The sequence below is a fragment of the Myotis daubentonii genome, chromosome 12 (genome assembly GCF_963259705.1).
Source record: "Myotis daubentonii chromosome 12, mMyoDau2.1, whole genome shotgun sequence".
Taxonomy (NCBI): domain Eukaryota; kingdom Metazoa; phylum Chordata; class Mammalia; order Chiroptera; family Vespertilionidae; genus Myotis; species Myotis daubentonii.
The window spans coordinates 23,157,787-23,301,965 of NC_081851.1; the positions used below are offsets into that span (position 1 = coordinate 23,157,787).

Sequence of the window (144,179 nt, forward strand, 5' to 3'; positions counted from 1 at the left end):
GGATGTCCTAAAGAGGATGAAGATATCATATGGATGTACATGTTAATGATCAGGTTTATTACAAATATAAAATAAAGGAAATCAGAAAAGAGCTCTTTGCTCAGGAATTCGTTCAGTAAGTGTGTGCTGTCTACCTGGATCTAGGGCCGGGGCCTTCACAGGTCACCTTTCAGGTGCTGAGAGGGCCTGAGAGACAGACAGGTGAACAAGAACCAAGGCCACACTTTATTTCAGAAGATAGGAAGAGCCACGAAGAAAACAGACTTAGCTTATATGACTAGGGAGCCACAGGGACACAAAAGATTTCTATTGGTGCCCTGACCTATGACCTTAAACGCAGTGGTTCACAGGACAAAGTGTGGGATCCCAGGTGCTGTGGGTCAGAAACCTGAGGTGGTTCATTGGGTTGCCCTCCTCCCAGGAGGCCTCAGGGTCCTGCACATGGGGAGGTGCAGAATCCATTCCTTATGGCACAGTTCCCTTCTGTGTCCCTGCCAAAGCCACTCCTAGCTTCCTGGGGCTCCCCAAAATCTTGGCCTTTGATCCCTTCCTCCAGCCTCAAAGCCAGCAACTCAAATGGGGTCCCTCCCTGGCTTCTCTGCCCCTCCTTCCCACCCAGTTTTCACTTTGAAGAACACCTAGTTACTGAGGGCCAGGACCCAGGAGAGCCACACCTCCTGTGGTTTCTGTAGAGGGCCTTTGGTATGTTGGGGTCAATAAATGTTTATTCACTGATTTTTAACAAAAACACCACCAGAAATCTTGAGAGGTTGGCCCACATGGCTGAACTGGCATGGTAGCTAGGTTACCTCTATGACCTGTCTTACCATTCTGACCTCTGTTAGTATTGTGACCTACTGCCAGGTGATATACCATAGGGCTACATGGGGGCTCCCGAGCAGAGTGACTCCCCAGCAGGCTCAGGAAAGGGCTGTCCAACATGTTTAAACTGAGACATGGCTGTTGAGACAGAGCTGGCGCCATGGAGACCTGGGGAAGCCACCCCAAAAGGAGAGGCAGTGCCCCAGGGCCAGGACAGCCAGGCTGGATGGGAACAGCATGGGGCGGGGGGTGGGGGGGGGCACATAGAGGGCCCTAGTGTGGGTTGAAAATGCTGTCACAGCAGAAAGGCTTTTAGGCACCAGAATAGGGGGGATCTGATTTATATTTTTTAAAGATCACTCAGTGATTTGACATTTGAAATGATATTTGACATGTGTCCTGAGAGCCCGGGAGGATTTGGGCAAATGAAGACGGTGAGATGTGCTTCATGTGCAGACAGTGGACACGGCCTGGAGGCAGGACAGATGAACACTGGGGACCAGAGCACATGCCTCTCAGAGCCTGTGAGTGATGGGACAGGGCAGGGAAACAGAAGACCCTGCATGGATGGGGCAGGGCAGGGGGAAGGGGTCCTTCCATGGAGGGGGCAGGGTAGGAGAGGCAGTGAAACCTCCATGGAGAGGGCAGGGCAGGGAGGAGAGAGGACCCTCCATGGAGGGGAAAGGAAGGGAGGAGAAGGGACCCTCCATGGAGGGGAGAGGGCAGGGAGGACAGGGGACCCTCCATGGAGGGGAGAGGGCAGGGAGGAGGAGGGACCCTCCATGGAGGGGACAGATAGGAAGGAGTGGGGACCCTCCATGGAGGGGTGGGCAGGGAGGAGAGGGGACCCTCCATGGAGGGGAGAGGGCAGGGAGGAGAGGGGAACCTCCATGGAGGGGAGAGGGCAGGGAGGAGGAGGGACCCTCCATGGAGGGGACAGATAGGAAGGAGTGGGGACCCTCCATGGGGGGTTGGGCAGGGAGGAGAGGGGACTCTCCATGGAGGGTACAGGGCAGGGACAAAAGGGCACCCTCCTTTGAGGGAACAGGCAGGGAGGAAAGGGACCCTCCATGGAGGGGAAGGGCAGGGAGGAGGGGGGACCCTTCATGGAGGGGACAGCCAGGGAGGAGAGCGGACCCTCAATGGAGGGGAGAAGGCAGGGAGGAGAGCGGACACTCCATGGAGGGGAGAAGGCAGGGAGGAGAGGGGACCCTCCATGGAGGGGAGAGGGCATGGAGGAGAGGGGAACCTCCATGGAGGGGAGAGGGAAGGGAGGAGGAGGGACCCTCCATGGAGGGGAGAGGGCAGGGAGGAGAGGGGAACCTCCATGGAGGGGAGAGGGCAGGGAGGAGGAGGGACCCTCCATGGAGGGGACAGATAGGAAGGAGTGGGGACCCTCCATGGAGGGGTGGGCAGGGAGGAGAGGGGACCCTCCATGGAGGGGAGAGGGCAGGGAGGAGAGGGGAACCTCCATGGAGGGGAGAGGGCAGGGAGGAGGAGGGACCCTCATGGAGGGGACAGATAGGAAGGAGTGGGGACCCTCCATGGGGGGTTGGGCAGGGAGGAGAGGGGACTCTCCATGGAGGGTACAGGGCAGGGACAAAAGGGCACCCTCCTTTGAGGGAACAGGCAGGGAGCAAAGGGACCCTCCATTGAGGGGACAGGCACGGAGGAGAGGGGACCCTCTATGGAGGGGAGAAGGCAGGGAGGAGAGGGGACCCTCCATGGAGGGGACAGGCAGGGAAGAGTGGAGACCCTCCATGGAGGGCTGGGCCGGGAGGAGAGGGGACTCTCCATGGAGGGTATAGGGCAGGAACAAAAGTGGTGATAGAGAACCCTCCACGGAAGGGACAGTTATGGAGGAGATGGGACCCTCCATGGAGGGGAAGGGCAGGGAGGAGATGGGACCCTCCATGGAGGAGGCAGGGAAGGGAGCAGACCAGACCCTCCATGGAGGGGAAGGGCAGGGAGGAGGGGGGACCCTCCATGGAGGGGAAGGGCAGGGAGGAGAGTGGACACTCCATGGAGGAGAAGTGCAGGGAGGAGATGGGACCCTCCATGGAAGGGCAAAACAGGGAGGAGATTATACCCTCCATGGAGGGGGCAGGGTACGGAGCAGATGGGACCCTGCATGGAGGGGAAGGGCTGGGAGGAGGGGTACCCTTCATGGAGGGGAAGAGCAGGGAAGAGATGGGACCCTCCATGGAGGGGGCAGGGTAGGGAGCAGATGGGACCCTCCATGGAGGGGAAGGGCAGGGAGGAGGTGGGACCCTTCATGGGAGGGCAGGGTAGGGAGCTGAGGGGACCCTCCATGGAGGGGAAGGGCAGGGAGAAGAGGGGACCCTCCATGGAGGGGAAGGGCCAGGAGGAGATGGGACCCTCAGGAGGGGGCAGGGTAGGGAGCAGAGGAGACCCTCCATGCATGGGAAGGGCAGGGAGGAGGGGGGACCCTTCATGGAGGGGAAGGGCAGGGAGGAGATGGGACTCTTCCTAGAGGGGACAAGACAGGGAGGAGATGGGAACATCCATGGAGGAGACGGGTCACGGAGGAGGAAGGACCCTCCATGGAGGGGGGAGTGTAGGGTTATTGGAACCCTCCATGGAGGGGATAAGGAGGAGTCAGGACCCTCCACGGAGGCCACAGTTCAGGGAGGAGAAGGATACCTCCATGGAGGGTACAGGCCAGGGAGGAGAGGGCAGGGACGGGGACAGGGTACCCTACAGGGTTGGGCCGGACAGGGAGGAGAGGGGACCCTCAATAAAGGGGACAGATCAGGGAGGAGAAGGATATTTCCAGGGAGAGGAAGGGCAGGGAGGAGATGGGAACCTCCATGGAGGCGATGGGTCAAGAAGGAGAAGGTATCCTCCATGGAGGGGGGAGTGTAGGGGACAGGGAAGGGAGAAGAGGGGACCCTCAATAGAAGTGTCTCTGCGGGAAGGACAAGGGACTCTCCATGGAGTGGGAAGGGCAGTGGTGAAGAAAAACAGGGAACCCCCCAACAATGGGCTGGGCAGGGAGGAGAGGGGACACTGCATGAAGAAAGGAGGGCAGAGGAAGTGGGGACCATCCATGGAGGAGATAGGACAGTGGGCAGGGATCCTCCATTGAGGCTACAGGACAGGTGGGGCAGGGAAACCTCCATGGAGGGGTAGGGCAGGGAGGAGAGAGGACCTTCCATGGAGGGAAGAAGACAGAGAGGAGAGGTGACCCTCCATGGAGGGGGCTGGGCAGGGAGGAGAAGGGAGCCTCCATGGAGGGAGAGAAGAAAGAGTAGAGGGGACAATGCATGGAGGTTTCAGGTAAAGAGGAGAGGAGACCCTCCATGGAGGTAACAAGGCAGGCAGGAGAGGACCCTCCATGGAAGGGAAGGATAGTGGGAATGGGAACTCTATGTGGAGGGGGGAGTGAAGGGGGTATAGGGAACAGGGAACTCTCCATTGATGGGGCAGGGCAGTGGGGACTGGGAACACGGGACCCTCTATGATTGGCCGGTCAGAGAGTAGAGAGGGTTCTCCATGGAGGATGGAGGACAGGGAAAGTGGGGACCCCCCATGGAGTTGACTGGGCAGGGAGAAGAAGGTACCCTCCATGGATGGGGCATGGCAGGGGTGTAGAGAACCCCACTTTGAGGAGGAGGGGCAGGGAGGAGAAGGTTTCCTTCATGGAAGGGGCAGGGCAGGGTGACAGAGAACCTCACTTTGAGGGGGCAAGCAGTGGGGAAAGGGAACCCCAGTTTGAGGGAGAAGGGCAGGGAGGAGACAGAATCCTACATAGAGGGACAGGTCATGCAGGAGAGGGAACAGGGAACTCTTCATGGAGGAGAGAGGCTGGGGTGATAGGGAACCCTACTTTGAGACAGCAAGGATTTCAGCACAGGTCCTTAAATAGATGGCAGGGCAGGGGGGAGAGGGCATCCTCCAGGGAGGTAGCAGGGCAGGGAGGACAAAGGACCCCACATAGTCTGAGCAGGATAGTGAGGTTAGGGAACCATCCATGGAGGGGCCACGGAAGGGGGGACAGGGGAGTAGAGATAGGTAACAGGGGAAACACACCCCTCCATGGAGAGTCCCCTATTCCCCCATGGTGGGGCCCTTGTTCCCCAGCCCTGCCCCTTCACAGCATTCCCTCTCATACCTGTCCATCGGCCCCTCCCCTGGTCCCCTGCCCCCACTGCCCTGCCTTCCCATGGAGGGGCTGCTGTCTCCCCTGCTCTGACCACTCTATGGTTGGTCACCTTATCCCTCTGCCTTTTCCTTCCATGCCAGGGTCTTCTGTTTCCCTGCACTGACCCCTCACTCACAGGCATCTGAGGGGCATATGCTCTGGTCTCTCCAGTGTTCATCTCTCCTGCCTTTAGGCCGAGTGTCCACTCTCTGTACCTGAAGTACATTCTCACCTTCTTCATCTGTCTAAATCCTACCTGTGCTCTCAAGACACATCTCAAATATCATTTCAAATGTCAAATCACGAACAGGGGAAGGGGGGTGGGAAGTGGGGGGTGGGAGCGGGGGGTTGGGGATGGGGAGTGGGGGGTGGGGGATGGGATGTGGAGGTGGGTGGAGGGCAGTGGGGGCTATGGGGTGTGGACTGGGGAATGAGGGGTCAAGGATGGGAGAGGGTGGTGTGGGGTGTGAGGTGTGAGATGTGGGGTGGGGGTAGGGGTGGGGGTAAGAGTGTGAGGTGGGGGTGAGGGGTAGTGGTGGGGGATGGGAGCTGGAAGGTGGGTGGTGTGGGGTGGCAGGAGGGGGCTGTGGGTTGGGGGTGTGGTGAGGCCGGTGGGGGCTGGGGGTGTGGGTTGCCGGGTGGCAGGTGGTGGTGGCCTGTGGGGAGTAGGGGGTAGGGTTGGTGGGTGAGAGGTGGGGGAGGGAGAAGAGGGAATAGGGGGGATAAATGGTGATGGAAGGAGACTTGACTTGATGGCAGTGAACACACAATGCAATATACTGATGATGCAATATAGAATTGCACACCTGACTTATGCAATTTTATTAATGAATGTCACCCAAATACGGTTGATTAAAAATAAATAAAAGGTGGGTCTTTTGTGGTTGATTAGGTTATGAGGGTGGAGCCCTCGTGAATAGGATTAATACCCTTTTCAAAGATATCCCATGCTAGACTTATCAGGAGATGACTTTATATGTTATATAAATGTCTAACCACTATTTTGTACACTTGAAACTAATATTGAATGTCACCCCTAATTGAAAATAAATTAAAGTAGTAAAACAATTTTGAATAAAAATGAAAATGCAAATCAGATCATTACACTCTGTGCCTAAAAGCCTTAAGCGCTCCAGCAGTGGTCAGCTCTCCAGACAGCATCATGCCTGTGAGGGTGTTACACTTCTGGGAGAGGAATGCCCTGTCTTCTTCCTCCAGTAGCTCCCTTCACTGCTCTGGTGATGTGTGGCACTGGTGCAGGGCAGAACTGTGCTTCCTTGAGAGTGAGCTAAGCATCACTTTGGCTGCTTAGTTGTAGTGTGGGAGCTGACACAGAAAAAATAAATTTAAGCCTTAAAGGTTCTCACAGCATTTCAACCCACCAAACGGACCTCTATCCTCCCTTCCCTACACTCCAGCCAGCCTGGCTCACCCAGCCTTGAGGAAAGTAGGCAGGGACAGTGCTGCCTAGGAAGCCAGTGGCATGCATGTGTTCGGAGGTCTGGAGAGAGCTCCAGTCCTCTTAGGACAGAAATGGAGGGATGAATCTGCTGAAATCAGCCACCCAAAAGGGGACTCTACTTTTCACTACATGATGACTGGATTACACCTGCATGATCCCGCCATGCTCTTGCTCCACTGTGGCATCCCAGGGGACCCATGAATCATCTACAACAGGAAGCAGCTCTCTGGCCTTTGAGAATCCACAGACCCTCTGCAAAGCCCTTAAGCTCACCGGGCTGATCTCAGACTACAGATTCCAGACACCTTCAATCCTGGGAAGCAGCCTCTTTTGACTTTTTCATTCTCCTCCTACAAACAATGCCAGGTCTGTGTCTTCTGTACACTGCTCAAAGATGTGTGAGGACCCAGCGGGTGGCAGCTGGACGTGGTATACCCTGGGACATTTGCTGAGTGGCCTCAGACCCAACACTGACACTGAGCTTGAACCTGCATCCATCTGGTGAACACCACTCACCTCTACCTGGGGACTCCCTGAGAACCTCCCTCATGCAACTTGAGTACCTCCAGAGGCTCTTTCATTAACTGAGACAAACAGGCACCCGGCAGATGGAGGCAGACAGGGAGGCAGAACATGGTGTGCTCTGGGACTTTTGCTGACCTGTCCCCAGGCTCAATGCTAGTCAAAGCCAGCTTTGGTGCCCTGCTTGAACCTTCCTGTGCTCACTGGGCCTCAGCAGAGGCTGTCACAAATTGTGAATTGCTTTGTAGATGCAAATAGATTGCCCTGGGAGAGTCACATCAAGCATCTGACATTGTTCAGCACCAGAGTCCCTCCCAGGAAGCCCCAGGACCAACACGCCCAGTGGCCAGCTTCAGAGCACATCAGAGAAGGATACAATTAGCCTCAGAAGCAGCAGATCCAAAGAGATATCTAGGCAGGCACCAGACCCCGCTGAGATGAATTGCACTCCACGTGGTCAACATCTGTCAGCAGCTCATATACTACACTGTAGGCAGGGTACACTGCGGTCTCAGCCAATTAGCCTGAGCATCGACTCAGTACATGCATGGGCCAACGGCCATCAAGAATCAACTGCCACAGGAAGGTTCACATAACACACGTGGGACATCCCTGGAACACTCAACTCAGATGATGAAGAAGAAATTGCCACTGGGTTCCACAGGACTCCTACTACACAAAGCCACACTACCAAGACCTGGATTCTAACACAAAGAAACAAACACACAGAGGCAGCCAAAATGCAAAGAAACATGCCCCAAATTTAAGAACAGGGGACACATCCAGAAAAAATGCTAAACAAAGTGAGGCAAGCAATATTCCAGATAATGCATGTGTATATAAAAAGAAAAAATGATTGTAAGGATATTAATTGAAGTTAGGCAAAGAATGGATGAAAGCAGTGGGAACTTGAAAACTGATAGTAGGCATGAAAAAGAACATTAAGCCATATAAAAGATCCAGTCAGAAATAAAGAGTAAAATCTCTGAAATGAAGAATACACTAGAGAAAATAAATAATTTGATTAAGCAGAGAATCAAATTAGTGATTTGGAAGACAAGGTCACAGAAGACAAAAGCAGCAAAAAGAAAAAAGAACTTTTAAAAATGAGAACTGTTTAGGGGACTTTGGGGACAACATGAAACATTAACAACATCCACATTATAGGAGCACAAGGAAAAAAGAAAGATTAAGGGACTACAGTCTATTAAAAGAAATAGTGACCGAACACTTCCCTAACCTGGTATAGGAAGAGACACACAAGTCCAGGAAGCACAGAGTCCCAAACAAGATGAACCCAAAAAGGCTTGACACCAGGACACATCATCATGAAAATGACAAAGATTAAAGACAGGACATCTTAAAAGCAACAAAAGAAAGACGGTCAGTTACCTACAAGGTAGCTCCCATAAGACTGTCAGCTTATTTCTCTACAGAAACATACCAGGCCAGTAGGGATTGGCACAAAATATTCAAAATAATGACAAGCTAGGACCTTCAACCAAGACTACTTTACCCAGTAAGGCTGTCATTTAAAATTGATGGAGAAATAAAGAGCTTCCCAGACAAGAAACAGCAAAAGAAGTGTGTTACCACCAAACCATTAGTATAAGAACTATCAAGAAGGAATAAAGGGGAAACAGAGTTAAAAGAATAAAACATATGTACGAATAATCACTTTAAATGTAAGTGGCTTAACTGCTGCAATTAAAAGACACAGTAGCTGAATTGAGAGAAATCAAGAACACATATATATGCAGTCAACAACACACCTACCTCAGAATGAAAGATATACAGACAAAAAGCAAGGGGATGGCAAAAGGTATGTCATGCATATACAAATGAGAAATAAGCCAGGGAGATAAACCTAGAGCTGACAAAATAGATTTTAAAACAAAGGCTGTATTGAGCGATAAGAATGGACACCACAGAATGATAAAGAGAGCAATCCAACAAGAGGATATAACCCTTGCAAACATGTATTTCCTCAACATAAGAGCAAGTGAATGTGTAAATCAAATCCTGATGTACATAAATGGAGAGTTCAACAATAATACAGACGTAGTAGGGGATTTTAACACCAGATTGGCATCAATGGCTGGATCGTCCACACAGAAAATCAAGAAGGAAAGAGTGGCCTGAAATAACACACTAAATCAAATGGACTTAATTGGTATCTTCAGAGCATTTCACCCTGAAGCAGTAGAATATACATTCTTTTTAAGTGGACGTGCAGCATTATCTAGATAGACCACATGTTAAGGCACAAAAACAGTCTCAGTAAATTTAAGAAGATTGAAATCATATGATCAGAATCTTTTCTGATCATAACTATATAAAACTAGAAGTCAATTAGAAAAAACTGATATACAAGTGATCTATTACTGAATTGTACACACCTAAAACAACCCTGCCACAATAAATATATTAACAGAGAAATAAAAGCAATGGAAAGCAAAAATAAATAAATTAATTAAAATTTGGGGATACATGGTGGTGAGAATTGCATGTCAATATACTTGATGTATACTTAATTGTGGTTAAAACTCTAAATCTTATCTTTATTTGGCCACAATAAAAATTAGTTATTATATGATTAAAAAGAACACAGAAAAAAAAAAGAAAAAACTGTAAAACACAGAAAGTCTTGGAGGCTAATTAACATGTTACTAAGCAATGAATAGATAACAATGAGATCAAGGAAATAATGAAATAATACCTTGAAACACATGGAAATGAGAGCACAACAATCCTAACTCTATGGAGCACAGCATAAGCAGTCCTAAGAGGGAAATTCCTGACATTACAGGCCTACCTCAAGAAACAAGAAAAATCTGAAATACATCATCTAACTTTACACTTAGAGGAACTAGTGCAAAAGAAAAACAAAGACACCATAAAGTGAGAAGAATAAAGAAAATAATAAAGATCAGAGCAGAAATAAACAAAGCAGTAAAAAAAGAACAAGAGATCAATGAAGCTCAGGCCATTGCTTGTCAGTGGTTAGAGCTGTGGTTCACGGAACAAAGGACCATGGGTTCGATTCCCAGTCAAGGGCATGTACCTGGGCTGCAGGTTCAACCCTGCCCCCTGTTGAGGTGTATGTGTGTGTGAGACAACCATTTGATGTGTGTCTCACATTGATGTCTCTCTCTCTCTCTCTCTCTCTCTCTCTCTCTCTCTCTCTCTCTCTCTCTCTCTCCTTCCCCTCCCTCCCTCCCTCCCTCCTACATCTCTAAAAAAAAATTCATTGGACAATATATCCTAGGTGAGAATTAAAAGAAAAAATAACTTCTCAAAAAACGCAGGTGCTGGACTGGATCGCTTCACAGTGCATTTCATCAAACAGTCAGAGGAGAACTCGCACCTGTTCTCCTCAAACTCACCCAAAATACTCAAGACAAGGGAAGACTCCCAAGCTCATTTTATGAGTCCAGCATTCTCCTAATCCCAAACCAGAATAAGACTTTACAAAGAAAAAAATTATAGGCCAATATTCCTGATGAATGTAGATGCTAAAATCCTCAACAAAATATTGGAAAACTGGATCCAGTAATACATTAAAAAGATTACACACCATGATGAAGTTGGATTTATTCCAGGGTGCAAGCTTGGTACAGTATCTACACATAAAAAACATGATACATCATAAACAAAATAAAGGATAAAAATCACCTGGTTATAAAAATAGATACAGAAAGAGCATTCACCAAAACACAACACCTATTCATTATAACAACTCTTGGCAAAATGTGAATAGAGGGAATTCACCTGAACAAAATAAAGAGTATGAAGAAAGAAGAAAGAAAGAGAGAGAGAGAAAGAAAGAGAGAGAGAAAGAAAGAAAGAAAGAAAGAAAGAAAGAAAGAAAGAAAGAAAGAAAGAAAGAAAGAAAGTGAAAAAATTGAAGGAAGACAGGAAGAAGTTGAAGAAGATACAAATAAAGAAAAGCATATATGATGATCAAAGATAGGAAGAATTAACAACATTCAAATGTCCAATGACGTATTTCAGAGAGCTACAACAAACATCACAAAAATTTATATGGAAGTACAAAAAAAAAACAACCAAAAACCAAAAAACCCAACACACACACACACACACACACACACACACACACACACACACACCAAACAAAATAAAACCAAACCAATAGCCAGAGTAATCTTGAGAAAGAAGAACAAAGTGGGAGGAATCATGCTACCTGATTACAAACTATACTACGAGGCCATAGTAATAAATACAGTATTGTACTGGCATAAAACAGACATAAAGATCATTGGAAGAGAATAAAAAGTCCAGAAATAAACCCATACATTTGTGGTCAATTAATATTTGACAAAGGACACAAGAATATACAAAGTGGTAAAGATACTCCACTCAATAAATGCTATTGGGAAAATTGGACACATAAGTAGAAAAATAAATGAATGCAGACTACCTTCTTACACCATATTGAAGAATAAAGGCAGAATGGATTAAAGACTTGAAAGTGAGATTTGAAACCGTCAAAATTCTAGAAGAAAATAAAGGTAATAAATTTTCATAGAAATATTTTTTATTCTGATATATCTATTTGGGCAACAGAAGCAAAAGAAAAACTAAACAAATGGGACTACATCCATCTAAAAAGTTGTTGCACAGCAAAGGAAACCACCAAGAAAATGAAAGGACAACCCACTGAAGGGGAGAACATATTTGCCAATGATACATCTGATAAGGGTTTAATATCCAAAATTTATGAAGAACTTAAAAAACTCAACATCATAACAAAATTAAACAATCCAATTTAAAAATGAGCAAAGAATCTAAACAGACACTTCTCCAGCGAGGATCTGCAGATGATTATTACACAAATAAAAAGATGCTGAGCATCACTAATCATTACAGAAATGGAAATTAAAATCACACTGAGGTATCACCTCACATCTGTCAGAATGGCTATCATCAATAAATCAATAAACATCAAGTGCTGGTGAATATGTGGAGAAAAGGGAACTCTTGTGTACTCTTGGTGGAAATGCAGATTGGTGCAACCACTGTGGAAAGCAGTATGAAGTTCCCTCAAAAATTAAAAATAGAACTGCTTTATGGCCTAACATTTCCACTTCTGAGAATATATCTGCAGAAACCTGAAACACTGATCGGAAAGGATATATGCAATGCTATGTTCACTGCAGCATTACTTACAATAGCGAAGATTTCACAGCAGCCCAAGTGCCCATCAGCAGATAAGTGGAGAAAAAGCTGTGGTACATTAACACAACGGAATACTACTCACCCACACACACAAAAAGGAAATGAAGGAAATCTTACCGTTTACAACAGCATGGATGGAGCCGGTGAGTATTATGCTAAGTGAAGTGAAGTAAGCCAGTCAGAGTAATACAAGTTCCTTATGTTTACACTTATATGTAGAATCTAATGAACAAAATAAACTACAATCAAAATAGAAACAGGCTCCTAGATACAGAAAACTGACTGAATACTGTCAGAGGGGAGGAGGTTGGGGGATTAGGGGAAAAGTGAAGGGATTAAGCAAAGAAAAGACCTATAGACACAGAAAACAGTTTGGTGATTATCAGAAAGAGAGGGATGTGTAGAAGAGGGTTTAGGAAGGATGAATTGTGATGGAAGGAGACCTGACCTGGGGTCAGGGGGGAGGGCGGTGAGACACATAATTCAACATACAGATGATGTATTACAGAACTGTATACCTAAAAGCTACATGATTTCATTACCAATCTCACCCCAATATATTCAATTTAGAAAAATAGGCCATTGTGGCACATGCTACAACCTGGATGGACCCTGAAGACATGATGCTCAATGAAATAAGCCAGTCACAAAAGGACAAATAGTGTGTGATCCCACTCACATGAGGTCCCTAGAGCCATCAGAGTCATAGAGGTAAGATGGAGGGTATCAGTAATGGGGGAGTGGATGCAGAGTTGTTGTTTAGTGAGGACAGAACTTCAGTTGGAGGAGATGAGAACAGTGATGGAGCCGATGGTGGTAACGGCAGCACAACAATATGATTGTTAAGTTGAGTTAAGGACCACTTAACAGCACTGGACTGTGCTCTGAAAAATAGTTAAAATGGTAAATTTCATTGTGTATATATTACTGTGATAATAATATACCAAAAAAAAAAAAATAGAAGGCTCTGTCCTGGGTGTGGGAGAATCAGGTAGAGCTGTTTTCTATCGGCCCTACATGGGCAGTTGGGTCACTGTCAATATCCTGGCTGTGAGATTTTTATAAGATATTATTGAGGGAAACCGGGTCAGATTCCATGGGCTACCTCTGCGTTATCTCATAAATAACGAGAATCTACAATTACAATTTTAAAAGGTTAAAAAATGAAAGGGGCGACCTCCAGATTTGGTGGTCTTGCCCCAGAGAATCTTGCCCAGAAGGTCCAGTTGGGGTCAGGGCTGAGTATAAGGAATTGCCCACAGGAACTGGTGGTCAGTGGGATTGAGGGCCACCATCCAGACCAGTGACCTACACAGCTAAGTTCTCATCCCATCATGAAGCTTCCACAGCTTTTAATACAGCTGCTGTGTCTCAGCCACCTCTAATGCGATCACTCGGGGGAACAGCTCCTTCACTGTGCCACCTGGTTTCTTAAGGGAGCTTCAAACCTTTTAACCATCTCACAAAACACAACCCAGGTAGTGCAATCCTCCCACAGTGACCCTCTGCTTCATTACACCACATCCACCAAGTGACAAGGATGGGCCTTTTGTGCCATTCCAGGAACGCTGGGCCAGGGTTTCGTCGACAGAGCAGATTCACTTCTCGGTGCCTTGGTTGGGACCTGGGTACAGGGCCCAGGAGTGACGCAACCCAAGGACAAGGATGAAGGAAGGCAGCATTGTCGTTGGAAGCACGTGCCTTTTAATCATCTACAGATCTCAACTGTAGAAAAGATACCTATGCCCTGTTAAAGGTCAGGAAAGATAGTTTTTCTCTTTGTACTCGACAGAGTGGTGCTCAAAATGAACTAAAAATAATACCCTGTCTTCATATGCTCTCTCCTTCCTTAGATGGCTCCAATTTTCCTGTCAACGTGAATGCGAGATGGAAGAAGTAATGCTGGTGGATGAAATCAACACATCCCTATTTTAAGGGGTGAAACGTAGATGAGAGACGGAGTGTCACTCATTAAAGGTTTGGTACTTTACTCTGTGGTCCAGTAGGGAGTTTGTAATTGTCCATCCAAACCTGTACCATTAGGGTAATAATGTAGGGCTGTCATGAAGGCCTTTTCAGTGTCTGTACCCCATAAAATCTTGCTCTTTTTGGTCCATGATGTGGGCCAGGGAGCCACCAAAGCTCATCCTCTCCACACAGTGACTCAGGGCTCCAGGGCTCCCCTGGCTTGTGGATTTAGCTGGCAATGAACACAGCTCAATGGTGTAGAGGTCGGACAGAGGAGTGGTGTCAGGATGGCCTGGGAGCAGCCACTCATGGCTATCCTTGCCTATGGCCAGAGCTGATTCACATGGTGAGAGAGGCTCAGAAATGCAGAACAGCACAAACTCCTTGCTACTTGGCACACAGGGCAGCACACTCACCCTCTTGTTCCTTTACCTGTGCAGCCAGCCAACTCAGTCACCTTCAGGAAGAACATCCAGAAAGAATAATAAAATAAAAGTATCTCATGCCAATCCACACAGCACTTCAAAGTACTAAGAGTAAAAAACTCACTGTCCATGCATTTCTACAGAAAGGCTACTTGCTGTCCAGACCCATATTCTTGCTCTTTTTTCTTCTTCTCAAAAGAAGAAAACACATCATTCTGGAGCCACCGAGATGGAGCAGATCAATGGCCAGCTGTCCACCCAGTGATGTCAACCATGGTCTCAGAGAGAATAGTATCTGCGAACTCCAGAGAGAGCAGCAGTGGGCTGAGTGGGGACAGAATTGAGAACTTGACCAGTGACCAGCATGGTGGTGAGCTGATTTGTCTTGAAGGCAGTGAGTCTTAGCACTGCTCTGTGCGCAGGACGGGAATGACTCAGAGAGGACTGGACCAGGGGCCTGTTGGAGCCAGAGTGGCGGCTGCCCTGGACCCTTCCCCCTTCTCTCCTGGCCTGGCTCTAACGCCATGGCCTGAGCATAAGCCCCTTAAATGCTGAGGGAAAACCCATCACTGGTGAGGACCTGGGAAAATGGAGCCCTCGACTCCAAAGTATTGGGGCGACTCCTGATTATTTGTCTTCTTTTTCTCTTGCCAGTTTTCCCTGAAAACCATCCTGTTATATGAAGCTTCCACACAGCTCATGGGTGGAGAGGAGTGTAAGGTTCTGAGAGAACCAGAGCTTCTAGCAGAAGGGCCAGTAAAGTGGCTGAAATCCAGGGGGAGAGGAGCTGTGGGTGAGCTGGACCCGCACAGAGCACACCCTGGAGGCCAGCATAGGCTCTGCGCATGCTGATGCTTAGGTCACCCCCAGAGCTGCTGAGACACAGGTGACTCTGAACTTCATATGCTCCACAGCCTTACACAGGGGGCTCTCACCTCTGACACTCCATGGTGGGAAGACAGACTGTGGAGCCCCGTCCAGCAGGGGCAGCACATCCATCACCAGCCTCATGTGAAGTCTGGAAGGAGAAAGGATCTGCATGTGAACAGGCACAGGGGTCAAGTGCAAGGGGCCAGGGCAGTAGAGCCCCAGCCTGCAGACCCACCACACCCTGCACTTTAGTTCCAAGTACAAGCTCTTTTTTGCAATAGTAACAATTGTAGATTTGACTTTGAAGAAAAAATAACCCAAATTACATTAGAGATTTCAATTTTGGTTTGTCACATCTTCAATAGATGTTAGCTGAACCCATTGTGGTAATCATTTCACAATGTAGGTAAATCAGACCATCGTTCTGTCTGCCTTAAACTTATACAGTGGTGTATATTGATTATTTCTCAATAAAGCTGGGAAAAATAAACAGTGCCTTAATAAACGGGAAAAAAAGTGATTATAGATGCAGTGGAATGACAACACCATAACTAAGAGAAAACAAATCAGGATACACACATAACAAAGAGTATCATCTTACCATGGAGGCGTGCTCACTGGTTGAGCCTTGATCTATGAACCAGGAGGTCATACATGGAGTCCCTGTCAGAGTACATGGGTCTCCATCCTTAGTAGGGGGCATGTAGGATGCAGCTGATGAATGATTCGTTCTCATCATTCATGTTACTACCTCTCTCTCCCTCTCCTTTCCTCTCTGAAGTCAATACAACATATATTAATATAAATGAATTAATAGTATCACCTCAAAAAGGTATCTGGATATATAAATGTACGAAAGACAAAAGGAAATACTTTGAAATGTTGACAGTGGTTAACCTTGGATAGTGGACAGAAGTGATTTCTTTTACTTTATACTATTCTTTTTAAATTTCTACTAATGATCCTATATCATTTTGATAATGAAAAAAAATCTTCTAAAAAACAAACATTTAAGTAACTCTTTTTGGTGTAAAATGCATTTTGCATCCATGTTCAGTGACCATCCACTTATCTTTGAGAAGCTTAAAAAGTGCTTTGGGTTGTGAAATATCCTTTAAAATGCATTCTTGCACTCCAACAGCTCCTGAATGAGAACACTGGGCTTTGGAGATGCTGCGTCTGCTTGGGTAAAATAATGAGCAGGGGTTGGAGGCGCGGTAGGGGATGGGGCGGGTAAGCAACCCTGAAGAGAGGCTCCTACGCAGGATGCCTTAGGGTCCACAGCTCAGGCTGTATTTGAAGAATTCCTCATTGGAAGGCTGATATCTACAGTAAAGTTTCAGATTTAATAAACTTCAGACATGAGCCACAGTAATTTTTTTAAAATGGTTTTTGCCATTCTTATTGCAAAATCTATATATATAAAAGGCTAATGTGCTAAGGATTCCACCACCTGACCACTTACTATGAAGAGCACTGACCACCAGGGGCAGACATTCAATACTGGAGCTGCCGTGACATGAACTGGCCATTTACAGAGGCAGGGCACTGCGCACCCAGAGTCCACAAGCAACACTCCGCTTTTCCCAAGTGGGACACAGGCCCCGCCACGAACCCATGGCACAAAGCTCACAGGCCAGCTCAGCACAGAAATGGTGGCTGTGGGCACCAGGTAATCATGTCACATAGTAATGCCAGGCTTCCTCTCCCTAGCGACCAGCCTCCTTGGAGTTTCTTCACCCACTTGCTTTATAGCCAGGTGCAAACATTTTACATTTTAACCAAATGTCTTTGAAGTGTTTTCATGTGCCTCATCTCATTTGATCCTCACTGAAGTCCTGGAATAGGTAGAGAGGAGACTCGGTAGATCCTGTTTTCATTTCATTAGCCAGAAAATGGAGATTTAGAATGTTTTCAAAATTGACCCAACTGAAAAGAAGCAAGAAATGGTAGAACCTGAACATGACTTCAGGTTTTCTCACTGTACAGAAAAGAATCAAACAGGGCTATAGTTAAATATTTCTCCCTTTTTTATCCCTGCATGATCCACAATAATAATCTGCTTTCACATTGGTATTTACTGCTGTTTAGTTGTAAATATCCTGAAAAAAAAATGGGGCACTTCACTAGGCTGGGAAACGTTTAGCTAAATCAGAAAGCAGGTCTAAGTAAGCAAGTTTATATATATATATATATATATATATATATATATATATATATATATATATATATATATATATCTCACTGGCGCCAGTTGCATGTGTTTCCATCTGTCATTGTTGATCATGAATTTGGTATACACTTCTATTATTGAGAAAGGGCAAATAGTGATCTTACAATATTTCTTCTAATTAATTTCCTTTCAATGTGCATGAATTCATGCACCGGGACTCTAGTAATTAAATAATACTATCAAGACTCCTAAAAGAAACATATGTTTACAGAAAAGATTTTTAAAGGATTCAGATCTCCTAAGTCACAGCTCTATGGTTCTAACCTCAACTGGGTCTACAGAGGCTGACAGGAAAAATAGAATGAGCACTTGCCCTGGGTTCTCATTTGATCTCTGCTATTAATAGCTTGTGGTCTTGGGGATTTCACTTACCCTTTATGGGTCTCCTAGCTACATCTATAGGATGAGGGTAAAATTAGACCTCTTAAATAAGGTTTCTACAAATGCTTCAAAAAATAATTGTAGGTTCAGATTTCTACAATCTTCCTAAATATCTCAGCAATAACAAACTTTTCCTTGGTTTAAACTTTGTGGTACAAAACTTCACAAAAATGTAAACACAGTTTTATACTACTACTCATTTGAAAAATACAATCTCGCCCTAACCGGTTTGGCTCAGTGGATAGAGCGTCGGCCTGCGGACTGAAGGGTCCCGGGTTCGATTCCAGTCAAAGGCATGTGCCTTGGTTGTGAGAACATCCCCAGTAGGGGGTGTGCAGGAGGCAGCCGATCAATGTTTCTCTCTCATCGATGTTTCTAACTCTCTATCCCTCTCCCTTCCTCTCTGTAAAAAAATCAATAAAATATATTTAAAAATATATATATATACAATCTCTATAAAACTTATAACATTTTGGTAGATACTATTAAACATTTCTTAGTAACTGTACTATAACCCAAATAGGCAAATTTAGCATTAACTTTTTAAAATATCAATTGCATATTCTGTGTATTGGTGTGAAAAGGCTCAGAAAATACAGACGTGTTGAGCACTATATGTCACTTTTATTAAAATTCAACAAGTAACTTCCCAGGTATGGAAAACTTCAGCTGAAGCCAATTTTTGGGGGGTAAAAATCACCTCTTGTAAACATCAAATTAAAATGTGGCTGTATCTTCTGCCTTAAAAGTTAAAAAACATAAGAGTTGTTATTTAACTCACTCAAATGGTTTGTGAAGCTGAAATACTTCCATGTAGGGTCTGCCCCATCCTGACATTAGCTTAGTGCACGGACTGAGAGCCACATGTCACCTATTCTCTCCAGTGAGGAAGGGAGCTGTGTGTGAATCATTCCTGCCACTAAGCCCCTTGGACAGCCAGCCGCTAGGCAGCAAGGATGCCAGCCTCAGCTCACAGGTGGGAGAAGTGCTGCCATCTCTCTCAGAACACTTCCAAACTCAGCCTGGGAAGGACAGGCCCTACCAGCCAAGACCCATCAGGCCTCTGCTGGGCTCTAAGGAAAGACTGGCGATTGTCTCTACCTCTTATTTCTTCTGAGACCAAACCAACCAACCTCCCACCCAACCAACTACCCAACCAACCAACCAACCAACCACCCAACCAACCAACCAACCACCCAACCAACCAACCACCCACCCACCCACCCACCCAACCAACCAACCACCCAACCACCCACCCACCCAACCACCCAACCAACCAACCACCTAACCAACCACCCACCCAACCAAACAACCAACCACCCAACCACCCAACCACCCACCCAACCAACCACCCACCCAACCACCCACCCACCCAACCAACCACCCACCCACCCACCCACCCAACCAACCACCCAACCACCCACCCAACCAACCACCCAACCAACCAACCACCCAACCAACCAACCACCCAACCAACCAACCACCCAACCAACCACCCAACCACCCACCCACCCAACCACCCAACCAACCAACCACCCAACCAACCAACCAACCACCCAACCACCCAACCACCCAACCAACCAACCACCCACCCAACCACCCACCCACCCAACCAACCACCCAACCACCCACCCAACCAAACACCCAACCACCCACCCACCCACCCACCCACCCACCCAACCACCCAACCACAATTTAATTATCATCCTTGCACTGAAGCCACTGCTGAATAAACACCAAGTTGTATATTGGCTCATGTGGTGACTACCCTCCAAGACACATATTCCCAGGCCTGGAATAAGCTCTGCCCCTTCCCATTCCCTTCCCTCAGCTCTCCTCTCCACCCTCCCCCGCTCACCCCCCCCCCCACACACACACCCTATTTGACCAGGTAGTTAACTTTATGGGGACTACAGATCTGTCTTGTCCCCTGGCTTGAAACATAAGCCCTGGAGAAGCAGGACCCCTCACTGCCTGGCTTAATAGACAGGGGGCCCTGCTGGGGTCTGGCTGGAACTCTGTCCTCAGCTTCCTCCTGTCAGCTCAGCAGCCACCACTCCTCCAGGTCCGGGAAGCACATGCAACCTGCCCCAGAATGACAGGGGACCAGCCCCGCACAGGGAAGGAGCCCACACTGGGGCTCTTGGTCTCTCACTGGGGCTCTTGGTCCCAGGTGGCGACTTGATGGAGCCTCTCCACTCTCCTGCTTTCTCCCAGGAACCAGGGGCTCGCCAAGTCCCATTCTTCGGGAAAGTGACACCTTGGCTGTCCCCACAGAGCAAGGCTCAGGGAAACCCCAATCCTCCAAGGGTTTTAAATACCTGACAAGCCCAAGTTCACCCTTGGAATGAGCCCTTCCCGCCCACAACAGCCACCACCACGTGGGACACTCCAACTCCCAGCACCTGGGAGGTGCCAGATAGGCTGGAACCCGCACTCAGTTGCAGGGAGGGCGTGGGGGGCAGAGTTTGACAGGGCTTTTAGATGGGAGGCGCTGGGCAGGCGAGCAGGAGGGCACTCACCTTGGTGACACTGAGGAAGGGGGTCTGGCCCAGCGCTGCCCCTCACCAGCTTCCGCTCCAGCTCCTCCCTCAGATGAGCAAGTGCATCTTGCCCACATGCGGGAGAGGAGCGCCTGCAGGACGGTGGCCTGGACTCCAGGCAGATGCACTTGGTCTGGTGGCAGGGGCGGCTCCACACCAGCTGGGCTCGGCCTCCAACGGCTCCTCCGCCCTCGGGACCCTGGTGGACCCGGACAAGGCAGCAGTGCGAGCCAGGAAGCCCAGCGGGTCCTGTGACTCGCGGTCCCCAGGCTTGTCCCCCTCACCCACATGGGCGCCTGTGGCCAGATCTGCCAGGCTGGCCTGCCTGGCGCGTTTGCCGCTACACCGCCACCTGGTGGCGCCTCTGAGCAGTACTAGGAGGCCACCCTGGGCTCCTTGCTGCCATCCTGCTGTGCTCAGTAGTGTGGGTTAGTTCATCCACCCAGCATTGCTTCCTGACAGTCTGTCCCTGCAGAATAACTTCAACACAGGACACTTCTGCATTCTGACCAAGTCACTGTCGAGAGCCAGAATTTTTCATTAGGTCACTGGTTTGCTCATCATCATGTAGAATATCTGAGCTTTTAATTTTTGACTTATTTTATTAAATGTTTTGTATTAAAGAAGGAAATAATTTCTATAGATGTTATAAAGGAAGGTGTGTCATTATATTATCTGCATACCAGGTGTCAGGATGTTATACTCAGTGGGTGAAATCTGGACTATTGCCTGTTTATATAGGTCACATGAGATAAGAATCATTTTTATTCACTTTTTAAAAGTTAGGAAACAATAAAAAGAATATTTTTGATACATAAACATAATATGAAATTAACATTTTGGTGTCCATAATTAATGTTTGGTGTCCATAATTCCTGTTTCACTGGAAGGCAGACATGTACATTCATTTACACATTGTCTTTGGCTACTTGCATGTTACAATGGCAGAGTTGAGTAGTTATGACCCAGATGGTATTGTCTACAGAGCCCAAACCATTTGCTATCAAACCCTTTACACAGGAAGTTTGCGGACCCTTGTCCTACACAGAGTAGATGAAGGCCATGTGCGTTATTATTAGCACTGTATTTGGATTTCAAATGATTTTAAATGTGGCCTATTGCCCATTTTAAAATCAACAACATATGCCTAGCTAGTGTTGCTCAGTGGTTGAGCATCAACCAATGAACTAGGAAGTCACGGTCTGCTCTGAAACCTAGTCATATGCCTGGGTTGCAGGCTCAATCCCCAGTGTGAGGTGTGCAGGGGGCAGTCAATCAATGATTCTCTCTCATTATTGATGTTTCTCTCTCTCTATCTCCCTTCCTCTCTGAAGTAAAATATATATATATATTTTAAAAAAAATAATAAATAAAATCAACAAAATATGGTAAATATTCACTAGAAAAGGAATACATACATAGTTCTGAAATATTCATATGAATAAATATTACAGAGCAGTTAAAATCAATACAGAACTATTTGTCTCAAAGTAGATAGATTTTAAAATTTATGATAATCTAAACAAAAGTTCCAGAATGTGACATAAAATATACCTGTATATAAATCCAGAAAGATGAACTAATACTACATATGGTTGATTGATATATATTTATAATAATAAGAGCTAATTAGAGCAAACATCCTTCCGGAAGACCTTCCTGACAAAGCCAGGGCTGCAAGGGATGCCTGGGTCCAGGGCTCCTGATGGTGGCCGGGGGGGGAAGGGGGTGGGGGGGAGAGTGGGGGGTGGGGTGGTAGGGGTGGGGAACCTGGTCCCAGGTCCCAGAGGGAAGCTGGTGCTGGCAGCTGGGGAAAGGAAGGCCTACTCGTGCATGAATTTCATGTATCCGGCCTCTAGTATATGTAACAAATGCTACTCCTGCATGAATTTCATGTATCAGGCCTCTAGTATATGTAACAAATGATTAAAGACCTAAATTAGAAAAATGATTAGAAAATTTATAATGTAAATATAAAGAGAGAAATTGGACTGAAAATGATATAGACTATTACTGTATTGTATTATTTCTTCATTATTGTATTATGTTTTTTATTTTTCTTTTAACCCTCACCTGATGATAATTTTATTGATTTAAGAGTGAGAGAAAGAGAAAGAGCGTCAGAGGGAGAGAGAGAAACATCTATGTGAGAGAGAATCATTGAATGCTGACTTCTGTATGTACCATGACTGGGGATTGAACCAGCAACGTAGGTATGTGTCCTGACTGGGAATCGAACCTGAAACTTTTTGGTATATTGGACGATGCTCCAATCAACTGAGCTACCCAGCCCTAGTGTTTCCTTATTTCTTAAAAAATGAAAATATAAAGAAAGGGGGCAAGATATGATCGCTGTTTATTGTACACTGTTTATTCTACATCTATTAAATGTTTTCTGTACCATAAATATAACTTTTCATAAAAAAGGAAGGCAACATGTCTATGGAAGTATTTATTTTTATTTGTTGACAAGAGAAATGTGAATGGTGTAAATGCAGACCAAATCTGCACATACCACCAAAGAATAAATAAAATTGATGTTAATCATTGGGTTCTGATGACTTATCAGAGAATCACTAATTTGTTAAGGGTCCTTAGAATACACTTGGCTTAACAGACATCAGCTGGGACTCAGGGCAAGGTCAGAGCCATGCCCTGAGGGCGGGACCAGTCAAAAGATTGGGTTTCACTCAGTCTGACTCTCTGGCCCAGTGTTAAGGGGATGGATCTCATGATGTCTCAGGCCCACCCAGATGTGATGTAACTTCCTGTAATTGGAGTATATAATAAACAGCTTTCAGAGCTGGCTCTCTCTGTGCCTGTCCCTCCAGAGGGCAGACTCTCTCTGTCTGTCCCTGGAGTCAAAGGGCAGACACCACACCCAGCCCAAGCTTTTAATCTATTTTATGTCTGTCTTTCATTATTCTTTAACCCGAAAGAGCCTCCTAACTTGCTCGAACCGGTTCAAGTCTCCTGCTCCATGAGGGATGTGGAGAAGAGACCACAGCCAATAGCTTTTATTGAAACACAATAGATGTATTAGTTCTTCTAATGCAACAGGGAACTGTTCCAAGGCCAATGTGAGACACTGAAACCAAACAAAAACTGAGCTTCCTTATAAAAACTTTATTGTTCCCAATAATTACAGATCACAAGATAGTTGCTGCTCATTACTTACATATGGCTAAGTAAATTCCAGTAACTAGCTATGGGATTAGCTCTCTCCTTCCACAGATGGCTCCAATTTTCCTGTCAACTTGAATGCGAGATGGAAGAAGTAATGCTGGTGGAGGAGATCAACACATCCCTATTTTAAGGGGTGAAACGTAGATGAGAGACGGAGTGTCACTCATTAAAGGTTTGGTACTTTACTCTGTGGTCAAGTTGGGAGTTTGTAATTGTCCATCCAAACCTGTATCATTAGGGTAATAATGTAGGGCTGTCATGAAGGACTTTTCAGTGTCTATACCCTACCATGATGAAGTGGGATTTATGGTCCATGTTGTGGGCCAGGGAGCCACCAAAGCTCATCCTCTCCACACAGTGACTCAGGGCTCCAGGGCTCCCCTGGCTTGTGGATTTAGCTGGCAATGAACACAGCTCAATGGTGTAGAGGTTGGACAGACGAGTGGTGTCAGGATGGCCTGGGAGCAGCCACTCATGGCTATCCTTGCCTCTGGCCAGAGCTGATTCACATGGTGAGAGAGGCTCAGAAATGCAGAACAGCACAAACTCCTTGCTACTTGGCACACAGGGCAGCACACTCACCCTCTTGTTCCTTTACCTGTGCAGCCAGCCAACTCAGTCACCTTCAGGAAGAACATCCAGAAAGAATAATAAAATAAAAGTATCTCATGCCAATCCACACAGCACTTCAAAGTACTAAGAGTAAAAAAACTCATGTCCATGCATTTCTACAGAAAGTCTACTTGCTGTCCAGACCCATATTCTTGCTCTTTTTTCTTCTTCTCAAAAGAAGAAAACACATCATTCTGGAGCCATCGAGATGGAGCAGATCAATGGCCAGCTGTCCACCCAATGATGACAACCATGGTCTCAAAGAGAATAGTGTCTGCGGACTCCAGAGAGAGCAGCAGTGGGCTGAGTGGGGACAGAATTGAGAACTTGACCAGTGACCAGCATGGTGGTGAGCTGATTTGTCTTGAAGGCAGTGAGTCTTAGCACTGCTCTGTGCGCAGGATGGGAATGACTCAGAGAGGACTGGACCGGGGGCCTGTTGGAGCCAGAGTGGCGGCTGCCCTGGACCCTTCCCCCTTCTCTCCTGGCCTGGCTCTAACGCCATGGCCTGAGCATAAGCCCCTTAAATGCTGAGGGGAAACCCATCGCTGGTGAGGACCTGGGAAAATGGAGCCCTGGACTCCAAACTATTGCGGCGACTCCTGATTATTTTTCTTCTTTTTCTCTTGCCACAATGGAAGAATCTTTTTATCTTTTTCTGTTTCCTTTCTTTGTTATTTTATTTTTTGTAGTTGACTTTATTGGAGAGACATCAATTAATAAAACCATACATGCTGTAAAATGAAATAAAATAGAATAAAATAAGTAAATCTTAAAAATTAAAAAAAAAAGCTGTGTGGGCCAAACTTCACACACCTATGTTCAAATTGAGTCCATGAGCCTCTGGTCATATGAGCTTTTTGGTATAAATCTTCCCCAGGAATCCCACTCGGATAATGATGATGGTGCTAATTTTAGTGGGTTTAGGTTACATTCCAGAATCTCCTTAAAAAAGAGGAAGTAGAATACTATCAAACAAAAACAACTGACAGAAACATAAAGAGAAAAAAACACACACAAAACAATGGAGGCACAGAGCTACTAGAAAACAAATGACAAAATGGCTATAGGAAATCCCCATACATCAATACTTAACCTAAATGTAAATAGTCTGAATTCACCAATAAAGAGGCACATAGTAGTAGAGTGAATCAAAAATCAAAACCCAATTAAATACTGCCTGCAGGAGACATATCTAAGCTGCAATGACAAAGGTAGATTCAAAGTAAAAGGGTGGAAAATGATTCTCCAAGCAACATCCACAGAAAAGCAGGTGTTGCCATACTTATATCTGACAAAATAGATTTCAAGATAACAAGAGACAAGGATGGACACTTTATAATGATAAAGGGGACACTACAGCAAGAAAACATAACATTTATCCTATCTAATAAAAGACAAAAAGGGTAATTAACTGTACCTCCGCTACGCTTCCCATTGGCTAATCAGGGCGATATGCAAATTAACTGCCAATAAAGATGGTGGCCAGCAGCCATGCAGCTGAAGCGAACATGAAGCTTGCTTGCTCCAGTGATGGAGGAAGCCAAGGTTCCCTGCCTGCCGTGGCCTGGCTCTGAGCCTGAAAGCAACAATGTTTTAATTATAGAAGCTAAACAAACCCCAGGTACCTGCTTTCAGCCGGCCATGGCCTCAAAGCTGGGAGTGCCAGTGATGGCAACAATGTTTCAATTATAGAAGGTAAATAAATCCCAGAATTAAAAAAGAAAAGAAAAAAAGGAGAGGCTGGGAGCTTCAGTCACTGGCCAGCCTGAAAACAGTCCTCAGCCCCTCACCCAGACTGGCCAGGCACCGCAGTGGGGACCCCCACTCTGAAGGGGGTGTGACCAGCTGCAAACAGCCATCAGCCCCTCACCCAGGCTGGCCAGGCACCCCAGCAGGACCCCCACCCTGATCCGGGACAAACTTCAAGGCAAACCAGCCAGTCCCCACCTGTGCACCAGGCCTCTATCCTATATAGTAAAAGGGTAATATGCAAACTGACCCTAACAGCAGAAAGACTGGGAATGACTGGTCAGTATGACACTCTGGAAAACTTAAATAGGCCAATCAACAGTGAAGAAATTGAAACAACCATCAAAATCCTAAAAGTCCAGGGCCAAAAGACTTCACCAGTTATTTCTACCAAATGTTCAAAGAAGATTTGAAACCTATCCTTCTCAAACTCTTCAAAAAAATGGAAAAAGAGGCAATACTTTCCAACACATTCCATGAAGTCACTATAATCCTGATACCAAAACCTGGCAAAGATAACACAAAAAAGAAAACTACAGACCAATATCTCTGATGAACACAGATGCAAAAATCCTAAAGAAAATACTAGCAAATCTAATACAGCAGTACACCCCAAAAAACAGTACATCACAATCAAGTGGGTTTCATTCCAGGGTCACAAGGATGGCTAAACATACACAAATTAATCAATGTAATACACCACATTAACAAAAGAAAGGATAAAATCATATGATCTTATCAATAGATGCAGAAAAGGCATTTCAAATGATACAGCATCCATTTATGATTAAAACACTCAATAAAATAGGAAAAGAAGGAAAGTACCTCAACATAATAAAGGCCATAAATGATAAACCCTCAAGTAATCTCATGCTCAATGGTGAAAAACGGAAAGCTTTTCTTCTAAGATAAAGAACAAGACAAGGATGTCTACTCACCACTCCTATTCAATATCCCTGCAGTGCTGGAAGGTCTAGCTAGAGCAATAAGGCAAGAGAAAGAGATAAAAGGCATCCAAATAGGGAAGGAAGAAGACAACTGTCACTTTTTGTGGATGCCATGATTCCATATATAGAAAACTCTAAAGATTCCACCAAAAACCTATGAGAAACAATAAACACAGTCAAATTACAGGATGCAAAATCTATGTGCAAAAATCCATTGCCTTCCTATATACTAACAACAAAACTTTAGCAAAAGAAATGAAAAAAGAAGGTGATACTGAGGCTTAAAAAGAGGGTAGATGATTATCTCAAGTTAATAGCTCTAATAGAGCCAAGATTTGGACCCAAGCCATCCGTTCCAGAACCGAGCTCTCAACGGCAGATGCTCTGGTCCATTTGGTCCAGTGCGCCCACATTGCTCCAGCCTGCTTCCTTGGGAAACTCCCTTCTTCTCCCTCCTGTCTTCTGGAAGCCACAGGGGTGGGGGGCGAAAGGGATGTGTAGAGCAAAGCATCTCAGTTTTGTATTCTTAAACCATCTCACTTCTCTTTTGTCCTCACAAGCCTGCTGGGAGGTGGTCATGGCTAGTATTTATCTCCATTTTACAGAGTCCCAGCTACAGCAAGTGACCTGCCCAAAGCCACTGACTCCAAGTCAGTGGTCTCTCCTCTGCCCACTGCTAAATCCCCAAGAGCCTTCCCATGCCCTCTCCGCCCGCATCTCTCTTTGGCTTGAGGATTACCTGCATCCACAGGATTACCTGTGTCCACACCATTGCCAGCCAGGAGGCCCTACCCACCAGCGACCCCAGCCTGCGCTCTGCGGCCACTCATAGGCCAGCTGTGTCCTCCTCCAAGGCCCAAGCCCTTGTTTGGACTGTAACCCCCCACCCCCCGCCTCCCCACACCTGACAGCTGCCCTTGGCTTAAGAGGGAACAGGGAACACACAGCCTGGCAGGAAGACAAGGAAGTGTTGGGTCAGCTGTGCGGAGGAGCTCTAGGAAATGGTTAACTGTCTTTTCACCCACGAGGACCACAGGGTTATATTGGCCTCATAGAATGTGTTAGGAACTAATTACCAGGTGGTCACGGTGCCAGCAGAGGGGTGGCTGCTAAACCAGAAGAAACACCCCACCCGGAAGAGGAACTGGGACGCCCCGAGCTGTTGTTCAGCACTGGCAGTGCTCCCTCCAGCGTGCCTGCACCTGGAGGAGCAGCTCCTTCAAGCCCGCACTCTCACCACTTCCCAGGGCCTGAACAAGAAGATCCAAGGGTGGGCAGGGACAGCACAGAGGACCTCCTACTGGTCTTGTTGAGAATTCATGGAGTCCTTAGGGTCCTCTGCCCCCCAGGCTCAAAATGACAATAACAATATTCACAGCTCCCAGTTGTTTTTTAGATCTTTATTGTTGAAAGTATTACATCTGTCCCCTTTTTCCTCCTATTGACCTCTTCAAACCCACTCCCCTCCCCCACCCAGGCCTTCACCACCCCTTTGAGTGTGGCCGTGGAGTATGCATATATGGAAACTGGTACACGTTCTTTGGTTGATCTCTTCCCATCTCTGTCAGCTTCCCTCTGACAGAGCTCCCAGGTTTTGAGCACTTTGTGCCAGGCCCTGTTCTAAGCACTGAAATGCATGAGCTCATTTGATCCTCACCACTCTGAGGTAGATACTTTTATCCCCATTATACACATGAGGGAACGAGGCACAGAGAGGTCAGGTAACTTGCCCAAAGTCACACAGGTAATAAATGGAGGCACTGAGATTCACACCCAGGCAGGTGAGTCCACAGCCATCATCACCACCTGTATCCCATCTTAAACCACCCTGAGCTGGACCCTCAGCACCTTGTTCTTTCACACCTGCATATCAAATCCCGTGACCCTTTCCACTCAAAAGACCTCTTGAACGCCAGCCCCAGTTTTCAGACAGGAAAGTGACTTCCCCTATGGAGCATCTTGTTTGCCCCAGGCAATCTGTGCTGCGGGCCCTCAATGCTCCCTTGACTCCCTTCCCAGCATTCTTTGCACTGCCCAGTGGGGTCGCTGTCCCACAGCTGTCTCTCTGCATGGCCTTCCTTCCCCCCAGTGCCTGGCTCACAGCAGGGTGCCCCACTCCTGTCTGTGAATGAGTGTCTGGGGTTGGGCGCTGCAGGAGTTGGTTGTCAGGACAGGTTGGAGGGGCAGGGATGGAGGGCAGCTGGAGTGCAGCAGGGAAGTAAAGGCAGAGGTGGGTGTCTCACTGTCTAACTCCTCTGGGCAGCTTCCAACTCCATACCTTCTGACTGGGCCCAAGGCGAGTCTCTGGAAGGAAATGTACAGTGGCAAGAAGGCAGAAGATACCCCAGCAGCTGGCAGGGAGGCAGAGGGAGCAGGTGGATGGGACAGCAGGGAGTTTTGCTTTTCTTGCTGAGCACTCGCCCAGCAACCTCCCAGCAGGCTCTTCTCTGGGGCTGGATCAACCTCTTCTGCTTGTCCTCATTGTGAAATTTCTCCTTCTTGCAAAATCTTCAGGAATGGAATTTTCCAAATTAACTATTCATGCCATAAAATTGCACGTGTGCTTTTTAAGCATTGCTGAACTGAAAGCAGTGAAGAGTTTGGCCTTGAAAGCCATAGTGCACGAGTTTGAATCCCACCTCTGCTACCTACTAGGAGGGTGGCCTGGACAAGTCCCTAACCCTCTCTGTACTGGGTCCTTGTGGGTGAAACCTTGTGGGACAAGGCTTCAAAGGGGGCTGAGATGACTGCATGAGGTAAAGCCCTCAGCTCACCACCCAGCACGTACTAGGTTCAATAGATGTTGGCTGTTACTATTCCTGTCCACTCCAAGTACCCTTGTGTCTGTAGCTCTTCCCTTTGGAATGTTCACTGTGCCCTTGGTGCTTAGGAGCAATCTCTTTTCATCCCAAGTAGTTTTATTCTCTGAGGTTTGGTGAATAGTCTAAGGCAGCCGTGGGCAAACTACGGCCCGCGGGCCGGATCCGGCCATTTGAAATGAATAAAACTATTGGAAAAAAAGACCGTACCCTTTTATGTAATGATGTTTACTTTGAATTTATATTAGTTCACACAAACACTCCATCCATGCTTTTGTTCCGGCCCTCTGGTCCAGTTTAAGAACCCATTGTGGCCCTCGAGTCAAAAAGTTTGCCCTCCCCTGGTCTAAGGCCACTCAGTTCTGAGTGCCTGAGTCAAGAATTGAATGGAGTCCTGACCTGCCAGGATCATGCTCACCTCATCTTAACCCATGGGGAAGAAGTGTGTGTTTGAAAGCCCAGCAGCAACTGGATCCAGAATCCTGGCTCCCAGGGCACAGTGCCTGCTGCGTAGAACCTTTCGTGCAGCGAGTCCTGGCAGGGCGGCCACATTGCATAGTCCAGGGGAGGGGGAGACTGTACACAGCACTTGGTGGCCCGGTGTCTCGGCCTCTGTTGTAGCCCACAGTCTCTGTTTACAGATGTCCAAACATATCTAGAGCCTGTCACACTCTACTTTTCAATTAAAACAAGGTTCGTTTTGCTTCATGCTTCACTTTTCAGAAACAGAATAGCATGGCGTCTGTACCAGTTACTTAAAGATCAGAGTGGCCTGTGGGTTCCGGCTGCTCCTCTGGCCGAGCCTTTGTTACACAGCAAGGAGCTAGGACAATTCCAGGGCAGGAGGAATGGGCAACTGAGACAGGAAAGTTAAAACAAGGCCAAACAGGGTGGGCCATTTGCAACCAGCTTATGAATAACAAGCCATTATTTTCTCTAGCCAAGGACACGGAGCAAATGGGTAAAAGCCTCCCTAAGGAGAGAATAAGAAAAGGAGAGGAGGGGAAAGGGAAAATGGCAGTTTTATTTGTTTTTACTCCCTAACAGACACGCCAGCAGTCTCCGGCTTGGCAAGATCAAGTTGCCAGGTGCCTCTCATGAATTCTGGGAAGGCCATGCCAAAGTAAAGAGGGGCCTTGAGAATGAATAGGCACCAAACAGTCAGCAGAGGAATTTTGAGACCTACAATCAGGAGGATGTAAAACGCCTCAGACCCCCACTCAACCGGCTCTTCAGATTAGCTGAGAGCCTGTTTGCACTTCCTAAGCCAGATGGATAGGTCTGCTCGCCCTGCTTCTTTAATAAAGGTGCTTGCTTTAACTGCTTTAGTAAATCGGCTTAATCACACGCAATCATGGTCTCTCGAATAAATTCATTTCCATGATAAGGATTGAGGTTGGGGAAAGCCCTCTCCATGGACTCGGGTTGGGGAAAGCCCTCTCCATGGACTCGGGGCTGCCCAGTGTCACCTTTCTGGTGTCGGGGAAAAGGTCCTCAAACACGTTCCACCTGAATGAGGAGCTGAGAGAGCTTCCTTTCATTGCTGTGTTTCTCGGTGTTGAGATACCTAGTTCTTGGCAGGAGCAACACCACCAGGCATTGGCCTTGTGCACAGCACCCAGATCACTTAATTAAAATGAAGTACAATTACTTTCCAGAACCTTCTAGGACCTAGAAAAGGGTCAATTATGGCCTATGCTCATGGAAAGCTGATCTGAGACGCTGCACTGATAGCTGTCTTTCTTGCCCACAAAAACCACTACAGTAGGCTGGGCCCCAGAGACAGGGCCAGAATCTCTCCATCCAGCATGAGAGGCGTTGATGTCATTCCCTCTTTCCAGTCTCCAGGGTTTGCGGCCTTGGCATTTGCATTTTCCCAGTGTCAAGCCCAGGGAGGCACAGGGCAAGTGCGCAGAAATGGCAGCAGATGGATGGACGTATGAGCTGCTGCCACAGGCCGGAGTGTGCTGGGGACTTTTTACAGGCCCCTAACATCCACTCTCTCTTTTTGTTGTTGTTGTTAATCTTCAACTGAGGAGATTTATTTCTGATTGATTTTGAGAGAAAGTGGAAGGGGTTAAGCGGGGGGGGGGGGGGCGGGGGGGGAGGTGAGGGGGAGGGGCGGGGCAGGAGGAACATCAATGTGAGAGAGACACAAGGACTGGTTGCCTCCTGCACATGCCCAACCAAAACTGGTGGATCAAGTCTGCAACTGAGGTACGTGCCCTTGACTGGAATCCATCTTGAAACACTTCAGTCCATGGGCTGATGCTCTAACCACTGAGAAAAGCCGGCTACGACTTGCCACTCGCTTTTGTATGGCCTGTGAGCTAAGCAGTATTTTTATATTTTTAAATGATTAATTTTTTTTAAAAAAAACACAGACTTTTGTGAAAACTCTATAGAATTCAAAGGACAATGTCCACAAGTAAAGGGTCATTGGAGCACAGCCTTCCCGTTTATTGACAGATGGCCTAGGACCGCCTCCTGCCCAGCGGCAGCGTAGAGTAACTGCACAGAGACTGCATGGCTCAGGCCCTCCATGTTGGCCGTTCTGCCCGCTCCCTGCACAGATGGAGAGAACAGCCTCCCAGGTCTGGGCGGGCTGCCAGCACAGTCACTTTCTGGCTAGTGGTTATGTCCCCCATCCAAGCCAGCTCTGCAGCCAGGTGGCGCCAGCCCCACCCCATCCCTCTCTGTGACTTTGCTGTCCAGGTCTCCCCTCTGGTCCAGGTCCATCTGAGGGGAGAGAGGAAAGAGCACTCCCAGGCCTCACACAGCATAGGGGGAGCGCGGTCAGGCTCCTCCAGGAACTCCTCCAGGGTGACCATCCTCTGCTCTGGGGGACCCAGGGCTGCCCCCACGCCTGGGGCTGGGCCACACCCCTCTTCTGGATGCCTCCTGGTGGAGAGGCCCATTCTGGGTGGCGGGTATGTCTGGCGGCTGAGGGTAGTGTGTCCTGGGGTGCTGGCATCGTGGGGCGGGGCAGAGTGCTGGGCATCAGGTCCTCACTGCTCTTTGGTTTGCGGTGGAGCCGGCCGGGTCAGAGGAACCTGGTGTCAGGGCAAGGGGACACAGAGGGACACACATCAGTCTCTCACTCTCGCTCACCTACCTCCAGTGGGCTCTGTGCTGCCTCTGCTCATGGAACACAGGGAGCCCTGCTGGGGAGCCCAGAGCACACTTCTCCCAGGCTGGCACTGGGGATGTCAAGGACATGCTGGGATTCTCTAGAAGTTCACAGTGGGGTTTAAAAACAAAATAACGTGGGAGGGAAGTGCAGAGCTCCTGCTAAAGCTGAAATTAGCAACAGCTGTGAGGCACCACACTCCTTAACCCTTGGGACAGCGTAGACAGACCATCTTCTGCACCATTAACAAACTTAAACGCTGTAAAGGAATCACACTCACCCGTGTCCTCTGACTACGATGGACCGGAACTCCCGGCCCTGTGCCCATCCGGAAGCTGCAGGAACTCAGACTTGTAGGATGGGTGGCTCGCCCAGGTGCCCAGAGCTGGTCAGTGAGGAGAAGGGATCTGAACCCAAATCCGTGAAAACTCCCAGGCCTGAGCCTGAAACTGCGTAATGTGCCCTATGGAGGCAAACCCATCATGCTGTGAAGAACTTGCTAATTGTCTTCTTTAAATAATACAAACAACACAAAGCTCAGAGCCCAGATCCAAGGGCACTGTAAAGTGCCCAGAAGGAAAGCCGACTTACCCTTCAGGCCCCGAGGTGAGCTGTCACTGGACGCATCCCTATGGCTCTCCAAGCTGCCTGGCTGGGACCTGAGAGGAAAGGACAATCCTTAACCGAAAGGGCCGATGACCCACTCTAGCCCAGACTCAGCCCTCCAGTCTGACCACGAGGACATAACAGAGCGATTCTGCCACAGCTCAGGGGAGCGCCCCCAGGAGCACAGACCCGGATTCTGGAGACGCCCCAGGAGGGGACCCGCCTCCCCTGAGTGCCAGGCCCCACGCACAGTGGGCATGGGCTGTGCGGGATGACAGCCTGTGCTTCCGTGTCTGTGAGGTCTGGGACTGGGCTCAAACAAAGGAAATTTCACGCAGAACTCTGGTATAGACCAATCAGGGTGGCTCTGGGAAAGCGAAGGGTTGGAGGGGTGGAGAGCCCACCCTTACTACACATGGAGCTTTCTAGAACACGTGGAAACACTCTGCCTGGACCAGGACAGTGGCACCTGGTGAGGGCGGGAGCCAGCACAGGGCAGAGTGTGCGCGCCCACGTGTGCACAATGAAGCCTGAGCCCGCTCCAGTGCCCACTTCCCCTCGGTGGTCCGAGGGGCGGGTGCTGGGGTCTCAGGAGGAAAGAACATGCTGGCTTTCCGTGGCTGTTTGCTGTCCTTCAGCTCCTTCTCTTTTTTGTCTCAAATTGACAGCTGCCCCAAAGGGAAAAGAAATGGACCTCCCCCGTGACTAGTGTGGGGCAGCCGCCCTCCTGGCTGCAGTGTATCTGGGGCAGCCCTCCCTGCCTCCCTGGGATCAGAGGGGGAGCACCTGCTGCAGGGAATCAGCACCACCCGGCCAGGGCCGGGGGTCCCTTCCAGGCCTGCAGACCTCCCCTCCTGGTCCACGCCCCCAGCACACGCAGTCCCACGGCCCCACCCCAGGTATCATCAGGCTGGTGCCGCTGCACAGTCACAGCTGGGGACAGGGACTGTGTGCTCGCCGTCCCTGCACACAGCTGGTGTTGAGCTGAACTGCACTGATAACCAGGGACACACTAGGAGCGGATCTGCTTCTGCCCCGCCAAGCAGTCTGCTCTGGACTCACTGGGGCAGAGGGCTCCCAGGTCCCCAGCCCTCGAGTGCTCCCCAAATAGCAGGCATCAGAAAAAGTCTCTTAGCAGCGGGGTTTGGGGTGAGCCAACAAGTACTTGGTTCCCGTGAAGAGCACAGAAGCAGAACCAGCCCCCTCTTTGAGAAGGAAAAACTGGAACAAAAAACCCCACATTCCTCTTGGAAAAGGACGTGTCACTGAAAGGCAACTGTGATACAGATCAGCGGCTCCCAAAGCCTCCGTCCATTCCAGCCCTGCTCTGCATACCCCTTTGCCTCTGTCTCTTGATGAGAGAAGCTCAAGGAATCAGAACACTGAGGAAGATGATCCCTGTCCTCAGCGGATTCGGCATAAATCTGCCCCCTCGGTGACACTTCCAAGAACGGTGGCCGACTCCTCCTGTCCTGTTACCCTCCACCCAGTGTGAAGAGGGTGGGCTCTGCAGTGTCACACTGCCCCCCCACAGAGCCTGTCTCTGCCCATAAGTTGCAGGAGCCCATGCCAGCACCATGGAGCTTTCTAGGCAATGGGAGAGGGGGAGATAGGGCTCCTCCTGCACTTATTGTTGATACTTCAGAAGCCGAAGCCAATGTAAACGCTCTCAGTTTTTGTTTTAATTAAAAAGTTAGCTCCCCACCCTCCTAGGGTTTTGTTCTTCGGAAATTATAAAGACCCAAAGCGACTGTTAATGGTCGAGAAGGCTGGTCTAATTGCCTGATTCCCTTCTGCCTCCATGAGATGGCAAGAGTTTCCACCAATTTCTAAGATGAAATTTACCACTGGGAGCTGCTCTGGGCAACTCCACTCCAGGTGAGGAAGGTGAGACCTTCCTGCAATCAGTGCTCTCTGCCTGGGCCACTAGGCCTTCCTTCAGGCAAGGGCAGTCCGAGCCTCCAGAAGAGTGACTCCCCATCACGGAGGGATGGAAGCAGGAGCTGCATGCTTAGGCCCCTCGGGGAGATGGGGAAGGGGTGTTGAGGAACTGCGGGTCCCCATTCCCGCTTCAGCATAACTACTCCACTTTCACCTCCTTTGTGTGTGGGACTTGCACACAGGCCTTAGCTTGAAGGGAAAGCACTGATGGTGGAAACAGGTCTGAAATCCAGGTTGAAGGGCACCACGCACCACCCACTCCCCGTGCTGCCTGTGGTTAGGAACCACTCACGGGGGCTGTCATCTGAATTCTAGCCCGTGGAGAATATAAGGCGGGTGAGTCAGTGGACTTGGAACATCCTCGGGAAACCTGGGCCTTTTGCCAGATGGCCACCTCTGACTCTGGCCCAGCCCTGAGTTGTGGTCGTGTCCAGCTCCTGGAGGAGGGAGGGGTGGGTGGACCCTGCCCTTAGGGCGTACATGCCCTGCATGTCCTATTCCCCCCATTTCTCCTGCTGGGACAGCCTCACACTCGGGACTCTCTCTGACTTAACTGTAAATCACTCTTCCACCTGCGCAATGACTGGAACTCCAAAGGACAGCAGTGTCCTGGCCTAAGGGCCATGCAGCAAAGGCAGCTGATACTTAGCATCCTGGGAGCCCGTCCCACCTCCAGGGCCAGCTGCACCCAAAGCAGGGCCTGAGAGCAATCCCCTCCCAGGGGCCTGGGCTCTCCGGCAGGGGCCGGGGGGGGGGGGCGGGGGGTGGAGGAAGGTAAAGGAAAGAACCACCACCTGAGGGAGGAGGCGGGTTCCCTAGAGAATGAGCCTGCACCAGCAGCTCCTCACCAGAAACTTCGGGAATCCATGGGCCACCAGTCACTGCTCTTCCCTGAGAAGGACTAGGATGCCCTATGCCTCAGGCCTGCCAGCTGCTCTCTGACAGCAGCCCTGGGTCCCCTCCAAACGGACACCAGGGTCTCCATTTTGCAGACAGTTCTAGGTCCCCCTGAGCGTGAGCACTGCGCTGCCAGGAATCGTCGTAGGCAGTCCTGGGTGTGCAGTGTTGGGGGCCCTCGGGCACGCTCCACAGGCATCTGAACAGGCCTGGGCTCTGGCTCAGTGGGGATCCAGGCTGAGGCAGCCCAATGGTTAGCCTGGAGGGCCGGGCCTGGAGCCACACAGCCTGCTGGCAGGCCCAGGGGAGGGGGTGCTCCCGGCTCCTGCTGGAGCCCAGGCAGGGCTTCTGCTCTGCAGAGCCTGGGAGACTGGGCCGACTGCTGAGTGGCCACAAGGAACACAGAGCGAGCCCGTCCCAGCTGCACAGGGCACAGCACCTCTGACACCCAACAGTCACTGGCTGCTGTGTCAGTGTCTGGCCAGGAGCACAGAGGGACTGCCTCCTGCCCTGTGCTCACTCACCTCACCTTCTCCCAGGGGTGCTCCTGATTTGTAAACCAGGGGCCAGGTCCTGAAGCTGAGCCAGGCAGCGTTGAGAGCAGAGGCCCTGGTGTCTTTGCTGGGCTTGTCAAATCACAGTTATGCTTGTCATAGCTTCCAGGGTTCAGTGGGAGGTAAGATTATGAAAAATCATAACCCCTTCTTTTCTTGTCAGTTTCCAACACCTCCAGGGCAGTCATTTCCAGCTCTTCTGCTGTCCTCAGACGTTGTCATCTCTAGGTCATAAGCAGAATGTCTTTTTAAGTTTTAAGCTGTATTTCTCCCATCTGTTGCATATTTTAAATTTCCCAGTGCTCATCTCCAGATGCTCCTTTTCACAGCATCCTGCTCTGGTTGCACCCTGCAAAGTGGCTAACTCTGATGTCATGACGGGCATTTTAAAGCTTTTGTCTCTGTAACAATGCCCGCTGACCCTGTTGCTCTCAAATCGGTTTGTCTCTGGTATTGCAGGGGTTCCTCAGGTGCCCGGGGACCCTGACCTCTCATGGGCTCCCCCTGGCAAGATGTGACCCAACTGCCCTGCTGGGAGTGTCTCCCGCTAATCAGATGCCTTGAAGAGGACCGTGATGTCCCATCTAAGGTGTGAGCACGCAGGCTACTGGCATCTAGGAGATATCCAACCTGTCAATCCTCCCCGAGTCCCCTTGTTTTTCAATCTAGGACACCTGCCCTCCACGCCATGGACCGGCCTCCAGTGCAGGGACCCTGTCAAGTCTCCTCCCTGGAGAATAAACCTCCAATGTTGCCTGATTTTAGCCCAAACTCTGGTTCACCTCCATTAGGAAGCCACCTGGTGCCACCAATTCCTGAGCAGTGGTGTGGGTCTCGGGGCTCATGCCCAGACCTCCAGATGGTGGAGTTACCCTCCCAAAGTCGCACAGCTGTAGGCCGAGCTGAGTTCTGAACCTGTGTCTGTGGGATGCCAAACCTGTCCACAGCGTCACCCACCTGCTGACCACCTCTCAGTCTGGGAGGCGCCTCCTGCCCCTGTGAGCCGGGGTCTTTGGGAAGGACCTTGGGCCGAGATGCTCATCCCTCTTGGTTCTGGAGGGACCCGTCACTCACCGTGGGTGTGGCCTGGGTGCCGGGAGGTGGAGGTGGAGCTGGAAGGAGCTGTAGTGATGGCTGAGGATGAACAGGCCCCGGAGCCCAGCTCTGATGCCTGGGGCTTGGTGGCTGGGTCAGCGGAGGCATCTCCTCGAGTGCGGTCAAGGCTGCCTCTGGGTGAGGCCACTCCCTTTGGTATTAGGTCCCCAGGGCCTGGGCAGAGAAGGACAGTGAGAAATGGGGCTGCAAAATCCCATGCCAAGGTGGGGCAATCACACTGAGCCATAGAAGCAGAGGCAGCAGGGCCAGGGAGCCCAGGGACAAAAGCTGGGCTGTGTGCCTCACGGGCTGTGGTCTAAAGGGGGGGGGGCCCTGGCAGCACCCTGAGTTCGAGGCCCCGGGAGGCCGGCCCTGGCTCTATCCATGGCACACAGCGTGAGCCCCCAACAGCCGGGAGGAAATAAAGGGTGAGCTCAGGAGGCTCAACAAAATGTTGGTAAAAGTCCAACACATTAGCTACTGGGCCCCCTGTCGTGCCCCTCAATCCCTGATCACTAGTGAGTAGACCTGGCCTGTGGCTGCTCAGGTCCACTCCCGACCTGTGGGCCAGGCCCTCCAGGTCCAGGATGTGCACCCTGCCAACGGGCTTCCCTTCTGATTTGAGAAAGAAGTTCACTGCCACCCTAACAGTCATCTGTTTAAGAAGTCTTCATCTCTCATGGTGACTGACTGCAAGAATGATTTTTACCTTGTATGTTTGGCAATCTCTGAATTTTCTACTGTGAACATATACAAAGTTAAATAATATCCTAATAAAAACAACAACAACATTGGAAGAAAAACACTCCTAAAATATCTTCGACTACCTCGTAGTAGGAAAGGGGATGGCTCTCCAAATACAAGTGAAAAACGAATGCGGCTGGAGTTCCTCAGAGCATCAGGACAAGGCTGTTTTGCACAGTGTCCTGCTCCAGGCAGCCTGAGGGCTATGGACCCGAAGCCATGCCCACTGTGGGGATTCTGGGCCCTCCACACTCTCCCAGGACCTGCCCCTCTTGCTCTTCAGCCCCCCAGTGTCTGGACTCATGGGGAAGTTTTAAGCACCCAAGCCTTGCAATGTGAAATCAAGGGGAGATTTGGATTCTGAAAGATAACCTTGATGAGAAGCAAGATTGAAGTCTGGTGGGATGAATCTGACAGGCGTCCACTGCGTTAAGTCAGCTTGAGGAGCAGCAGGGAGGCGGATGCGCCAGACAGCAGCCAGGGCAGAGAGCGCGCGTTTCCAACAGCATGCTGGGCAGGCAGGCGGGGGACCAGCACACGGCAGCCCAGGAATCAGAGGGATGCATGTGACAAAGTCAGTGCCACATCAACTGACAGGAGCAGTGCGAGAGTCACCCCTTTACTTTTATGGTGACCTTGTGTTTATATGATAGTGGTTTTCCATTCACAGTACCGATAACAATCTTTCTTTTTAAAATAAAGTGGAAACCACAAGTCGATTCAAGGGAAAGTATGTAAGTATCACTCAGGTGAAATAGACTTTGCAAAATCATTGAGATGGTATGAGGATGCTGAAGACAGAAAACAATGCAGTAGCTAAAGGCCTCTGTGGACCAGCGCTCCAGCTGATGGTGACTGTGAGCCGATGTCCTGTCTGTCTACTGCTGCCCTCAGAGCAGCATCCAAGACGTCAGAGGACCTCAGCACGGTCCTAAAACGTCACTCTGGGCTGAACCCTGGCTTGGCAACATCAATCCGATTATTTGAGATGCTGAGTGGAGCAGTCAATTCTTCAAACACAGAACACATCTAAAAAGGGACTGCCAAGATTCTGCGCTCTGACACAGAAAGTGGAGACAAGGGCAGCAGATTTAAAGTTAGCTGCCCAAAAATAAGTCTTGAAAAAATCTCACTTGACAGGGGCCACATAGTTTCAGAAGCATAGCGACCGCTGATGAGTTCTGTGCTGCACAGGGGCATGGTCTACAAGCCTGCAGGTGCGAGAGGGGGGGCGGCACTGGGCCCAGGGCCTCACTTAGCACAGACACCCTGGCCCAGGGACCAGGTGTGGATGCCCCAAGGCTCCCCTAACACTGCCCTGTGCTGGAGTCAGGTCCAGAGGCTGGGACCACTGGTCTCCTTTAAAGTCAGAATCCAGGTTGGCTACTTTAAGCTTGGCTTGGAATTTGGGTCAGGAGGAGGGGTCCACTATGGGTCATCTGGCCTTTAGCTACTGTTTTTCTGTTTGTTTGTTTGAATTTCAGACATGAAGGCAGGTACATTGTGAAGACACTGATGGATTAGAAATCCCCAGTGTCTGAGAAAGGGAGGGGTTAGTTAGAAGCAGGTTCGATGTCAGAGGAAGAGGAGAACCTCAGGCGTTTACAGAAAGCCAGGCGGGACAATGGAGACTTGGGCTTTTCCTCGGTTCTGCTTCCCCAGAAGCGACTCTTTTTGTGCTGAGTTGCTAAATTGTGATCCCCTGGATAACCCAAGAGAGGAAGGAAAAACAAAACAAAACAGCAAATAAATGAAATGAATAATAACAAATGAGTGCGTTAGCTAAATGTTCTTGGGAAATCAGAGTCCTGTCCTGTCCAGGAGATTTGGAAACAATACCCACGGCACAACCAGAATCAGGACTCAGTGAGCCATTATGCTCTGACTCCACTTAATTAATTTAGTGGCATCCTTGTGTCCAGGATTTACTTAGCACGTGAGGAGGATTCTATATTGCTCTAGATGCCGATGCCTTAGACTATTTTTCAATGTCAATGTGTTAAACTATTAAATAAGAATGTTTACTAGTTTAGGTTTTTCTTACTCCTAGACCCTAACGACAAGCTCCCTGGCAACTTGGCTCTCACACAACTAACTCCTGCTCCTGTTCGAACACCTTGGGACACTTCCTGGGGTGCTTCTGGCTGCTGCAATGGGACAGGCCACCTGAACTGCTCACTAGTAGTCCTTGTGCATCTCAAACAGCCTCTTATGGAAGGATGAGTTTGAAATTCATCTTTTTCAGACCAAAACACTGTCAACATCAAGAATTATTCCCATTTAGATCCCTACGCATCCTCTACTGCAAACCTACACTTCATGACCTTTAAATTATGGAGTCTCATCAGAGCAGCCAATTGGCCTAACTTCCTTAACATGTCATGTACATGAGCATAACTTATTTATCCTATTTCTGACTTAGGATTCAAGTCCATAGCAGGCCTGCTGTTATTTCTCTGTCCACACCACCACCTGGTGGCCACAGCTCACACCACAGGAGAAAGAACCCACTATGCAATGCTGGTGCCCCAGGCTTGGTCAACACCTTCAGGGACCAAAGCAGCTTCAACTGCAGGCAGTGCTCACAGTGGTTAAGAGTTCAGGCTCTGTAATCTGTCAGACCTGGGTTCAGTTCCTAGCCCCACCCCTTATTCTCTGGGCAAGTGCTTATTCTTGTCAAGCATCACTTTCCCAGCCCTGAAAAGGGGATAGGAATCGTGCCTGCCTCACATGGCAGTTGGAACTAAAGGAGAGATGTAAAGTGTGAAACTAGCTAAAGGGTGCTGAGCCCAGAAAGAGCCCCCATTACATGGCTGTCGTTACTAATATCTACCACTGACCTCCTCATTCAGGGATCCAAACAGTTGTTTGTTTGTTTTATTAATCCTCACCTGAGAATATTTTTTTTTTCAGAGAGAGTACGAGGGAGGGGCAGCGTCAGAGAGAGAAACATCTATGTGAGAGAGACACATTGATTCAGTGCCACCCACACAGCTCAACTGGGCCGGGCATTGAGCCTTCAACCCAGGCATGTGTCCTTGACCAGAATCAAACCCTGGACTCTCTAGTCTGAGGGCTGACACTCTAACCACTGAGACAAACTGGCCAGGGCAGTCAAGCATCTTTTCTCTGAAAGTTTTGCTAGCTCTATTAGGCTGATTATCATTAATTAAGTCAACTTAGACAATAACACAAGGGGAGGTGGTGAATGTAAAAAAATTTATGTAGCCCCCATGAGCACCCGTGGCAACAGACGCCTCAAGATAAATGTTAATAAGCTTCATTATCATTTCCCTGCATGTGAGCATTTGACCTAATCCACCTCCTGTAAAGACTGGGAATGAGAGCATTAGTCCCCAAACACTGGTATGGATGCTAGTGCACACTTTGCTTTTTGCATTTCGAGGTCCTGAAGTGGTGAATGTCACCCAGAAAGGCATGTACACAGGTCACACTCAGGAGGCGGCTTGTCACGGGCTCTGGTGCTGTCACAGCCGCCCCTGAGAGGGCACAAGTCTCAGGCCTGGGCTGGTCTTCAGGAAGTCCAGGTGTCCTTCATAAAATTTAAATTCTCAGGGTGCATGTTTGGCAGGTTTATAGGTAAGTCATGTATGAAATGATATTTAAAACTTAATTGAAAACTAAGACAAGTTTAAGGCAAGTAAGGTGCACTTTCCCCCTTGTTGGAAGCCGGTCCATCCTTGCTGCTTGACACAGTCGCTGCAGGGAAGAAACATCTGCACAGCATATGTTTCAAGGGACCTGGCGTATATGGCATACTGTTTTTAATATGTTTGCTCCCCTACTTAGCACTATGTGTTTTAACCAAGGTCACCTCTCTGAGAAAGGTTGTTTCCCCAGGTGGGGATTTTTCCCTGGAGTTAGAAATTAACAGGACTAAGGAAGGGAATAAATCAGTAAAACCCCTTAACTAAGTGCCAGGAGGGTAGTTAATCACTTTAACTATGAACAATCACGATTAAGCTACATAATCTTTACTTAGGATAATCTCCTTCAGTTACTTCCTTGTAGCTTAACAGAAAAATAGAGTAGTGACCTTGGAATGGAGATAACAAAAGGCCCTAACCTTTGGAATAGAATGGATAGGATTAAAATCAACTGGTATAAATACAGATGTAACAGGAGAATAAAGACAGAACCTGGCTGGAGAACCTGACTAGAGAACCTGGCTAGGCTGCTGATCAACTGAACACTGTCTCCGTGTCATTCCTTCTTCCCCGACTCCGTCCACACCTTTGGGAACCCATGGACCTGCTGGGGCTGGACCCCAACAGCCCCTCTCCCAAACCTTAACATCTCTGAAATCAGGATGCAGGTTCGATCCTGACTCACAGTCACTGTCAGCCAGGTGGCAATTATGAAAAAATCGTCACTGCCACAACCCATTTATCTTCTTATGTGAGCACCCTTGTCCTGACTGCCTCTTAGATTCCATTAAATACATACAGCACATGCAACTAGGAATCCACTTCAGAACCTATGGCAATTCCACATGACAACCCTGAATGATGAGGTACAGTGCACCCCGTGGTGGCAGGACTCAAGGCCAGATCAAGTTAGAGAAGGAAACCAGACCCGCTTGTCAAAGCGACAGGAAGATCAGAGCCACAAGAGGCCTTGCTGAAGACCTTGCAACTGTCAATCACGTGTTAAGTGCACCGCGGATCTCCCTACAGAAATGGCCTGTTGTAGGCCTGGAGGAAACAGGGAACCCCAAAATCCTCTGCTGTGGAGCTTTTCTCTGCAGTAACTGTGTGGACACCAGGTCTGGATATTCGAGTCCCTACCACAGTGTCCATGAGGCATGAGGCTCCTCATGCTAAAGGAACTGAATTGTTCTGGGACGAGAGTACAACAACACTGGGGGTCATATTTCCTACTTGGGTGTTCACATACCAAAGGAGACAGATGTGCATGTGTGGAGCACGCCCCCTTCAGCATCCTACACACACACACACACACACACACACGCAAACACGCACACGCACACACATGTACACACCTAGCACGCAGTCTCCTTGGTTCTCCCATCCCTGAGGGAGACCTGAGATCCTCTCCCCTTCACTTCTTGCCTGCAGCCAGGTAAGCCCTTCCTACCTTTTCCCCTGGGCCCCCTGCAGGTGTCTTGCTCTTCTGTCACCTTTGAGCAGCATGGGGTGGCCTCGAGGGGCTCCAGCTGCGATTGAAGAGGCTGAGAAGTACTGGGCGAGGCCTGGGCTGAGGACCCCAGCGGCCAGGGAGGCCTCTCTGGGGTTGACTTTCGTCGTTCTCTGGAACCGCCTTTCTTTAGTTTGATGAGTTTGAGTAAGAATTTAGCTCCAATCCAGTGCTTTTTCCTGTAAGAAGTAGGTTTTTAGGATACAGCCAACCCTCACTGCCCCTCCAGCAGGTCTCGGGTGCCCTATGCGAGCTGGGATTTCCATCATCCGCCTGAGAAGGTGGCGCTTAATCTGGTTCAGAATGAGGGTGCTTTTTGCCATCACCATGCTCATCCCACCTGAGGCTCAGGAGGTGGCACACAATGTGCCGTTAATCTGCACAGACCCAGGGGTGGTAGAAGCCTTCATCGTGCAGGAACCCACACTAGCCCCTCGGAAAAACAGAACTTCAAACCCAGGTCTCAGCTCTTAATTACTGTGCCAAGGGCAGGAAGTGGTGCTGTGCTGACCTAATCATGCTGGTTGGCAAAATTCCACCAAAAGGCTATTTTCAGAAAGAGTCAGGGACCTCCTCACTTTCTGCTAGAGGTAATAATACGTGAAATAGGCTGGCATACTCTGCCCATTCCCGGCATTGAGGAATCTGGGTGAGGGGAAGAGGGCAGGAGAGTGGGCTGCTTAAAGTAAAAACAGTGAGCCCTGGACGGGTTGCCTGGTGGTTGGAGCATCAGCCTGAGCACTGAAGGGTGGTGGGTTCCATCCCCCGTCAAGGGCACATACCTGGGTTGCAGGTTCGATCCCCGGCCCCGGTCGAGGTGTGTGCAGATGGAAACCAATTGATGTGTCTCTCTCATCTCTCTCTCTCTCTCTCTCTCTCTCTCTCTCTCTCTCTCTCTCTTTCTCTCTCTCTTACCCACTGCTGTCACCTCCCTCCCTCCCTTCTACTCTCTCTAAAAATCAATGGGAAAAATACCCTTGGGTGAGGATTAAAAAAATAAGTAAATAAATGAAAACTGTGAATGTAAAGTGTAATACATTGCAGCTAACAGGAAATAAAGCATTCTAATCTAACAGGGACCATAGCTGGGTTCTGATCCTGGCTCTGCCACGAAACAGCACTGTGCTTACATAAGCCACTCAATTTCCTCATCCGTGCCTCAATTTCCCTGTCAACAGAAGGGTCAGGTGGCGGTTCTGAAATTTTGTGGTTCTGTGATTTCTACAGAGAGGCCCTGCCGGATTCATGTGATTTGACCTCAAGGCTGGGCTGGGACAGGACAATGGGAAGGTCCAGCTCCTGGGCTCAGGCCCTGGCCCAGGGGGAGCCCTGCTGGATGGAGGCCCGCAGTCTCGGGGACCAAGCCGGCCCACCACCGGGCTGCTGCTCTCTGTGGAAGGGAACGTGTTTGTGAACCTGCCCTGGGGGGTCCAGTGAACCCAGAGGAATGGAGGGCAGAACAAAAGGTTCCTGTGCTTGAAGATAGGGGTGCTGGTCCAGGCATCTGAGCCAAGCTTCCATCCCAAAACAGAAACCTGGTTTTCTAAGTCCTGCAATCTTGAGACAAAAGCTGATATGCCTGCTTTAGTGGCTCTAAAAGCACAGACTCTGCCCTTAAACAGGCTCCTGGCCAGCAGCATTCACCATCCCTCATGGGATAACCCTGAGAACTGAGGGCGGGACTGACAGAAACTCTAAATTCTTTCCATGCTGGGAGGGACCTGCACACAGGGACCTGCCATACAGCGGAAGGTACGCGCCCAACAAACTGGCCACTGCTCTAGATGCTACAGCTTCCCCCACTCATGAAAAAGCAAGCTTTCTGTCCTGGGTGTAAGCTACTGACGCTTAAATCAACTCACTTCTTTGGCGCTGGATCATGGAACTTGTGCTGAGCCATGCTTTTTTCTTCCAGTTTTTCATTTTGTCTCTGTAAGGCATTGAATTTGTCTCTAACAGAGGAGAGAGAAAAACAGTCTGGTTTTTAAAATAAAAGACATAAAGTGACGCATCACCCTGCCTGGGACCTGGCCCAGAGGAGCCAGTGTGTTTCTCGGACTCAGACATCACGGTGCTCATGACCACCATGACCCCTGAGCTGGGAATACGGGGATGGAAGCATGTGACGTGGGTCCAGGAGCCTAACACGTCGAGGAGACGGCTGAACACCGAGGGTCAGGCTGTACGTCACCTCAGGAGAGAGACCCCGAACCATCTGACACTCAAGCTGGGAAACCCCGAGTGTTCGGGCCACGTCAGCTCAGGACGTTGGGCACTCAGGTCAGACCCAGGGCTAGGCTAGCTCCTGTGGGTGCAGACCAACGATACCTTCAGTGGTGGGGAGGGGTCTGCCCTCGGTGACTTAGACGGGCATCAGGTTAAAAAGGTCAGTTTAGCAAAGTCAGACCCCAGACCTGGATCCACTCCAATGTCGGACTCCTGCTCATACTTCCAGGGAAGCAAACTCAAAGCCTTTTGGGAGCCAGACAGAGAAGATCAGGAGCAAAGCGGCCTGGGAGGACCTGAGGGAGGGGTGGGGCCTGTGGCAAGGCTGAGCGCTTGGTGCCACCTGGGACCTAACGCGGGGCCTGCAAACAGAGCGCCGCTCTCCATGTGGCAGAGCTTCTGACTGCATTTCCGGAAGGATCCAGAAGCCCCAGCTCTGAAGCACAATCTCTTAATTCCTAAATGTGGGAAGTCAGTTCACATTTATAAAACACAGAAAGGACCAGAGAGACACCTCTTAAACCTTGGGCTGCCAGAGGGCACCCCTGCTCCTGGGAAAGGGAGCCTGTCCTTCCTGAAGCAGAAGGCATGGCATGCTTTCCTGTTGTCTGTCTAGGAGCCATGCACGCAGTGCTCGCTATACAGCGCCCCGCACTGGGCGGCCAGCTCCTGTCCTGTTCCTGTCTCCTCACCCATGTGGCCTTGACAGCTCAGACCCCTGCTTTTCCTGCCTGAAAATGAGTCCTTGGCATCCAGGCAGCTGCTCAGGTTCCTTCAGTCAAGAAGGTGACCAGGCCCCCTAATCCACGGGCTTTCCCACGAGTTCACCGCGAAGTGAGCACCCGTGAGAAGTGATCGCTTGCAAACCACTGGATCCCTGGCCACGGACCTGCTCTGCTCCCAGCGCCCTCATTTCGGACTCTGTTCTTCTAGTCTGTGTTATTGTGTTCCCACAGCTGTCGCTTAGCCCCGCAAACTCATGGTCCAGCTATCCCAGACTGGGGCAGACTCCGCTTGGAGCAGGCTCAGGAAGCCTGCCCACTCTCTGACACTTTCTAATGCAAAACCATCATCAGATCATCCCAGGGTACCAGGTCCCCACTCTTCTAGTTTGCACCTGCCCAGCCTCTGCTGGTAATTTTTACCAGCTGCATTAGAGAGAGCCCTCTTCAGGATACAATCTCTCACGTCTACCCCAAAAGTACAGTGCGGTTTCCCATGTCAACCATCCTTGGTAGGTGTTGAGCTCCCTGTAGAAGAGCAGATGAATCTGGGAAATCAGTGAGCAGCATCGTCACCCCGGGGAGCTGGGATAGTGCCCCAGTGGCCACTGGGGCCATGTCCCTCTGTCCCACACTGGCCAGCCATTCCCGATCACAAGGAAGGACAGTCCCAGCAGCACAGCCCCGAGGGGTGAAGACCACCCTGGACCCACAAGATGCATCTCAGATGACTTGACTTCCAAACCACAAGGTTTCCAGCACCAAGGCTCTTCCTCCTGCCCTCATTTCTGGCAGCTTCCTAGGCCCTGTACACCAGCATCCCTTAATCACCCACTTCCCAGTGAATCCGACTCATTAGCCGGGCATGGAAGCCTTACACAGCTGAGCGCTGCCTCCTCCAGCCTTCCTTCTTGCCACTCCCTGCACCTTCCCTGCACCCAGACCACACCAAGCTCCACCTTCACGTTCTCCACCCTCTGTTCCCCCGACACACTGGCCAGCCTTCTCCCCATCCGTGTCAGCAGCAGAACTCCAACTCCCACCACCACACTTCCTTCCATTTCCAGGAAGCTCCTCAGCATCTTTCTGTGTGCACATAGCTCTGCTCACATCCCACCACCCCTACCGGTTCCTGAAGACCGGGTAACTGGTTCTGTGTACCTCGCAAGGCCAGGCCTGTCGGCAAAGGCAATGTCAGCAGAGGGAGGACAGCCACTGTGCACCAACAACCCACTCTCCAGCCCGTTAAGGGAAAAACCGACCCAGAAAGGGCTCAGCCTGTGATCTGAAGTCCTTCCCTAGGAGCCTCTCTTTATCACTGTTGTATTTTTCAAAGTGAACTTGATCCCAAAAGAAGATTAAGAAGCGTCTGGCAGGGGGCAGTGTCTCTGAAAAGCCAACAAAGCCAACCGCCCCTATTTGCAGAAATCTAGAACCATTCCCGGGAAAACGAGAGAAGGATGTGCTGGTAAGATGGTCTGTCCCCTTGCCTGGGACACCAGTGCACCCAGGGGTTCTCTGCTGCCCAGAATGGTGCGGTCTAGTCATGGAGCTGGAAGCCACGACCCCTCTGTTGACGGGTGTCCGTCAGCCCACACCCCTCACACGTACTGCTGCTGCTCCTCGTGGAGCTGGTCCTTGTCCTCCACGTCCTCCTGGAAAAGCCTCTGGTTCTGCTCTTTCAGCCTTTGGATTTGGCTCTGCAGGTCACGTTTTTCTCCCTCCAAGTTGCCCTTGAGGCGGGAGAGCAGCTAAAACACAGATGACAATGTCTCAAACACCACACACTCCTGTGATTCCACTGCTGAGAATCTACTTCCAAAAAGAGAAAAAGGCCACGTGCACAAAGATGGCCATTTTGGTATGATCTATGTTAGTTGTCATGACCAATACGGCCAATGCCATGGGGATGGCCAAGCCTTCTGCCGCTGCACCGTCCAATCAGGCAGCCACAGGCCATGTGTGGCCACTGAGCACTGAAAACGCAGCCAGTCTGAGCTGAGATGAGCCATAAGTGCAAAATACATAATAGGTTCCAAGGACTTAATAGTGATTCAAAAAATAATGTAAAATATCTCATTAATAAGCTGCCCGGTGCATGTGGCTTGGTTGAGTGTCATCCCATGCACCAAGAAATCACCAGTGTAGTTCCTGATGAAGGCACATGCCTGGGTTGCTGGCTCCATTCCCCTGTAGAGGGCATGCAGGAGGCAGCTGATGGATGTTTCTCTCAGAAAGTCAGTAAAAACATATTATAAAAAAATCTCATTAATAAGCTTTTGGGGTTACATGTGATACTTTAGATATAAGGGTTAAATAAAACAGACCCCTACATTAATCCCACCTGATTCCTTTTACTTTTTGAATATGGCTACTAGAAAGCTGAGTGTTACATGTGGTGGCCTGCATTATATTCCTATTGCACATCTCTGATCTAGGCAGGGTTGGCACGTTTTTCCTGTAAAGAGTGAGGTACTAAATATATTAGGCTTTCCAGGCCGACAGTGGTCTCCATTGCAACTGTTCAACTCTGTTATTACAGCAGGAAAGGAGCCAGAGAAACAATGCACATGCATGGGTGTGTCTGTGTTTTAAAAAACAAACCAAAATTCTTTACTCGTGGACACCAACATTTAAATTTCATGTCACTTTCACTTGCCCCCAAATATTATCCTACTTTTGATTTTCACCAGACATTAAAAACTGTGAAAGCTATTCTTGGTTCTCAGCTGTACACAAACAGGCATGAAGCTGGACCTGAAATTTGGGCTGAGGCTGGCCAGCTCCTGCTCTAGAATATCATCGCGGTTGGTGTAGCAGGAAGTCCCAAACTTTGTCTTCAGACAAACGGGGTTCCAACCCGCTACTTCAGAGGGACAAGGATGGGAACCCCAGCTCACAAGATCATTGTGAGAATTAAATGAGATGACACAGAGAGCAGAGTGCTCAGTCGAGAGGATGGAGATGAAACGGTACTTGGCTGTTTCCATGCACCGCCCCGACCCTGCAAAAAGCAAAGATGAGGTGAAAGGTGTTCTGTAGTCCCAGTCAACTGCCTCTGGCTTCCTCTCTGCCTCTGTGTGACATTCACACACACACTCTTTGAGCAGAGATGCCAATGAGGACCCATTCCCACCTGGCTGAGCCCACGGCGTCAGCCCAGGGAACAGGCCCACCCAGGGTCCTGGGGCCTCCAGCCCTGGCCTCACCTGGCAGCGGTTGTCCTGCTCGGTCAGCGAGATGTCCGTGCTCTGGAGCTCCTCCCTCAGCCAGTTGCACTGGTTCTGCCAGCAGTTCACCTGCAGCTGGGTGTCGTTCAGGGAGGTCTGCAGCTTCTTGCTGTGGGTCTGCAGCTCTTCATGCTCCCCCTTCAGTCCCTCGTACAGGGCCTGCCAGCAGTTCACCTGCAGCTGCGTGTCGTTCAGGGAGGTCTGCAGCTCCTTGTTGTGGGTCTGCAGCTCCTCCTGCTCCCCCTTCAGCTGCTGGTGCAGGGAATTGGCCCTAGGGGTGGAGAGACACAGGGCCAAGGGCTGAGGCGCACTCCCAGGCTCTGTCCCAGTTGTGCAACCTTAATCAAAACTGCAACCTCTCTGGGCTTCAGTTTTTTTCATGTGTTAATGAAGGGTTGAACAAAATCAGCGTTTTTCAAACTGTGTTCATTGGGGTTCCAGGAGGCTACCCCAGGTGCCCCACTGCGGGCTGGGGGAGAAGGACAGGCAGGCTCGGACACCACGGCAACAGAGCATCCCTGTAAAAGTCCTTTCTGCTTTTCTGCTTTGGCACATCTGCCTACTTGGAAAAAGGGTTCTTTGTTTCAAACACTTAAACACTGAATCAGACCATTTTTGCTCTAAGACTCTATGTCTATGTCCTGCTCTTCCAATTCCAAGCCCCTTTCTAATTTCAACACTTGAAATAAATAAAATAGGAGATTCTGGACTGTTACCTAAACCCACTGAAATTATCACCATCATCATTACCCGAGTGGGATTCCTGGGGAAGATATATACCAAAAAGCTCATATGACCAGAGGCTCATGGACTCAATTTGAGCACAGGTGTGTCAAGTTTGGCTCACACAGCTTTTTTTTTTTTTTTTTTTTTTAATTTTTAACATTTACTTATTTTATTTCATTTTAAAGCATGTATGGTTTTATTAATTGGTGTCTCTCCAATAAAGTCAACTATAAAAAATAAAATAACAAAGAAAGGAAACAGAAAAAGATAAAAAGATTCTTCCGTTGTGGTCCTGTGAATAATCGCTGGGTTTAGGTTTAAGGGTCCAGAGCCTCAAAAGTTTTTCCAGGTCCTCCCGGTGCTCTGTTCCGCCCCCAAAAAGCAGCTTAAAAAAATTATTTTACCAGCATTTAAAAATTTTAAGTTTCCCATCAACATTCAGATATCTTCTTCTCAGGAAAAAAAAAAGCATAAAGAAGGAAGACCTGGCAGCCAGGCCTGCCTCCCAGCTGACAGCCTCTAGCTGAGGTGTATTCTCCACCAGGGCCTGGTCTATTGCTGACTCTAATTCCCCACCTGCTGGGCCTGCCTGGCCACTGCAGGCAGCTGAGTTTACAGCCCCAAAGCACATATTAAATCAGGGCTGTGGGAAGGAAGGGTTCATGTGGTCATACCTCTGGGTTGAGGCAAGATCTGGATTTGAATCCTGCCTGTGTCACTAACTAGGAATATTGACCTTAAACAAGTTGTTTAATCTCCCTGAGCCCGTTTCCTCCTCTGTTGCTGTGGTTGTTTTTTTGTTTTGTTTTTTTTTTAAAGGATAACAATAGCTCAGTCAATTCTCGTGATTTGCAGTATAATGTTCTACCCAGCCACGCGAACCCTGAATTAGTGAGTACTGAAACTTTCCCACCAGTTCCTGAGAGTCTCTGGTCACATTTTGTCAATTGATCAAGACAGAAAGATGCCTCGTGTAATAATATACTCAGAGCCAACAGCACCATACCTGGGCCCGAATGACCCTTGTGTGCCACTCGAATATTCCCCCTGAGGCCCAGCGCAGCCTTGCACTTGGGAACACTAGACAGCACTTCAGCACTCCATTTGGGGGCCATTTCAAACAGCGAAATCGCCACCAAAATGCACAAATTAGAACACCATGGCACTCAGTGGCCCATGAAGAGGACGCTGGTAGGTGAGAGCTGAAACAAGTCTGGGGTCAAAGGCCTTGTTCAACCTCAGCTGCAAATGTGCACATCAGGCGACTCCAGTATCTCCCACTCTGGGCACGTCCATGACAGGCCACGGGCACTGATTTGGGGGTCACCAGTGCATTTCAGCCAGGAGGTGAATTCACAAATGGGAATGCGTGAATGCTGAGGACCGAGCCTCTCTCCCTCACGGAATCGCTGGTATTAGAGGATGCAGGTGCCCCTGCCCAACAGTCATCAGCATCACAATGTGGGAGAGGATGTTGTCCAAACCGAGACAATGCCCCATCCCAGCTGCGGAGTCCTTCCTTCCAGCCACCAGCTGGAGGCCCCTTTACCTTGTTCCCACCAGGGGCTTCCAGGGCAGGGTTGGTAAAAATGCACCATCACCAGGGGTCTCGCTTGAGCTCAGCTCAGCGGGTGCTGAGTGAGTGAGTCTGAATGACATCCCGGCAGAGGCACTGCAGGGGGACTGGTGGTTACCTGTCCAGCTCTCTCTGCAGCCTCTGGTTCTCCTCGGCGGCCATGGTGCTCGTCCTCTGCTCCTGCTGCAGAGCCTCCTGCTCGGTGGTCAAGAGCGTCCCCAGCTGCTCCAGCGCCGCCTTATGTTGGAGCTGGTCCTTGTATCTGTTGAAGGGAAACACACCCGCTAGGAATGGAAACCCAGGGAGACCTCAAAGCCTGGGTGAGCAGCTTCTCTCTGCAGAGCTGAGGGAGAGGGGGATGGACAGGGGACAGGGATGGACAGAGAGAGGGGACAGTCACTGGGCCAGCTCTGGGGGTCTCCTCCAGCCCAGGAGTCAATTTCCCCTCCTCCCACCCGATGTGTCTCCATGGCCCCTTCCTCCAGTCCCTGTCAAAGCAGCCTCCCTCCTTCATCCCACTGGGAACAAAACCACTGTTTTCTGAACTCCATGCCCTTCTCAAAGAAACCACTGCAAATACAGCAGAATTCCACTGCCCATAACAGCTGGTCCCCCTCACGGGGCCCTGGGTGAGCTCTCCACCCCAGCTCAGGAACACAAATCCGCACCCTGCTCCTCAAGGCACCCCCAGTCCAGCCCTTGCCCTCTCTCTCCCCCAGCCTCCCCCTCAGCTCGGTCTTTTATTTCCTTCCTGTCTCAGTCTGTAGAGGGTCCCCCACAGTCCTCGCTGGGGGGCAGCAGAGCACAAGAGGGAGCCCCTGACCAGCCCCAGGCTGTTCCTCCTCCTGCAGGAACCTTCCCTGTTCAGGTGACTCAGAGGCCTCCCCAGGTCCAAAGTGGAGACTGAGTCATCACCTTTCAATCTTCCCCAGGCAGAAAAATCCCTTTGCAGACCCCCTTCCTAAGGTGTCCACACCCAGAGACAGGCTGACAGAGACCACCCAGGTTCCAGGGTCTCAGCCCCTGCCTGCAGCCCTCCATCCCCGCCCGCCCACCCCATATCAGCTGTACTTGTACCATCTGCCTGGAGCCAACACTTGTGCGGACTCAGACTCAGACACCTGCTCAGGTGGCTGTTGGAAGACAAACGTTCCTTCCTGTGGCCTTTAGCCACGGGTGGAGGCTGCTGGGACAGGATATGGGAAGTGGAAGGTAGGGGTGGAGGCTCTATCATGCTTTCAGGGCGGTGATCTTTCTCATCCAGGTTTGACAAACAGGGCTATGGACCATTATGGCCCCCACCTCCTGCTTCCCTGTTGTGTCTTGGAAAAGCACAGGATCAAGCATATCACAAACATTAGTAACCACCCTAAGGCAGGGCAGAAACTGCGAGTGCTTCTCCCCACTGAATCCTGGGTATGAGGCTCGACACCCAGTGCATGTGCACCAGGGGAACAAAGGAGCAAGTGTCTCAGTCAAGTGTCAGGTGAAATGAATACAGAGCCCCCGGCCAGTGTTCCAGGCACCTCCACCTCCAACCTGCAGCCCTGCTGCAGACACACCAAGGGCCTCCAGCTATCTGTCCAACCAGCAAAAACCACTGAATCACACAGCAGGTCCACCAAGCAAGGAGTCATAGGCAGAGCAATGAATTCCTCCCTCAGACCAGTCAAATGCCACCTGCACAAACCTTCCCATGTTAACAGCCATAAGAATGTATCCACACGGTTATCATAGGGCATTGAGGGTAGGGCCCGCAGTGCCTGGTGAGGGGTGGGCACCACAGGAGGCTCCCATCAGTAGTCAGCTGGGTGCATTCAAACCATGTTAGACAGCACCAGGCGCCCAGTGGGTGCTCACTAAGCGTCTCGTGAACACAGGATGGGTGCGGAGGAGGCAGAGATGGAGATGCCAAAGGCAGAAGATGCTCATTCTGGCTGGAAGAAACAAGAGTCTGATAGGAGCAGACGTCTTGGCACCCCCAAAGGATGGGAATCTGGGTGGAGAAAGGGGTGGAAGGCTCCGGAGAGAGAGTCCACAGGAAGCACTGGGTGAGTGTGTAAATGAACATCATCGCCCCCAAGATCAAGTAGCAGCAGGCGCCCTCTGCAGGCTCTGCAGGCTCAGTGCCCTCCTGGTCCCTGTGATGCCAAATCCCTGCACCTCAGCTGCTCCCAGGGAAGCCCCAGCCTTTGCCTAGCATCTTGCTGAGGCAGAGGCAAGAGAAGTACTCAGCAGGGACAACTCACAAGCACAGGAAGTGGACAGCTCTCTCCTGTGCTGCTCCAAGTGTGGGAGAGCCTCTCTGTAGTGCATCTCTCCCTCTCTCACCCCCGCCTTGGAGTCCTGTGCACTACACACCTCCCCCAGCCTCTGGGTCCTGCTGCACCCGCTGGGGTCATTGCAATCAGGGATCTGCCAGGACAGGAGCTCAACCGAAGTTGGCTGACTACATGCACACAAAACCTTGATTTGGCAAAAGCACAAAGTTAAGATTTATGCATTTAAGGTACATCAGTTTTACCTTTAAGAAAAGGTGTATGAAGAGTCAGAGGTGAAGGTGACATGAGAATGACAGAGTATTGGTAATACTGCTGCACGTGAGGGGAACATGGGGTTTTCACTATACTATTCCGTACGGGTCCATATATTCCAAAGTTTCCAAAATTAAAAGTAAAAAAGAAAATCAGAAGCCAAGACTGTGAGACTTGTACAGGGAAAAGGCCCGGGGAGCTCGGTAAGGCACGCCCCTGAACATAGGCAGCCGAGGTGAACCTCCCCCTCCTTGTCCTTGGTTTGGAGAAAAAAGGAAGAGGGGTTAGGAATCCTGAGGGGAGCTGGGACGCCAATGCTGACACCTGGTTTCCCTGAGCCAGCATTAGTGGGCACACCCTTCTCCCCTGGGGGATCCTCCTGCCCCTCAGCCTCCAGGCGCACCAACTCCACATCGCTGAGGGTGAAGGTGGATTTATTTACTTCTCTTCAATGTGAAGCAGCAGGACCAGAGGAAACACAGGGGGCCAGAGTGAAGAGGAGACAGGAGCCTAGGGGAGCCCGTCAGTCACCCACCAACTGCAGGCACGCACCTGTCACTGAGAGCTTTGCTCTCCAGCTCCAGGGTCCGTCGCAGCAGTGTCTTCTGGCGGCTGTACTCATCCATGAGGGCCTCATGTTCCCCAGACAGGTGCTCATGGAGCGCACCCAGGCACGCGTGTTCCCGCTGCAGGGCCTCGTGGGCTGCCACCAGCTGCTGGTGCTGGAGCTGCATGTTCTGCTCTGTGAGCGCAGTGAGCGAGGCGCTCTGGGAGCTCAGAGTGGAATTTTCCACCTGCCGGGAGGGAGAAGGGGATGATGCCTCACCAGGTGCAGGCCCAGGGGGACCACAGACTCCAGAACCCCACATCCCCACATGCAGGGAGGGGCCAAGAGCAGGTCAAGTGTCGACACCAAAATAGCAGGACCCTCAGGACAGGCAACACCCAGCCGAGCTGAGGACAGTTCTACCTGCACTTAAGGAACTGCTGTGGGAAGGCCCACGGCAGAAATGGACTGCCCCATGGGCCTAAGCTTAGTCCTGGGCCCCTCTCTGCACCTGTGACCTTTCTTGGCAATTTATGCCCTTTCTCTGGATAAGCTCCTTGGGTACCCTCTCTGACTACTTTGAAAAGTACATGGAAAATCAGTAAGGATATAGAGAACCTGAACAGCACTACCAACCCATTTCACCGATATTTACACAACACCCATCCAACTGCATTCAAACCACCAGAAAGTTGACCGGGAGGAATCTGTCCTAACTCATTCTGAGGCCAGAATTACCCTGGTGTCCAGCTGCTTGTCCAGCTCCAGACCCTCGGGCTGCAGGGTGTCCAGAGACGTCTGCAGCCTCTGGTTCTCCAGCAACAGGTCCGGGCTCTCCCGCTCCAGGGCGTGGACCCTCTCGGGGGCTGTCCTCAGAGCGCTGACCTCCATGGCCAGCATCTCGTTCTCCTCCTGCAGCCGGTGCAGCTCCTGCTCCAGCTCCTGCGCCCGCGTCGCCTGCTCCTTCACCTGCTCCAGGTCCTGGTGCAGCTGCTGCCGCTCCCGCTCCAGCTTGCTGACTCTGCTGCTGGTCTCCATCACTGTCTGGTGGAGGACTTTGCTCTCATTCTCGATGTCCTGCACGCAGGCCTCACTGCTGGCCTGTGAACGCTCCCGCAGCGAACGCACCACTTGTTCAAGATCCTTGATCTTCAGGAAAACACAATGGAAAGGACACAGGCGTAATTTAGGTCCAAACTAGGAGCCCAAAGTGTAGGTCTGGAATGACCATCTCATCATGGACCCAAAAGACGTCCTAATGTTCCCCAAAGGGCTGATATGGACACAAGGTGAAGGGCACGGAGATCCTCACCCAGACAGTTCAAGTCTAAACACTTTCACAGCAGCCAGATGACTTAGAAACAGAAACCACATCTTCTCTTACTTAAAACAATGAAACTGATTTCCTAGGTGCTTTTTACCCGGGTCCACAGGGGCCCGACAAGCTGGCCGCCCACCCCAGTGGCGGCTCCTCAAGCCACTCTCCCCTGCAGACATTGCACATGATCTTCCCTCTGCTGTGAATGCTCACCTGCCTGCACCCCCAGCCTCCAGCTTCTCTGGCTCCTTCTCATCATCCAGGGCTCAGTATGATTGACTGCACCTCAGGGAAGCCCTGCACCACGATTCTAAATGTCCTGCACCTAACAATACTCTCCCTGGACCCACGTATATTCCCTCAATAGCACAGGTCTGAAGTCACCTGGCTTGTCATCTATCACTCAACCTGCTAGACTGGAAGCCGTATCAGGGGAGGGTGGATGCATGTCTCTTAAGTATACACAGCACCACTCCAAGCCCCCTTTTCTGCAATACTAGAGAGGCTGAAGAACTCAAGTACCTGATACGCAGCCTCCCCTGCAGCTATGCTTAGTCATATGTCAGGTGTGGCCTATGAGATGTCCACAGAGGATCCCAGGAGGCCTTCCCTCTGTCTCTTCACCCTCCACATTCTTCCTGCCCACTTCTTGGCGAGGTACTACAGTCACGGCCAAGACTGGCAGAGCAGAAAGAGAGAAGCCTGGCTCCTGGGTGGCGTCCCTGAGCCACTGCCCCAGCACTGGGCTTCCTGTAATGTGGGGGCGGATCAACCCTGGAGGTTATCCAGGGCTCTGAGCGTGAAGCTGGACCTTTGAAGGGGGATCTTCGTCCTGCGGGCTGTCCCATGTGCTGCAGGACATTTTGCAGCATTCTGGCCTCTCCCACCACAGCCAGGAGCACCTCCCCTCTCCTCCCCCAAGTCATCACAATCAAAAACAAGATGGCCAGTGTCCCTGGGAAGCAATATCTGTCCCTGCCCCCCTGCTGTGGCTGGAATTGCTGGTCAGACTGCAGCTGACAAGGAAACTGGTAACCCAGGAATCACTGCTGGATTCCCAGGACATGGCTGTGACCCTGGACTCTCCCTCTTGCAGGCAGGGGCGCCAAGGGAGGCACGGGTGCTGGAAGGCCTACCTCCTGGGCTTTCTCAGCCTTCAGGGTCTCTCTGTCATGGAGCAGCTGTTCTCTCTCCTCCATCAGCTCCTCACTGAGGGTCTCCAGATCCTGACTGGTCTGCTTTTCTCTTTCCACCTGGACTCGCAAATCTTCAATCTGCAGAACCAAAGACCCAGCCCGTGCAAAAATCTGTTTCAGGAAGTGAACTGTGTTTTAAAGCAAACCTGAAACCTGTCAGCCCCATGGAACACTTTATGAAGTATAGTAACTTTCATCTTGGGTAAAAACTGCTGTTTAAAACTAACCCTGCTACTCTGTAAACATTTACTTGCTTAAATAATAGGGAAATAAGACTACTTCCCATTCCAGAGAGGCCATAAAATATGCCCCAGACAGAGTAGTCAGTGTTGGTACCAGGCCAGGCCTTGAGATATGGTCTCACAGCCCTGTCCCAGCAAACACTACTTTTTCTCAGAAGGTCCTGAAGTCTCATTCCAAATTTGGAAAACAAAGAGCTGAAAAAGATATACATTGAAAAGACTTCCACCATATTGGGCCCCAGGATTTGAGAAGCAAGAGTTCCTCTGGGCCCGCTAGTGCTAGCGAAAATGAATAGGACTCCAAATAAATTTGGCTTATTGATTAAGGCTTCTTCTGATTTACTGCAGAACAGGAAGGGAGAAGCCTGGAGCCTGGTTGGCATCCCTGAGCCCCTGACCCAGCTCTGGGAGGCCTACCCTGGGACTTCTTTTACTGTGAGGTGGATCAGCCCTGGAGGTTTGCCAGGGTTCTCAGTGATGCTGGACATTGGAAGGGGGATGTTTCTTTGTCCTGCAGGCTGTCCCGTGTGCAGCAGGACATTTTCAGCATCCTGGCCTCTCCCCACCACAGCCAGGAGCACCTCCCCTCTCCTCCCCCAAGTCATCACAATCTAAAACAGGATGGCCAGTGTCCCTGGGAAGCAATATCTGTCCCTGCCCCCCTGCTGTGGCTGGAATTGCTGGTCAGACTGCAGCTGACAAGGAAACTGGTAACCCAGGAATCACTGCTGGATTCCCAGGACATGGCTGTGACCCTGGACTCTCCCTCTTGCAGGCAGAGGCGCCAGGGGAGGCATGGGTGCTGGAGGGCCTACCTCCTGGGCTTTCTCAGCCTTCAGGGTCTCTATGTCACAGAGTAGCTGTTCTCTCTCCTCCATCAGCTCCTCACTGAGGGTCTCCAGATCCTGACTGGTCTGCTTTTCTCTTTCCACCTGGACTCGCAAGTCTTCAATCTGAGGAGCCAAAGACCCAGCCCGTGCAAAAGTCCGTTTCAGGAAGTGAACTGTGTTTTAAAGCAAACCCGAAGCCTGTCAGCCCCACGGAACACTTTATCAGGCCTTTTCTCAAGGGAAAACCTTCCTGTCCACTTCTTGGGGAGGTACATCAGCCACTGCCAAGGCTGCAGAGCAGGAAGGGAGAAGCCTGGCTCCTGGGTGGCGTCCCTGAGCTGCTGCCCAGGTCAGGCCTAGTTGTGCAGTGAGCTCCCCATACCCTTGACCATCACCTCTCAGCCCATGGTGTGCGCTTCCAGCTCATGGTAGAGAAAAAGGCCATGGACACCCATCGGTCAGCTTCCCTCCCAGCTTTCCACTGCTCACTCTCGCTGCTTCTGTCTTAGGCCGTGTCCACTACTGTCCTGAGGGTCAGGCCACATTCCTGGGCCAGTAGCCACCACTGGATGTCCTACAGGGACTTCACCCAGTTGGTGACATTCCTATTCATCCAGCTGCTCTGAGGGGTCCTCTGCCATCTCTCTCCCTCCTCTCCCCTCCAAGTAAATGGACCACCAAGGCCTGTCCTCATTCCCCATGTGGCTCCCCCTCCACACCCCACTGCGCCCAGGCCAGACCAGCTCCGTCCTGCCTGGACGACTGCCCAATCAGCGGCCCGTCACGGAGCTCTTCTGCGGGAACCACCAGTGCCCACTCCCTGAACATGAACTGCCTGGACCCGCACGTCTCACACTCTGTGCCTGACACCTGAACACCGTGATGGATGCAGATTCAGACTCAGGGTGGGCCCTGAGGTGCGACTCCCAGGCGAGGCCCGTGCTGCTGTCCCTTCCCACTGACACCAAACTCATGACCACACAGGAGGAAGAAAGGGTTGCTCCCTGCTAACACTGTGACCACGAGCGGGTTTCTGTAACTGACAGGGCCAGCAAGCAGCAGGCATGGGCGCCAGCTTCTGTCAGGGTGATGTGCTCATCTCACACCTGGCAGGAGGCAGGTACAACAAGAGCTGACTCCTCGTGAGAGCGCCAGGCCCCTCCCACCCTCAGAGCTTCTGACATGGTCATTCTGGGCTGGGCCCAAGAGCCTGCATTTGGACTTGTGGCCCTGATGCTGGTTTGGGATGATGGCTCTAAAGCTAAAACAGAGGAGCCCCACGATCCAGATCAGGTGGCTCTCAGACCTTTTAAACATCCCAGATCTCAGGCTACCGACTAGAACTTCTGGGGGCAGGACCTTCAGACGCCCAGCGACCCTGTGAGCAGCAGGACCTAGAGCCGGCTCCATTCACCGGGCTGGGGGCGGCCTGGTACAGGCAGGTTGACAAACTCCCGGAAGGATCGCTGCTCTAATGCCAGCTCTGCCTACTTCTCCTGGGTGAGACCGCCCTGCCTTTATCTCACAGGTCTGGGCACCATCTCCAGACTCCTAGGAAGTAGCAGGCAGGCAGCTTCTTGCCCATGAGGGGGAGGGTCAGGCACAGTGGAGTTCATATCCATGCCCTCACAGCACCCTGTGGGCACACCCAGCCCCCTGCCCCAACATGGGGACCCGAGGACGGGGCAGCCCCACCCAGCCAGGGTCAACAGCAAAAGGTGCTGCAAGTTGCCACGTGTCTGAGTCTTTCTCACAAGTGAGAACATCTTTCTTCTCCTTCCTGATCGCTGCCTCACTTCCTAGCACCAGGTCTGGGCTCAGCAGGAAGCAGGCATCTGCCCTGATGGCAGCGCCTGCTCTGGAGCCGGCCCTGAGGGGGAAGGCCCTGCACAGCTGTCACTCCCCCTCATTCAGAGAAGGACACCGGCCCAGGGAGTCCAGTGATCTGCCCAGAGCCCCACAGTGAGGATGCGGCAGAGCCAAACGCACCGCAGTGGGCCGACCCCAGGCCTGATCTCTCAGACGGGGCCTGGGGTGTGTGCCCCCCAACCTCCTGCCTTGTTCACCCCCCTCCCCATCTTACTGTTAATCCTTCTCCCCTGCTGCCCTGTCTGTCCCAGTGAAAGGAATGTTATGTCCAACCTTTGCATATCTGGTGTGGCTGCTTCTGGTTTGAAAATGTGACTGCCCCATGCCCCCCCGCACCCCCCCACTGGACACCCCCATCTTTCTCTGCTTCTGTTTGCCGTGGAACTGGAACTCTCACTCCTGTCCTTCCCTGAAGGCCTTCCCTTCCCCTAGGGAGAGCTCACTAGGCTGAGATGGGTTTCCCGTCCTCCTCAAAGCACCAGGCTTGGGCCGAGGGCTCCTGTGGGGAGGTCCAGGTCTCCAGAGCACGCGGGTGCCAGGGGCCTGCCCATCAGTTCCTGTGCTGTGCTTTTGTTCCCATGATAGGTGCCAAAGGGCTGCCCTCTTCCTCTCAAAATCAGGACTCCTGCCTGAAGGAATGAACTCTTAGATGTCAGTACCAAGTGGGGGTGGGGGACGCACCCTCTCTAAGGCCCACAGAAGGGTCGTGAGTTACAGGGAAGGACGAGAACTTCGGGAACTAAGGTTTACACAGACCAAAGCGAGCCTACAGCCTGGGCGACACTGGGCGGTGGGAGAGCCGAGCTGGCACTGGGGGGCCTGGAACTCCGGGCCGCCTGTCCTGGCTGACCCTTGTCTCTCTTTCTCAGACACCTCCCAGAGGGCCATGTCGTCTGGACGTGTCCAAGGCTGGGCCTGCCCTGGCTCCAGGGAGGTCAATGTCAGGCCATGTCCCCCGTGGTTTTTAGCTGATGGCCCAGATGCACCATCGATCCAACATTAGGGAGGACCCATGATGCAGCCAGGCCCCGAACGGGCGGAGGACAGGGAGCCCCTCCCTCCCACCAGGGGCTCAGAGCCAAGAAAGGCCTCCCAAGGGCTGTGGCAGGACTGCCCTGGGGTCCTACAGGGAACTGATCAGGAGAGGAAGTGGGGATGGGACCTGAGAGACAGGGCTAAGGAGTCATGTGGGGAGGCAGCACCCACCACCAGTCCTGTGTGTGCGGAGGAGGGACCCGAGTGGACCCCGAGGGCAGGAGATGCGTCAGGGGTCATCTCTCAGGCCTGCTGAGAGCTGGGCCAGAGGCTACAGCGCAGGCCTCTGCAGCTCACCCCTGAGGACCCGCCCCGTTGGAGGTTCTCATCTTTCTAAAGGTCAAGCCTTTCTATCTCGGCCGAGGTCGGGCTGCCATTTACAGAGACATACCCTGTGCCCCGCCCATGTGAATCTAAAACCCTGACTGTCCGGTGGCTTTCCCTGAGCTGCGCTGCAGGGAGAGACACGGCATGAGGAGGGGCTTCCTCCTGGCCCCCAAGGAGAAGACACACGGTGCCTCAAAGGAAGAGAAGCCTGAGTCACCGAACCTCGGACGTCCCACGGGAGGCCTGGAGAAACCACTGCACAGGAGGAGGGATGGTCCCAGACACACCCAGAGATGAAGTTCCAGCAGAGCCATGACCAGCGGGACCCAGGTCTCCGGTCTGCAGCCCACGTCCCTGCCATTGCCGGGGCCGCCTCAGCAAATGACACTGGCAGGACCTCTGGGCAGGTCAGGAGAGAAACCAGACACCTGAAAGCACCAGTCCTGCCAGGTGGTCAGCAAGCAAGAGTGCCCTTGCGCCTCCCTCATCCGGAATCCAGGCACCCGACAAGGTGTGCTCAGAGCCCACAAAGCAGTTCTGTCACCCGTGGTGGCTACATAGACTGAGGCCCTCTGACCCAGAATGACCTGCACAGGGAGGCTGTTGCTAGCCTCTCGGGGCCCTTCTTGCCATGTGAATGGGGTCCTGGTAACTGTAGGATGAACCTGGCTGGGAAGCCTGTCTGTCCTCCCAGATGTCTGTTCTACTGCGCTACTGGGAAGACATGGTTTGTCCAGAAAGGCAATGCAGTCCCACCATCTCCTCTTCCTCATCCCCTCAACCGAAAGGAGAGTGGGCACTGCACTCCTGTCACCAGCAGCCAAACCCTGAAACGGCCCATCCATGGTCTCCACACGGGAGCGAGTCTTCCATCGCGGCTTCTCTTCGGGACCCACCAGTGTTTTCTGTTTTATTTTTTGTTTGTTTGTTTTATGTTTTCAATATATTAAAAAGTAACAGTACAAAATGCTATAGTTATTAAACAGGATCCGAATATATCCTTTATAAACTAGTTCTACAATTTAAGGGAAACATCTTGATACATAAAAGCTTTAACAGGATTTAAAATGTTTAAAACTAAAACGTGTATAAGACTTAACTCTTTCAAATGTTCAAACAGAAAGACAACATGCATAATCCCTATAATAAAATGTGTCCTTGCACACATACCCTAGGGACTTTAAAAATTGTAAACTTTTAAAGTTTCAGTAATAGAGGCAGCACTTAAAGGCTTTGTGAACCTTTTCCCAAACAACCATACTTTCAGTAAATCATTTTATCTGACTCTGCATTTGCATTTTTGTTCTTCCTGAAAAGGAGAATTTACACTAGCACTGAATTTTTAATTTAAAATATACATTTAGAGATATTTAACTTCCTGAGAGACTTCAGTTATTTAAATATGATTTAACGAGAAAATTCTAATGTTTTAGAAAGAAATAGGAAGTGAAGATTTACACTTGATAACCAATTAGGGCAAAACTCAAAGAGCATGTCACAGAACCTACACTTACATTCTCTATGAAGTTAAACAATATGATTAATCCCAAACTTCACCAATAATCTTTCTCAAATGTTAGTAAAATGAATCACTGAAATGACATTTTCTCATTTGTTAACAAAATACTACTGCATTTTAGACCACCAACTTGAATGTTTTCTATTATATACACAAAATGTGATTCACTAATAAGCAGGTTCTTGCAATACCATAGATAACAGAGCATTAAAATATTTTCTTTGTGATGCAACCGATACATAGAACACGCGCCTTCCTCAATTTCTAAAACAATTAGGAATTGTGGAACTTTCTTTTGCATAAAACCCTTTCCTCTTCATGAAACCCTGAGGTGAAAGGCTATCCATGTAAAAGCTGTCGTCACAAGTCTTCTCAGTTCTGTATTAGAATATAGCTATATGTTTAAAAAATTTTATAAAGAAATGTGGCAACTTATAAAACTGCTCTGTACAGTTTTAACGAAACATTCCCAGACCAACTCAGCCTAGGACGACCCTATAAAAACACTGTCCTTTGGACACTTGCTCGTTTGGAGATGAAGCCCCTTCCCAGCTCTCCTGCTGCCTCTTCTGTTGTCGGGGCCATGGCTCCAGCCAGGTGGTTCCTGTCCTCACGGAAGTGACCATCTCCGTGTCCTCTGGGTGCTGCTCACGGCTATCGTGTCTGCTCCTGGGCAGGGAGGAGAGCTCTGCCTGGTTGGCGCAGCGATGACGGTGTGTCCTGACGCCATTGGGAGCTTGGAGACTCGTGATAAGCAGGATTGTGTGACTGAGCTGATGGGGAAATCCTGACTGATCCAGCTGTGGAGAACCACATTTCCCGCCCTATGACATCTGTCTCAGAACGGTCATCACTGCTTGTTTCTGAACGTTTTCTGGAGAAGAGAGAGATCTCTCAATTGCCTGTGGCGATGGAGCCATGTTACCCAGGCCCTTCCGTGTCTGTGAGGAGATGTAGAGGCCGGGCTTGAATTCCCACATGACGCTGGGAGGCATGGCTACTTCCTGAGGAAACTGGGTTTTGCTGGGCCTTCCAAAGAGTTTTATTGCATTAAGTAGATGCGTTGCATAAAGAACAGGTAGTGCATGTTGGAGATTCACAAATGCAAACCGCTTTGCTTTGCCATCCTACCTTCTGGGATTTTCACTGTTATCACTGGCCCCGCCTGGCGGGAAGGCGGGAAAAGGAGCCCCGCGGTCACTGCAGTGTCCAGGTCGCCACCTAAGCGAGCAGATCCGCTTCCGCCACTGCCCCTGCGGGCGCCGCCCTCCCGTGTGAGGCCAAGGGGGACCTCCTGACGCTCCCACTGCGCAGTCTCCAGAGCCCAGGTCCTCGGCAACCAGGCGTTGCCTACGTAAACGTCATCACGCTCCTCTGGCCTGCGTCAAAGTGCACTGACCGAGTGCGCAAGCTCGGAGGACAGCGCTCTGTGAAGGTCATGGCTCCCAGGGAGGCTCGCGGAGCCGGAGTCCGCGCCCGACACCGGCTGGACTGACCTGCGGAGCGCGGAAGCCTCCCTGGACCGAGGGACGTGGGACGGACACAGCGGCCGCCTTGGAAGGTGGCCCTGAACGAGGGGTCCCTGTGCCCGGCGACCAGGAACATGGTGGCCCTTCGCGCTCCCCTCAATGGCCTCAGCCCGCTGGCCTCAGGGCCGGCGACAGTCTCTGCAGACAGCGCCCTCGGGCCAGGCCAGAGGCGACCCACCGGGGACCTCCTCCTCCGCAGAGGACATGGCCAGGCATCTGGACCAGAGCCCTTGAGAGACTGGCAGCGGCTGGAGCCCATGATGCTCAGCAAAGGGAAGGGACCCAGATGGGCGGTGCCAAGGCTGCGAGGTGAGATTCTCCCTGTACCCGCCCCGCCCCCTGCGGAACCGGACCTGCTGCGGAGCTCGGGGTGCAGGACGCTGAGTGAGTGACCGGCCACTGTGTGACCGCGGCCCGCACTTTGGCCCCGCCCGGTGCTTTCTAACAGGGCGCTGCTCTCCTTCCATGAGGCACTTACCACACGCGGGACCCTCTGCCTGCACTAACTCACACCATCCTCAAAACACCTACTAGGTGCGTGCATCGCTAACCCCATTTCACAGATGAAGGCAACGAGGCACACAGAGGTCCATCGTGTGCGGTCTCACTGCTGCAGGGACTCCTCATGCTGCCTCGTGACGCCTCTCCAGTAGGCCTCCTGTCCCCCTACCATAACCGTGGCTGCACTGGACTCTGCCTTTCCCCAGCTGTGCATGCTCACCGACACCTGGGTGCTCCCCCTGGCCACTTATATGCCCGTATGTTCCGGACAGCACCCACGGTTACCTGCTTTCTGAGCTGCTGGTTCTCCTTCTCCAGCTCCTGGCGCTGGAGCCTGCTCTCCTGCAGGGCCAGGGAGGCATCCCGCAGCCCCTGGATGGTGCCCTGGAGGCTCTGCTTCTCCTGGTCCAGCTTCAGGAAGCAACTGGAGGCTGAAGAGCAAAGTGGAGTCAGAGCCCATATTCCAGGGGCCTCAGCTTCTGCTCTCTGCCCCCGGCGCTGAGATGGCCATTACCCTGAGCCTTGGGTTTGGGGGGCCGGGAGTGTCAGCTGGGTGCCCTCCCTTTTTCCCAGGGTGCTGTTGCTGTCTGCACATGAGGGTTCCTCGGGCGGTTATGGCCCCTCTGCTGGTTCAGCTGGGATTGTTAAGGGAGCAAGCAGAACTTAGAAGAAAGCAGGTGATGGCAGAGAGAAGCCAATGCAAAAGTTCAAGATGGTGGAACTGCTGGAACCACTTTTTTACAAAGTTGTAACCTGACCATCAAGTCAAGGATTGCAGAGACTAACAGATGGCAAAGAGAGTGCGTTCTCTGTGCCAGCCTCAGAGTGGTGGGTGTCCGGGAGGCTCAGCCGAGGGTTTAGGGGGGACACGATCATTGATCCGCATGTCTGTGGGTGGAAGAGGCTATGGGGCACATATGCCCAGTACTTGCCACCTCTGGGTAAATTCCTTCAGTCAGAGATTTCATTTTGTACTTTCACAATTGCATTGAAAAAGAATGAGACAGGGACACAATGTCCTTAAGAGTTCTCACTAGCGCCCTTGCGATAATTGCCGATAGGCTACTAGAGACCAGCCACTACGATGTCCAATCCAGTGACGAGAGTGAGAGCTGCCAGGAGACAGAAGAAGACCAAATTATCCCAGGAAATAGCACATGCTGCGGTAGTGGAGACAAGGAAAGGTTCTCAAGCGATCCAGCCACACAAAGATTATATCAGAATCTGAAACAATGGAAATAATAGAGATAGCAACTACTCAAGAATCTGTGACACTGAATCCTGAGATAATGGAGCAAACAGTTAGCCAAGTACAGGGCATGCTGTCAGTTGCCCAGACTCAATCTGCAGAATCAGGCTGCAGCATTAGAACCGCGCTTCTCCAGCTGATCGACATGTTAAAGAAACCTCCTGAAGCATCTGCTCCTCAATTTCAGGTCATTATAGAAATGATACACCATGTTTTGAGAGACCTAAAGGACATTCAGGAAGAAATAGCTGACATTAAGAGGCACATAAGTCGACTCAGCCTGTCATCGTACGTCTCAACATGTGCACCACAAGGCCACGTTGACTTAACACCTTGCTTAGATCCACAGCTGATTGCATCTACTCTACAGCCCTCCGTGGATCAGCCCGCACCACCTTTTCAGCCAAGCGAGATCGAGTCCTCCCCTGACGAGTTCTTCCGTTCATTCTCATAACCAAAATTTAAGAAAAAGAAGTAAAAGGAATGAGACGGTATATCCAAATTGCTTAACAAATTCTAAGTGAGATGAAAACATAAGGTAAAGCCAGAAAAAGGCAGATTTCCTCCGTTACTTTTAAACAGCTTGAATGCAGAACAGAAAAGGGAGCACAGACCTGAGAAGAATGGGCGTTCTCGGCCCCGCCCTGCCACCAGGAGGTGCGTGACTTTGGATAAATCCCAGGGCTTGTTCAGGAGGAAACCATGAATGTATGAGGGGTCAGGGTTGTTCCCTCACCTGTCCCTCCAGGGCCACACACTCAGCCCTGGGAGCCTTATCACACTGTACTGCTAATAGGGCTGCTCATGAGCACCCCAAGAAGCAGAGTAATGGGTATCTTTGGATAAGACAAGGGCGAGAAGAACAGCCATCCTTTGTTGGCACCCTGCGGGCCAGGCACAGTCTAATGCAAAACTGTCTCCTCTCACAAGATACCCATAGCAATCCTGTGAGGCAGCTTCATTACCCCCATTTTGCAGATAAGAAAACTGAGGTGCAGAAGAGGTGACCTGGCTAACAAGTAGAGGAGCCAGGACTTTAAACCAGGCCTTTCTGATTCAAGAAGCCACCACCCCAACCACACATAAGTATACACACTTTGTTCGTGAGCTGCCAGCTAAGCAGTAGGAGTTGGGAACACCAAGAAGTCAGTCACTGACCTGAAAGGGCTCATAAGCTACACTGAGCATCTGAATCAGGGAGGCTTTTCAACCCCATCAGCCACCTTGGTCTCTAACAAGCACATTTGGTCTGAGCCACTCCCTGTCAGCCAGCACCAGTTCTGTGTCCCACCAGGGGGCAGTGGTGCTCCCCAGGAACCTGAATTCCCAGAGCCTGGGTTCCCAGGAGTGAGGAGACACCAAACCACAGAAAGAACTAACTTCTCACACAGACTCGTAGTTCAATGAACTGACTTTAGGTTTGGAGCTGATGGGACGCCTTGAAGAGAGGAATACCCAGCTGCTTTCAACAGCCTTTCCATGATGCTGAGGAATGTTGCTCAGAATTGAGAAATAGTTCCTCCCCAACCCAGCCAAAGGCCTTCCTGGCTCTAAGCAAAGCCTAACCTGCACTCACAGGTGCACGCGTGCTATTGTTGGACACAGGAACTGGCTTGTTGTTTGCTGGGTGCTGAGGCTCCTGCTGCATGGCCATCCCACCCACCTTCCCTGGCCAACCCCTCACCTTCTCTGGGGGCTGGGAGGGGGAAAACACCAGAGGAAGTGGAAGAGGCCTGGGTCCCCTGAACAGCAGCCACTGAGCAGCCCCAGCCCAGGAAGACGGAGAGCAGACTACACCCATCTGTCCGATGATGAAATCAATGGAGGAAACCATGGCCTGGGTACAACTATAATGGAGGCGAGTGACAACTGGGGACATCTCCTGCATCCAGAGCTTCCAGTGCTCCACGGAGAGATCTAAGACACCCTCTGGGTGTCAGCGTGCTGTCATTTGGAAGCTCCTGTGTCTAGCTGAATGGGAACTGAGAAATCTGGCAGCACTTCCTTTGCATTTCATGTCCTGACTTCAAGGCTGCCAGGCCCTTCATGTTCTTGGAGAGAATTGCAGTGAAACAGTTTCAAATGGCCCTTGAATAAAACCCTATTTACTTGGGCTGACATATGAGTTTCAGAGCCAAGGGCTCAGCTCCCTGGCTTATGGAGAAGCCGAACAGTCAGCTGTTCCTGGAGAAGGCCCTTGGTATCCATTAAAGTGTAATTGTTTTCAATCAGGCTGGCTCCATGGCACCATTGGCTGCTGCCTACCCTCTGACAGCTGCTCCAGCTCCCAGCGCAGGTGGGCGGACTCCTCCACACTCTGCCCTGTGCAGCCTTGAGGGCCAAGTTCTCTTCCCGCAGCTCCTCAAGGTGTTGCTGGTCTGTGTCCCGGGCCTGAATGTGCAGAAAAGGGGGTGGGGTGAGGATGCTGACTGGGGCACGCTCTGGACAGATCCCGGCCCCTGTGCATCTGCCCTCATTTCCCCAGGATGAAGGGCCTCCATGCCCCTGCTCACTTCCAAAAACATAGCTGCACAGAAATGACTCCAACACACGGCCCAGCTGTGAGAGTTACAACCACTAAAAAGTATGTTGACCCAGTGACCTAGGCCCTAGGTCAGGGGTGGGCAACCTTTTTGTGAGTGCGTGCCAAAACCAGCAAAATCTCTGACTCAAAATTCTTCTGTGTGCCAACCCTAATTTTTTGAGAACATGTTACGCCTACTTGGTATCTCTTAAGGTGCACATATGTGAAGAACCTTGAAGAAATAATTCATTCGAGTGACAGAAACACAGTATATGATGATGAAAAATACATTTATTTTTTAATGTATACATGTACACTGATAGTCTGACAGAAAATGTTATGACTCCGTTTGATATTATCAGTGGGACTTTTGCTGCTGCATCACTGATGACAGAGATTTTACATCAGGTTTCTATTTCGTGACCTTCAGAGATATGCATGAGCTACTACTTTCATCCGTCAGGCTACTCCTATTATGAGACTTAACAAAATTCATCACTGAGAACAAAGATTCACAATTGTAAATGGAAGATTATAAGAGAGGGTTTCACGTGCCAGCAAAAGTTACTGGCGTGCCATGTTTGGCACGCATGCCAGGGGTTGCCCTCCCCAGCACTAGGTCCTAGGGGATGAAGTTCTCTGAGCGGTGTCTGAACAAAGTGACGTACAGCACAGGGCTTTAGAGCAAATGCTATAATGATGGCAGCTCCGTCGCCCCTTAGCAGGCCTAACGCCTTGGAAAAGCCATAGGGACTCACACATCACAGCTCAACCCACATCATAAATGCCAGAGGAGACCCTTTTTGCAACAGAGGCCCAATCCCTCCATCCTCACAAGAAAGCAAGACAGCATCAGGCCCTCTCTGCGTTGGAGGCTTCAGTGGTGCCCACACAGCACCGACACAGTAGCTGAACATCAGAGAAGGGCACAACATGAACCGAAAACTGCCCCAACAGTTTTACACATGGCGACAACAGCCTGTCCTACCAAATGTAGGTGGTGCAGCTTTGATTTCAGCTGCATGTTCTCCTCCTCAAGCTCATACAGCTTATCGACCCGGGACCGAGCGACAGTCAGCTGCTCCTGGAGAAGACCCTTGATGTCCATTAAGGTGTAGTTGTCTTCAATCAGCTCCTGGTCATCAGGAACACACATGAGAGCAATGAGGTTAAGGCCCCTGGTCATGACGAGGGCTCTTCCAGGCACCTGGACCCAAACCAACAGCCTAGTGGTGACCCTGCTGCCGCGGGAAGTTCTTTCTCCACTTTTGAGCCCCTGCCCTTCTCCATTAGGCCAGGCCAGATGGAAAAATCTCTGAAGCAAGACACTATTTAACTTCGGGGAGGGAACACTGTGAGAGTGTCTGACATGTACAGCCTCGGGTGGTTGGATGAGTGCACCTGCACAGGTGTGGGACTTGGCTGAGCCCCTTTACTTAAGAAGGAAGGGGTGGGGCTGAGAGTCGTGGGGCTGAGAGTCCTGGTTTTGAGGACTGAGGCTAGGCCTCTCACAGTCACTCCACTCATCTTGGTTCTGGAACAAAATTCAGATGAGCTTTTGTTCAATATGCACTTCCTATTTGAACATTTCACACATCTACTCTCAGCAGTTTCCTGGAAATGAGGGGTCTGTAAGACACAACAAACAAGTACTATGGGCCTCTGTGTGTCAGGCACAAGCTGGGAGTGGAACGCAGTGGCTGGGCCCTCGAAGGCCACCTCATAGGAGTCCATGGCACTTACTCCTATCCCAGTGCCCAGCACACAGGGGAACCATTCAGTTCATTCCCCTCATCCCTGGTCCTGCCCTCCAGAGTCTTCCCAGCGCCACTCATGTCTTAGGGGGCTGAGTCTCCCCTGAATGCCCTCACAGTTTGTGAGCACAGATACACATGGATGTGTCTGTTTCTCTCAGGGAGCAGTTTTCCAAGGCTTGCCCCACTCATGGGTGCGGGCCAGTAGCTCCTGCTTATCCAGCACATGTTCATTTCCCCACAAGGGCCAGAACCCCGGATTCTTGGTAGAGGGGAAACCGTATACCTACCGCCAGTGGACACGGTTCTGGTCAAAGCCTGGCAGCAGGAAGGGTTTGGTGACTGACTCTGGCTTCACCTGGCGGCCCCCTCTCTGCCTGACCCTGGCCCTGCACTAGGTGCTCTCTGTCTCTGCCACATACACTCTGCACGACAGTCCCTTCCTACACACGAAGAGGCTGACTTGGGTCAATTAAGGAATGAGCCCCAAGTCACAAAGCCAGCCAGGGGTGAAGTTGGGCTTGAACTCAGGCTGGAGAGGTCCAGACCTGTCTCTTCACTGCCCTCAGCAGCCTCACCCCATCCTTAAGGAGCCTGGACTAGTATCAGTGATGTGAGCTGGAGCACATGGAGGGGCTTCACGCAGGAAGAAGGCCCAGCTCTCCCTCTTTGGCCACTGCCCCCAGCATTCTGATCTAGTGTTCCAGCCGGTCTACCCACCACTGGTGATACTCACCAGTATCACCATAATCCCAGGCCCTGAGCTCCCATTACACAGCCTGCCCCTTCGCCCTTACAACCAACTCCTACCCAGCCTTCAAAACCCAGCCGGAATTGGGGGCGTGAGCACTGTCCTTGCTGATCTCTGGGCCCCGGCACATGGGCCTCGGAGAACAGTGTGACTCATTCTCTATGTGGCCTGGCCTTCATGGACCACTCTATTTCTCTTGTAATTCATTTACTAATGCCATGTGTAAGGCATTACTAGTTTCACAGCAAAATTATTAATCAATATGAGAAATGTTGCTGCTGTTATCCAGAGGCACACACCTTGAGAACACGAAAAAGGGGTTCCCACGGGAAACCCTGCAAAAGCTCAGAAGCTCCCCAGTGCCAGGAGCGAGTCTCGCTTTCTGTTAGATCCCCTGCTCCTGGCGCAGGGCTTGGCGCCACACAGGCCTTCAGTCACTGCGTCCGCATGACTGGGCGAGGCTGCTTGGACAGGCCCGGAAAAGACACGGAGACAGAGGCTGAGCCCTGAAACCCACCCCCATCCACGGGGCAGAGTGTTGGCTGAGATGTGGGCCTGCCTTAGGTTCCCCGTGTGCAGGAGGCTGCAGAGGCGGCAGCCTGGGGAAGCTTGCACATGACCTTCCGCAACCCTCCTACCTGTGAGTGAGGGTGCCCGTGCCCCACACCTGTCTGTGCTGCAGATTGATGCCCTTCATCACCAGCAGGGCCAGGGGACCATTTCCAGGACAAAGCCGAGAGCTGGCCTCCCACTCCCACCTCTCCTGGGCCGGGCTGCTTGGGCACAGCACCCAGGGCGCCTTCTCCCCAGGGGGTAGGGGAGTGAGCCACCAACATTCCTGGGGGAACAGACACACCCTGAGTAGGTGGGAGGAACCGATAAGCCTGGACCACAGTCATCCCCAACCCGCACCACCTGGCCCCGGGACCCCTGGGCCGGTCCGCAGCAGGAGAGCATGTTGAAGTCTCCGGCCAAACTGCCTGGCCCAGCGCACCTGCCTACCAGCTGCTTGGCCAGGAGAGGGACAGCCTGTGCTCCCAGACCTGTGCTCCCCTCACAAGCTTCCTGCTGGCAGCGGGATGATTTCTTACCACCCAGCAGCCCACTCAGTGTGCGCTGACATCCTGGTTTCACTCCGCTCCCTCAGACTGCCTCTAACCCTGGGCTCAGCAGAGGGAGCAACATTCCCAAATCCTCAAAGAGAGGGTCCCAAACCCGCTGGTGATGTGAGCCGTCAGGTGCATGGTCAGAGTGTCAGTAACCCTGCCTGGGTCTTGGTCTCCATCCCCCCCCTCAGCCCTGACACCCTCCCCTGAACAGACCCATAACCTTGAGATCTGAGTAGGCTACACCATGGAGAGCTTCATATGGGACTTGCCCAAATACCATATATCTTTCCTATTTCACTGTATAAACCTCACAGACTAGCACAGTTATCTCTGTTTTATAGATGAGGAAACAGTCCTGGTAAGATTTAGCCATAGAAATTACAAGGAGTCTTAAAGAAAAAGATTAGTGAATAGAAAGTCATCACTATAGCATGAAGGAGGAGAAGGAAAAGTCCTAGAAGAATCAGGGCCCTTCAACCACATTCCCAACCCTATTCCTTCCACTACCAGAGGGAGCCCAGGGGTCTGGCAGACAGTCTGCGGTGCAGGGAGAGGGCCAGCTCGGGAGGCATCGCGGCTCCTCTCCACTCTTCCAGGACCCAAGTGCCCACCGGCCGCCTACCCTGGGTCAGACTCACCTTCATGCGGGCTGCATAGAAGTCTATGTCTTTCTGCTTCTGCCTGAGGCCCATCTCCAGCCTCTCCACGTGCCTCAACTTCTCCCTCAGGGAGTCCAGCTCAGGGAGGGGGGCACGGGCAGCCTGGGCACTGGCTGCCAGCTCCATGTTCTGGGAGGTGGGCAAAGGCAGGGGACCTGGCTCAGGGCACCCTCGGGGTTGGGGAAAGGCCCAAGTCCCTGCAGCCCCGGGAGAAGCAAGGGCGGCCAAGCTGGTCCATGTGCAGGCCCCTGTGTGGGGGCCCCACATGCTGTCACTGCAGCATGTCACCCCCCAGCAGCTCCCAGGACAGCTGGCTCTCAGGCAGCGCTGCTTTGAGCGGGAAGGGGAGGTGTCCCAGCCCCCCACCCCCGGCCCACAAGATAGGCCTCCTGCTCACATTGCGCCGGGCCTCCTGCAGCTCCAGCACCAGCTGGACCACCTCATGCCTGGTGTCCGCCAGCTGCTTCGTCTTCTCCTCCCTGCGGGCGATGAGAACACGTGGTGAGGGCTCCTCAGAAGCACCCGGAAAGCCCACCACCTGGGAGACCGCAGCGGGGAAGGAGGGCCTCTGCACGTGGGGCTGCAAAACCACTCCCGACTCCAAGGTGAGCTTTAAGTCGCTCTCAGACTACACCACAGACCTGAGCTTTCCTCTGAGGTGCGGACAGGGAAGGAGCCCCCGGAACCACTGCGCCCTCCACAGCCAGGCAGGCAGGGAGGCCCTCTGGCAGGGAGGTGAAGGGGGCAGCTTCCCAGGAAGTGGGCATGGTGCCATCACCAGCTGCAGGAAAGGGGGAGCGGGCCCACCGGATGGGACGGGAGAGACACATCCTCCCTCCAGCCAAGAGCACCCACACTGGGCCCGAGGCTGAGCGGCAGGCTGCTGCTCTGAGTCTTACAGGTCTGGACTGGCCGGAGCCCTACAGGCCCAGCAGAACCCTGCTGTGCAGGCCCGGGGAGGGGAGGGAGCGCGCTAGCCCAGGGCCCAACAGGGACCCAGCTCAAAGCAGAGCCCCGTCACCCCAGGGCACTGTGAGAGCTGCCCTGTTTGCTGCACCGCATGGCAGTGAACCACATGTGCGAGCAATGGGTCGTGACACAGGGCACAAGAGCGGAAAGACCGGGTCACTGGGAAACTCACAGCTCCTGCCTGAGGCCGCGCAGTGTGGCCTTGGTGTCCGCCAGCTCCACGGCCAGGTGCTGCGTGTCCTCGCTGGGGCGGCTGCTGGTGTTCCACTCCTGGGTCAGGGTCACGACCAGCTACAGCAGGGCAGACAGAGGGGTCTCACCGGCGTGCTCCTGTGCCCGGCACAGTGCCCGCACTAGAACGTGGTGAAGAATGACCAAAAGACGGAAGAAAGTAAAAGAGAAGATGGCAGCCGAGACTGCAAAGCCAGGAGGGAGGCAGGAGAAGGTGGGGAGTTTTTAAGAAGCGAGGATATATTTAGTGAGACAGAAGGGCCATGTGAATGGAGCCGACTACCCAAGCTCAACCTCTGTCCTCACACAGGTGTCTCAGAGGACTGTGCCCTGCAGGGAAAGTGCCCACACCCTGCCCCCTCGGAAATGGGCCAGGAGGACAGACAGTGTGCAGTTTGAGAGGAAGTCAGGATGAGGAGCGCGGCCATAACTAGGGCCCCAGACCCAGGCCCCTCCCCACCCGTCCCCCAGGCTGTTGGGCCACCCGCAAACACACCTCCCTGCAACTGTCTTGTTCAGTTACGAGCCTCCTGAGGCAAAAAGTCGTGTTGCTGGAGAGAGACTCCAGCTCCTCCAGGGCCATGTCTGGGGCCTCCAACCTCTGCATGTCAAACAGGCTCTCCTGGTGGTGGGTCACCTGTGGGCACACAAGGGTAAGGTGCTGCGGAGGCTGGGCAGGGAGCAGCGCTGGGGTCCCCGAGAGCACCCACCTCCCAAGGCCACGCCCCCTGGGACCTAGGCCCCACTCTCCCACAGCTGACCCACCTCACTGACATTATTAACCCTCAGCCACCAAGTTCCTGTGGGGGCCAGGCAGGCTCCTCAAAAAGTGCAGCCACACCCTGCAGCCCAGCTCTTTCCTCACACACCACTGCTGCTCTCACACTAGCTCGAGGAGGACACTGACTTCCCACCGGACAGCACTCCTCCCAGTGTGGGAGCTCCCTCAACTGTCCCAGGGATTGCAGTCGCACACCATCCATGTGTCACACAAAGAGGGTAAGCCTTGGGAGTGGAGGGTGAGGAGGGATAGCATCTTATTCTGCAAATAAAATCTAACGTGAAGATGGCCAGGGATCAAACCTGAAACCCAAGTACATGACCTTGACAGAGAATCAAACCTGCGACCCTTTGGTTGGCAGTCTGACACTCTAACCACTGAGCCAAATCGGCTGCGGCCTGACCTCACCTTCTCAACCTGACCCCAGACCTGCTAGAGGAGGCAGAAGGGCTGTTCCCATCCTTGTCTTCTCAGTTTGGGAAGGTGAGTGTTCGTGCACGTGGGCCTCAAAAGGGGAAAACAAATGGCAATCCACTGAGTGATGTGCACCACAAACGCTCTCACATTTTCCAGAGGGGTAAGTGGAGGTGGAGAGTAACTTAAAAAAACCCTGCTCTGGCAGGTTTCACTCCGTGGTTAGAGCGTCAGCCTGTGGACCGAAGGGTCTCGGGCTTGATTCCAGGTCAAGGGCACATACCTCAGTTGATGGTTTGATCCCCAGCCCCATGTGGGAGGCAACCAGTCTATGTCTCTCTGACATCAATGTGTTTCTCTCCCTCTCCCTTTCCCTCTCCCCTCTTCCTCCCTCTTCACTCTTTCTAAAAAGCAGTAAAAAATATCTTTGGATGAGGATTAAAAAACCCCACAAAAAAAAACCCCACAAGTAAAAAGGACCTTTCAGTTCCTCAACTGACATCCACTTTCTCACCTTTCCCACCTCACAAAGGAAACATTGGGATTCGGCGGGTCTCAGAGAATTCAGAGAAATCTCTGCCTGTGGCGAGAGGCACCAGAAAGGCAGGGATGTGGGGCTCCGAGGCTGGGCTCTAGGCCTCTCCGCCCCAGTGCTGGGGAAAGGCCTCTCATGTCCGAGGGGATCCTGGGACACAACCCAGCCGCACAGCAGTCACATGAGCAGCTTTTTAAAAAAATGTTTTACTTCTTTAAAATATGTTTTTATTGATTTGAGAGAGGAAGGGAGAGGGAGGGAGAGAGAAACATTGATGAGAGAGTGCCTCCTGCAATCCCCCTACTGGGGATGGAGTCTGATACCAGGAATCAAACCATGACCTCCTGGTTCCTGTGTTGACACTGAACCACTGAGCCACACCGGCTGGGCCACAGGAGCAGCTTAATTAAAGGCTCGTGTTGCTCCTCCCCCAATTCTGACTCGGTGGGTCTCTTATGGGGCCCGGCACCTGAATGTTTGAGAAGCACCAATAATTCTGAAGCCCCGTCCCCAGGGCCAGGCCTAAATGTGATTATCACTCAAGACCCTCTGGCTGCATTATAAACCCTCCCCCCTCCTTTATTTTAATTATCCTGCTGGCTGAGCAGGGAAAACAGTGAGTAGCAAAGACCTAGTACCCGGATACATACATGTTCAAAAGACAAGGACACACAAGGATAATTAAAAGGCAGAATAGCCCTACCTAGTTTGGCTCAGTGGATAGAGCATTGGCCTGCAGACCAAAGGGTCCGGGTTAGATTCCGGTCAAGGGCATGTATCTCAGTTGCTGGATCCTCCCTGGCCAGGCCCTGGTCAGGCCCTGGTCAGGAAGCACGCAGGAGGCAACCAATTCATGTGTTTCTCTCACATTGATAGTTCTCTTAGTCTTTCCCTCTCTCTTCCTCTCTCTCTCAAAATCAATGGGAAAATATCCTGGGGTGAGGATTAAAAAAAATAAATAAAAAGCAGAATGGTCCTCAGGCTAACAGGTGGCCGCTCACCGTCATGAATAGCTGAGCGTATTTAGGACAATGCAGACTTCCCCTTGACTGCGACCAGTCGCTTCTCACTCCTGCTCCAGTGCTGACTCAGCACCCACCACCCATGGTGCCCATCAGCCCAGCCTGTCCCTGGCTCCGGCCTGGGGTATGGCAGCGGCCCCTGCCAGCCCCACACCTGCTCCTTTGTGCTCCTGCTCATGCCTTTTTCATGCCTTTATCTCAGCTGTCCAATCAGACTGAAGGCTGAGCCACATCCCCTAAGATAACTAAATCATACAAGGCTTCTTCTGGAGGGAGGAGGGGCGTGTCAGGGAAATATACTTTCAGGTCAGTGCTGCCCCCACAGGCCCGGTTTCCGGGGAAACCACTTCTCTGATGTCACCGAGGTGCATGGCAGAGGGGCTGCCCTCAGTGCACAGCCCTCCCGACCCCACCCCAAGGCCGAGTCTACAGCGACAGCCCTTCTGGGACTTGGCAGCCTGTGTCTCTGCCACGTCCCTGACAGAAACGGACACCCTTTCCCCAGGAAGATCAGCCATGGGAAGCAGAGCCACATTGGCCAGAACACATTTTCAGGGCACATCAAATTCTGAGCCCAAGCCCCTTGACAGTACTCAAAACCAGTCTGGCTCCATATTAGGCAAGAAGAGGAGGCAAATGAAGACTTGATTTGGGTGTATAAAATTTTTTTTTAATTTTTCCCCCCATTTTGTTTTAGCTTGCTGATGACTACCTTTCCAAACAGGTTCAATATGTCTCGTGTATGAAACCTAAAATTAGGAAAATCACTAGTGGGTGATGTAGTTTTTAAACTTTTCCTTGGTGGTGAGAGCCTGCCTCCTGCTTGCCACGGTAGAGGGGGTCCACGGCTAAGCCCCACAAAGCCAGCCTCACACCTACCTGCCGGATATGAGCCAGGATCCTGACCTGGGTCTCAATGTCAAGCTGTTGGATTTTTTCAATAAACTCCCCTTTCCTGTCGCACTGCGGAGGTAACGCGTGTTAATGGGAGCATTCTGCAAGCGAGGCAACCTGGGCCCACCACAGCCACAGAAATAGTTTCCAAATGAGCTGCCCACCCAGCCCCTGGCTTCCTCCTTTATAACCATCAGCTTGTCCTCCCTCCTGTCCCTTAGACAGAGGTTTCTCCAGAAGTTGCTCTGACCACCCACAGCAGAATCACCGGGGGAACTTGTTTTCAAAAAGCCCATCAGGTTGAAAACACTGGAGGTGAAGCACAGAAGTCTGCACGTTAAACAAGCTCCAGTGACTCTTAAACCAGTAAAGGTCAAGAGCACCAGGGGTGACAACCTTCGTCTTCAAAGGGCCGGATGTAGGAACATCTCGGAGTCTGCGGGCCATTTAGTCTCAGCTCTGCCATGTGCTGTGCAAGCAGCCAGAGATAATACAGGAAGAATTGAGTGTGGCCCTGTGCCCATGAAAGTTTTGTCCAAAATCAGGGGGTGGTCAGATGGGGCCTCCAGGCTGGATGGAGTTTCTGGTCTTTGGTCTAGGTGTCCCTATACTGGGGACAATTTGCTAAGGGCACCCCGGGCTGAGGAATCCCCACTTGCTTCTTGCCAAAGGTGCCCTGGGAGTAGAATCGGCTGCCACCTAATGAGTGGTCCCTTCTCTCGGGAAGCTGGGATGTGTCATGTTGGACTGAAGGCAGCGTCCCTCCTACCTCACTCACTAAGGGGGAGTTTATCCCCACAAACCCACACACAAGATGGCCAAGGGCAGGCCCCCTCCACCCTTGCCCAAGCCCTACTTGGACAGCACAGCCCAGCACCAGCACCAGCATCTTCTCCATTTCCTCCATACTTTGTCCTAAATCAAAAGAGCAACATATTTAATAGACTCATCTTCTCATGAAATCTCACCGGTGATACACCACTCTGCTGTTGCGGGGGAAATCAGATAAGCTAAAAAAAATCATTTCAACCTGGGTGTACCCCGCCATCTGTTTTCTATGTATGGGCTTGTATATTATTTAAGCCAAATGAGAATTCTATACCTAAGTATGTGTGGTCCTTTCCCACTCAAATATGTCATAAATATTGTCCCATGATAATCCATGAACTCCAGCGTCAGCATCTCTTGTCAGTGTGTGCGGGAAGCAAGCCCAGTGGCAGAGAGGCGTCTCCGCAGGCAGTGCTGAGTGGGCTCTAAGGTGAGGTGCACACAACTCTCCCTGTTCATCCTGCAGCATTGCAAATAGACAAGCGCCGACGCATCCCCCAGCTTCACGCTGCCAACATCCTGCACATCTGTCCTGCCGCCCTCCTCCTCCCATTTCTGTCAGTGTTTGGCTGGAATGTTCCAAAGAAAACCCAGACAACGTAAGGCGTCACTTTTGTACAAAGGCCACAAACTTACCAATTTCCTTCCAGAGGCTCAAGTTTTCAATGTTTTAATCTAAATCAGTGGTTCTCAACCTTCTGGCCCTTTAAATACAGTTCCTCATGTTGTGACCCAACCATAAAATTATTTTCGTTGCTACTTCATAACTGTAATGTTGCTACTGTTGTGAATCGTAATGTAAATATCTGATATGCAGGATGGTCTTAGGTGACCCTTGCGAAAGGGTCCTTTGACCGCTAAAAGGGTCACGACCCACAGGTTGAGAACCGCTGATCTAAATGATGCTAAACAACATCTCAGTGGCTAGTTTGTTTGGTTTTAGAAGAAAGAAGAGCAATTTATTTAAAAAGAAATTTAGAGAGGAAGGGAGAGAAAGACAAATCGATGTTAGAGAGATGCACGGGCTGCCTCCTGCACACCCCCTCCCACTCACCCCCATCCCCCCAATTTGAGATAGAGACGGAAACCCAGGCATGTGCCCTAACCAGGAATGAAACCAGCAACCTTTTGATGCACGGGACGATGCCCAACCAACTGAACCACCCAGGCCAGGGCTGGGAAGCAGGGGTGGGGAATGTCCTGCCCAAGGGCCATATACGACCTCCAAAATCATTTGGTCTGGCCCTCCCAAGGCATTAGGAGCGAGTTAATGAACTGTTTGACCAAATATAGCAGCTAATTTTTAAGTTGATAATTTGGTATGGCCCACGAATTATATACATACTCAAATGGCCCTTGGCAGAAAAAAGGTCCCCACCCCTGGCTGCTGGTTTATAAAGCAGATTCTTATTTACCTCTTAAGGGAAAACTCATCCTTTAAGCTTTTCCTACTGCCGAATTGTCAGGAGGAAAGGCTTTTACCATTTCACTCTCTCACACCAACGTATGATAAGCCCGATTTCCCCAGACCCAGACCAACACTATCACACTGCTCCTTCTCAGCCCTGCCAATCAGGACCAAAAAAAAAATCACACAGGGTCCCCTCAGACCATCCAGATCCAGCTCTTTGCAATATGCTCAGTAAGGGTGGGTGCTGCAGATCCAACTACTACGATCAAAAACTCCCTTTGCTAGTAAGAGTAGAACTTCTCAGTGTTTAAATGGAATAATTCTCAAAGCCTTATGATTGTTTTTTCACTTGAGGCATTTCATTTGCCCCAAGAGGCTCCAATCCATAGTCAGTCATAAATAGAATCACAGCCCTGACTCACTTCTCTATTAATGCTGAGCTGATGATCAGCCACAATTTCAGTTTTGATAAAAAAGAAAGAGAACAAGCATAGGAGTGTTAACAGCCTCCAAACAGTCCCACTAAAACCTTTCCATGGCCACAGTGCTCTCGCCCACCAGCCGGTGTGCCCAAGTGACCGTCCCACCCAGGGTCCCCCCAGTCAGTCCCCACATGACAGGCAAGTGCCTCTTGTAAGCCCTTTGATGGATATTACAGGCACAGACCCTCCCAGCCATCACCAGCTGCTCTTCCTACAGCGATTCACTTCCCCCAGGATTGTACATGGTGCTGTAGCCACCAGAGAGCTGACACATAAGCAAGAACGTGTTTGGAGGGCTCAGACAGCAGAAACAGAAGGCAGAGTTCACACAGAAAATCTTGATGTTCACAGCAGAGGGTCTAAGTGTACCATACTTTAGAATAACTCCAACAGCTCTGAGAATCTTTGTTTCCAGTCACAGCAGAGGAAAACAGCATTACAAGTGCAAACACATGTAGGATAGGCCCACTGCTAGTAGCAAGACCATAAGCAAGGAGGAGACTAGAAACCCTGTACACACAGACACACACAGATACACACAGACACACATGAGCTCAATCTACAGTGTGAGGCGGCTCAATGAAAGAGCAAAGGGTTCCGCTTCCTCAGCACCAGCAGTTACACACATGACAACCATGAGCCATTCATTCATTCATTCATTCATTCTATTCATTCGTTCACACCCATCAGGCATTAAGACAAAACTAAATCTGAACCAGAGCACTGTTATAAAAGTATAGAATTTCTGTTTGCTAAGTTTTGTTAACACGGGGTTAGAGGGGGAAGGTTTTAAAGGTAGAGAATTAATTTTAGAAAAAATCTTCATGGGAAAAAATGATTTAAAATAAGCTTTGGGGCAACAAACAGGGCACTAGGAGATTCGGGTGAAGCAGTGCTCTGTTTGTTCTCACCAGGTGAGTGGAATAAAACATGTGGTGCAAACAAAGCACCCTGTGATTTTTATCCCTACACAGATTCCGATGAAACTTATGAGAGAGAGAGAGAGAAAGCAGAAGTTCTCTAATTTCTTATGGGAGGCTGATTTCTCTCAGGAATTTAAAGTAAGAAGAACTGTTGTTCTCTTAAATCTACCAGATTGTGGGTTTTGAATAGTTTCAAACATAGAGAAGATAGTGGGTCCCTGTCAGTGAGATTGGCTCAGGGACAGTTAAGCAGGCAAAGAAGAAACAAACCTACAGACAACTCCCTTCCAGGCACCCATGTGTTCTGGCTGCTGGGAGCTTTGTTGTAATCAACACAGTCCTCTGGCTCAGACCAAGAAAATCCACAAAGAAAAGCTGGAAAGGGAACCTGAGAGAAGGACCTCTAGTCTGCAGTGAGATTCAGGCAAGGCTTCTTAAAGGAAGTGACCTCTGAGCTGAGACCCACAGGGTGAGGGGGGAGATTTAGGACACAGGGACGAGAGTGCTGCAGGCACAGGAACAGCACGTGCAAAGGCCCAGAGGTAAGAGAACAGGGTGCTTGTCCGGGAGCCGTGGTGCAGGCAGAGACACAGGATGGGGCGGGAGGAGATCCGCCGCCCTGTTTAACTCCCAGGGAGCCACCTGACAAGCATGAATTAACTCTGAATTTCTGGAAGATGTCCAGGAGCACATTTCATTCTGTCTTTCAAGGTCACAGCGCATGTCCGAGGCTAGGACTTGGAACCCTTGCCCTCTCGGGCTTCAGGGCCCAATGACAGACATGCCAGGACTTCCTGGTGAGACCCACCATGGACTGAAAAGGGCATCACAGGGTCCCCGTGGGAGAGAGATGTGAGTTCCTCCACAGATTCCTCCTTTCTTACCAAAAGGTACCCACCCTGTGAAGGTGGCCCTGACCCCACATTTACTGAGGAGGAGAGACCCCCAGAGAGGCCACAAAGACTGGGGCCCCTAAGCCCACCGAAGCAGGGGCTTTGGCTTCATGCCTCAGAGGAAACACCCTTCCTTCAAAATCTCACCGGAATGATCACGTGTTTTCACTCTGCTGGCTCCAAGCTGGCAGCCAGAGCTCTGTGTCCAACAGCTGCCCAGAGCCACTGGCACTGGCCGAGCCCGCCGAGGTTGGGGGGGTGGTGGTTTCACTCACCAGACAGCGGGTCTTTGCTAATCACTGAAACATCCGGCAGGCTCATTACGATCCGCTGCTGGAGAACTTCCTACAGAAACAAAGAGGAAAGATACCACTGAGAACAGGAAACGAAAATAAAGAATGACTAACAAAATGACAGCTTATCCAGTCACTGGGTGAGCGCACAGCCACTACACGGTAACTGGGAACATGCTATGTAAGAGGAAGGAATAGTTAGAATATAAATAAATGTGAAAAGTCAGAGCTACCTGGACTTCCAATCCTCATCATAATCAAACATTATGTCTGCATATGAGCAGAGACCCTGGGAAGAAGAAGATAGGCTACATGCCAGGACAGCAGCATCAGGTGTGAGTGTCTTTTTAATTTTTTAAATACGTTTTTATTGATTTCAGAGGGAGAAGGAGAGGGAGAGGGTGAGGGAGAGGGAGAGGGAGAGGGAGAGGGAGAGGGAGAGGGAGAGGGAGAGGGAGAGGGAGAGGGAGAGGGAGAGGGAGAGGGAGAGGGAGAGGGAGAGGGAGAGGGAGAGGGAGAGGGAGAGAAACATCAGTGATGAGAGAGAACCATTAATAGGCTGATTCCTTCACGTCCCCTACTGGGGAATTGAGTCCTCAACCCGTGCATGTGCCCTGACTGGGAATCCAATCGTGATCTCCAGGTTCATAGGTTGATGCTCAGTCACTGAGCCACACCGGCTGGTTGTGAGAGTCCTGGCCCCAAGCCCAGAGGAGTCCAAGCAGCGGGCCAGGAGGAGGCCGGAGACACTGGCTGAGACACCAGCGCTCAGGTGAGCCTGGCCATGCTGCTTCTCACCCGCTCCTGTCCTCTGTAAAAGGTCAAGGACAAAGTCTCCCCAGGTTTTCAGAGGCAAAACTTGAGCTTCTTGAATAGCTGGTGCTTTTCAGAGGGGCCCCTGGTATTCCTAAGTGCCCTGCCCTGAAGCCTCAGAGAAGGACAGCCAGGGTGGCTGAAGTGTTGCCTGGCAAACAAGACCAGGCCTGGGTTCGGTGACTGTGACGTGTCTCACTGGAAAACCATGGGCAGAGGGATCCCACCCTATGTGGGGGTGACCTCTCACCCTCCCTGGTCAGAGTAAGGAATGACTGTCTCGCTTCGTCCAAGCCCTCACAACAAGGTGACGCTGGGTGGTACTTCTTCTGAAAAACTTTCTTGACTGTCACTTCACAACAGTAACCAGTTATGCACATGCTATCATGTCAGCGGGAGGGAAAAGGGCAGAATATGAAAGGCAGGGAGTGAAACACAAACTACTCATGCAGAAACTGGGGGGAAACACTAACACCGCTCATAGTGACTGTCTTTCAGTGGTGGGATTCTGGGTGGCTCTTATTCTTACTACCTGTATGTTCTCCTAGCTGTTTGTAAGAAGCACATATTACTTATATGGGCAGAACTTAGCTTTATTTTCCAATAAATCAGAAGGAAATACACACCACAACCCTGCCCGCACCTGCCCGTGTCAGCCCAGAGGCAAGTGGCCTGCGGCTTTCTCAGCATGAAAAGGACTGAGGCAGGGACGCCCTGCAGCCCTTAGCAAGTGCTGCAGCAAACATTCACTCTCAGGCCGAGGGGCTGAGGCAGCCATGCACACCTGCCCTGCCCTCAAAGAGCTGCCAGTGCGGAAGCCGGGCCAGGAGGCAGGGTCCTTCCTTCTACCAGCCTTTCTCTCTGGGCCCTGAGGGTGGACTGGCCATCTTTTCCTTCCTGGGATGGTTCCCGTGTTCTGGAGCGCTACCCAGTGCCCAAGAGCAGCAAACTGCCTGCAATTCCACATGGTCGAGCCCCCTTGTCCAGCCCAGACCCGAGTGGCATGCACCCTCCATGGCCACCGAGACGAGAGGACCGCATGCTCATGGCCACACAGCTCGCCCGAGCCTGCCTGCTCTGTGCTGCTCACGGAGAGCCTCAGACACCTCCCCGCCCCTGAAGCCTCCATCGCAGCCCCAGGAAGAGGTGCTGTCCTCCAAGCCACACCTGAGGCGGGAGGCCTGCCTGTCCAGAGTCTCACGTTGGCATCTCCCTGGTTTTGATTCATGTGAAACCAGGAAAACAGGCCGTCATCCCAGCAACTGGGGCAAGTGCTGACTATGACAGACGTGGACAGGATTTACTGCCCCTCAATGCCCTTTCCCCCGTCTCCCGCCCACAACCCTCCAAACTGGAAACTCAGTTGTGCACCGTCACTCCACTCAGGTGTCATTTCCTCCAAGAAGCCGGCCCAACTGCCCCCACGCAGCCCGAGTGAGGAGTCTTGTCTGTTGACCTGTTGGCACCATCCGCCTTCCCTGGCACTTAGCACACAGCATCAAAAGCACCTGCTAACCACCAATGGTGCCTGCAGCCAGGAATCAAGCCCCTCCACACCCAGACCCAAGTTCAATGGCAGCACCACCCCTGCCCCCTGCCTGTGGGCAGCACTAGATGAAACCCACCAGCCTACAGCATGCCCGGCGCTGAGTGTGGCTCCCCACAGACAAAGAAACAAGGCCACTTCAGCCCCATCATCTGAGCTCTCAAAGGCCCTGCCCAGAGGCTGCTCGGAGTCATGGTGCTCTGTTGCCAACAGGCGATGGAATGAGTACAGCTGCATGCTGGGGACAGGGCTCAGAAGCAGAGTCTGGCCAAGATCTCAGTGAAACCCAGTCATAAATCTGGGACTTGTTGGGCAGTGAGTGTTTCTAAATATATATATATATATATTCTCTCTCTCTCTCTCTCTCTCTCTCTCTCTCTCTCTCTCTCTCTCTCGCGGCCTGGTGCATGAAATTGGTACACATTAAAAGGGGATTAGTTAGAGGAAATATTTTAATATTGCTATTTGCCCTTTCTCTATAATAGAAGTGTCAGAGATGAAAGAAAATTAGTAAAATGTATATGAAAATCTTCCTCCTGTCATAGTTGGGGCACACCACAGGACCCAGAGTCAACCCACGTGCGCCTCGAAATTGTGTGAGACCCAGACCAGGCCGCCCTCTGCCCCATTGGGCTAGATCCAGACCTGGCCGGACCCACCCTTGTCAAGCCCCGCTGGGTGGGGTCGTAGCTTCAGGTCTGGCATGGCATGGGGGGAGGGCAGCCTGAGGACCCCTGTCAAGCCCCATGGGGGAGGGTTTTGGGGGATGCAGCCTCAGGTCCCTGCTGATTGCTCATTAAGGCTCATTACAGGAACTTGGCCTCCACTCTGGGTGCAGCCTTCTTGTGTTATAGAACCCTCCCCATCCCCACCCCCACCCCCCACCTCAACTGTGGGCACCGCCATCTTTGTGGCAGAGTGACAGTCAATTTGCATATTCCCTCTTTATTATATAGGATTTATTTCAGAGTGGGAGAGAGATAGAAACATCAAAGATGAGAGAGAATCATTGATTGGCTGCTTTCTGAAGGCCCCACACTGGAGATGGAGCCTACAACCCAGGTATATTCTCTGACCAGGAATTGAACCATTGACCTCTTGGTTCATAGGTCAATGCTCAACCACTGAGCCACACAGGCCAGGCCAATGAGTGGTTCTTAAACCATGTTCCCTGAGGTCCCAAGAACCCACAGGGATTGCCTAGGGGAAAAGGAAGGGGCTGAGCAGAGGGCATTAGGGTTCCCCAACCCCCAAGTCAATCAGAGTCATTGGGCTTCACCTGAGATCTTAAAAAAACTCATAGGGGGGATATTGATGCTCAGAAAAAGTGTGAAAATCAGGGCCCAGCAGGGCAGTTTCAGTCCATATGGCATCTGTGCTGGTCATATAAAGACCATAAAGATCAAAGATTTCACCCCACCTTCCCAAGGCTGGGGTGGGGATTTTAACAGCCCTTCACCATCAGGTCCTCCTGCCATGGACTATCTGAGATAGAGACACGGTGAGCATGACAAGTGAACACTCTACACGCTGAACTCCAGTGCTGCCATCTGTACCCGGGGGCTCATCCATTATGATCCTGACCCAACATAACCCTCTGTGGTCCCATATCTCCTTCAACACCTTGAATTACTGCTGTACAAAGACTCGCTGACCTGTGGACAATAACCAGATCAGCGTGCCCCTCCCAGAGTCCATTCCAGACACTCCCCATGTGCCTGGTGCTTGGGGCCGCAGTGGCGACTCATCTCTGAGGCCCTCACAGCACCAGACCCAATGCCATGCACACCGGTCAAAGGACATTAGCTGGACAAAGTAAAGCAATCCAACATCTGACCCTTCTCACAACGCGGGGGGAAATAAAAGATGCAAGTGATAAACCCCCAAGTGCCAGCGAGCAGCTGCCTCACTGTGAACACCATTTCCTCTGGGCTTCCTGCGGGGAAACCTTTTGAGTGACGACATTGCCAGGAACACAGAAGTCCTGGGGCACAGAGAGCTGCCCTTACCTGGTAGAAGTTCTCAATGTGTCTGACCAAGATGGTCAAGTTCTCAATGCGGAGGTTCACATCGTTGTTCACATGCTGGTGGAAGCGCTGATTAGGCCTGGGGTCTCTGGGGAAGAAACATGAGACTGGAAACGGCATCTCCCAGCATTTGCCACACTTCCCTCCCCAGCCTGGGTAGCCCTCACCAAGCCTAGGTCAGTGTGAGGCTGAAACCAGTGTGGCCCAAGTCAAACCCTAATCCTGCCCCTGCCGAGCCGTGGACCTTAGACAATACACATCCCTCCCAACCCCACGGCAAACCCTACTCAGGCCCTTAGTCAAAGTCATCCCGATCCCACTCCTGGCAGCACCCACAAACCGCCACCAAATGCAGTGCAGACCCAAAAGGTTACACTGTGTGAAAATCAATAATCCACCCCAAAAATATATTTAAAGATTAAGAGTGTTAGGAACTGAACGCGCCAAAATATACGAACCATCAAGAAAGAAAAAGGGAAAACATGGTACATTTTCCAACTTAAATCAATAAAATCATTAATGTTCTACTTCACATGGGTTCCCCTCCTCTGTCACCAGCCTGGGTCTCGGGCTGGTCCTGTGATTTTACATTCTAGGGACACAATTCCACCTGGACAAACCGACATCATCAGTCTGTGGCACTATATGGTGTACAACGCCGCCTAGGGGACATTCTAGCAGTGGAGACAAGCAATTCATGTGGGAACCCACAAAGCATCATTAACTTTCACTCTCCAGCAAAAGTCAGGTCTGGTCGTGATAAAACTGGAAATCTCAATCAAGCGACATATAACTTCATCCATCGATATGTTTTCAGGATACTTCTCAAAATTCTCAGGCTCAAAAAGTTTTCCTATCTGAAGAGAACAGACTCAACAGGAGGCCTTAGCTGCCACCTTGCCTGCTTTTTATAACAACCCCCCCCCCAATAGTTACTGTCCCAGGACACAGGGAGGGGTGATAATTCAAATGAGGGCTGTCTTCCTGGGTTCATGAGGGCACTGAGCCTCCTGGGAGCTGGTCTGATGGAAGAGAGGCAGGCCTCTTCCTCTTTCTGCAGTAACCTGCCCCCCTCCATAACGAAGGGGAGATGGGGGAGGCATGGAAATCCATGTCAATGCCATTCTGCTCATTGGAAGCCAATAATTAATACAAAATTGACAAATAGGAAAAATATCTACAAATAAACGTGTCAGATGTCACTGGAAGTACAATTTAAAAACCACCACCACCACAAGCTGTTTGAAAGTCAACCAAGACACAAGCAGCTGACTTGGAGAGGAGGACACTGGGGCTGGGGCTGTGGCAGCCCCCACTGCCCGGCTGGGAACCCAAGAAAACAGTCACCCTCAGAATGTCTGCGAATGAGATACAGTGTCTGCAAAGACTGAATTGAAATCTTTCCCTGGCAAATAGCACAGACCATGATGAAGGCCCGATTAAAAGCACCGACAGGTCATAAACCTCCTAAAGAAAGAATCCCATGCCTTCACCTTTGATTCCCACAGATCCTAAAGATTGTAGAGACTTAAATGTTGATGGGTGAAGTGATGAGAGAAGATGTCTCCCACTCATTGAGGCCAAGTTCACAGCAGGGGACTTGAGCACCAAGATGTAAACAAAGCCCAAGTGAACATATGAGGGAAGAAAGAGGATGTAGCAGGCGTTACTTGGCCAGTATTTGAACATGCCCATGAAGGAACTGACAGCTATGAACTGACGGGATTAGCCAGAGGTGGGGAACAATTGGCGAAATTAAGTGAGGAATTATGCCAAAGCAATGGGACTACTGGTGGATCTGGCCTCTGGCAGCCTTCCTTGGTGACTTGGGATGAAGCTATGAAGATAACCAACAGGTGTGCAGATGCCACTGAACATGTCATCACCCCCTGGATTGAACGTGTCCCTGCATACATCATTGCCGTGCTGGACACAGAGAGCGAGAAGAGTCCTATAGGTCAAGGAAAACACAGGAGAAGAAAAGAATCGCAAGGAAAAATCTGAGAAAGACTTGGCGCAACAAAGGGCCTCTGGGGAGGGGCGGAGCCTGGCAATCTTCTGTCTGAAGAGAAGGCTGAGGCTCTTCTGATTGACAATCTTTCCTGCCCTGGTTCTTTCAAAGTCTTAACATGGCACCATTTTAGTTAAAAACTAGATTAATTAAATTAACTGCAGCCATGAAATACATATTTGTTAGCTACACTAGGAGTCCCCACCTTGCATGGCATGTATGCAAACCCCTTTATCCATTGCAGGCAATACTCAGCCAAGGGCTTCATTCAATTGCCCTGGGTCCCCTAAAATAGTCACATGAGGAAACAAGAGGACCGCTTTTCAACTGTCAGGTGACAACAGTTCTTACTGACCCCACACAGTAGGAGAGTCTGGCCGAGCCACCTACACGTTACAGGTTTCCCATGGAGCCATTCATTACCGAGGAAATAAAGGTGAGCGGTTCAGTGGAAATTAATTTAGGAACAAAGGAGGCTTTCAGAATTCAAACCACAAAGGCTCTTTGGTTGCAGAAGTGTGCCTGGCATCACAAAATGATTTACCTGCAGGGTGCAGTTCTCCCTGGATGAGAGCACATCCTATCTAATAAAAGACAAAAAGGGTAATTGACCGTACCTTCGCTACACTTCCCATTGGCTAATCAGGATGATATGCAAATTAACTGCCAAGAAAGAGGGCAGTTAATTTGCATACATAGGCGCAATGATGGGAGGAGAAAGGGGAAGGATGGAAGAACGGTGATTGGAAACCCAGGCGGCAGGCAAGAGCCAGGGGACAGGGCAAAGGGGGCTCTAGGGGCCACCTTTGCCCTGCTTCCCAGCCCTGGATTGGAGAACCGGGGCCGCCTTTGCTTGCCCCCTAGCCGGTAATCACGATGGAAAGCTGGCCCGCATGCAAGGTAGCACCTCCGGGACCCAGGAGCTGCCTTGCCTGCGGCCCGTGATCCTGATCGTGATCCAAAAGCGGGGCCGCAGGCAAGGCGGCACCCCCGGGACACAGGAGCCCCACAGCGAGGTCTGCAGGCGCGATCAAGCTATGAGGGGGAGGGTGGAGGGCGGAAGGAGCTACAGGAGCAGCTCTGGCCAGAAACTGAAGACTCTCGCCCGAACGAGGAACAAAGACTGAAGGCTCCAGCCACAGAGAAGACTGTGTCCAGAGCGAAGATGGAAGGCAGTGGCCAGAGTGAAGGTCTGGGTCCCAGGTGCCAGAGGAAAACTGGTGCCAGCAGCCAGGGGAAGGGAAAGCCTATTGCACAAATCTTTTCGTGCAACAGGCCTCTAGTTAAGAAATAAGAAACAGGGAGCAAATGGAAGCTGAAGCTAGTAACACTCACACCGAATTGGCGAAATTGCTCAGCTGGTGAGAGGGTTTGCAGCCGGGAAGAGCAGAACTCCCCTGGAAAGGTAAAAAAAAACCAGGGATTTGGGCAGGAAAGTTTGCCTGACCTCTGAGCCCAGAGAGTCGGAGGGAGACCGCGTGGCAGACAGCCGCGTCCCTTGGGACAGGCACAGCCCCTGACAGGGGAAAGGAGAACCGCGGGATTCCTGGCGCCGCCAGGGAAGTTGAGAGCTGGGTTCTGTGATCACGGAGGACTGAGCCTAAAGGGGGCAGCCTGAAGAGCTGACCTGACCATGCAGTCCCGGTAAGAGAAGAAGCTTACAGAAACCAAGCCTTCCCCGTTTCCGTGGCCGGCATTTGTTTGTTTGTTTTCACTGAATCCTGTTCATGGGACATTTCGGATACAGACACTCACCTGTGCTGAAGAGAGGGAGAGTGTGCTGAGGAGTGGAATCTGGGGAGAGACTGGGGAAAGAGGGGGAGCCGGGAGAGGTGGTAGTGAATTGAGTGCTGAGACACCCCTGAGGCCAGGACTGGGGCAGCCACCCGCTCCTGAGATTGAGTCTCCTCCCCCTGGCCCCCAGGCAAGGATCACAGCCACACCCAGATTCCACCCTGAACAAGATCAAGGATTAAGATAACCTGATCAGTCCCTGGGAGTTAACAGGGTCTGGCCTATAGGGGGATTTTCAATCCCAGCAACAACATAGCGCTGGTAACTAACTATTACGCAGTCAGCTCTGGGCAGTGAACTTCCACTGGACAGAGAGGCCCTATAGCCTCAGAGGCCAACCCCAGAACACTGCCACCCAGAGGCTGACCCACAAACTGACTCTTTGCTAAACACAAAATAAGGCAGTCTGGGAAATAAATGCGGCATGCTTTAAAATAAGGACTGTGGTTTACAACACAGAGGAACAGTATATCGCAGGGAATCTCAACACTCTCCTGAATACCTGGAAGGTCTAAGGCGAGCCACACTGAAGAATAGAAGAAACGAAGGACATTCACTACTGCAATTTTTTTTTTCTTTTTTCACTTTTTAACTAAGAAACCAATTTTTTTAAAAATTTTTTATCTGTTCTTTTTTTTTTCTTCTTTTTCCATCACCTGATTTTACCCTTTTAATTACTACCTTCTTATTTTTAACCAGTATTATTACTGCTACCATTTTACCATTTTTTAAAGTGCCATTTTATTTTTTCTTTATTTTATTTTGGGATTAGTGTTCACCATTCTATTTTCATCGTTATATTATTGGTTGTTTCTAGTTTGCATTCATATCCAGGGAGCTGTTGCTGGAATTTGTTGGGATTAATGGCTGTTCTATAGGAGTATTCTCCTCATATAAAAAGTCTCTTCCCCTCTTCCACTTCATTCTCTCTTTTCGCTCTTTTTTTTTTTCTTTCTTTTCTTTTCTCGCTTTTATTTTCCCCCTTCCTTTTTCCCAATTTCATTTTTGCACTCCCTTTTTTTGGTCCCTACTTTTCTTTTCCTTTCTCTCTTTTATCTTTTTCTCTTCCTTCTTCCTTATCCCCTAATTCTCTTAATTCAGGTGGTCACCTTTAATTGGGGTTATTAATATCGTAAATATATTTGTGTATAGTGCCTGGTACGTGGTGCCTTGTTGTGTTGTATTTTGTGCCCTTAAATCAACGCAGCAGATCCAAGCAACAGCAACCTCCTGAGCACCACATCCTCTGCTGAGGAACAGCAGCTGTACGTGAAACCTCACCCCACCAGCCAGAAGAGCCACCACAGCTGTGAACAGCACCCACCAGAGGAGCTGCTGACAACTGAAGAGCAGCTGCTACCGCAACCGCCCGAAGAGCAACCACAGACCAAGGAGTCACTGCCACCAAGGGAGCAACCACTGAACAACTCAACGTCTAGATATGTCAGTGAGATCAAACATGGGTAGACAAAGAAACCCCCAAAGGAAAGAGAAGGAGGACTCTCCAGAAAAGCAGCTAAGTAATACAGAGGCATGCAACATGACAGATAAAGAATTCAGAGTAAGGATCCTAGAGTGCATAAACCGGATGGAGGAAAAAATCGACAACCTCTTCAAGAAGCAAGAAGAAACAGATGAAAAAATCGATAACATATGGAAGAAGCTAGAAGAAACAGATGAAAAAATCGATAACATATGGAAGAAGCTAGAAGAAACAGATGAAAAAATCAACAACCTAAGTAAGACCCAAGAAGAAATGAAGAGTGATATAGCTGCAATGAAAAACTCCATTGAAAGTATCAACAGTAGACTAGGAGAAGCGGAGGACCGAATAAGTGAATTAGAAGACAAGGAAGCAAAACACACCCAAAATGTACTGCAATTGGAGAAAAAAATTAAAAGACAGGAGGAGAGCCTAAGGGAGCTTTGGGACAACATGAAACGAAACAACATACGAATAATAGGAGTACCAGAACAACAGAAGGATGAACAAGGATTAGAAAACCTACTCGAAGAAATAATATCGGAAAACTTTCCTGAGGTGGGGAAGAAAAAAGTCACACAAGCCCAGAGAGTCCCAAACAAGGTGAACCCGAAAAGACCCACACCAAGACACATCATAATCACCATGGCAAATGTTCAGGACAAAGAGAGAATCTTACAGGCTGCAAGAGAGAGACGGAAAGTTACATACAAGGGATCTCCCATTAGATTGTCAAATGACTTCTCAACAGAAACACATCAGGCAAGAAAAGAATGGACTGAAATTTACAAAGTGATGCAAAGCAAAGGACTGAATCCAAGAATACTCTATCCAGCAAGGCTATCATTCAAACTTGAAGGGGAAATAAGAAGCTTCACAGACAAAAAAAGGCTAAGGGAGTTTGTCACCACCAAGCCAGCATTGCAAGGAATGCTAAAGGGACTGATATAAAAATAAGAAGTAAAAAGCTCAGAAAGAAAACAGCCACACAAAAAAAGAAATGGCTACAAACAAGTACCTTTCAATAATAACTTTAAACGTAAACGGACTAAATGCTCCAACCAAAAGACATCGAGTGGCTGAATGGATAAAAAAACATGACCCATACATCTGCTGTCTACAAGAAACCCACCTCATTAGAAGGGACTCACACAGACTGAAAGTGAAAGGATGGAAAAATATCTTTCAGGCAAATGGAAAGGAAAAGAAAGCTGGGGTAGCAATACTTATATCGGACAAAATAGACCTCAAAGTGAAGGCCTTAACGAGAGATAAGGAAGGCCACTTCATAATACTAAAGGGATCAATACAACAAGAAGATATAACCCTGGTAAACATATATGCACCCAATGTAGGAGCACCCAAATTCATAAAAAAACTCCCGGAAAATATCAAAGGAGAGATCGACAACAATACAATCATAGTAGGGGACTTTAATACACCATTGACAGCACTGGATAAGTCCTATAGACAAACAACCAGCAAAGATATAGCAATCCTAAATGACTCACTAGATCAGATGGACTTAATAGACATCTTCAGAACACTTCACCCCAAAGCCAGAGAATATACGTTCTTCTCAGGTGCTCATGGGACATATTCAAAAATAGACCACATATTGGGTCACAAGCAAAGTATCCCCAAATTCAAGAAGATTGAAATCATAAAAAGCGTCTTCGCAGACCACGATGGCATAATATTAGAAATAAACTATAATAAAAACAACCCAAAATACTCAAACACCTGGAAGCTGAATAGCATGCTATTAAATATTGATTGGGTTACCAATGAGATCAAAGAAGAAATTAAAAACATCCTGGAAACTAATGACAATGAAAACACAACAATCCAAAACCTATGGGACACATTGAAAGCAGTCCTGAGAGGGAAGTTTATAGCTCTACAGGCCTATCTCAAAAAACAAGAAAAAATGGTAGTAAATCATCTAACTCTACAACTCAAAGAATTAGAAAGAGAGCAACAAGAAAACCCCAGAGTGAGCAGAAGGAAGGAGATAATAAAGATTAGAGCAGAAATAAATGACATAGAGACCAAAAAAACAATACAGAAAATCAATGAAACCAAGAGCTGGTTCTTTGAAAGGATAAACAAGATTGATAAACCTCTAGCCAGACTCACCAAGAAGCAGAGAGAGAGGACCCAAATAAATAAAATCAGAAACGATAGAGGCGAAATAACAACAGACCCCACAGAAATACAAATGATTGTTAAAAAATACTATGGACAGCTCTACTCCAACAAACTAGACAACCTGGAGGAAATGGACAAATTCCTAGAAAAATACAGCATTCCAAAACTCAATCAGGAAGAATCTAAAAATCTCAACAGGCCAATAACTATGGAAGAAATTGAAGCAGTCATCAAAAAGCTTCCATCAAACAAAAGCCCAGGACCAGACGGCTTCACAGGGGAGTTTTACCAAACATTCAAGGAAGAACTAAAACCTATCCTCCTCAGACTACTACAAAAAATTCAAGAGGAAGGAACACTTCCAAGCTCATTCTATGAAGCCAGCATCACCCTAATACCAAAACCAGGTAAAGACAACACAATGAAAGAGAATTACAGGCCAATATCCCTCATGAACATAGATGCCAAAATCCTCAACAAAATCTTAGCAAATCGGATCCAGCAGTACATCAGAAAGATCATACACCATGACCAAGTAGGATTTATCCCAGGGATGCAAGGATGGTACAATATCCGCAAATCAATAAACGTGATACATCACATAAACAAATTGAAAGAAAAAAACCACATGGTCATATCAATTGATGCAGAAAAAGCATTTGACAAAATTCAACACCCATTTTTGATAAAACTCTCAGCAAGGTGGGAGTAGAAGGATCATACCTCAACATAATAAAAGCCATATATGACAGGCCCACAGCCAACATCATACTCAACGGACAAAAACTAACACCATTTCCCCTAAGAACAGCAACAAGACAGGGATGCCCCCTCTCACCACTCCTGTTCAACATAGTACTGGAAGTGTTAGCCATTGCAATTCGGCAAGAAGAAGAAATAAAAGGCATCCAAATTGGAAAAGAGGAAGTAAAACTGTCCTTATTTGCAGATGACATGATATTATACATACAAAACCCTAGAGATTCCATCAAAAAGCTACTAGACTTAATACATGAATTTGGCAATGTAGCAGGATACAAAATTAACCCCAAGAAATCTGAGGCATTTCTATACACCAATAGTGAACTTTCAGAAAGAGAGATTATAAAAACAATCCCGTTTACCATTGCACCAAAAAAATTAAGCTACCTAGGAATAAACTTAACTAAAGAGGTAAAAGACCTCTACTCAGAAAACTACAGGACATTGAAAAAAGACATAGAGGAAGACATAAACAGATGGAAGAACATACCGTGTTCATGGATTGGTAGAATCAACATCATTAAAATGTCCATACTACCCAAAGCAATCTATAAATTCAACGCACTTCCCATTAAAATACCAACAGCATACTTCAGAGATCTAGAACGAACTTTCCAAAAATTCACCTGGAATAAAAGAAGACCCTGAATAGCTGCAGCAATCCTGAAAAAGAACAAAGTAGGTGGGATCTCAATACCAGATATCAAGTTGTATTACAAAGCCACTGTTCTCAAAACTGCCTGGTACTGGCACAAGAATAGGCATATAGATCAATGGAATAGAATAGAGAGCCCAGAAATCGGCCCGAACCAATATGCTCAATTAATATTTGACAAAGGAGGCAAGAACATACAATGGAGCCAAGATAGTCTCTTCAATAAATGGTGTTGGGAAAATTGGACAGATATATGCAAGAAAATGAAACTAGACCACCAACTTACACCATATACAAAAATAAACTCAAAATGGATAAAGGATTTAAATGTACGACAGGATACCATAAAAATTCTAGAAGAATCCAAAGGCAAGAAAATTTCAGACATATGCCGAAGCAATTTCTTCACTGATACAGCTCCTAGGGCACTTGAAACTAAAGAAAAAATGAACAAATGGGACTACATCAAAATAAAAAGCTTCTGCACAGCAAAAGAAACCATCAACAAAACAACGAGAAAACCCACTGTGTGGGAAAACATATTTGCCAATGACATATCTGATAAGGGCCTAATCTCCAAAATTTATAGGGAACTCATACAACTTAACAAAAGGAAGATAAACAATCCAATCAAAAAATGGGCAAAGGACCTAAATAGACACCTTTCAAAAGAGGACATCCAGAAAGCCAAGAGACATATGAAAACATGCTCAAAGTCACTAATCATCCGAGAGATGCAAATCAAAACAGCAATGAGGTACCATCTCACACCTGTCAGACTGGCTATCATCAACAAATCAACAAACGACAAGTGCTGGAGAGGTTGTGGAGAAAAAGGAACACTTGTGCACTGCTCGTGGGAATGCAGACTGGTGCAGCCACTATGGAAGACAGTATGGAGTTTCCTTAAAAAACTGAAAATGGAACTACCATTTGACCCTGTGATCCCACTTCTAGGAATATATCCCAAGAAACCAGAAACACCAATCAGAAAGGATATATGCACCCCTATGTTCATAGCAGCACAATTCACCATAGCTAAGATCTGGAAACAGCCTAAGTGCCCATCAGTAGATGAATGGATTAGAAAACTGTGGTACATCTACACGATGGACTACTATGCTGCTGTAAAAAGGAAGGAACTCTTACCATTTGCAACTTCATGGATGGAACTGGAGAGCATTATGCTAAGTGAAATAAGCCAGTCAATAAAGGAAAAATACCACATGATCTCACTCATTCATGGACAATAGAGACCATTATAAACTTTTGAACAATAATAGATACAGAGGCAGAGCTGCCTCAAACAGATTGTCAAACTGCAGCGGGAAGGCCGGGGAGGGTTGGGGGGCAGGAGGTAGTGGGGTAAGAGATCAACTAAAGGACTTGTATGCATGCATATAAGCATAACCAATGGACATAAGACACTGGGTGATAGGGGAGGCTAGGGGACTGTCTAGGGCGGGGGGATAAAATGGATACATATGTAATACCCTTTGTAATACTTTAAGCAATAAAAAAAAAAAAAGAAATAAGAAACAAGTTCATGAACTGACAAATGTGCTTCTTGACATAGCAGAGAGCAGGGAACATGCAGGGCTTTTTCCTGTTTTGTTGTTGCTGTCGCCTGAGCTTTCATTTTTTTTCTGTAGTGAGTCACACGGGAACTCCCCAGGAGTGCCAGGAACCAAAGGGCCTCAGCACACAGGCACACTCCATGCACCAGGGTGGGGCCGGGGCTCTGACCCCCTGCTTCTCCCACCAGCACTGAAGAGCAGTACTAACTGAAACTCCACTCCAAAGAGCCCTGGCATTTCCTACCTGAGCAATCAGACTAATTACCATGATCATCCATCAGTACTCCCTCCTTTAAGGCTCTCAAGGCAGAGAAAGGTTATTTGGAACCAAATCCAAACAAGCCAACTATTGCTAAGGAAAGTCTATCCCACTTTGCCCAGGATGTGTAACCCCTTCCTCTCCTGCTGCGGGAAAAACAGATCTAACGCTGCTGATTCCAATCTGGGCCAAATCAAAATGGTGTCCACTCTCACAAGTACATGCACACCAGCACAGGCATGCAGGCACACGGGTGTGCAGGCACACACACGCATACACACACACACACACACACACACACCAGTTCTGGGCCTCACTCTAATGACAATGATGATGGACATTTGTTGGGCATTTTCTATATACGTGATCTTTTTAATCCTCCCCAAGTCTATAAAATTCCATCCCTTATTACAGATCAGGAAATGGAGGCGTAGAGAGTTTAAGGAATTTGCCCAAAGTAATAAACTAGTAAGTGGCAAAGGGGGGATTAAAATGTGTCTGCCTGATGCCAGAGTCAAAGCTCTTAGATGACTTTCCCACAAGACAGTGAAAAATGTGTGTAACATGAATCAGACCCCTTGTTTTCCCTGGGGTATCAGTGGGTACCCGGAGATTCTGCATTTACAGAGGAGCGATTCAGCAAGTTTCCCATGCATCTCCATCCACGCCCCTCAACGCCTCATGTTCATTCAGCGATTCTCCTAGACCAGGGCCTCCCCAGAAAGCTGAGCTCACAGGGCTTTCCTGCTTCCAGGCTCTCATGTCACTGGGAGGCCAGGGCCCAGAGACTGCTGCCCTACCGCAGCCTTCTTCAGTGCCCAGGTGCAGTCACCTGAGCTCCAGCCAGCCGCCTGGTGGCTCTGAAGCATTAGGTAACACGCCTCTTATCTGAGCTCCAGCAAGCCAGTGAGAAGATTGCTGCTGTCTGTCCTCAGTCCCATCAACCTGGGGAGAGTTGGTCCAAACAGGTGAACAGCACTCAGTCGAAGCTCCCAGCACGGGCTTTGGGAAAGCAGAACAGCCTTCCCTGCTGGGCAGTTACATTTCTCCACTTGGCAGAAGTGAAAACAGGCTTAGCTTCAGTACAGTGTCGGATGTGGGGCTAGGACGTGGGTCCCAGAGTCCAGTTCTGTCCTAGACCTCATGGGAGAGGGCTAAGGCTATGAATTATCATCATCTAGGAAACTAAGAATGTGGGAGGAAGACTGAAGAAACACAAAAACAATTCTTACGGGGTGCCTCAAATCCTTCCTGGATAAGGAGGGTATACACATAAGTGAGTGACTGACACTAGCACCTTTTACGTGGCAGGCGCTGCGCTACATGCTAACACATCATCTCATCTAATCCTCACAACCATCTCTTAAGGGAGGCACTTCACTTCCCATTTCACAGATGAGCAAACTGAGGTGATGAGTGCCCCGCCCAGCGTCAGGCAGCTAGGAAGCGAGATACCTGGACTTCAGGCCCCGCTGGCTCCCTACGTGTGGACACTAGGGCTGGGGTTCTTTTTCTTTTTTAATTGAGGGGATTGTTACATAGAGTGAAGTGCATACATCTTAAGTGACAGCTTGATGAGTTTTTAAAAATGAAACATACTCCAGTCATTATATAGGAACCCCCCCCTCCCAGTTCTCCTGCACCCCTTTCCCAGTCAATCCCCACCACTTCCAAAGGCCACCAATGTCCTCATGTCCACACCTGGAGCAGGTCATGCTCCTCCCCAAGCAGTAAGCTCTGCTGCTGGGGCCGCTCTCGCCTGCACTTCCTCGTTCTGGAACGCCACCCAGAGGGCTTCCCCGCTGTCCCTCTTCAGTGCCTTCCCTCACCAGAAAGACCCAGAAGCCCTGCTTAAGGCCTTAAGACCCTCAAATGGGTGGGCTCTCACTTCTGGATGATTCCCTGGGCACATCACTGAGGAGAAAATAACATTTGAAATTGTCAAGGGGAGGGGAAAAGCCCTTCCAACTGAATTTAGCCACAGGCCAAGTGTGAACGAGGGATGAGCTGGCATTTCTCACAGGAACATCCAACAGGCTTTCTTTCCTCCAGATCCACAAACAAGTGGTGAAAGCTCAGGGATTCCAAAGCCAGGGAAGAAAGAGCCTCAGCCCCCGGGCTGTCGTCCTCCCTCCGCCTGTAAGAGCTGAGGGAAGAGGCTGGGGTGCTGCTCATTCTTTAAACAGTCTTGGGCTTGGGTAAGGGCAGGTGGGAGTTTCATCCCCCCTCCCCCACACCAATGGAATCCAGTAATTTTCAGGGTCTAACAGGGGTAGGCAAACTTTTTGACTGGGCCACAATGGGTTCTTAAACTGGACCGGAGGGCCGGAACAAAAGCATGGATGGAGTGTTTGTGTGAACTAATATAAATTCAAAGTTAACATCATTACATAAAAGGGCACGGTCTTTTTTTTTTTTTTTTAGTTTTATTCATTTCAAACGGGCCAGATTCGGCCTGCGGGCCATAGTTTGCCCACGGCTGGACACCATGGGTGGGGGAGGGGGAAGGGTGGTTGCCAGAACTTGACTCTGCCCCGGGACAATGCCAGGAAAACTCATTTCCATCCGTGTTCTCAGAGAAGTACTGCCAAAGCTAACGGATTTGTTGTTTATGATCTAAGCAAACACAGGGTGGGTGGGTTGGTAAGGTTGGTGGGGCTTTTGAAAAAACACAGTAGTACTGAAGTGCCTCTCCCACAGCATGATAGCACATGACTTATTAAAACAGAAGGAGCTATGTGCTTGGGAAATTCTTAAAACAGATCTTTTTAGGTAAGTCCATTTAAAACACTTAATATGCCAAAGCTAACTCCTCTTACTGCGTGGGCCACAAATGGAGCTGATTCTCATTAGCCAGAGGGTTTACGCTCAAGTCTGACAGCTTAGCTGCAGGTGAGTAGGTGAGGTTGCTCCAAGGAGAACGTTGGGATGTTCTCTTTTCCTTCAAGTGCCTCAGAACCACACTGACACTAAGTTCCAGCACCTCCCCTGCCGTTTCTGAGTTTGACACACAGTGCAGAGGTAGGAGCCACCACCTCCGTGGGGCAGGCTGGCAGTCAGGCAGGCTCTGCAGAATTCAGCAGCAGGAGGGGATGTGGTCCCGCATGCACGCTAACAAGTGCAACCTCCACCGGACCCTGTTTGAGATGCTAAATGGGTCCCTCAGCATCCTGACCCCTGTGCCTCTCCTAACACAGTGGCTTTCAATCCAGAACGGGAGAAGCCACTTAACCGACGGCACTCCCTGTGGGGCAGCTGAACAGGGGAGATGACGTGGCTCAGAAACACGGCGTCCTAACCAGGAGTGAAACCTCAGTCACGCTCAGTGCTCCCGACCCACCCAACACTTCCTGTAGCCAGACACTGTCCGCTGCAGTTCCATGACCCCCCAAAAGCTTTATTTTTAAAATGTCATCGCTTAAACCACATTGATAGCTGAGTTTGAACCATCTACACCAAGTGCTTGCCAGTCCCTCAGTTCTGAATATCCTTCATCAGACAAACTGCCAACCCAGTGTCCTGCAGTTCATCCCCAACGAATGGCAGCCAAAGGGCCCATATCCTGAGGGACCCCTGGCCCACGAGAAACCCTCCCATAGCAACCGTCCATTTCTACACCCTTAAAGCAAACCTTAAATCAAATGCTTCCATTTCTACACCCTTAACTCAAACCTTAAATCAAATGCTTCCATTTCTACACCCTTAAATCAAACCTTAAATCAAATGCTTCCATTTCTACACCCTTAAATCAAAGTTTTGTCCTTTGCCTGTGAAGACAACTTACATTTCCGACATGACTTGGTGTAACAAAATGCCATCCACCAAGTGCATGTACAGGTGTTCATCGTTGCCGCTGGCGACTGGGCTCAAAGTTTTCACCTGCGAGGAGGGGGGTGCGGACAGAAAGGCAGGAAAGGTCACCCCATGTGCACATTCTGAGGCTCCCGTGGAAACGGCGAGTAGGGCCCTGTGGGCTGCACCCTTGTGGGCTGAAGGGTCACCCAGCGCCCACCCTCACTGCAGTTGGCACCAAGCCCACCTCTCCCTGCCCCAATTGCAGCTATAGATGAGAGACAGCAGGAGGCAAACTCTCTTGCCACTTTTCTCCAGCGTCACAGGACAGGGAGAAATGAAAAATAAAAGGGACTTTTCAACGCATTTCTCACACCTCTGATCTATCGGAGACACTGTGCCCATCCCAGCCGGTACACGTTCCCACTTGGAGACCCCTCCCCCGCAACCCTCACCCGTCACCACCATCCACCGGCTGGTCTCAGTTCAAACACTACATCAGGGTATTTGGGGGGAGTGAGTGCTTCTCCCGAGTGGTCCAGCCACATGGGCCGGGGTGACGACTCACATCCCATCCGCTCCTGGACCCGCAGCCTAGCGCCCCGGCAGGAGCAGGTGAACTCATCTCAGTCCAGGGCTGGGAGCGCCGCCACGGGGTCCTGCACCTGGTGCATGGGGTCCAGAGTAGGAAACCCCTCAGGCCCCCAGGCCTGGACCCCCGCCCCCAGCTCAGAAACCTGCGAAGACTCCCGAGTCCCGGGACTGCCAGGGCCCAGGCGGGTGGGGTCTGTGGAGACCCCAGGGGGGCGGGAGAGGAGCCAGGGCACCCGCAATGGGACAGGGAGGCAGGTGCACTCACCCCCGCCACCAGCGGGCTCTGCAGAAAGAGCTCCATGAGTTCGCGGACAGTAACGTCCATCCTGAGGCTGTATCCGCCGTCCATCGCTATGCACACAGGCTCTGGGCCCACCGTCTCTGTGCCCACCAGCTCTGCGCCAAGCAGTGTCAACGGCTCCTCACCCCACATTCCAAACGGCTCCTCACTCCACATTCCAAAGGGCTCTTGAGCCTGTATTCCTAACTGCTCTGGGCCCCATATTCCCAAGGGCTCTGGCAGGGAACGCAGCTGGGTCGGGGGCTCTGGCAGCTCCTACCCAATGCTCAGTGCTTCGGAATACACACACATTATGTAATTTAAATTAAAAATCTCTATGAAATTTAAAATCTCTCTGGGTACATAAGATATAAGGAAATATAAAGGTTCTATATCTACATCCTATAGGATTATAAATGGAAATTAACCACTTAAACGTAATTTTGCCAATTTCCATTTTAAAAATTATTTTTTTCCATCAGCCAACTTACAGAAATTTGATCAGTTCCTTTGAGGTAACCATTCATTTTATTTTGTTAATTCTGACCTAGTAGCTCAGCTTGGGAATTCTCCTCTCCATTGGCAGTGAAAGGAGATGCTCCAGTCAGTAGTTCATACAACACCTAAGCTCCACCAGTCAAATATTCTAAAACGATTTGTTAGAATATTAGCTAATATGTAATTTCGAAGAAATAAACATGAACAAAATGAAGCTGTGTATTTGGAAAATATTTCAACACAAAGATTTTGTACATAACTTTCTGTGCAAGGAGCATTATGCTAGCACATGCAAGAAAGACATTTAGAGAACAGATATGCAGGATTCTCAGAACAAAATTTAAACATCTAGGCTGTCAATAAATGAACTAAAAGGGTTTAAATTATTTTCTGAACTAGTAATGGTTTTATTTTGGTAAACTAAAGTTTTTTTAATTTAAAAATAAATATAAAAATTTTAAGTACATGGACTTATGATGGGGGCCGGGTACCAATTAGCATCCTATCTAATAAAAGAGAAAAATGGTAATTGGCGTACGACAATACCCTTTTCATTGGCTAATCAGGGCTATATGCAAATTAACTGTCAGCCAAGATGGCGGTTAACTGCCAACATAGGCGCAATGCTGGGAGGCGAAAGGGGAAGGAGGGAAGAAGCTGCCTGCCGCTGACTGCAATCGGAAACCCAGGCGGCAGCCAAGAGCCAGAGAACCAAGCTGCCTTTGCTAGGAGAAGCCAGGCCTCCTTTGCTGGCTTCTGTGATAGGAGAACCTGGCCGCCTTTGCTGGCCCTGGGCCAGTAATGGGAGAAGCTGGGTGGGGCAGGGAAGAGGCGGATATCTGCCTGGCTTCTCAGATCACTGATCACCAGTGACGGGAGAACACCCAGAGGCGGGGCCAGAGGCCAGGCTGCATAGCTGCCTGGGGACACCATCTGGACCCCAGGGGCGACGCAGCCAGGCCCCAGAAGGAGACCCAGAAGGTGACCCAGGCGCTGGGGCTGCGTTGCCGCTGGGGCACGCGATCCAGTCCCCCGGGGGCGACGCAGCCAGGCCCCATAAGGAGACCCAGGGCCCGGGGCTGAGTTGCAGCTGTGGTACGCAATCCAGTGCCTGGGCTGAGGAGACCCAGAAGGAGACCCAGGCGCCGGGGCTGTTTTTGCCACTGGGGCACACAATCCGGTGCCCAGGCTGAGGAGACCCAGGGCCCAGGGCTGCGTCACAGCTGGGGCACGCCATCCGGTCCGGGGGCGATACAGCCAGGCCCCAGAAGGAGACCCAGGCACCAGGGCTGTATCGCTGCTGGGGCACGCGATCCAGTACCTGGGCTGAGGAGACCCAGAAGGAGACCCAGGGGCCTCGCAAGAGGAGAGTCTCTGTGGTCAGATGGCATGGTGTTGGGACAGGAATAAAGACCCGAGGTGACTCAGATGCCTGGCCACAGGGTTAGACCAGCCAGCCAGCAGGGCCTTTCAGTTGGGACTGGGGTGGCGGTGGGGCGAGGGAGGCAAGCAGGAAATAGAGAACTACAACTCCCAGGAGGCTTAGCGGCCAGGGCCTGGGTGCCTGGCTGTGAAATCGGATGGGCTGTAGTTTCGCAAGCCACTTTAAACTAGAGGCTTGCAAGGTTGTAAGTTCTGCGTCGGGAGCCAGGGAGAAATGGAGCTGGAGCAGAGAGAGGGGTCCATGGCAGCCGTGGGCTTTGAGGAGTTCTCAGCACCTCCCAGGTGGGAGCTGGCGCTGCCTCCGCTGAAGGTGGTCACATCCTGGAGAGCGAGCTTGAGCCCGAAGTGGAGTTCGTGTCTGGGGGTCTGGGCAGCTCCAGCCTCCAGGAGCGAGACGAAGAGGAGGAGGCAGCATGAGGCCAGCAAGGGCGGCGCCAACAGGAACTCAATCGCAGGAAGTACCAGGCGCTGGATCGGCACTGCAGGGAGATTGAGCAGGCGAAGGAGCAGGTCCTGAACAGGCTCCATCAGATATAGAGGATAACATGGAGACTCCAGCAGGAGCGGAGGTTCCTCATGAAGGTGCTGGATTCCTACGGTGACAACTACCGGGCCAGCCAGTTCACCATCTTACTGGAGGACGAGGGTAGCCAGGGCAGAGACGCCCCCAACCCAGGCAACGCTGAGAACGAGCCTCCAGAGAAAGAGGGTCTGTCCCCGCCCAGGAGGACGCCAGCGCCCACAGAAGCCAGCAGCCCGGCCCCTGGCGAGGGGTCCAGCAGTTGGAAGAGGCGGCGAGTGCCATAGGAAGGGCACTGGGCAGGAGTCCCGCTGACTCTGGAGCTGGCCCCCGTGCAGATAAAGGTGGAGGAAGACTTTGGCTTCTAAGCCCTCGAGGCTCTGGACTTAAGTTGGGTTTCTCGGGGGCCAGACAAGCTGCTTCCCTACCCCACCCTAGCCAGCTCCCCCTTTGACTGACCCCCCAATAAATGGACCCGATGCAAAAAAAAAAAAGCTTATAGAGGCATGTTTATAGGATCAAATAGTATAAATATAGATGTGACAGGACAATAAAAAGAGAACCTGGCTATGATGATAACCTGAATGCTGCCTCTGTGTCATTCCTTCTTTGGGAACCCCTGGGCCTGCTGGGGCTGGACCCCAACATTCCTCTTCTTATAAGGACTTCAGTGAGATGGGCTAAGGGTCCCACTGGAACTGCCACAATTTAATGTAATCCCCTCTTTAAAGATCTTATCTCCATATACAGGTACATTCTGAGGTTCTGGGGATTAGGATTTTAACATACATTTTGTTGATTACCCAAATCAGCCCTTAACAACCAGCATGTTTCAGAAAGTAGATTCCTACAGGGTTATTTACCAAACATTCAGAAGTATTTTTAAAAGAGCTAAGCCCCTCACCCACCGTGTGGGCCCCTCCCAGCGAAGAGCGAAGGCCTGGGTTCCGGACACTGGAGGAAAACTGGTGCCAGCAGCCAGGGGAAGGGGCCCCCAAGGGGCCCCAGATTGCGAGAGGGCACAGGGTGGGCTGAGGGACCCACCCGAGTGCACAAATTTTTGTGCACCGGGCCTCTAGTTTTTAATAACCATCCAGCTCCAATGAATAGTATCAAATTGCTTAAAGTCAAAGGACAAAAATGAAAAACAAAACCCCTCCTGAAGGTGTTATTTTTTCATAATCACCTACATCAATTCATCTTACAGAACCTACCACATAAATCTAGTAGCCCTCATTGGTGGGACGCATGATGAGATTTAAAATAATGTAAAACAAAATGTGATCTAAACAGGAAACAAATTTATAAATGTAGTTACCTGAACTGAGAACACAGCAAATGACATACAATGTAAATAATCTTGATATATCGAAAATTACTTCTTTTATAATTACATGAATCAAGATTTCAATAACTATTGACTATATGAGCTTATGCCAATGAGATAGTAACTGGATGCTAAAATTTTAAACTCTCTGCTTCCAAATTTCAGGGTCAAGGTTTCAGAGAAATGCAGCAAAATTTATGAGCCTAGAACTGTTTTAAAGAAAACACATAACAGTGACATAGAAAACAGGATCAGGCAGACTGAAACCACAAAAGAGTGAGTGCAAGCCAGGCACAGTGATGAGCACATTGCATACATTATAGGTCAATCAACAAAGGCCTCAAGGTGTTCCATCAACTCCCATTGACTTAGCTGAACTTTGGACCTCAGGTATGCAGAAATTCTAGGAGTAATTATAAGGTTTTCTTTCCTGAAAACCGGTTCCATGCCCTGGCTGCTGTGGCTCAGTTGGCTGGAGCATCATTCCATTGAAAAGTTGTGGGTTTGATTCCCGGTCAGGACACATACCTAGGTTATGGGTTCAATCCCCAGTCAGGGTGCTTGTGGGAGGCAACCAATTGATGTTTCTCACCACATTGAAGATATTCTCTCTTTCTCTCTCTCTCTCTCTCTCTCTCTCTCTCTCTCTCTCTCTCTCTCTCTCTCTCTCATAAATAAACATATTCTCGGATTAGGATTAAAAGAAAATTGGCTCCATTAGATCTTAGAAGGTAATTTTCAAATTTTATTAGTTATAAATTCCTATGAAAATTCCCAATAGTTTCAGAGAATACCTTGACCCAAACTAACAATTCAATTCTTTTATTTACTAGTATGCAAGCAGCTTTACTGCCATCTGAGTCAGACCCTCAGAATGTTCTGCCGTGGGATTGTTAATCAATAGATATAGCGCTACAATCAGGCTCCTAGTTGGGGAAAGTTGAACTACAGGCTTTAAACATATGATGAGTCATAAGCAAACATCTCCACACTTAAGATATGTGGGCTGTACATGTGGGGCTTTGAAAGGGGATGAGGAAGAGGGGATGGTAAGAAGCAAAAAAGAGTCAGAATCCCTTACTTGGAGAAAGTTACTAATAAAGTAAAAGTGTTAAGAAAGAACTGTACAGGTCTGTACCCTTTCATATATGAAATAAATACATGTGAAGAGATAAAGTCCCCAGTATGTCTACAAGGTTAAAAGCAGAAATTGGGAATAAGAAAATAGGAAAGATCCCCTTTTCAGTGCCCTCTTAGAAAGCAAATATCAACCTAAGGTGGCACAGCCAACTATATGCCCCGTGTATTTTTCTAACAAAAATCAATAATGCTGCCCTAACCAGTTTGGCTCAGTGGATAGAGTGTTGGCCTGAGGACTGAAAGGTCCCAGGTTCGATTCCGGTCAAGGGCATGTACCTTGGTTGTGGGCACATCCCCAGTAGGGGCTGTGCAGGAGGCAGCTGATCAATGTTTCTTTCTCATCTATGTTTCTAACTCTCTATCCCTTTTCCTTCCTCTCTGTAAAAAATCAATAAAATATATTTTTTAAAAAATCAATAATGCCAATGTGCGCTGTCCAAAATCATCAAGTGAAACTCACACAGGAGCAGTGGCAGTTTGCACGTCCAGTGACACCTCTGCACTGTGCTGTGGCTCAGCTGAGTCCTAACATTCCCACCACCAGTTCCCTTTTCCCACATCCTCACCAACACTTGGTACCTGTTGACTGATTGGCGATAGCCACTCTGACAGGTGTGAGGTGATACTCACTGTGGTTTAGTTTACATTTCCATGATGATTAGTGACATTGAGCATCTTTTCTTGTCGATTGGCCCTCTGTAGGTCCTTTGGGTTTGCAGCCAGTCCATCAATGGCTAGTCCCATGACTGAAAGATTTGTTCTCAAGGAAAAACATATTTGGCTGGTTAGATGCTATTATCACAGTGTTGACACCCACTAGTCCCTCAAACAAAATCCTGAGAATCTTTACTTCTTGATTTAGTTTTTGCAAGGAAATATTTATTTGTGGTGTTTTTTTTTTATTGATTGATTTCAGAATAAGAGGAAGAGAGAGAGAGAGAGAGAGTGCGAGTCAGAAACACATGTTCCACGTATTCATGCATTCATTTAGTTGATTCTTGTATGTGCTCTGACCGGAGATCAAACCCGAAACCTATCGGCCAGGGCTGGGAACATTTATTTGAGTATCTTTATATGTATATATAAAGTTTTAAAACTGAAAAATGAACAGCCATATGCTTACTCAGCACCCAGTGTAAGACACAGAATGCTACCCTCCTAAAACCCTGAATGCCCTCTACCCATCACAGCCCTCTCTGTCCTCACCAGTGGCAACCACTATTTGAAATATTATGTTTACCCAAGTCACCTGATCATTAAGCACTTTCTGTCATTATATATTGTTCTAAAACATCATATTCAATTGTATGGCTATGCTATAATTTCCTAATTTTGAATATTTAGAAATATTTGTGTTATAAATAATAAAGTAAAATATTATTGTGGATAAAAAAATACTATGTTTACCCTATCTTTGATTTCCCTTTCAGTTTCACCTCATAGGTATGCACCTCTGTACAATACTTCATGAAATTATGAATGTAGTCCAACTCTATGTAAATGAGGTCATGCTGTGAGTGTCTCTCTGCATCTTGCGCTTTTTCTCAGCTTTGTTCACCTTCAGTGCTCATGGCTGTAGCTGACTTACTGTCACTGGAGTAAACTCCTCCTGGCAGAACTGCATTTATGGCTGCACCACATTTGTTCTCCTGCGGAGGGGCATTAGGGTTATGTGAAGCTTTTTGCTGTTGCGAAGATCTGTGCTGTGAACATTCCTGTCCGTGAAATCTTTGGCACCTGGGCAGGGGCTGCTTCGGATGTAACAGGAGGAAAGCGGCTTCACAAGTATTGCTCTACTTTAGGCATCAGCACAGGGGCCGTGCTGCATTGCTCAGTATCCTGGCCAATCTTGGCAGGAGTGAAACTGGGCGTCCTTTTGGTCTTAGTGTCCATTTCCTGGCCACTAGTCATGTTGAGCATCTTTTCGCGTGTTTTTCAGCCACTGAAAAGGACCTTTTCCTGGGAGGTGCTGGTGGCTAGGTCCTGCCCATTTCTCCAGTGCAGCGGTTCTCAACCTGTGGGTCGCGACCCCTTTGGCGGTCAAACGACCCTTTCACAGGGGTCGCCTAAGACCATCCTGCATATCAGATATTTACATTATGATTCATAACAGCAGCAACATTACAGTTATGAAGTAGCAACGCTAATAATTTTATGGTTGGGGCACAACATGAGGAACGGTATTTAAAGGGCCAGAAGGTTGAGAGCCTCTGCTCTAGTGGTTTTCTGCTTCTCTCCTGATGGACTTTAGTTCCTTCTTTCTAAATGCTGGGCTCTAGCCTCCTCTAGCTCTGTGCGCCAGGAAGCTTCCCTTTCCCTCCTCACCATGTCCTTTCAACAGAGGTTTCCATTTTAATTTGGTGAGATTTCTCAGTTGTTTTGGGTTTTGTTTAAACAATCCTTACATTGTGATGAGGACACTATGTTATATCCTCTTCCAGATATTCAGTTTTTTCTGTATGCATTTAATCCTTGTGCACATGGCACCGATTTTCACCATCGCTGTGATTCGGTCTGATGTCACTCACTCTCCCATGTCTCCCCAGTGGCACCCACACTCCTTATTGATTCATACGTGTCTGCTCCAGCCATCTGCAATGCCACCTTTATTTTTCAAGTTTCTAGATGTGAGTTTATTTCTGGTGCCTATAATGGTGCCACTGACCTATTTTTCTATCTCTGAGCTGAGTCCACACCCTTTTCCTTAGCACTTTAGTAAATCCTGGTATTTACCAAGTTCTCCATGTTGTTCTCAGAGTCTCTTGGTCTGAGAACAGATCCAGCATATTTTCTTACCTTATTATAACTTGTAGACATAAGCTGTCAAGTCCCATGAGTGGGATAGATTTCCACCTTGGCATTCCTGATACGACGATTCTAGTGTGAAGCCATCAAGGTGAGCAGCAAGAGTACTAAGCCACATTGACCTCAGGGCCTCCTGATCCCATGTGTTCTCTCTGACCTGTCAACCTCTAGTATCGCCGGGTCCCTAAGCATTCTCTACCGGCAGCCTGAAGGATCTTTTGAAAATGTAAATATGATCATGTCTCTTATGAAAACTAACAATGGTTTCCTATGGCCTTTAGAAATAAGTCCAAAATCCTTAGCGTATCCGTCTAGGCCCTCTGTGATCTGACCTTAGCTTCTTTTCCAATCTTGTCTCTCCCTCACCCCTTTTCTCTGGTCACACTTTGAGATCCTCATTAGCATCACACGCTCCCACCCTAGCTTAGAGGTTCCAGTCAAGGGAACATGCCAAGGTTGTTGGCTAGATCCCCAGTAGGGGTCATGCAGGAGGCAGCCCATCAATGATTCTCTCTCATCATTGATGTTTCTATCTCTCTCCCTCTCCCTCTCCCCTTACCTCCCCCCCCCCTCTCTCTCTCTCTCTATATATATATATATATATATAGATATAGATATAGATATAGATATAGATATAGATATAGATATAGATAGATATATACACACACACTAGTGGCCTGGTGCATAAAATTCATGGACATTAAAAGGGAATTCATTAGAGGAAATATTTTAATATTGCTATTTGCCCTTTCTCTATAATAGAAGTGTCAGAGATGAAAGAAAATTAATAAACTGTATATGAAAATCCTTCTCCTGTCAGAGTCTGGACTGTGCCGTGGGACCCAGAGTCAAGTCCCTGCCCACCAGTGTGCTCCTCAAAATCACATGAGACCTAGACCCAGTTGGCCCCACCCCCATTGGGCAAGATCCAGACCCAGCCGGGCCACCCCGATGAAGCCCCGAGGGCAGGGGGAATGGCCTGAGGTCCCCCATCAAACCCCACAGGGTGAAGGGCATGACCTGAGGTCCCCCATCAAGCCCAGCCTGGCAGGGGGTGCAGCCTCAGGTCCCCTGCCCCAGCCCAGTGCCACGCAGCCTCAGGACCCTGCTGATAGCTCCTTAAGGCTCATTATGGGAACCCCGCCTCTGCTGTGGGTGTAGCCATCTTGTGATGGCATGATGGCATGAGGGTTAACTTGCATGTTACCACTTTATTATATAGGCTATATACACACATACATTTAGTCTTACCCTGGCTGATGTGGCTCAGTTGCTTGGTCACTGTCCCTTGCTCTGAAAGGTTGTCAGATCAACTCCCAGTTAGGGTACATGAATGGGTTTAGGGGGATCTATCTACAGTGGGGGATGGGCAGGAGGCAACTGTTGCACCTTTCATCCATGTTTCTTTTTCTGCCTCTCCCTGTCTCTCTCTCATCTGTAATAAAAGCATAATATACAAATCAACCGAATGACTGAACAGCAGAACAACCATCCAGATGACCTTCCAGATGACCATGCTATGACACCCACTGGCGCCAGGCCAGCAAAGGTGGATGCGATGCAATTGGTCAGAGGCTCGGTCATTGCCCCATGATTGCCCTGCAAAAGGAGGCCCAGGACACTGACTGGTGGGCTGTGGGGGGTGGCAGAGCCTCCCTCTGTGGGGGCAATCCATCACGGAGCCCTGACCGGTGGGCAATGCCTACCTCTTTGGGGCGATTGATTGCAGGACTCCAGGACTGTGAGAGGGCACAGGCCAGGCTAAGGGATCCCCTCTCACCCCAGAGTGCATGAATTTTGTGCATGAGGCTTCTAGTAAATAGTGTATTCCTCTTATTTATTTGAGGTAATGCCTAGAACTCTTAGGACAGAGGGAGAGAAGGCTTTTACTGTAGCTGGCTCCATAATAGCTTCAGGTACTGCCTCAGGCCAGGCCAGGCTGGGGTGGGTGCTGGACCAGGTGCTGGCTCCCAGGCAGGCCCCTCCTCTGGCTCCAGAGCTCTGGGCGTGGACATGGAGCAGGAGGAAGAGACAGATTTACTCACAAACCTGGCTTTCCCATGACGTTCCACGGACAGGAAAGATGCCACTGCCTTTGGGGAAACTCCAGCCCATGAGCCTGCCCTCCCCAGATCATCTGCACAGATGATCATTCCCCCTCACCTTCTTGAGTTGCCTCAGTGGGCTCCAGATGCTCTAGCTCAACCCAAAGATTTTGGGCGTGGCCCACCAGGTGTGAGGCAGCGGAGTTGACGGACACCAAGGCCTGCTCTACCTCGAAGCAGGTAAAAGGAAGGGGCTGCCCCAAACCCTGAACCTGGTCCAGCCAGGTCCCCACCATCGAAGCAATGGCTCTGGGTAGAGGCAGGTGGGCAGCAGAGTCAGAGTCCTGGGCTTTCCTTCCCTCTGCCCTCCCATGGCACACTTGCTTAGATCTGAGCTTCTGTGCAGGCCCCCCTTGCCCACCCAGGGGACAGCCCCATGCCACCCCCGGCCCCTGTGTGGCTGCCCTGATTGTAGCAGGTATGGGATCTAGCAGGTTCAACACGGAGTCTGTGTCAGACTCTTCTTCCCACTGGCAGCGCTCCTGAAGGTCCAGTGCACTGCCCACCCCCACCCTCCAGGCCCTGGGCATCTGGGCTGAGGACTGAGACAGACTTGTGAGCATCCTGCTCACCACAGTCCTGTTCTGAGCCTGGCCACCGCGGTCAGGGGAGATGGATATGGAGAGGGGCAGGCAGAGCGGGGTGGGTCTGTGGGGGGTGGGAGGGAACTGTGAGGGACAACTCAGCACAGGGTCTCCTCTGGGTCTACAAGGCCCGGGACCCCACCCACTGTCGTCTTTGACTCCTGTCCTCCTGGAATAGAAGACTCCAGAGCCCAGGCCTTTCTTGGGAATCAGATGATGTATAAGATTAGGATTCTGCCAGGCACTCTCCACCCTCCACCCACCACAGTCCCCACGATGCTGACTCTGGGGGCCCTCCCTCTGGACCCAGAGACCACTCACTTTATGACTTGGTCCTGCGGTGTGTACCCCGGTCACTGTAAGGAGGTGTGCCTCCCAATGTAGAAAACACATTGATGGCATCAGTTCTGATGGATGGTGGACAGCGTGACGGCTGGACCCACAGCCTAGAACTGAGGCCCAGGGTTTGTGTCTGTTTCATTCACTAAGTCAGGCTAAGTGTCTCCAAAATTGCCTGCTGGGAGTAAGAGCTTAACGCACGGTGTTAAGTGCATCGGAGTGGGCCTGGGACCCTGCTCTCCCCTGCCATCCCCCATGTGGCTCCACCAAGGACCAGGACACGGTCAGCCAGGTGACATCTCTCACTGCTTGACAGGTTGTTCCCCATGTGCTTTTCCACACTCAGATGCCACAGGCCGCTGATGGGAGAGTCAGGAGACTTTCCATGGGACAGAGAGACATAATTGGCACGAACAACCTCAGCTGGCCCAGCAGCCCTTTCTGCAGAGCCGGCAGCAGGTAAGCCCTGCCATGGCTGGTCCCCACAGCAGTGCCTACCACAGCCCTATGTGGTTGTCATTGTCAAGACCCACAGCTGGCAGTGGGCAGAGGCCCCACTGTGCTGAAGAGGGGCCTGTGCTCACCTAGTTAACAGCTCGTCCAGGAACCACTGGGCTCTGGAGAAGGCCGGGTGGGTGGGCATCAGGGTGCAGATGTGGGGGATGTTGCCAGCCGGAAAAGCTGGTACCAGGGATACCGCCACCTTCTCCAACGTGCCTTTCTGCAGGGCTCGCATCCTGCGGGCCTCACACAGTCTCAGAGTGAACTCAGCTGCACACTGAGGGGGCAAGGAGGGACATCCAGTCAGCGGCATCGCCAAGAATCCCAGGAGGATGGAGGTCTGGAGCTCACACAGGAGTCCCAGCCCCTCAGGGACAGGAGGGCCCAGGCTGAATGAGGTTCTAGGTTTTCAAAGTTCCACTTTAGTTCGGTGGGTGGGGGATGTTCCTACAATTGTGACCTGCTAGGTATTCTTTTTAAACTGAGGAACAACAAACCTCCTTGTAAGACTAGTATTATCTCTGTTGAGTCCTCAAAAAATATTCCCATTATACAGATGAGGCTTAGGGATGTCACATGTCTTCTCAAGGTCATGAGGGCAGAACTGTGAACTGTCCTGCATGACATTCTCTCACAGCTACCTGAAACTTATCTGCTCCCGAAATGGGTGGAAAGGGTGTGGGAACCTTGCCCATCCCTGTGTGGGGGCAGTGTACATGGCAGACATGGCCTATGAAAACCATGACTTCAAAAAAGACACTCTCATTTCATCCCTTTACATTAAAGGGCATTTTGAGACCATCATTATGGAGATCCCAGATTCTGCAAAGGGGCAAACACCTGGAGACTCCAGACTGGAGAAAGGCGATCACCAGGAGAAGTGGATCAGCAACCAGACTTCTCACCTGCTTATCCCTCACCGAGAACCAGCTGTGGTGTAAACCGGCCCCTGCAGACTGGCCTGTGCTCATCCGTGTTCACTGGAATACCTGTGCACACACCAGCAGAACTGGGACGAGCCTCCGTGCTGTCCAAGCCCTGCCCCTAGAGTGGGGATGGGGCTGTGCCCCTCAGGTAGGGGGTCCTCAAATAGAAGAGGCTGTTGATGCTGGGGGCAGACTGTCAATACAGAGATTAAGAATGCAGACACCCCCCCCCCATTCCTGTCCCTTTTGGATTAGCTCCACATGAAGGAATGTGCAGGCCTGGGCAGCATGGTGACAGTGCCCTGGCTCTGTCTGCGGCCACGCCACTCCAGAAGCACAAACCCAAAAGCTCCCTGCAGAGCCTCTCTACAGTGAAAGGGAGTCCTGGCTGTGTTTAAAGGTGTCACATGGCAGAGGTGTCTTCAATGTCCTCACAAAACACTCTTGCTTTGCTACAGACACCTAGCTGGCTTACAACTCCAACACATTACCATATTTCTGCCAAGATAAGTATATTTTTCCAACTGATAGAATGATGGAGACCTAGGCAAAGATGTGAGCATAAATCAGGTTCTAAGGATTCCAAAGGTATTCCAAAGGTGTGGGTACCAAAGGCTGAATTACTTACAAAGGTGCCTCTTCTGCGCCCTCTTGTGGTGAATGAAGGACAAGCAGCCCCATGTGGCAACATAAGTCTGAATGCCTGATGGGAAGTGTCTCTTCTACGCCCTCTTGTGGTGCCCATAGGTCATGCAGCCTCGCAATGGGTCCCAAGTGTGAATTCCTGATGGGAGATGTCTTTTCTGCACCCTCTTGTGCTGCACAGAGACCTTGCAGCCCCGCAAAAGGACCTAAGGCTGAACGCCTGATAGGAGCCATTCCTTCTGCGCCCTCTTGTGGTGAACGAAGGATATGCAGCCCCAATGTGAGGACCAAAGACTAAATTCCTGATGGGTGCTGTCTCTTTTGCGCCTTCTTGTGGTGCACAGAGAACATGCAGCCCTAGTAGGGACCAAAGATTGAATTCCTGATGGGATCTGTCTCTTATGCACCCTCTTCTGGTGCACAGAGAATGTGAAGCCCCTATGTGTAACAGCCTGAATTCCTAATGGTAGCTATTTCTTCTGTGCCCTCTTGTGGGGTACAAAGAACACGCAGCCCCACAAGGGGTCCAAATGCTGAATTCCTATGTGACCTGCCTCTTCTACACCCTCTTGCGGTGCACGAAGAATAGGCAGAGCCCACTTGGAGCCAGAGGCTCAATTTTGAACTATGTTTTTAAAGATTTACATTTTCTATTATAAAAAGGAGCCCTAGCTGGTGATGCTAAGTGGCTAGAGCATTGGCTCTCAGATACATAGAGCTTTGGCCCCCAGACTGAAGGGTTGTTGGTTCAATTCCAGTCAAGAGCATGTACCTCAGTTGTAGGCTCAATCCCCTGCTCCAGGTCGGAGCACATGCAGGAGGCAGCCGATCGATGTGTCTCTCACATCGATGTTTCTCTCCCTCTTCCTCTCTCCTTCCCTTCCACTCCCTCTAAAAACCAATGGAGCCTTGACAGTGTTGCTCAGTTGTTGAGCATCAACCTATGAATCAGGAGGTCACAGTTTGATTCCCAGTCAGGGCACATGCCCAGGTTGTGGGCTCGATCCCCAGTGTGGGGCATGCAGGAGGCAGACAACCAATGATTCTCTCTCATCATTGATGTTTATATCTCTCTATCCCTCTCCATTCCTCTCTGAAATCAATAAAAATATTTTTTTAAAAAATGGAAAAATATCCTTATGTGAGGATTAACAAAAAAAAATGAAACAAAAGATGCATACTGACTATTTTAAAATGTTGAAAGACTTAAAACTTTACCTGATAGACAAGTCAGGAGATATTAAAAACGTTCCAGAATGAATGAGCTGTGGTCCATCCAGCCACCATCATTATTAACTTCACAATATGTCTCTTTCCAGTCTTTTCTCTGTCATTTTCATTTGTTTGATACAACTGAATCACTGCTTTTATGCAATTTTGTTAAAATTATTACATGTAACACACTATTTTTAAGTGTAGATATGAAGAGTGATCCAAAGAGCTGTAATAATTTTGTATTCTCAGTGGTAGAATGCATTAGATGTTAAAAATTGTTGCCCTGGCTGGTTTGGCTCAGTGGTTACAGCATTGGCCCAGGGACGTAAGGGTCACGGGTTCAATTCCTGACCCCGGAGAGATGCCGGTCGTCTCCTTGAGCAGCCTGGAGGCCACGCTTGGTACTCCAATGGACACGGGTTCCCAAGGTCAGTGGGAACAATCATGTCAGCAGCTCTTTTCAGGGAGAGGGGCCAGGACTCCTGTGGATGCTCAGGGACATCACCACAGGGCGTGCTGAGTGCCACACAGGGACGGTACCACAGGAGGAACTCACTGGGGAAGAAATGCATAATGTGAGGGAGAATGGCAAAGAGGAGAGAGGATCGAGGCAAAGGGGAGAGAGGACTGCTCAGGCCATGAAGGAGGTTGGAAAGCAGGTGTGAGGGAGAAGCCCCTGGCCATGGAAGGAGGAATGACAAAAACGCAAACGCCTTGTGTTTGGTCAGGCCAGAAGGGGGACAGTGGCAGGAAATGCAAGCAATCGGGAAGGGAAAGTGCATGCCCATCATTTCCCTGGCAGGGCTGCCTTACCTGGACACGGAGGGTAGAACAGCATGAGCAGCCCCGGGTGCAGAGCAGGGTGGCCAGGCCCTGGCCATTAGGTGGTGGAGCAGGATGATGCTAGGAGAGAGCCAATGGGCCACAGCTGCGAGGCTGCCAGGGAATCCTATAAGGGAACCGCTGCCCACTCCCATGCTCCCAGATCTCTGGCAAAGAATTGCCTGATTTTTCCTCTCATTTGTTGTTTTTACTGAAATGGAGGTCATATAACATAAACTAACCATTTTAGCCCTAGCCAGTTTGGCTAGTGGTTGGAGTGTCAGCCTGTAGATTAAGCTGTCCCTGGTTTGATTCTGGTCAAGGGCACTTACCACCTATGAACCAGGAAGTCATGGTTCAATTCCAGGTCAGAGCACATGTGGGCTTGATTCCCAGTGTGGCTCATTCAGAAGACAGTTGATCAAAGATTCTCTCTCATCATTGATGTTTCTATCTCCCTTTCCCTCTCTCTTCCTCCCTGAAATCAATAAAAATATATTTAAAAATAATCTGTCAAATTGCTATAACATTTTCCAATATCTTTCCATTTCTCTGCTTACCATGCCATGGTTGGCTGGCGAACTGTGCCAGTGGAAGCACTGGTCCAGGGAACTATGTGATGCCTTGTCCCCAGAGGCCACTTGTGAGAATGGGCCCAGCAGGTCCTCCGTCTTTGGGCTTTAAAACATTCTGGCTTCAATTAGGTTGTGATTGGGATGGCTTCAATGTCTGGCAGGATTTCTATTCATTATTCTTAATAAAAAATAAATGAAAAATATTGACTATAAACTGTAATTAGAAATTAATTTTTTTAAATTTAGAATCCATAGGCAGCAACATACAGACATATCTCATAGCAATATGTTTATCAATATAGCTCCTAGGACAGTCATAGCGAACCTATGACACGCATGTCAGAGGTGACACACGAACTCATTTTTTCAGTTGACTTTTCTTTGTTAAATGGCATTTAAATATATAAAATATATATGAAAAATATAAGTCTTTGTTTTACTATGGTTGCAAATATCAAAAAATTTCTATATGCGACACGGCACCAGAGTTAAGTTAGGGTTTTTCAAACTGCTGGCACGCCGAGCTCAAAAGGTTTGCCATCACTGTCCTAGGACAATGGAAACTAAGGACAGCACAGACATGCTCCCAGGAAAAAAACTTTAATTACAACTAAAATACAGAAAAACTTCCTCAATAATCAATGGAAAATTCACAAGAGAGAACCCTGATACCTGAGGACCGAAAGTGGAGACCACATAGAGACTGGTAGGAGATTTGGAGATGCAAAACGGGCTGGCCAGGCACCCACAGACAGCAACTGAAATCTAGAGAGATATCTCAGCTGTGGGGGGTTGCCACTGACAACTCTGGGATCTAATCCCCAAGCTGGGTCCCCCAGCAGTGAGTACCAAAACTGAGAAGGGTAGCCCATAAGATCTGACAATGCAAAGCAGCAGGGTGCTGTCTGCCAGGAGATGACAGCTGAAAATGAAGACACCCTCTTAAACGGCCAACACACAAAATTCCTTGTGGAGCCACCCACCTTGTCCTCTGGTAGAGGGAGGGTGAAGTGGACTGGAGCTGTTGAGAGAAGAAGTCAGGACTAGGGACTTGGAGGATAGAGCTCAGAAGGCAGATACCCCAAATTTCATGGGCTGAGTCATTCTCTCATGCAGCAAAGGACATTTTCCCCACATAGACATTTACCTTGCCTGCAGGGAAGACAGTTGACACACCCTATTGGAAAACACCTTGCCCTGAGGCCACTTAAGAGACTAAAAATAACAATTAGCCTCCAGGTCGAAGCAACTGCCCCACACTGTTGAAACAAAAACCCTTGCCACACCTGAGGACACTTGCCTGGGCGCAATTCAAGTTGGAATCCTATCAGTCTGTAGGCAGAGGTGGTCTCAGGAGGCTTTGAGTCTTTGCCTGATCTAATTAGTCAGAAACAGCCTTTAACACTGTCCTGCACTAGAGATTGAGAGGTGTAGAGGATATACCTAACACATAGTCACAAACCCAAACAGACACCCAAAATGAGGATACAAAGAAACAACCCCCAAATGAAAGAACTAGAAAATTCTCCAGAAGAAAAGATAAATGAAGCAAAGGTAAAAAAAAACAAAAACAACTTATCTGAAATAGAGTTCAGAGTAATGATGGTAAAGATGCTCAACAGCATGAAAAAAGATATAGTAACTATGAGAAAAGAACAGTCTGAGATAAAGAATGACCTAACACAAAGAACACATTGGAAGAAATACACAGCAGATTAGGGGAAGCTGAGGATCAAATCAGTGAATTAAAAGACAGAGTTGAAAATGTTGCTCAGTCAGAGAACAAAAAAAAAAAAAAAAAAAAAAAGAAAGAAAAAGAAATTTAAAAACAGGAGTACAGCTTGAGGGAGCTGTAGAACAATGAGAAATGTAATAATATCAGAATAGCAGGTGTGCCAGAAGAGGCAGAAAGGGAGAAAGGAATAGAGAAGGTGGTTGAAGAAATAATGGCAAAAAACGTCCCTAACCTGGTAAAGGAAAAAGTCACACAGGTTAAGGAGGCACAGAGAACCCCAAGCAAGAAGAACCCAAACAGGCCCATGTCCAGACACATCATAATTAAAATGCCAAAAATAAAAGACAAAGAATCTTAAAGGCAGCAAGAGAAAAGAAAACTGTTACCTACAAAGGAGTTCCCATAATACTGACACCTGATTTCTCATTAGAAACTCTACAGGCCAGAAGGGAATGGAATGAAGTACTCAAGGTAATGAAAGGCAAGTATCTGAGACCAAGATTACTATATCCAGCAAGGCTATCATTCAAAACAGAAATCAAAGAGTTTCCCAGACAAAAAATGCTAAAGGAGTACATCACCACCAAGCCAGCATTACAGGGAAATGCTAAAGGGATTGCTGTAATGAGAAGAAGAAACAGAGAGAGAAACCTAGCCATACAGAATTAAAATGGCTATAAATAAGTACTTCTCAATAATAACCCTAAATGTAAATGGATTAAATGCTTCAATCAAAAGGCATAAGGTAGCTGAAAAAAAAAAAAAAAAACATGACCCAGCCATATGCTGTCTACAAGAGACCCACCTCAAAACAAAAGACAAACAGCAGATGAGAATAAAGGGATAGAAAAAAATTTTCCAATCAAATGGGGGAAAAAACAAACAGCTGGAGTAGCAATACTCATATCCAACAAATTAGACTTTATAATGAAAGCCATCACAAGAGACAACAAAGGTCACTACATAATACTAAAGGGATCAAACCAACAAGAGGATATAACCCTGGTAAACATATAGGCACCCAACATAGGAGCACCTAAGTATATAAAAAATACTTCTAGAGAACTTTAACGGAGAGATTGACGACAATACAATCATAGTAGGGGACTTTGACACCCCTCTGACTTCACTGGATAGTTGTTCCAGACAAAAACTTAACAAGGAAACAGAGACTCCAAAGGACACACTGGATCAGATGGGTTTAATTGACATTTATAGAACATTTCACCCCAATGCAGCAGACTACACATTCTTCTCAGGTGCACAGGGATCATTCACAAATATTGACCACATGGTAGGACACAAAACAAGTCCCTACAAGTTCAAGAAGATTGAAATCATATCAAGCGTCTTCTCAGATCACAGTGCAATGAAATTAGAAATCAACATAGTAAAAACACTGAAAAACATTCAAACACATGGAGGCTAAATAGCATGTTATTAAACAATGTATAGGTTACCAATGAGATCAAGAAAGAAAGAAAAAACTGCCTGGAAACAAATGCAAATGAACGCACAACAACCCCAAATCTCTGGGACACAGTAAAAGCAATCCTGAGACGGAAGTTCATAGCACTACAGGCATACCTAAAAAGAAAAAAACTCCCCCCAAAAAACAAGAAAAATCAGCAATAAACTATTTAACCCTACAACATAAAGAACTAGAAAGAGAAAAACAAGAAAAGCCCAGAGTAAGTAGAAGGAAGGACATAATAAAGATTAGAGCAGAAATAAATAACATAGAGACTAAAAACACTATACAAAAAAAATCAATGAAACCAAGAGCTGGTTCTTTGAAAGGATAACAAAATTGATAAACCATTAGCCAGACTCATCAAGAAACAAAGAGAGAGGAAACAAATAAATAATATCAGAAATAAAAATGGAGAAGTAATCAATTACACCACAGAAATATAAAGAATTGTAAGAAAATACTATGAACAACTCTATGCCAACAAGCTGGACAATGGGGGTTAAATAGACAAATTCCTAGAAAAATATAGTCTCCCAAAACTGAACCAGGAGGAATCAGAAAACCTGAATAGGCCAATAACCACTGATGAAATAGAAGCAGTAATCAAAAAACTCCCACTAAACAAAAGCCCGGGTCCAGATGGCTTCACAGGGAGTTTTACCAAACATTCAAAGAAGAACTAACACCTACCAGTATACTCCTCAAACTATTTCAGAAAATCCAAGAGGAAGGAACATTTCCAAGCTCTTTTTATGAGGCCAGCATTATCCTAATTCCAAAACCAGATAAAGACACTACAAAAAGGAGAAGTACAGGCCAATATCCCTGATGAACATAGATGCTAAAATCCTCAACAAAATATTAGCAAATGGCATCCAGCAATATATTAAAAAGATCATACACCATGATCAAGTGGAATTTATCCCAGAGTTGCAAGGCTGGTACAATATTCACAAATCAATAAACATGATACATCACATAAACAAATTGAAAGACAAAAATCAAATGATCATATCAATAGACACTGAAAAAGCATTCGACATGTAATATTATGTTTAAAATAATTTTTCTTGAAATGTTAATGTTTATTGCATGTAAATGGCTAAATACTTTGTATTTACAATCTGGGAATAGATTTACTTTGTATATTATCCTATCTAATAAAAGAGAAACATGGTAATTAGCCATACATCCGCTACCCTTCCCATTGGCTAATCAGGGTGATATGCAAATTAACTGCCAGCCAAGATGGTGGCCGGCAGCCAGGCAGCTTGAAGGTAACATGAGACTTGCTTGCTTCAGTGATGGAGGACTCCATCATTCCCCGCCTGCCGCTGCCGGCCTCTGAGCTTGCAGTTTGAAACATTGTTACAAATATAAAAGCTAACCAAACCCCAGAAACCTGCTTTCAGCCAGCCGGGATCTCAGAGCTGGAGTTGAAACATTGTTTCGATTATAGAACCCAAACAAACCAGATACCTGATTTCAGCAGCCGAGGCCTCAGAGCTGGAGCCAAGCCTCAGAGCTAAAGCTGGCCCAGAAAAAAAAAAAAAAAAAGATAAAAAGGAGCGGTTGGGAGCTTCAGTCACCCGCCAGCCTGAAAACAGCCCTCAGCCTCTCACCCAGACTGGCCAGGCACCCCAGTGGGGACCCCCATCCTGAAGGGTGTGTGACCAGCTGCAAACAGCCATCATCCCCTCATCCAGGCTGGCCAGGTACCCCAGTGGGGACCCCACCCTGATCCAGGAAACCCTTCAGGGCAAACCAGCCGGCCCCAACCTATGCACCAGGCCTCTATCCTATATAGTAAAAGGGTAATATGCCTCCCAGCACCGGGATCAGCGGAGCTGCGAGGCCTCCTGGCACCGGGATCAGTGTGACAGGGGGCAGTTCCCAAACCCCCTGATCGCTCTGCGGCTCTGTGTGTGACAGGGGCCGGGGCCACAACCTCTCTATCCACCCTGCTCTGTTCATGACAGGGGAAGGCACCCCAACCCCCTGATCTGCCCTGCTCTGTGCCTGATAGGGGGGAGCTCCCCAACCCCCTGATCGCCCTGCGGCTCTGTGTGTGACAGAGTGCGGCGCCCCAACCCCCACCCCCACGGGCCCTGTTCTGTGTGTGACGGGGTAGAGCCATAACCTCCCCATTGGCCCTGTCCTTTGTGTGAGAGTGGTGGCACCCCAACCCCCTGATGGGCCCTGCTCTTTGTGTGAGAGGGGGGAGCTCCCCAACCCCCTAATTGACCCTGCTCTGTGCGTGACAGGGTACAGAGCCCCAACCCCCTGATTGGCCCTGCTCTGTGCATGACAGGGGCTGGCGCCGCAACCTCCCCATCAACCCTGCCTTGAGTGTGACAGGGGGCTGTGCCCCAACCCCCCAATCGGCCCTACCCTGAGCGTGACTGAGGGTGGCATCACAACCTCCCAATCTGCCCTGCTCTGTGCGTTACAGGGGGCGGCACCCCAACTCCCCAATCGGCCCTGCTCTGAGCCCGACCAGGGGCTGCACCTAGGGATTGGGCCTGCCCTCTGCCACCCAGGAGCAGGCCTAAGCCAGCAGGTCGTTATCTCCCGAGGGGTCCCAGACTGCGAGAGGGCACAGGCCGGGCTGAGGGGACCCCCCCCCCCCGGCCCCCGCGAGTGCACAAATTTTTGTGCACCGGGCATCTAGTATATATATAAAAACGATACTGCCAAGAGCTAGAAGTTTTCATACTTTCATCACTCAGAAGTGAGAAGACATAATTCATTTTCCCTTAGCAAGCAGGGGTTGTGACTGATGCACACTGTACAGGTGAGCCAGGTGGTAGAGGTGAAATAACTTCCCTCCATGGGCCCAGCCACCCTAACCTCTGGGGTGTTCCCCAAACGCGGTCCAACCCTGCCACACCCCCCGCCCCCAGCCTCTGCAGCTCGACATGGGCGTGGGGGGCGCTTGCCCTGGGCACCTCCAAGCTCTGAAACCTGTCATCTGCCGCACCTCTCCCTGATGGCATGGCCACCACAGTGAGACTGCTGGTGCCCACATCGCCTCCCACCTCACTGCTGCCCCCGGCCAGTGAGGGCCCTGTGCTGTGGTCGCAGCAGTGAACGGCCGGCATGGGCCTGCTGATGGCACTTATCATGCTGCTCACCTGCTTGCCTTGTCACAAGCTTCCTGGCCTGGCCGCCTCCATCTTTGTCACAACAATTTGTTTATTCCCTCCTTATTGGCTGTGAGCGCACACATCTTTGTTGCAGAGTTATGGTCAATTTGCATATTCATTCTTTATTAGATAGGATAAAGGTCCCCTTCCCTAGCCAGTCATGGAGATAGCATGGACTCTCCAGGAAATGGTTCTGAGTTTTTTCAATGGTTAGAACATTCTGCAATACAAGGGTTTCCGGAAGGCAAGGCTCGGTTTCAAGAAGATAACACATGAAGGGGATGCATTGTGGCTGGTGTGTCCCCTCCATAAGATGGGCCTGTGCAGAGCAGATCTCTGCTCCCGTGGTGAAGTGATGGACCCAGGACTCTGGGGGACAGTCTGCTAATGGGGGATGTGGTTGAGACAGCAGAGAAGTTGGGGTTTTGGACAGTGTCAGTGAGGGGGTTTCCTGCCAGCACATGGGGCTGGGTGTACTGAGGGAAGGCTCTAGGGATGAAAACTTGGCTCAGGCTGGATGGAAGGCAGCAGGTAAGGGTGGGCAGCACCTGTAAGGAGCGAGGGCATGGACACTGTTGAGCCAGACTGTTCCAGACTCTGGAAGTATGGAGCCCCCCGTCCTTGGGAGCTGGCGTTCTGGTGGAGGACAGCCCACAGATAATGGGTGGGATAGCTAGCACAGTTGAGAGAAGCTCAGCCAGAAAGGTGCAGCCAAGGGTGGTCAGTGGGGGCCTCCCTGAGAGAGTCTGGGACGGGGTGGCGGAGGGCAGGTTGGGGGCCCACAGGGAGCCTGCCCTGCACATTTGGGGGCTGAGATAAGTCCCTGTGGCTGGTTTGGACAACCAGGATTAGCAAGTGGGCCATGGCTGGGCAGTGGGTGCTGTGAAAGGACTTGACCTTCTCAGGAAGCCCCACAGTTTGCCTTGATCCCCAGGCTGCCTCCTGAAGGGCTGGTATGTGGCCCCTTCAGCAAAATCAGCTTCCAGAGGGACATTCACAGACCTGAATGCAGATAATAACGCCAGGGGCTTAAACATTTTTGCTTATTATGATTAAACATTTATCTGTAAAGTACTTCACTATATTCCCCTCAAGGACAGTTCTCCAAAGGGAAATGACAAATGCAGAAATTTACGAGAAGCCAGTAATAATGGTAAGCTTCCACAGAATTTCAAAAAAGAACCTGGCCAAAGGTCACAAATATGGGCTGGGTATGCAATAGATGAAATCATATTTGAGATAATGAGGAACCTTAGACATTTACAGTACATCAGTGTCAGGAAATCATCCTTACAAACCCGGCATCAGCCTCCACATGGTCTCCAGGGGCTTCTCTGCTGTAAGAAGCCCTGCAAGTTGGCTGACTCGTGCTTCCTGTGTCACAGCAGTGCTTTTACACATTAGAAACCTGGGCATCTCTTCTTTTGCAAAAAATATTTTTTATTGATTTCAGAGAGGAAGGAAGAGGGAGAGAGAAATGGAAACATCAATGATGAGAAAGAATCATTGGTTGGCTGCCTCCTGCACGCCCCTAACTGGGGATCAAGCCTGCAGCCAGGGCATGTGCCTTTGACTGGAATCAAATCCAGGACCCTTCAGTTCACAGGTGAACGCTCTATCCACCTAGCCAAACCGGCTAGGGCCTGGGTACCTCTTCTTAAAAACAGTTTCCAGTTCACTATGGACTCTAAAACTCCAGTGTCTAAAGCTACATTGGATCCCTCAGCATGACCTTCTCCCATGGGTAAGTTCATTTTCAACACTCAAAGTCTAACCTAAATGAAAAACAAAGAGATGACTTTATTCAGCAATCATGGGAGTTAGTGCTTAAATGAAAGCAAGCTGGGGAGCATGACAATGACACTGATAGTGTGAGATTTTTCTGAGATCCATGATATGGATTCTAGTAGCCTCTTAGGTGAAAGGAGACACACATGCCCTGAGTTCAAATGATTCTGATAACTGTTTTAAGAGAGATTGTTTTAGATTTAATGGTATGTTTTGAAAAGTCAACATTTTATTTATTCTTATTATTTTTATCTTCAACTAAAGATATGTTTTCTATTATTATTATTTTAGAGAATAAGGAGGGGAGAGAGAGAGATAAAAGGAAACAGTGTCATAGGAAATATCAATCAGTTGCCTCCCGGGCATGCCCCACCAAGGATCTAACCCCCTGGCCAGGCATCACCTTAATTCTTAATGTTTCCTTCAGAACAGAGTATTAGTTTGACTCAGCATTTGGGGGAGTGTCAGTCTGCATGTGTGGCTGTTGGTTGTATGTGTGAATTTGCTGCCCCTTTGGGTGTTCCTGGTTGTATCTGTGTGGGTTTGTATTTTCTTGGTGTCAGTGTTCTGTGTCTGTGTATGCCTGTTCTGGTATGTGCCTCTGTGTGTCTATTGTGTGTGGGGGTATGGCCTGTACTGACTGGGTGGCCCAGGGTGTTTGTGTCGGTGTGTGTTTGTGTGTCTGTGTGTTCCCCTCAAGGTGTTGCACATGTCTACAATGTGGGTCTGTGAGCCTGGGCATAAGCCCTGCACCTGAGTGCCCAGCTGAGGCTGGGGGTGTTCTGTACTGTGTGTTCCTGTGCCTGTTGTGTTTGTTGTTTCTCTGTGAGTTTGTGCATCTATGCACCCCGGCAACAGGCAGCTGCATAGACAATCTCCTGAGGGATGAGGGAGAGGACAATATGTTCTTTTCCCCACCCTCCAGGCTGAGCTCCTTCTACCCCTGCTCATCCAAACCGAGGTTGTCCCCAAGGGGGACCCACCTCAGGCCCCAGGGATGGATGAAGTAAAGGGTCTTGCTGAGAAAAGGTGGGGAACTGTGGGAGACTCAGAGGGCAGAAAGGAGTTATAGAGTGTGGAGGTGTGTGTTTGGGGAGGACTCTGAACCTGTGAGGAGCTAGAAGATCCAGGATTCCTGGAATGAATAAGTGGAAGGGCAAATATGGGGGAAAGCTGAGGGAGAAGAATCCTAGGCTCCAAGTCCCCCCCTAAAACTGAGACACTGGATACCCCAAGAGAGGGTTGGGAGAGTCCTGTGGGAATCTCAGGCCCTGGAGAGCAGGTAACACCATTGCCCCTGAGAAAGCTAGGCTGACTAATAGAGGAAGGTGTGTGGGGCTGCACAGGGCATCACTGCCTGACCTCTGTGATCTGGTCATCCACTGGGCGCGCATGGCCACAGGAAAATACTGGTGCCACGAGGGAGAATGAGGTGCAGTTCTCTTTCCAATGGGGATGAGAAGACAGATGGAGGGACCACATTTAGCAGAGGTTCACACACAAAATGAATGGAAACCCAGGTTCACCATTGATGTTAAGGTCAGCATTCTTACCATCAGCCCCACCTGATGGAACACTCACCTGGCAATGGAAAAGGAACAGAGACTTGGAGACAAGGTAGTAACTGAATGTTGACATAAGAGAACATAGATGCTGAGTGCTTGCATTCCTGTACCCAATCAACACTCCTAACATGTGCATCTTCACCTCCAAATAGTGGGTGGACTGAGGCTCTCAGGGATTTATTTACACTAGGCCACACTCGGAAGTGGGTTGAGTTTGCTGCCAATGACATCTGACCAAACTCCTTGCATTGAAGTTCACTCCTTTGAATCCTGCCAGTGAAGGCTTTGGGAAGCTCGGTGACAAAGTCCATGAGGATGAAGAGAAAGAAAACCATCTTGACTGATCTCCACTGTCATTTCCTACCACTCCCCATTCCTCCCCTTTGCCCTTGCACAGCCCCCAAAGAGGTTGGCACTGTGTGGTCGAGTTCATGGGGCCCACCGAATAGGCCAGGTTTTCCTTCTGACCCCCTGAAGCTGGCTGCAACCTTGTTATGTGCTTTGACCAATGAAATGTGGTGGGAGGGAAGCCTGTCACCTCTAAAAGAAGAGCCTGGAACCAGTGAGCATGCCTACCCTCTCAGCCCATCTCTGATAATACCTACATGTACCTACATGGTGGCTTTTCCTTTAACTGCTCCAAGGAGAATGAGGGTGGGCATGTGTTATGAACAAGAAAGATGCCTTCTATACCATAAGCCACTAAAGCTTTGGGACTGTTTGTTACCCACAATAACATCTATCCATCCTAATGGTTACGCATCTCCTATTCTAAGTTCTAGGAGCCAGCAGAGCCTCACATTAGAAGCCAGAACTCTGTTATTAGAGACACATGGGTTTGACTTCCAGTTCTGCCTTGTATTAACTCTACAATCAGGCAATTTACATTGAGTCTCTGAACCTGGATTTCCCTCTGTAAAACAGATGGTTAAATGACCTCAGGTGGCAGACAGGGTTACCTGAAATAATAATGCATGTAAAGCACCGAATCCAGAACCTGGCACATGTGGTAAACATTCAGTAACTCTTAGCCCCATAGCTTTACAATGTGCACTGACTACAAACATTCTGAAAATGTGCGACATGTGAACTTTGACTATGTATCCTTTCAAATTTGTTTTTATTAATAAGATGAGATCACATATATTTTGTCATAGCCTGCTTTTCCTTTTAATAATGTGATATTTTTATAGCTGAGGCGGTTGATGGGTGTGAACAAAAGAGGGACATTGTCTCAGGTAGGGTTCTAAACATTTCCCCAAAACACTCAGAGGAAGAACACACAGGAAGAGAGAGGATACCCAAAGGAAAGTGAAGTCCTTTGAAAGATAATGACAACATTCGACTAGACCTGACTCCTGTCAAGAGTGTGCACTGAGTCCTGAGGCCTGAGGTAATGCAGTCATCTCTAGATCACCTGGCCCCAAGGCTGGGCAAGGGTAAGGAGCAGCCTGAGTCTGTGGATCCAGGAGGTGGTTTCCAGGCTCTCAACAGCCTTTTCCCTTTCCACAGATTCCTGCAAATACACAATCGCTTAGACCTACTGGTTTGTGGAGCTTATTTCACAGCCTCACACTCTGGTTGCCTCTGAGATAGTGGTATCCTGGTACTGTCCAACCACTCTTCCAGTCCTTGGATCTGGGGAACTTGAAGAGACACCAAGCCCAGAATCCTAAGTCCAGGTTTAGAGTTACATAAGTGGTCCCTGGTTTTGGCAAGCAATTCAGTGGAATTGGATGTGATAGGACCTTCCATGGCTGGGTTCCAGAATGTGCAAAGGCTTGGAGTGAAGGCTGAACTAATTCAGGGACTAGCAAGTGTCCATTTATTTTTCTTACATAGGAACTGCTAACAATGGGACAGGAGTCAGGTCTAGTCGAATGTTGTGACTACTTGGGTGTCTGTGCTGCAGGTGATGGGAGCAATGAGGGTTATAGAGCAGTGGAGACAGGTGACGTGACCCAGGTCTCATTAGACTTCCTGTGGCTGCAGCATGATGAATAATGTGGGTGTGAGGGAGGCAGTAGGATGGCTAGGAAATTAGCTATTGAGATAGTCGTGCTAGTGTGATGGTAACTGGCCCAGGAGGGTGGCTGTGGAGATGGAAGAAACAGTTAGATTCTGGATTAGTGTTTTAGGTGTGGCCACTTGGATTTCTAATTTTGAGGTCGAGAGAGAGAGGTAAGAGTCAGGGATGATGGGATGTCATGGATTTAGCAGCTGGAGGTATGGAAGCATCACCAACTGAGATGGGTAAATGTATAGGTAGAGCAATGTTCGTTGGGGATATAAAAACTTTATTTTTTAGGCTGTTAGGGTATAACATAGTACTGAGGGTATTTCACCAGAGTCTGGAACTCTGAGGAGCAATTCAGGATGAAGATTTCTTAAAAAGGTAGTGGAGAGTGTATGGACCAGAGTGGAGGTATAGATCACCTTTTTCTAAAAAATATGTTGTTACTGAATTTAGAGATAGAGAGGAAGGCAGACCAAGAGAGGCAGAGAATCATCCATGAGCAGGATCCAAGGATCGGTTGCCTTCTGCAAGCCCCCCACTGGAAGCTGAGCAGGAAACCCAGACAAGTGAACTGACCAGGGCTTACTCCAACCAGTGACCTCTCAGTGAATGGGTCGATGCTCAGCCGACGGAGCCACACCAACCTGAGCTGTAGATTACTTTAAAATGCGGAATCACTTCAGGATGAGAATGGTAGCTTAGGAAGGAGAGTGTCACTCTGAGGACTGGGTTTCTTGCTTGGCTCCCAGTTTGTGCGAGTCAGGTGTCACAGCACATAATAGAGATGGAAGTGGCCAGCTAGAGGATGGGAGAGATATTACAATTTGGCAGTGTTTCAGCCCCTGGACCTTCCCTTTGCACTCAGTCCTGCAAGGTTACCTCTGGGCATGGAGTTTGCTGGAGGTGCCCACAGCAGCCCTTCTGAAGGCAGCCGGGGGCTGAGATAAACTGCGAGTCTTCCCGAGGGGAAAGTGAAGTCCTCACCGAGCACCCACAGCCCAGCCAGGACCCCACCTTCTGATCCTGTTGTTCAAACCAGCCACAGGGCCACCCTTCAGCTCCCAAAAGGGCCTGGCTGCTCCCTGAAGCCCCTCCACCTGGACTCTGCCACCCCTTCCTAGACTTGCTCAGGAAGGACCCACTGACTAGCCCTGGCTCCACCTTCCCCCGAGCTCCCGCCTTCTGTCCCAGCTCTCCTGCCCATGATTTGTGGGCTGTCCCCCACTAGAACCCCAGTTCCCAAAGGAAGGAGACTCAGTACTTCCAGAGTCTGGAAGAGGCGGGCTCAACAACATCCATGCCCTCAGACACTACAGATCTCATGTGTGCCTGCCCTTGGCTGGTCCCCTCCATCCAGCCCGATTCAAGTTCTGGTCTCTAGAGCCTTCCTTCCGCCCACCCACTCAAGAACCCAGGCCCATGGGCTGGCAGTAAACGCCCTCACTAACCATGCTCAACCTCACAGCCCAGCAGCACACTGTCCCCTAGAGGTCAGGGTTCATCACCTCACTACAGGATCAGGGGTGTGCTCTGCACAGGCCAAACCTAGGGAGGGGGGGCACTAGCCACAATGCATCCCTACAATGTGCTATGATGTAAAGGCCAAGCCTCTCCTTCCAGAAACCCTGGTATTGCAGAATGTTCCCGCCATTGAAAAAATCCAGCACCATTTCCTGGAAAATCCATGGTACCTCCAGGAACCTTTAAGGACAGGGCTTTATTTTTAATTAAATCAAAGTGGGAAATTACCCCCAGAATGCAAAAACAGAGACTCAAACGACTCCAGTGGTGCTGTGGGATGGTTGTAGGCAGGACTTTCCAAAGATGAACCGATCAGACCAAAGAATCAGAAGGTGCCCCCCATACAGAAGGAGGTGCAGCCGCAGTGGGTCAGGTGACTTCGGGATGGGGAAGAGCAGGCTGGAGAGAGCACTGAGTGGAGACAGACGGTGCCTGGCCAGCTCCTCTTAGGCAGACACAGAGCCCACATTCCTACCAGGCCACCTGTTTGGGCTTCATTCTGCCAACCCCTGGGAGGGACAGACAATGTGCCAACTACAGTAGGAATATCCCCGGCAAAGGCAGGAAAGAGTGAGGAGGGGGGCGCTGTGCAGGCAGACATCCAATCTCAGGGCAGTGGGTGAATGGTTCTCTCTCTCTCTCTCTCTCTCTCTCTCTCTCTCTCTCTCTCTCTCTCCCTTTCTTAGTTAATCCTCAACTTAGGATATTTTTTCATGACTTCTACAGAGAGTGGAAAGTAGGAGTTAGGTAGGGAAAGAGAGAGAGAAACATTGATGTGAGGGAGACCAATTGACTGGATGCCTTTCCCATGCAATTCTACTCCAACTCATTTTATTACAAACCCATCCTTGTGTTCCAGAACCAATGGCTAATTATTACATGTCACAGCACTCGGAGACAGAACACATTTGCACACCCAGTTCTTTGTCAGCACATTAACTCCAAAGGAAAACTTCTTTATAGAGCCCCAGTCCCCAGGCCAAGCCCATCCCAGGAGAGCACCTTAGTAAACCGGAAACTATGTGTCAGGAAACCGGCCATATACACACTATAGGTGAGACCCCAGGACAGATGTGGGCAAATTATGGCCCGTGGGCCAGATCCGGCCCGTTGGAAATGAATAAAACTAAAAAAAAAAAAGAGACCGTACCCTTTTATGTAATGATGTTTACTTTGAATGTATATTAGTTCACACAAACACTCCATCCATGCTTTTGTTCCGGCCCTCCGGTCCTGTTTGAGAACCCATTGTGCCCCTCGAGTCAAAAAGTTTGCCCACCCCTGCCCCAGGAGAAAGATTGATGCCAATTGATGTCAATATAGGATGTTTCCCAAAAAGATATAGAGAGGGCAGGCTGCTGATGGACAATGAGTCCCCATTGAATGTAAATACAGGCTGTCCCCCAAAACAGATCCAAAGAGGTCAGACACGTGATGGAAAATGACACCAACAGAATGTAAATATAAGGTGTCCCCCCAAAATGGTAGTGGGGCCGAGGCAGAGGCAGTTAGGGGTGATTAGGCCAGGAGAACAGGGCAGCTGGGGGCAAGCAGGCTGGCAGGAAAGGTGGGGGGGAGCAGGCCGGCAGTAGGGGGCAGTTGGGAGCAAGCAGGCCATCAGGATGTCAGTTGGGTGGCAAGCAGGCCAGCAGGAAAGGCAGAGGGGGGAAAGCAGGCCGGTAATTGTGGGCAATTGGGGGTGAGCAGGCCCGCATTGGAGGCCATTTGTGGGTGAGCAGACCCGAAGTGGGGGGCACTTTCTTGTCTTTCTCCCATTAGGCTTCAAAGGTCCTGCCTTTAAAAATCCAAAGAAGCTGAAAAAACAGTAGGAAGCTTCAAACCTCCTTTGGAAAGCAAACTTTAAGTCAGAAGAGTGGAACATCTTCTCTATGAGTGTTTCTTTGCTTCTTTGTTCATTCGTTTGCCAAACGTATGTTTTGCAGACATTTCTAGAACTGACCTTTTCAGTACTGGATCTCCCTCTCAGAAGGTGCCTAGGCCTGTGCTAGGACCAAAGAGTCCCCAGTGCTGAGTGGGAATTCAGCAATGACTTTTGAAGGTTTCTGTTTAAGAAATCTATACAGATTCTGAATTACTTTTATCACTAGATACTAGGAAGGGTTCTCCCCTCACAAGAGCCTTTATGCTATTTTCACAAGACCCCTGCTCAGTATCTGGTGAAAGAAGCTCAGCTTATTTCACAGAAACACAACAGCTGAAACCATAGCACTATTTTTATAATAAGAAATTTCCTTTGCACATTGTAGCGAGGAAGAAAAACCTTTAAGAAGAAATGTCAGATATAGTTGCAGTTTTGTATGAATAAAGATAAGTACGGCTCAAAGTAGCAAATATATTCAGTATGTTCAATGTGCAGAATAATTGTAGCTTATTTACTTATTTCTAAATGAATTTGCTCTTGAGTCCCCCACCAATGGATAGAAGGGAGAGGAGCAAAAGAAAATATTTAGCTCAATTTAATATCTGAGTTCAGCCTCATGAACTGAATCCTGTCTTTAAATGAACACAGTGCCTTTCCCATTGGTGTTATATGGGATGGGAGGTGGAGCTATTTTGTTTTTCTGGCAACAGGGGCAGAGTCTTTGTATCGCCTATTGTCGCTCAGGGAGTAGCTAGTCTGGGTCCATGTGTGGGGTCCTACTCCAAGTTTCCCTCTGGAGTTCTCACCCAGAGAGTGAGGACATGCAGCATCCCTGCTGGGGGCTCCCAGGCTGCCCCGATAATCCCAGGGGAGCAGTCCTCAACCCTCCAATTCTAACCCCAGTGTCTGTGTGTCCCCCTCTCCCCTCTGAGAGTCCTGGCTGCAGAGGAGGGGACAGGAGACATCTGCAGTTCCCTGTCCTCAATCTCTTCATTTGTTCCTACAGTTACCAGAGCTCAGAAGGCTTTGCTTCTACTGCATGCAACATGACAGAAAAAGAATTCAGAATAAGGGTCCTAGAGTGCATAAACCAGATGGAGGATAAAATCAACAACTTATGCAAGAAGCAAGAAGAAACAGATGAAAAAATCAATAACATACGGAAGAAGCTAGAAGAAACAGATGAAAAAATCAACAACTTAAGTAAGACCAAGAAGAAATGAAGAGTGATATAGCTGCAATAAAAAACACCATTGAAAGTATCAACAGTAGGCTAGGAGAAGCGGAGGACCGAATTAGTGAATTAGAAGACAAGGAAGCAAAACATACCCAAAATATATTGCAATTGGAGAAAAAAATTAAAAGACAGGAGGAGAGCCTAAGGAGGCTTTGGGACACCATGAAACAAAACAACATACGAATAATAGGGGTACCAGAACAACAGAAAGATGAACAAGGATTAGAAAACCTATTAGAAGAAATAGTATCAGAAAACTTCCCTGAGGTGGGGAAGAAAAAAGCCACACAAGCCCATAGAGTTTCAAACAAGGTGAACCCAAAAAGACCCACACCAAGACACATCATAATTACCATGGCAAATGTTCAGGATAAAGAGAAAATCTTACAGGCTGCAAGAGAGAGAGACAAAGTCACATACAAGGGATCTCCCATTAGATTATCAAAGGATTTCTCAACAGAAACACATCAGGCCAGAAAAGAATGGACAGAAATTTACAAAGTGATGCAAAGCAAAGGGCTGAATCCAAGAATACTCTATCCAGCAAGGCTACCATTCAAACTTGAAGGGGAAATAAGAAGCTTCACAGACAAAAAAAGGCTAAGGGAGTTTATCACCACCAAGCCAGCAATGCAAGGAATGCTAAAGGGTCTGGTATAAAAAGAAGAAATAAAAAGCTCAGAAAGAAAACAGCCACACACAAAAAAAGAAATGGCTACAAACAAGTACCTTTGAATAATAACTTTAAACGTAAATGGACTAAATGCTCCAACCAAAAGACATCGAGTGGCTGAATGGATAAAAATACATGACCCATACATCTGCTGTCTACAAGAAACCCACCTCATTAGAAGGGACTCACACAGACTGAAAGTGAAAGCATGGAAAAATATCTTTCAGGCAAATGGAAAGGAAAAGAAAGCTGGGGTAGCAATACTTATATCCGACAAAATAGACCTCAGAGTGAAGGCCATAACAAGAGATAAGGAAGGCCACTTCATAATACTAAAGGGATCAATACAACAAGAAGATATTACCCTGCTAAACATATATGCACCCAATGCAGGAGCACCCAAATTCAAAAAAAAAAAAAAAAAAACTCCTGGAAGATATCAAAGGAGAGATCGACAACAATACAATCTCAGTAGGGGACTTTAATACACCACTGACAGCACTGGATAAGTCCTATAGATAAACAATCAGCAAAGATACCGCAATCCTAAATGATTCACTAGATCAGATGGACTTAATAGACATCTTCAGAACACTTCACCCCAAAGCCAGGGAATATACATTCTTCTCAAGTGCTCATGGGACATCTTCAAAAATAGACCACATATTGGGTCACAAGCAAAGTATCCCCAAATTCAAGAAGATTGAAATCATAAAAAGCATCTTCGCAGACCACGATGGCATAATATTAGCAATAAACTACAACAAAAACAACCCCAAATACTCAAACACCTGGAAGCTGAATAGCATGCTATTAAATATTGATTGGGTTACCAATGATATCAAAGAAGAAATTAAAAACATCCTGGAAACTAATGACAATGAAAACACAACAATCCAAAACCTATGGGACACAATGAAAGCAGTCCTGAGAGGGAACTATATAGCTCTACAGGCCTATCTCAAAAAACAAGAAGAAATGGTAGTAAATCATCTAACTCTACAACTCAAAGAGTCAGAAAGAGAGCAACAAGAAAACCCCAGAGTGAGCAGAAGGAAGGAGATAATAAAGATTAGAGCAGAAATAAATGACATAGATCAACAAAAAAACAATACAGAACATCAATGAAACCAAGAGCTGGTTCTTTGAAAGGATAAATAAGATTGACAAACCTCTAGCCAGACTCACCAAGAAGCAAAGATAGAGGACCCAAATAAACAAAATCAGAAACGATAGAGGCGAAATAACAACAGACCGCACAGAAATACAAATGATTGTTAAAAAATACTATGGACAGCTCTACTCCAACAAACTAGACAACATGGAGGAAATGGACAAATTCCTAGAAAAATACAACATTCCAAGACTCAATCAGGAAGAATCTAAAAATCTCAACAGGCCAGTAACTATGGAAGAAATTGAAGTAGTCATCAAAAAGCTTCCATCAAACAAAAGCCCCGGACCAGACGGCTTCACAGGGGAGTTTTACCAAACATTCAAGGAAGAACTAAAACCTATCCTCCTCAGACTACTACAAAAAATTCAAGAGAAAGGAACACTTCCAAGCTCATTCTATGAAGCCAGCATCACCCTAATACCAAAACCAGGTAAAGACAACACAATGAAAGAGAATTACAGGCCAATATCCCTCATGAACATAGATGCCAAAATCCTCAACAAAATCTTAGTACATCGGATCCAGCAGTACATCAGAAAGATCATACACCATGACCAAGTAGGACTTATTCCAGGGATGCAAGGATGTTACAATATCCGCAAATCAATAAACGTGATACATCACATAAACAAACTGAAACAAAAAACCCATATGGTCATATCAATTGATGCAGAAAAAGCATTTGACAAAATCCAACACCCATTTTTGATAAAAACTCTCAGCAAGGTGGGAGTAGAAGGATCATATCTCAACATAATAAAAGCCATATATGACAGGCCCACAGCCAACATCATACTCTATGGACAAAACTAACACCATTTCCCCTAAGAACTGGAACAAGACAGGGATGCCCACTCTCACCACTCCTGTTCAACATAGTACTGGAAGTATTAGCCATTGCTATTAGACAAGAAGAAGAAATAAAAGGCATCCAAATTGGAAAAGAGGAAGTAAAACTGTCCTTATTTGCAGACGACATGATATTATACATACAAAACCCTAGAGACTCCATCAAAAAGCTACTAGACTTAATACATGAATTTGGCAATGTAGCAGGATACAAAATTAACCCCAAGAAATCTGAGGCATTTCTATACACCAACAGTGAACTTTCAGAAAGAGAAACTAAAAAAACAATCCCATTTACCATCAAACCAAAAAAATTAAGCTACCTAGGAGTAAACTTAACTAAAGAGGTAAAAGACCTCTACTCAGAAAACTACAGGACGTTGAAAAAAGACATAGAGGAAGACATAAACAGATGGAAGAACATACCGTGTTCATGGATTGGTAGAATCAATATCATTAAAATGTCCATACTACCCAAAGCAATCTATAAATTCAACGCACTTCCCATTAAAATACCAACGACATACTTCATAGAACTAGAACGAACTCTACAAAAATTCATCTGGAATAAAAAAAGACCCCGGATAGCTGCAGCAATCCTGAAAAAGAACAAAGTAGGTGGGATCTCAATACCAGATATCAAGATGTATTACAAAGCCACTGTTCGCAAAACTGCCTGGTACTAGCACAAGAATAGGCATATAGATCAATGGAATAGAATAGAGAGCCCAGAAATTGGCCTGAACCAATATGCTCAATTAATATTTGACAAAGAAGGCAAGAACATACAATGGAGCCAAGATAGTCTCTTCAATAAGTGGTGTTGGGAAAATTGGACAGATATATGCAAGAAAATGAAACTAGACCACCAACTTACACCATACACAAAAATAAACTCAAAATGGATAAAGGACTTAAATGTACGACAGGAAACCATAAAAATTCTAGAAGAATCCAAAGGCAACAAAATCTTTGACATATGCCGAAGCAATTTCTTCACTGATACAGCTCCTAGGACACTTGAAACTAAAGAGAAAATGAACAAACGGGACTACATCAAAATAAAAAGCTTCTGCACAGCAAAAGAAACCATCAACAAAACAACGAGAAAACCCACCATGTGGGAAAACATATTTGCCAATGTCATATCTGATAAGGGCCTAATCTCCAAAATTTATAGGGAACTCATACAACTTAACAAAAGGAAGGTAAACAATCCAATCAAAAAATGGGCAAAGGACCTGAACAGACACCTTTCAAAAGAGGACATTCAGAAAGCCAAGAGACATATGAAAACATGCTCAAAGTCACTAATCATCCGAGAGATGAAAATCAAAACAACAATGAGGTACCATCTCACACCTGTCAGACTGGCTATCATCAACAAATCAACAAACGACAAGTGCTGGAGAGGATGTGGAGAAAAAGGAACAGTTGTGCACTGCTGGTGGGAATGCAGACTGGTGCAGCCACTATGGAAGACAGTATGGAGTTTCCTCAAAAAACTGAAAATGGAACTCCCATTTGACCCTGTGATCCCACTTCTAGAAATATACCCCAAGAAACCAGAAACACCAATCAGAAAGGATATATGCACCCCTATCTTCATAGCAGCACAATTCACCATAGCTAAGATCTGGAAACAGCCTAAGTGCCCATCAGTAGATGAATGGATTAGAAAACAGTGGTACATATACACGATGGAATACTATGCTGCTCTAAAAAGAAAGGAACTCTTACCATTTGCAACGGCATGGATGGAACTGGAGAGCATTATGCTAAGTGAAATAAGCCAGTCAATGAAGGAAAAATACCACATGATCTCACTCATTCATGGATAACAGAGACCATTATAAACTTTTGAACAATAATAGATACAGAGGCAGAGCTGCCTCAAACAGATTGTCAAACTGCAGCGGGAAGGCCGGGGAGGGTTGGGGGGCAGGAGTTAGGGGGGTAAGAGATCAACCAAAGGACTTGTATGCATGCATATAAGCATAACCAATAGATATAAGACACTGGGGGATAGGGGAGGCTAGGGGACTGTCTAGGGCGGGGGGGAAAAATGGACACATATGTAATACCCTGTCTAATACTTTAAACAATAAAAAAAAAAGAATAAGGAGTGTTATAAAAGTTATATGCTTTGGTTTAAAAATGAGAAAAATTGTGTGGATCCAAAACTTTACCAATTTTATCCATTTTTAAATAAACTACAGATATTCAAACCAATAAAAATAAAATTTACTTATTAAAAAAAACAAAGGGTATATGATCAAGACAGGGATAAAGGGAAAGGATTATAAATCTTCGTGGTCGGAAAAAAGGGAGAGGCAAGTTAGGGAGGAGAGGGTGGGTGCATTAAATGCAGCATTTCATGACGTTAGACCAAGCAGAGCTGGCCACTGGAGGCTTGTCTTTGACCTCGACATGCTTCTTTCTGCTCCAAAAGGCACTCTTTCGTTGTTCCGTCGCTAAATTGTCATCCCGGATAACCAAGGGAGGAAGGATAAAAACACAGAAAACAGCAAGTCAATGAACTGAATAATGGACAAATGACGCTACGTTCGCCAAATGTACTTGGGAAGTCAGAATCCAGTCCAGCCCGGGAGAGACAGCAACATTCCCCCCAGCACAACCAGCATCAGGGCCCGGTGAACCCTTTCATCTGGGACTCCAGTCAAGTGTTGGAGTGGCAGCTGGAGCCAGGGCTCCATGTAGCATGAGAGGAGCATTCTGTACTGCTCAAGGAGTCGATGTCTTAGACTGCTTTTCCATTTCCATGGGTTACATTATTAAGCAAGGGTGTTTATTGATGTAGGGGGCAGCTCTCCTTACTCATCCGCTTTTTTGTCCAATGTGTTTGTATTGATTTTCAGAGAGGGGGAGGGAGAGGGAGATAGAAACATCAATGACGAGAAAGATGGATCGGCTGTCTTCTGCACGCCCATACTAGTGTGCCCTGACCGGGAATCAGAAGGTGATCTCCTGGTTCAAGGGACGATGCTCACCCAACTGAGCCACACCAGCTGCGCTTACTCATCCATTTTAATGACAGGCTCCCTGACATCCTGTCTCACACACAACTAAATCCTGCTCCTCTCCAAACACTTAGTGGCATGTTTCTGGCCTGCTGCATGCAGTGAAACAGTCCACCTGGACTCCTCAGTCATAATACTTCTTTTTAAAAAGTCCTCACGGGAGGGTTTTTTCCCATTGGTCTTTAGAGAGAGAGTGGATGGGAGGACGTAGGTGAAGGGAGGGAGAGAGCAAGAGAGGGAAACATCGATGGGAAAGAGATACATCCCCTGGTTGCCTCTCTCACAAACCCCAACCGCGGTCAGGATCAACCCTGCAACCGAGGTATGTGCGCTTGACTGGAAATCTAAGTTGCGCCCCTTCGGTCCTTCGATGCTCTAACCACTGAGACAAACGGGCAGGCTCACTAAGAATTCTGGTACCTCTCACAGCCTCTTATGGCAGGATGACTTTGCACATAATGAAAATACCTACCTCTATCTGATACCAAAACATCCTCAAACTCAAGCATTATTCCCGTGTAGATCGCGCTGCATCCCCTCCTCTTGGTTTAGCCCTCACAGCCTTTAAGTTCTAGTCTTATGAGAGCAAACAATTGGTCTAGTGACTTCCTCAACACATCAATCCATGAACAGAAGGGATTTATTTCTCCAGTTCTGATGGAGGATTCCAGTGCACAGCTGCACCTCTGCTATTTCTTCCCCCACAGCGCCACCTGCTGACACAGCTCACACCACAGAGAAGGGACCCACTCCTCAGTGCTGGGGCCCCAAGTTGGTTGAGCATCTTCAGGGACCAAAGCAGCTTGAAGGGCAGGCAGTGCTAACAGCGGTTAAGAGATCTGGCCCCGGAACCTGTCAGACGCGGGTTCGGGTACCAGCTCCAACACTGATTCTCTGGGCCAGTGTTGACCCTGGTCAAGCATTCCTGAGCTCACCTCCCAGCTCTGAACGGGGGACAGGAATGGAACCGACCTCCCACGGCAGCTAGAACTCAAGGAGACGGACAAAGTGGGTCAACTACCGAAAGGCTGCTGAGCCCAGAAAGCCCCCTCGCACGGCTGTCGTTACTAACTGCAGCCCCTGACCTGCTCACTCAGGGATCCAAACCACAGCGGGGATCTGTCAAACAGTTTTTTCTCAGAAGGTTTTGCTAACTCAATTGGGCTGATTATAGCTCATTCATCAACTTAGCCAATCACATGAGTGGACGTGATACATGCCCAAAAGTGTGAGGAGCCAGTATGAAAAACCGAGGCCACAGAACCCTCTGGAGAGAACAAATGCTAACAAGGCAGTAAGCTTCATGATCATTTACCTGCACGTGAGAGTTTCCCTGACTTCACCTCCTGTGAGACCGGGAACGCAAGCAGCATCCCCCAGACAGTGTGTCCTCGTGCGCACACTTCATTTCTGCATCTCGAGTGACACAGCAGGACTTGCAGTGGTGACTGCCACCAGGAACGGCTGGTGCACCCGTCACACTCACAGGGCGCCTTGTCACGGCCCCGGGTCCTGTCAGGGCCTGTCACCCCAGCCCCTGGGAGCCCACGAGTCTCGGGCCTGGCCCGGTCTTCAGAAAGTCCTAGTGTCCTTCATCAAATTGTTAACTTCCTCAGGGGGAATGTTTGGCAGGTTTATAGGCAAATAATCAATAAAATGATATTTCAAAGTGAAGGTGAAAACTAAACCACCTTTCAGTCGATGGCTTTGTTTAATTGGTTCTAAGAGAACCCGCCCCCCCCCCCCCCCCCCCCGCCAAACTTCCATCTCTGAAATCAGGGTGCAGCTTGGAGAATCCCTCCCAGTCACTTTCGGCTGGTGGCGATTCTGACAAAACCCTCACTGCCACCACCCGATCACTTTCTTTCTATGAGCACAAGATCGGGCAGCTGACAGCTGACAGCCTCTTAGATCCCAGGAAACATAGGCAGCACATGCAGCTGCAAATCCACTGTGGACCCAATGGCTCACTCCCATCACAGCCCTCAATGAGCAGGTCCAGCGCCCCCTGGTGGGAGGACTCAGGGCCAGGTCAGGTGGGAGAAGAGAACCACACCTGCTTTTCAGAGCCACAGCAAGAGCAGAGCCCGAGCCTGGCTGAAGGCCTGGCAGATGTCCTCGACGGGTTACATGGGGGCTCTCCCGACAGAAATGGCTAATCCGAGGCCTGGCAGAGACCAGGAGCCCCAAACACATCCTCTCCTGAGCGTGTCTCCGCGGTAACTGTCTGGAGATCCGCTCTGGATATCCGAGGACCCACAACAGTGTACGTGATGGGGAGGCTCCTCATGCTGAAGGAACTAAATGGATCTGGATGAAACTGCCACCACAGTGACGTGGGCTTACATGTTATTCTTGGGTGTTCACACACCTGAGGGGGCAGACGGGGGCGTGCGGAGCCCCCTTCAGGCTCCAAGCACACGTGTGTGCACCCAGCTCGCATCTCCTCGGTTCTGCCCTGACCTCGAGGAAGGCCTGAGATCCTCCCCTTCACTGCCCTCCTGCAGCCAGGCCAGCCCCTCCTACCTTTTGGTGGGGGCACACTGCGGGCGTCTCCCTTCTCCTCCCAGTATGAGCACGATGGGGTAGCCTCCAGGGGCCCAGGAGGGCTGTCTGCTGGTGACTTGGCTTGTCTTCGTGAGCCATCTCTCTGGCGTTGGAACAATTTGAGGAAGGCTCTGGCTCGACTCCAGCGCTTTTTCCTATTAGGAGTAGAGGGTTAGGACACTGCCAACCCCCACTGCCCCTCCAGCCGGGGAAGCGGCCCTTCACTTGGGGTTCAGCACCAGGTTCCCCACGAGTCTGCATCGCCAGCACCAGGATCATCGCATGTGGCCTCAGGGCGTGGAGCACCATTTGCAGTTCATTCGCACAGACCCAGGGACGGGAGAAGCGTTCTCTGTGGCAGAAACCCGCACTAGCCTCTCGGGAAACAGAACCTCACATGCAGCCTCCACTCTGCGCCACCGGGGTGCACCGGGAGAGGTGCTGTGCTCATCTAGGTGTGCTGGCAATTGTGCATCCCAGGGCCATGTCAGGGAGAGTCAGGGCCTCCTCATTTCCCGCTGGAGCTCCCAATAGGTGAGACAGCCGGGCAGACTTAGCCCCTTCCGGGCACTGAGGAGTCTGGGTGAGGGGGGAACAGGGTGGTCCCAGTGGGCCATGTGGATGAAAAAGAGTGGACA

At 49.4% G+C, this 144,179-nt stretch overlaps 1 protein-coding gene, 1 non-coding gene and 2 pseudogenes across 2 annotated transcripts; 2 read left to right on the forward strand and 2 right to left on the reverse strand.

Annotated features, from left to right (window-relative positions):
* The first annotated feature begins 6,118 nt into the window (after positions 1-6,118).
* Positions 6,119-6,321, forward strand: LOC132214052 (small nucleolar RNA SNORA74). Its single transcript, XR_009448151.1, has one exon. It is a non-coding gene; the product is annotated as a small nucleolar RNA SNORA74 (small nucleolar RNA).
* Positions 6,322-14,245: 7,924 nt separating this feature from the next.
* On the reverse strand, positions 14,246-88,206 carry LOC132213936 (protein Daple-like). Its single transcript, XM_059660807.1, is given in 26 exon segments — positions 14,246-14,472; positions 15,499-15,598; positions 20,616-20,789; positions 24,065-24,174; positions 38,109-38,303; positions 43,992-44,230; positions 45,914-46,003; positions 48,605-48,750; positions 50,209-50,248; positions 50,354-50,500; positions 52,650-52,793; positions 55,618-55,859; positions 56,351-56,761; positions 59,184-59,321; positions 66,264-66,490; positions 69,493-69,549; positions 69,552-69,618; positions 70,740-70,886; positions 74,004-74,153; positions 74,422-74,503; positions 75,166-75,284; positions 75,721-75,861; positions 78,856-78,939; positions 79,727-79,785; positions 83,683-83,752; positions 88,069-88,206. Coding segments are annotated over 26 exon segments (3,744 nt in total).
* LOC132213868 (RNA-binding protein 7-like) lies at positions 64,433-66,150 on the reverse strand (annotated as a pseudogene).
* Positions 88,207-89,450: 1,244 nt separating the features above from the next.
* Positions 89,451-90,234, forward strand: LOC132213937 (V-type proton ATPase subunit D-like; annotated as a pseudogene).
* The last annotated feature ends 53,945 nt before the right edge of the window (positions 90,235-144,179 follow it).